The sequence below is a fragment of the Eleutherodactylus coqui genome, chromosome 9, assembly GCF_035609145.1.
Source record: "Eleutherodactylus coqui strain aEleCoq1 chromosome 9, aEleCoq1.hap1, whole genome shotgun sequence".
NCBI classification, from domain to species: domain Eukaryota; kingdom Metazoa; phylum Chordata; class Amphibia; order Anura; family Eleutherodactylidae; genus Eleutherodactylus; species Eleutherodactylus coqui.
Window position 1 is genome coordinate 112,374,162 of NC_089845.1, and position 144,179 is coordinate 112,518,340.

General features: G+C 44.2%; 1 protein-coding gene across 2 annotated transcripts; it reads left to right on the plus strand.

Annotated features, from left to right (window-relative positions):
* The first annotated feature begins 34,129 nt into the window (after positions 1-34,129).
* Positions 34,130-109,013, plus strand: OPRK1 (opioid receptor kappa 1). 2 transcript variants are annotated; one of them, XM_066579010.1, is made up of 4 exons: positions 34,130-34,185; positions 60,755-61,084; positions 96,352-96,704; positions 108,433-109,013. In XM_066579010.1, the coding sequence occupies exons 2-4, from the start codon at positions 60,786-60,788 to the stop codon at positions 108,954-108,956; spliced, it is 1,176 nt and encodes a 391-aa protein (XP_066435107.1). In that variant the 5' UTR covers positions 34,130-34,185; positions 60,755-60,785; the 3' UTR covers positions 108,957-109,013. The 2 variants fall into 2 exon arrangements, with proteins under 2 accessions (XP_066435107.1, XP_066435108.1); XM_066579011.1 differs by lacking the exon at positions 34,130-34,185 and adding an exon at positions 107,521-107,526 and having other exon boundaries at positions 60,877-61,084.
* The last annotated feature ends 35,166 nt before the right edge of the window (positions 109,014-144,179 follow it).

The window sequence follows — 144,179 nt, forward strand, 5'->3', positions numbered from 1 at the left end:
CGTGTATATACGCCCGGGCGTAAAAACGTGCCGATTATGCGCTCGTGTGAAAGAAGTCTAACTCTGATTGCTCACACGTTGAAACAATTAATCTGCTCGTCTAATAGCATCCTTAGTTTCATCCGTTCCAAATAGGTAACCTTTGTTTAAAAAAAAGGAAAAAAAAGTATACTGCATGCTACCTGGGTTTTTATGGATTCCTCACCATGGAATACTGCAGTCCTCTATGCTATTTTATGCAGAAAAGAAATGAAAACCATGATGGGATCAGCCCACACCAAGGACAAATTAGACTCTGTCTGCTGAATGGGGTTAGGGTTCAGTTTGTCAAATGCGTCAGGAGTTTTCCTGGTTCATATGGTAAAAGTACACTGCAGACACAGTATGATAGTACACCTACCCATCATTGTAATTCTGCTTGAGATGATGATGACATGACTACTTAGAAGTAATCCATCAATAAGAACAGGTGTGCAGCACTCAGGAATGAGTATCTTACTCCATATGGTATTATGAAAAAATTCAAACCATTTATTGTGTCTCAATGGTATCCATCAGATATGCGACATTTCGACCTATGCGGTCTTTATCAAGCATGAGCATATGACTGAAGATACCCACATAAATACACATACATTGCAATTAACACAGACCAATCACCAAAAACACAGTGATGTCTTACCTTCTCATTGGCTGATGGGTCCCCCATCAGGCGTACCTGCTCCAGTCATTACACAAGTTCAGCAACAAGATGCAAAAATGAGTGCCACATTTGTTCCTATTCAACCGCTACTGCAGCGCCATCTCCTGTGTGCCGCATATTACACTAGGCATACCGTCATTGCACACTCCCATAAGCACATACTCATTGTGCGCGTGCGCGGGATTCGCCATGCATCGCAATATTTGGCACCATACTACACAACATAGTAAGCCGGAAATAACCCTCATTGTAACATTTGTTACAATGTATCGGTGTAGATATATATATTAGATAAGATATCCTAGACTGGATACAACTGTAACAAACCCTCACCTGTAATAAATATTCGGGCCAGCTCACACGGGCAGATTATCTCTCAGTGACCGTCGTATTTTTCACTGACTGGAAATGGACGGCACACGGAACCATTAGAGTGAACTGGTGTATTCAGGCGAACCGACGCTCCGCATTAAACACAGCAGGTCCTGTGTTTAAAAAAAACACCTAGCTTTACCCATACTCTATATTTGACCAATCTATACCTCATTCATATATGTAACAGTGCAGAATAAATAGGGGTGCATAATAAAGAATATATCGTACCCTGACCTGGAGCGAGAATCAAATTCAATCGGTAGTAGGTGTTGCAACTACCTGGGTCACACTCTATCATCACACAAACATAATAATGATAAATCATATTCACATCACGAATACAGCTTCTTTATTGTTTATAGACTGACAAATAAGATAAAAAAAAGTGTAAAAAAATAGCACACAATATCAAAGGGAACATTAAGCTACATGTGGCACTTGATAGAATACAAATCACATTAGCATGAAAATAGAACTTGTTTTATTTCAAAAATTAGAGGATATGTCCCATCTAAATAGACTTTGCAGACAAAATCCCAGAGCAGGAGAACCTTCACGGAGGCACACCATCTGCCAAGAAAGAAGAACAACATTACAATTTATAATGACATACTAAAATGCATAAAGCTATATAAATACATATAATAGAACATACATTATGTAAAATACACAGTGTTTGCACCCAAGATGACATTGGCAACATAACCCTGCTGGATCCAAAAGAACCAACGCATAACCATGGATGTACATATATAAGCATGTATATACCATCCCTATACCAATATCAGTATCAATTATCTACTATAGCTCAAATATTAACGATATGCACAATGTTATGTGCCCACATAGGAGGCAGCCAAGTAACATTATAGACAACTGTATCACCAACATATACCATTATAGAAAAGGACCCGGGCAATACTCCAGATTTAACTGATGCGGGTGCATGGAGTCCAGGTTAAAGATCCACTGGAGCTCCAATTTCTTCAGCCTACCTTCTCTATCTCCACCCCGTTTCATTTTAGGGACGCCATCAATGATCTGAAATCGCAGCTGGCTGACCGTATGACCAGCTGCAAGAAAGTGTCTTGCAACCGGAACATCAGTATTCTTAGTTCTAATAGTACTCTTGTGTTTAGCTATTGTTGCTTTAACCTCCATTGTGGTTTCGCCGATATAGACAAGGCCACAAGGGCATGTGATCATATAGATTACATATGAAGAACAACAAGAGTATCTGGTGTTGATGTGATACACATAGCCCATGCCTGGATGCCTAAATGTGCTACCCATAATGAGGTTTCCACAACACACACATGTCATACAGGGGAAACAGAATACAGAACATTTATTCCATCTAAAAAAGTCTACCTGTCACATTGGGCACCTCATGGTCTTAACTAGCCTGTCCCGAAAGCTAGGACCTCTGCGATATGCCCTAAGAGGTGGCGCATCAAACACAGACATAACAGGGAAGCACTATTTCAATATCAGCCAGTGATTCCCCGAGATATTAGAGATCTGGCCGCTATGGACCCCAAAAGTAGATACAAAAGGAATACAATCGGTTTTAGATGTCTTTTGCCTAGGGCCCAGTAGATCATCATGTGGAGCAACCTGCACCTTGGTACATACATTGTTAATCAAATCAGCCGGGTATCCCCGTTCTAGAAATCTGGTGCTCATTTGCTCCAAACGATATTCTAGAAAGTCATCATCAACTATGCGCTTTACTCTTAACATTTGGCACCATGGTAATGACTTCATGATGCTAGGGGGATGATGACTATCAAATTTAAGCACATTATTGCGGTCCGTTTCTTCCTGGTATAAGTCGGGTTTTCAACCTGCCCTCCGAGATCACAACCAGCATGTCCAAAAACTGCACCTGGTTGTGTGAATATGTGATAGTAAAGGTGAAGTCAATCAGAAGGTTATTGAGTTTGCGATGGAAGTTCAGTAACTCCTCCTCCGTCCCCCGCCAAATAAAAAACACATCATCAATATACTTCCACCAGACCTGGACATAGGCCCAGGCTGGGGAGGTATATATGTGCCTTTCCTCAATGTATGTCATAAAGGTGTTGGCATAACTAGGGGCCACATTGGACCCCATAGCCACGCTGCGTTTTTGGCGATAAGATATGCCATCATAGAGAAATATGTTTGTATGTAGAATGTCTCCCAAAAGGGACATAGCAAACTCAAGTCATTCCTCAGGCATCTCCTGAGTCAGCAACAATTGTCTGTGAGCTTCCATTCCAACATCATGTCCTATGTTCGTGTACAGAGACACAACGTTGAAAGAGCCTACTATAATGTCACCTGTGATCACTATACTCCTCAATTTGGTCAAAAAATCTGATGTGTCCTTCATATATGACCGAGATGTACAAATGAGTGGTTGCAGAATCTTATCTAAAAACTTGGAGGAGTTACTATAGAGTGCCCCCCGCCCAGATATGATAAAGCGGCCACGCGGGTTATTCAAATCCTTGTGTATTTTAGGCAGTGTATATAACACTGGCATTACCAGAAACCTGGGATAGAGAAAATCACGTAATTGTAAATCAATGACCCCATTAGTTAGAGCCTTCTCCAAGAACAGTTTAAGAAGACTGGTACGGTGCTGTTCTAGTGGATCCACAGGCAACATTTCTTATACTTTTACATCAGCCAATTGGCCCAGAATTTCTTTATGGTATTTGCATCTGTCCAACACTACAACAGAACCGCCTTTGTCCGCAGGTCTAATAGTAATCACATTGTCCTCACTTAATCTCTTCAAGGCCCCATACTCTTTTTTTAGAAAGATTATGCTGCCCCTTTTTCTTGTAATCTACAGCTCTAAGCCTCTCTATATCAGATCGTACCAACTTTTCAAATGTGTCCATAACTGGATTATTCCCTGGGGGTACAAAAGTACTTTTGTTCCGCAGGTCAACCCTTTCAAAGAGAAGCCTGTCTGTGACTTCAATGTTGATGAGGAAAATTGGACCTTATCCCCATCACCCTCAGAGAAATGCAATTTAAGTTGCACAGCACGAAAAAAGCGCCTACAGTCCAGGTCCAACAGGAACCAGTTGGGCCTGCAGATAGGGCAGAACGATAAACCTCTAGATAATATGGAGACATTAGAAGCAGATACAATTTTAGATGAAGTAATCTCCGTGGTCAGTGTGAAAACGACAACATTTGAAGAATTTTTTTTAATACAGAAAAGAAACTTCTGGGAAACATTGGTTATTCTGATTGAAGTATGAGGTTAAAAAAAAATGTATGCGGAAATCTGAATAATTCTAAAGACCTTCCTAAACTGTGGGAAGAATAAAATCACGCTGAACATTTTCCACATGAATAATAAATCTTATATTTAGAAAAGGTAACGGCTCTATAAAAAGATCTATTATGCACTAAAATTATCGAACTATGCCGTTTCAATGATGACATCAATTATTTCTGGAGTCCTGTATTTTCAGTAGGTATGAGTCCCCTTCTCGGATGCAGAGTTCATAAAGGGAAGGCATAATCTTCCAAGGGATGTATAAAAGAGAGAGGCATTTGTACCAGGTGCCAAAGGGTGCATAAAACAGGGTCATGCACTGCACAGATACCAAAGAACACTGCACCCAAAGGTAGTTGTGGGGGAAGAGGGGGTACTAGTTTCCAGTCAATCTACAGTTGATTACTAACATGGCTGCCTCCCAAGTCCCCCCTAACAAAATACAGCATTACTAAATGACACTTTGTCCATACTATTTAATTTATAGTGCACCATAAGTTAATGAGTGGGTGCACATAGGTAAACTGCTGTAGTAAGCAGAGGCAGCAGTTACAGCACTAGACCCATAAGTTTGGTCTAGGAAGGCATAGTTGACATGGGCATGGCAAGCTTAATGAGTATGGTTTCAGCCAAAAACTGGGCAGACTGAATAAAAGGAGCCTTAATTACCTATTGCATCCAGCATCACCACTCTGGTTCTCCCACTAGGCTTTGTGCATGACTGAGGCCAATGATTGGCTCCAGTGGTCACTTGTTGTGGACATGACATCATAGCTGCAGCCAGGTAAACAAGTCAGCAATGCTGTCCATGCTGCTACTCTGTTCCATGAACAGCAGTTTAGCTGATGCTGGATCTAATAGCTATTTTTTTTTTTTAGTTTCTCGTTTGAACGATAAGTGAACAAGCCAACGATGATTTATATGCCTGCACAAAATGAACGACAAGCGAATGACTCTTGTTTATTGTTCAGTCATTGGCTCACATTTAGACCGAACAATTATAATCTGGTTTACTTTTGCTCGTTTGAATGATTTTTGAATAATATTGTTGCATCCCAAAGCACCCTAAGTTAGGCTTGTTTTACTGCTTTATGCAATTCCCCAACACTGACGTTTTTTGTCTGCCATCAGACAATGCCTTTAAGGACTTACAATTATTATAAATCATCATCATTTGCTCCTTCAATGGGTTTTGATCAATTCTTCCCTATGTGTATGATAGCAATTGTGTAGTACAGTAGAAATTCACAGATATCAAGCAACTTGACAAGCTTTTGCTTGAGGGAACTTTACATGGGGTGATAATTACCCGAATTCCCGCTGGACACAGCGATTTCAGGCAATAATCATCTCATGTACATACTCACCTGTATGAGTCGCCTGGTTTCTAGCAGAACTAAAAACCAAGCAACTGTCGGCCCGTGTAAACAGGAGCTACTCAATGTATGAGCGACTCCTATTTAGTCTGGACAGACGCAGTTGAGCCAGAGTGATCCCAAACCGTTCTGCCTCCATTCACTCCAACAACTATCGCTCCTGCGTAAATCAAAGTAGCGATAGTCGGGCAGCAGCCTTGGGATGGCTGTCAGGTGCTTATGCACCCAACAGTCATCCCATGTAGAGATACCCTTAGGCTGCTTTCAATGCTTCTAAATAGTGGTTCAACAATGTTATAAACAGACTTCACAATACTTATTTTATACTGTACTTTGAAGTATTAACTCAATATAAGAAAGACATTATTAATTCAGCTAATTTGATTAAGGGGTATTTCAGCAAAAAGGAAAATGCTAAAGTAGAAAGGTTATACTGTACGATTTTCCAATACTGTATTCTGTCTGTATCAATATCGGCAATTTTTCAAGACCCCCGATTGCAGGCATTTAATTGGAGCCTTTGAAAGAGTGATGTAAAGAAGCTGTTATTTCATTTCTGTTATTTTATTTTACTTATATGACTGTTCTGCTGTATGTTTAAAACACTCTAATAAAGGGGCATTTCGGAGACTGAGCAACATTTTCAAAATTTACCTAACGTTTCCACTTATTGCCATTTTTCCAAACATCCATCTAAATTGTCAAACTGAACTCCAGTACTTTTTTTTGCTCCAAAATACAGTTATTAGGTAATGTGTCCATAGTAACCAGCCTGCCTGTCAGACAGGACCTTAAGCAGAAACATAGCTTGGCAGTAATTAAGCCCAGGGGTCTAGCTCTGCAGAGTGCAGAGCCAGCAATGGCTACTGAGCCCTGGTGCCTGAGGGAGTGCAGGAGCCCATCGACTACATACGAAGACACAACTATTACAAATGGCATACAGTAGGTGGGCTCCCTGATACACATTTTTTATTGAAGCCCAGAAGAAACAAGTTACATCTCTGGTCAGGGCATGTCTTTTGCAATATCAACCCATGTTATTAACTTTTTTTTAAAAACTAAATGTAGATGAAAAGTCTCTTCAATGAAGTGTACAACATATTTATAGCTGACAACTAAATCTTCCAGCTTGTAAATTTTACCTGAAAGAGAAAATATATGTAATGCTTCTCACGTACGGTGGTTCCTCAAGCTGAAAAATTAATTGGTTTTGGGATGGCCAATGTAATTTGAAAACATTGTAACCAGAGGCCATAACTCTACAAAAAAACTGATAATTGGTTCTGAAGCCTCCAAAAATGTCAGCCCAAAACAAGAAAATGATGAATGTCGAAGAGAAATAAGCAGGTAACTAATACAGAGAAAGCAAGTTATGGGCACCAGTGCACAAGAAAGATATAGTAGTACTTCAGAGGGTACAAAGGCGGGTGACCAAAGTAATAAATGAAATGGGGGGATTACAGCACCCTGAGAGATGATCAAAATTAGGTTTATTCAGTTTAGAAAAAGTACAGCTGAGGAGCAATCTAATAACTACGTATGTATAAATATATTAGGGGAGAATATGGAGTTCTCTCCCATGATCTATTTATACGCAGGACTGTAACTGTAACAAGGGGGCATCTTCTACATCTAGACAAAAGAAGGTTTCCTACTATTTTTGAGTTATTTAGCAGCAAACAGTTCAGGTAAGATGCTTTTTAGAAAATAGATTTTCAACCAGGTAGGCCAAAGGAAGTAGTGGGATAGAGGCAGGGGAGTGGGCGTGGTGGGAAAAGAAGAACATCAGAGCAGGTTTTATGTTTAAATTTCACAACAATGAAATAGGTAGGTAAGTCGAACTGGTAGGTAGATTTGTCAGATTGAGTTACAATAATCGAGTAGGTGGTAGAGGTTTTGAGAGGGTAGATTTCAGTGTGTCTGGGAATAATTTTCGACATTCATTTCGTCTTTATTCCAAACATCTGGATCAGAACGTAAGACAGGAGTTGAACGTTTTGAAGAACTTGAATGTTAGTGGAGTAATAAAGTAATCAACTTCTTTCTCCAAAAACGAATGAGCTTATTTCAAAGAGATTTGGGCTTTAACTATCCTATCATCATATATGTTTTCTTCCTCAAGTTTAATGAGCTCGCTTAGCTCATCATCATCACTGCTGTTTTGCTCAAAAGACAATGGTTTTGCAGCTATGTTTATTTTGATTTGTTTGTCTAAGGTTTTATCAAAAAAAGCAAAAACAACTTGCCCATTTTCGAATTCCACAAATGATTTATAAGATTAGACAATGCCACCTTTTAAATGTCTCCATCAATTTTTTCATAATTAATTAAGGTTTTGAACAACTCTAAATCTTGATTGGGGGCCAATATAGCTTTAGGCCTCCTTCCCACGAACGGACGCGGCGGAAATCCGTTGCGTTGCCCGCAGCTATTAGGTTCTATTGAACCTAATAGCTCAGTGCTCACGGTGCGGAATTCCACCACGGAATTCCGCACCGTGAATTCACCCGTCCTCACCCGCGGCATGCTCTATTTGCTGCGGGTGTACGTGCGGAGAGCTTCCATTGCAGTCAATGGAAGCCGTCCGTTCACACTATCTTCCACTGTAGCACAGCGGAAGATAGCGTGAAAACGCTTCCCCGCCCACCGCCGCCGCGTCATATGACGCGGCTGGCGCGTCATATGACACGGCCGGCAGCGTCATGTGATGCGGTGGGCGTGTCACATGACGCGGCGGAGGTGGGCGGGGAAGCGTCATGTGAGAGAGAGGACGCCGGATCCGCACGTAAGTATGGGGTCTCCTGGGGGGCGCCGTGATGGGCTCCGCCGCGAAATTCCACGGCGGAGCCCATCACGGCAGTGTGCAGCCGGGCTAAGGTGCATTAAACCAAATTTTGACATGAACATTATTTATGAATAAACAAATACTTCTGATTAGAGATGAGCGAACGTACTCGTCCGAGCTTGATATTCGTGCGAATATTAGGGTGTTCGGGATGCTCGTTACTCGTAACGAGCACCACGCGGTGTTCCGGTTACTTTCAGTTTCCTCTCTGAGACGTTAGCGCGCTTTTCTGGCCAATTGAAAGACAGGGAAGGCATTACAACTTCCCCCTGTGACGTTCAAGCCCTATACCACCCCCCTGCTGTGAGTGGCTGAGGAGATCAGATGTCACCCGAGTATAAAAATCGGCCCCTCCCGCGGCTCGCCACACATGCCTTGTGACTTAGCTGAGGGAAAGTACTATCGTGCTGGAGCTGCTGTAGGGAGAGCGTTAGGAGTTAGTGTAGGCTTCAAGAACCCCAACGGCCCTTCTTAGGGCCACATCTACTAGTGTGCAGTACTGTGTTAGCACAGTATTTTTTTTTCCAAAATTGGATCTGCAGAGCATTGCGCCCTGCAATAGGGACAGAAGTGGGGGTTAGGCAGGGAGAGTGTTAGGAGTTAGTGTAGGCTTCAAGAACTCCAACGGTCCTTTCTAGGGCCACATCTATCCTTGTGCAGTACTGTCCAGGCTGCTGTTAGCAGTGTTGTATATTTTTTTTTTTTTCTCAAAACCGGCTGTGCAGAGCATTGCACCCGGCATTAATACTACAGGGATAGAATTGTGTAGGCAGGGCCAGAAGACATACATTATTCATTGAATACACGCAGTGTGGGTGTTCCTTGTAAAAAGCAGGGAAAAAATTCTATTTGGCCTGCCTCTGACAGTACTCAGGGCTCTGTGTACGTGTGTGCTGTGCGCTGAACGTTCAGAAAAAATCAGACGCAGTCAGCAACGTTTTACCGCAGGCGTGCGGCAATTTTTTTCCTGCATGGGAAATCCCTGATCTGCTGTAGGTAGCGAATTACTTTGCATCACTGCAGTACTGGGACAAATTGGCAGGGCCACAACACAGTTATTAAACTTAGTATTCATTGAATACACGCAGTGTGGGTGTTCCTTGTAAAAAGCAGGGAAAAAATTCTATTTGGCCTGCCTCTTACAGTACTCAGGGCTCTGTGTACGTGTGTGCTGTGCGCTGAACGTTCAGAAAAAATCAGACGCAGTCAGCTACGTTTTACCGCAGGCGTGCGGCAATTTTTTTCCTGCATGGGAAATCCCTGATCTGCTGTAGGTAGCGAATTACTTTGCATCACTGCAGTTCTGGGACAAATTGGCAGGGCCACAACACAGTTATTAAACTTAGTATTCATTGAATACACGCAGTGTGGGTGTTCCTTGTAAAAAGCAGGGAAAAAATTCTATTTGGCCTGCAGGCTTGCGCCAATTTATTTCCTGGCTGTGAAATTACTGGTAATACAGCATGCTGAGGGGTAGGGGTAGGGGTAGGGCTAGAGGACGTGGACGCGGCCGAGGACGCGTAGGCCCAAGTGAGGGTGTGGGCACAGGCCGAGCTCCTGATCCAGGTGTGTCGCAGCCGACTGCTGCGCGATTAGGAGAGAGGCACGTTTCTGGCGTCCCCACATTCATCGCACAATTAATGGGTCCACGCGGGAGACCTTTATTAGAAAATGAGCAGTGTGAGCAGGTCCTGTCCTGGATGGCAGAAAGTGCTTCCAGCAACCTATCGTCCACCCACAGTTCTACGCCGTCCACTGCTGCAAATCCGAATCCTCTGTCTGCTGCTCCTCCTTCCTCCCAGCCTCCTCACTCCACTACAATGACACATGCTCAGGAGCGGGAAGACTCTCAGGAACTGTTCTCGGGCCCCTGCTCAGATTGGGCAGCAGTGGTTCCTCTCCCACCAGAGGAGTTTATCGTCACTGATGCCCAACCATTGGAAAGTTCCCGGGGTCCGGGGGATGAGGCTGGGGACTTCTGGCAACTGTCTCAAGACCTTTCAGTGGGTGAGGAGGACGATGACGATGAGACACAGTTGTCTTGCAGTGAGGTAGTAGTAAGGGCAGTAAGTGCGAGGGAGGAGCGCACAGAGGATTCGGAGGAAGAGCAGCTGGACGATGAGGTGACTGACCCCACCTGGTGTGCAACGCCTACTCAGGACAGGTATTCAGAGGGGGAGGCAGCAGCAGGGCAGGTTGCAAGAGGCAGTGCGGTGTCCAGGGGTAGAGGCAGGGCCAGACTGAATAATCCACCAACTGTTTCCCAAAGCGCCCCCTCGCGCCATGCCACCCTGCAGAGGCTGAGGTGCTCAAAGGTCTGGCAGTTTTTCACAGAGACACCTGAGGACCGACGAACAGTGGTGTGCAACCTTTGTCGCGCCAAGATCAGCCGGGGAGCCACCACCAACAGCCTCACCACCACCAGCATGCGCAGACATATGATGGCCAAGCACCCCGCAAGGTGGGACGAAGGCCGTTCACCGCCTCCGGTTTGCACCGCTGCCTCTCCCCCTGTGCCCCAACCTGCCACTGAGATAAAAACCCCCTCTCAGGACACAGGCACAACCGTCTCATGGCCTGCACCCACACCCTCACCTCCGCTGTCCTCGGCCCCATCCACCAATGTCTCGCACCGCTGACGGTGCCCCTGCTGCTTGCCTGTCATCCTTTCAGCGTGTATGGCCTGAGGAGGATGAGGAGGAGGAGGAGGAGGAGGAGGATCCTGAAAGTGATCTTCCTAGTGAAGACAGCCATGTGTTGCGTATGGGTACCCTGGCACACATGGCTGACTTCATGTTAGGATGCCTTTCTCGTGACCCTCGCGTTGCACGCATTCTGGCCACTACGGATTACTGGGTGTACACACTGCTCGACCCACGCTATAAGGAGAACCTTCCCAGTCTCATTCCCAAAGAGGAAAGGGGTTCGAGAGTGTTGCTATACCACAGGACCCTGGCGGACAAGCTGATGGTAAAATTCCCATCCGACAGCGCTAGTGGCAGAAGGCGCAGTTCCGAGGGCCAGGTAGCAGGGGAGGTGCAGAGATCGAGCAGCATGTACAGCCCAGGCAGTGCAACAGTCTTTAAGGGCCTGGACAGCTTTATGGCTCCCCAGCAAGACTGTGTCACCGCTCCCCAGTCAAGGCTGAGTCGGCGGGAGCACTGTAAAAGGATGGTGAGGGAGTACGTAGCGGATCGCACGACCGTCCTCCGTGACGCCTCTGCCACCTACAACTACTGGGTGTCGAAGCTGGACACGTGGCCTGAACTCGCGCTGTATGCCCTGGAGGTGCTTGCTTGTCCTGCGGCTAGCGTCTTGTCAGAGAGGGTGTTTAGTGCGGCTGGGGGAATCATCACAGATAAGCGTACCCGCCTGTCAACCGACAGTGCCGACAGGCTAACACTCATCAAGATGAACAAAGCCTGGATTTCCCCAGACTTCTCTTCTCCACCAGCGGACAGCAGCGATACGTAAGCAATACGTAGGCTGCACCCGCGGATGGAAGCTACGTTCTCTCTCACCATCCAAAACGGGGACATTTCTGCTTCATCAATCTGTGTCTAATATTCCTCCTCCTGCTCCTCCTCCTGAAACCTCACGTAATCACGCTGAATGGGCAATTTTTCTTAGGGCCACAAGGCTCACTCATCTAATTTTTCGAAACAATTTTTATATGTTTCAATGCTCTTAAAAGCGTTGAAACTTTAACTTGAACCAATTTTTCGTTAAACTGGGCTGCCTCCAGGCCTAGTTACCACTTAAGCCACATTAACCAAAGCGATTAATGGGTTTCACCTGCCATCTTGGTTGGGCATGGCCAATTTTTACTGAGGTACATTAGTACTGTTGCTACACCAATTTTTTGGGGCCCTCACCTACAGTGTAATCATAGCAATTTGTATGTTCTTCGCCTGCACTCATGGTACAGAAGTGTGTGTGGGGTTGGCCTACACTTTAGCTACATAAATGTAACTTGGGCCTTGGCTATACTGCAGCTACTGAAATGGAACTAAGACTGCGCTCCCACTATACTGCTGCTTCGGAATTGTTACTGGGGCCTGTCTTGAGTGCTACTATTACTGACATGGAACGAAGACTGCGCTCCTGCTATACTGCTGCTTCGGAATTGTTACTGGGGCCTGTCTTGAGTGCTACTATTACTGACATGGAACGAAGACTGCGCTCCCGCTATACTGCTGCTTCGGAATTGTTACTGGGGCCTGTCTTGAGTGCTACTATTGCTGACATGGAACGAAGACTGCGCTCCCGCTATAATGCTGCTAGTGATATGTTAGTGGGGCCTGTCCTAATGCTACGGCTGAAATGTTACGAATTCTGGGCTCTGCCTATACCGCTGCTAATGGTATGTCTCTGGGGTGTGGAAACAGAGGCTTCCCAAAGACATGATGGCGGCGAGGCCATTTCCCACCAACGCGGTTACTGTTAAGCTGCATATAACCACGGACACGTGGAGAGGACACGTAGTGCCTCAAAAACATCCCCCTCCTCCTCCAACAGAGAAAACATTCTTGGCAAATGCCTTTGCATTGGTTCGTCTGGTGCCAGTCCAAGAATTTCACCTTTACCGACACTACAAGAGAGCCCCCCCACCATCCCCCCGCCACGGCCCACTTAATCCTGGCCACATTCCGAAAACCAACAAAATAAAACCGCGCTACTAGGTCCGCAGTCACCACCACATTACCACCAACGCGGTTATTGTTAAAGGAGATGTCTCGAGGAAGCAGTGATTTTTTTTTTTGCCCAATCCCCCTAATTAAACATACATTACTAATTACCCCTGTAAATTACTTTCCTAGCTGGTTTCTACTTACCGTTCCAGCGTTTCAGCAACTTATAAAAGTTTCCCCAAGATGGCCGCCGGCTCTTTCCCCGTCGCTCGCTGCAGCCCGACGTGCGCGCTCCCGAGACGCTGCCAGCTGTGTCTCCATGGCAACCGGACGCCCTGCAGCCGCCGACCAGACGCCGCGCAGCCGCCGACCAGACGCCCCGCAGCCGCCGACCAGACGCCCCGCAGCCGCCGACCAGTCACCCACCGCCAGGCAGCAGGTAACCGGCGCTAGCCCCCGGCTCCCCAGCGCTAGACCCTCAGCCCAGGTGAAGGCCCCGGAGCCCAGCGCTGGGCTCCGGGGCCTTCACCTGTCAGTAAACATCACCCCCGACCCATCACTTACCCCCCTGGCCCAGCGCTAGTTCCCCCCGGCCTAGCGACAGCCCCCCCATCGCAGCGACAGCCCCCCCCGGCCTAGCGACAGCCCCCCCATCGCAGCGACAGCCCCCCCCGGCCTAGCGACAGCCCCCCCATCGCAGCGACAGCCCCCCCGGCCTAGCGACAGCCCCCCCATCGCAGCAGCAGCCCCCCCCGGCGCCTCACAGCGACGACAGCCCCCCCCCGGCGCAGCGGCAGCCCCCCCCGGCCCATCACTTACCTGGACGGCTGGACGGCAGGACAGCTGGGCGGCTTCTCCGGACGGCAGCTCCAGTTTCTGCACCTTCCTCTAACAGAGGAAGGTACAGAATGGCCGCTCCAGCGCGCTCCCGAGCAGTGACAGCTCGTCTGCGCATGCGCAGAAGAGCTGTAGCGGGGAGCACACTGAAGCGGCTCGTGCTGAAAGGAGAAGACCGGACTGCGCAAGCGCGTCTAAAAAAGCAAGCTGCCAGCGAATTTAGACGAAACCATGGAGACGAGGACGCTAGCAACGGAGCAGGTAAGTGAATAACTTCTGTATGGCTCATATTTAATGCACGATGTATATTACAAAGTGCATTAATATGGCCATACGGAAGTGTATACCCCCACTTGGTTTCGCGAGACCACCCCTTTAAGGTACATATTACCAGTCTGACTGGGGCATGCAGACACCTTGACAGAATGAATAGTGTGTGGCACATAGGTTCCCCATTGCTATGCCCACGTGTGCAGCTCCTGATGGCGGTGGAACAGGATTCTATTTCTCATTGCTTCTGTACAGCATTGTGGGCTATCGCCCCGCCCCTTTTAAAGAGGGTCGCTGCCTAGCCGTGCCAACCCCTCTGCAGTGTTTGCCTGCGGTTCCTCCTCATGGCAGACGCACTTCTAAATAGACATGAGGGTGGTGTGGCATTAGGGCAGCTGAAGGCTGCGCAGGGACACTTTGGTGTGCGCTGTGGGGGGGAGGGGGGGCGGTTGGTCAGCATGTAACCCAGGAGAAGTGGCAGCGGAGTGTCATCCAGGCAGTGATTGTGCTTTGTTGTAGCTAGTGTGGTGCTTAGCAAAGGTATGCCATGCTAATGAGGGCTTTTCAGAAGTAAAAGTTTTTGGGAGGGGGGGGGGGCCCACTCTTGCCGCTATTGTGGCTTAATAGTGGGACCTGTGAACTTGAGATGCAGCCCAACACGTAGCCCCTCGCCTGCCCTATCCGTTGCTGTGTCGTTCCCATCACTTTCTTGAATTGCCCAGATTTTCACACATGAAAACCTTAGCGAGCATTGGCGAAATACAAAAATGCTCGGGTCGCCCATTGACTTCAATGGGGTTCGTTATTCGAAACGAACCCTCGAGCATCGCGAAAAGTTCGTTCCGAGTAACGAGCACCCGAGCATTTTGGTGCTCGCTCATCTCTACTTCTGATGCATCTTTGAGTCACTTAAAGAAAATTGATCCCTAAAAACGAAACTTTTTAGGGAGTAAATGGCTTTTGCCATCCATCTGGCACGATGCATGGCTCCTGTCGCTCAGAAAGAAATGTTTTCTGGAGCAACACGACCTAAAAATATCAAACAGAACTGTAAAAATTCTTTATAATCTTCTCTGGGCTGATGCTGTGGTTTTTGTACTTGCTCTGAAAAAAAACTAGAAATCCATACAAGATTATTTACATTTATTTTAAATTTGACCTGTTCATCATCAAGACCAATTTTATATATTTTTTTGTCAATTTTGGACCACTGTCTGAAATCTTTTAAAAATCTCAGGCTGAGGGCCAGTAGTTGAACCCATTTTGCAATCAAAAACTGCCTTCAGTGTTACATCTGAAATGTGGTGGTGACATGCCAAATATAAAAGTATGCCAGTATTGGCAGCTGTAGTGTCAAAAGAACATTGCTTCTATTTTTTTCAACTGCCTCCCATTTTTTCACTTCAGAAAAAACATCTTTTTCCTGAGAACATCTATTATTATTTTCCATCTGAGGAACTCCTATCAACTGTTCTTCATCAGCACAACCTATCAAAACTGTCAACCTCTCTACATTTTCTTTATTCATTATATGTAGGAGCAGTTTCCCATCCCAATGTAGGACAGCACCTTGTAAATCTAAATTTTCAAACCTTTTTTTTAATAATCTCTACTTTTTCCTCTCGAAATTTCTGTCTGCGGACTCATATGGCAGACGTACTGATTGCTAACTTCTGTGGATCTTGCCCTAATGATTCAGTAGTAGCTGAAACCATTCTAACTGTGTCTCTATCCAAAATATTATATCCATTTAATAATTTCTTGACTTACTTGGCAGTACTTTCGGTTGTGATGTGTTGATTCCTGTGTCCTGAAAGTCCTCATGATCCTTCTCTTCTATGTCCTGATTTCCATGTGATTCCTCTTCTTCTGAAGCACTGCTTGTGCTTAAAAATTCAATTTCTACATCTTCATAAAAAATAGGATAGTGCCTCAGAGGATTCAAAAAATGTATAACAGCAAATGGTAGGATATGAAAGGGACTTACCTGGTGTGGACACCTGGACCCAAGTAGGTAGGGACCAAGTGCCACACCTGTAGTCCTAGTTTACGTGATCCAATCCTCTTATGCCTACATGGGCATCCAGATGGGGAATTTGGAAAGCTGCAGAGGAATTCAAAACAAACTCCAAGGAGTTTTGGAACATACAAAAATAGACAAAATGTAAAAAAATTCTGCACTCTCAAAAGAAAAGGTTTTTCTGCAATTTTTTCTCCAAAAGTGTACAGAAAAGGGTCAAGAATGTGCCATTTACTTTAGAAGTGGGGGTATGGACTCGGCATGCAGAAACCCCCTCCTAGTACTAGTAACCAAAATATGTTACGTTACCTGGTCCGGCCTGATCAAATGCAGTATTATGTAAGTTAGGCCAGGCTCACACGGACGTATCTGCATTGCGTGTTATGTACGCAATGTACACGTCCATTATATGCAGTAAATGGCATCAATGAAAGTACATTGATTTTGATTGTATAAAAGGATGCAGCATGTTTTATTTTACAGCGTATTACACACATAAGAGTCTTATTGTTCTCTATGGGTTCATTTGAAACATAGTGCATACGCAATTGCGTAAGTATGGCATTTTTTATGCATGTGACTAGGAGACATGAGAAGGAAATTGAAAAAAGAGATGAAACCAGGAAGCCAGTGCAGGACCGTGCATGTAAAATACACTGTACACGCACAGGTATACGCGAGCAAAAATGTGACAATACGCAGGGATACACAGTTCCCTATGCCGGTAAAATGCTGTGATTTTTTTACATAACGTATTACCATATGGTCATGTGAGCCCGGCCTAAGGGTTGATTCACACAAGCGTGTTTTTGCTCGTACATAGGTGAGCACCTACGTACGAGCAAAAGCACACGTGTATGCAGCTGCGTGCATTGTTTTCAATGGAGCTGCTGCTGCTGCCGGCGGCTCCATTGAAAACAACGCTCTGCCAGCACCCCTGCATTCTTTTTCATGGAAGGGCTTTACATATAAGCCCTTCCCTGAAAAACAATCATTTTAATGTAAAAAAAAAACAACTTACCTCTCCGCCACTGCCGTGACCCCCGCGGGGATGAAGAACACATCTGCCGCATGCCACAGATGTTTCCTTCATCCCTGCTAGTTAAAAGATTTCCCTGATGCTACATCTGCCACATCTGTGACAGATGCAGCAGAGGAATTCTTCAATTCTCTACCGCAGCTGTCACACATGACAGCCACGGTAGAGAATCCTGCTGCCGGCATCCCCATCATTGGATTCCAGAGAAGGGCTTTAAACATAAGCCCTTCCGTGAATATGCAATAAAAATAGTGTAAAAAATAAAAATAAATACTGACCTGCCTTCAGCTGCCGGGGCTCAGCTGCGACTTCTGTCGCTGTCCCCGGCTCTGTAGTTCTGAGCTATCAGCAGCTAGGGATTTAAATTCCCCGCCTGCTGGTAGCTCTGATTGTGATTGGCTGAGAACTACAGAGCCAGGAACAGCGGCAGAAGTCGCGGCTGAGCCCCAGCAGCTGAAGGTAGGTGAGTATTTTTTTTTACACTATTGTAAATGGATTTTCAGAGAAGAGCTTATTTTTAAAGCCCTTCCCTGAAATCCAATGACGGGATGCCGGCAGCAGGATTCTCTACTGCAGCTGTCATGTGTGACAGCTGCGGTAGAGAATTGAAGAATTCCTCTGCTGCACCTGCCACAGATGTGGCAGATGTAGCAGCAGGGAATTCTTTTAACTAGCGGGGGTGAAGGAAACATTCTTCATCTCCACTGGGGTCACGGCAGCGGCGGAGAGGTAAGTATTTTTTTTTTGTTTTTTGTTTTTTTTTTAAACTAAAATATTTATTTTTCAGAGAAGGGCTTATATGTGCCAGCAGAGCATTGTTTTCAATGGAGCCACCGGCAGCAGCCGCGGCTTCATTGAAAACAATGCGTGCATTCCCAATGGTGTATGCATGTCCTATCTTTGCAGGCACACACCTGCCAAGTACGGACATGTGCACACACCATAGAGAATGCATTGTTGTAAATACAAGTGTGTTTTTGTGCGTGCGTATGCACGCACAAAACACGCTCGTGTGAAACCACTCTAAGTCTGTTTAATTACAATATACTAGTAAGGATAACTGTCTAAGAAAAACATGGCTGACTTAGGTCCAGCCTGATTCTCCCAGAATGAGAACATGAAGGGGACAAGAGCTATAATTTACTAGAAAATACAACATAATGACATTGACCATAATTATCTTCACTTATATACTTCACAGTCAAAGATAATAATATAATAATTTTAGTACCACATCTCAGATCAGATTACTCTATTGGACTTGTGATGTTGACATCCGATGTTCCGACTATAACATGTTGAGATGGTTGTCATAAGAACAAAATAATCCAGTAAAAATAGAATGTGTTTTCAATGTCACAGTATAATGCTAATAAAGCAAACATTGACTCATATGTCCTTTACTTGCAGTAATAAAAGTTCTAAATCTTCTGAAACTTTTCAGACATATTATAACTTATTATTTTGACTTTACAAAAGGTTAATCATTTCAGAATGACCTTAAAATACGGATCGTAGGCAAAATACCTTAAATGTTCATTTGTTTTAATTACCAGTGAATGTTTCTTGATATGTTATATTGTATATTTAACGTTCATTAAAATCACTTTAATTGGAGTGTGACTTCCATCTTGCTTTGAGTTGATGTACTAAAGCAATGTGTGGCCTTTGGCACAGTACATATCACCTTATGTTGAAGTCATACATAAGGTAATTAGACGTCAGCAAAAGCCACCTCAGCCAACAGATAATATAGCTGTAGGAAAAAAAACGTTTTGTGTAGTAACCTAAAAAGATTACTGACTTTGGATAATTGTATTTTTGATTGATCCCATGAAGAATAAATAGGACAAATATCTGAATACAGAATGGTAGACATTGGCCGCACCTCGTGAATTATCTACGGTGCTGATTGATTGCTGGTAAGTAATTGCTTATCACTTAAAGCACAAGTGCAGAGAGAAAAACTGATGACAAATGCAGGATAAAAGTCATATAATGGCCAAGTAGAAGATGGAACAATTCCTCTGCAGCTCCACCTATTGGATGGCAGCATTCCTTCAAATCAATGTACGACTCTTTAAAACAAGGATTGGAAATAGAAAACCAAGTCAGAAAACCATACACAGACAGCTGTTTGGGGGTGTTTGCCCCTGATCAGTGTGCAGTAGTTTTCTGGCTTGGCTGGTGAGAGGCCTGTGGCGTTCGTCAGGAGGGGTGTCTTCCTTCCTTAAGGAGAGCACCCAGAAGGTTTGTGGAGACACATGGGAGGTGAATGGGTCGGGAAGGGCATTGTCTCTCCCCAAGGAGAGCACTAAGAAATACTATTATTCCCTATGCAGAGACATGACAGCTTATTCTGAAAAGTCATTTGAAAGTGCTTTAAACTCCACACCTAGAGAATGCTGTGTTTCTGGAAAAATGCTATAAAATCCTAATGTGTATAGAGAACTTCATAGTGTCCTCTTCACTAGCAGCAAACATCTGCCAAACAAAGATGGCTAAAAAACATATTTTGGTAGAATACATAATAATTCACCAGTGTTACAGTGCTGAAAGGAAGAATTGAAAAAGTTTCTATCACTGTTGTAAGAGTTGGTCAAAAGTCCACTATATTTTAAAGTACTTTATGTGTTGTAAAGATCATACAAGGAAACATAATATATTTATTATTCTAAAGAAACAATGGAGCCAGCAAATGACTGATCTCCCAGATAAAAAGATACCACTTGATAAATAAAAGGAATTTATTTCAACATGCTGTACATATATTTCAGTATAATAAAGTAGTTTGAAGAGGTTCCTATGAGAGCTATGCTTGATTTATTATATTCATTGCATTAAAACATGGAGACTCCAAACAATGAATTGCATAGCATAGTATGAAGCAGGTCAGCAGTACTGTTCTTCTGATCACTACAAGAGGAATGTGTACCATGCTGTAGGAAATATGGCATTTTACGGGATTGATACTAATTCAGACTTGAACACTATCTAAGGGCTCAGTTAGACAAGCGTTTTTTAAACGCATGTTAGGTGTGTTTGCAATTCACATCTATTAGAACCAAAGCTTTTCAATGAAAGTGGTCACATGTGCGTTTTTAACATACAAATAAAATTCGCACCTGTAAAAAATAGGGCAGCGATTCGCAAACACACCTAAAATTCGCACACGCCCTTCCACTCAATGATGTCTTCCACTAATACTAATCTGAATACTGTCTCTATTAACACACAGGGCCTGAAAATACCAGAGAAAAGGTCCTCTCTCCTCTGCCTTTTGTGGCAAAAAAAGTGTGCACTTCGCCTTTGTTCAGAAAATACATTTCAGGACAGATTCCATTCCTAAGTTGAAGGATTCTCGGTTTCCAGATGTCTACCACAGTGCATGCCCGGTCTCCAAAACCAAGGGAGTCTCCATTCTTGTGGCTAGCTCCATCCCATGGGAACATCTGGATACGTGGGAGGACGGTGTGGGTAGATACCTCTTCAGATCACGCCCTTATCTCTATCTCACTCCTTCCCTCTTGCTACATTGCAGGACCTGGCAGTGGCGTCTCAACAAATCCCTCCTACAAGACCCTTTAATTAAAAGTGAGATACAAAATGCCCTAGAAGAATACTTTAACAATAACGCAAACCAAGGGACAGCCCCCATCAGTGTGTGGGAAGCCCATAAGTGCGTTGTTAGGGAATCCCTCATCAATATTGGGTCCAGAGTCAAAAAAGAACACAATGCCCAATTAAAGAATCTTTTTGATCACGTTCAGATCCTTGAGTCGGCACATAAACAAACCTTAGATGCTTCATCGGGATCAGAGTTAGTACAACTGAGGGATAAGGTACACTCACTGTACATGGCGCGAGCCAAGGGCATTTTAGCAAAATGCAGGAGACACTTCTACGAGTATGGCAATAAGCCTAGCCATACTCTGGCCTGGTCCTTAAGGAAAGAAAGAACCGGCACATATATACCACAAATCTCCTCCCCGTCTGGCTGCAGCCTCCATGTACCGCAACAGATTGCCGAGGCCTTCAGTGATTATTTCCAGTTTCTGTACAACCTGTCCCCTCCTCTCTTTGCACAAGACCGTTCCTCCCGTAGATTATTGATTCAAGATTATCTCCAAAGTTTGGGCATGCCTCGACTCCCACATGATATAATTCAACATTGGAATCTCCCATTTCGCAAGAAGAACTCGCTCGGGTATTAAAAGAATTCCACACAGGAAAAGCACCAGGCCCACATGGTCTTACTCTCCGTTACTATAAGACATTCGCTGAAACTCTTTCTCCTCACTTCCTTCAAGACTTCAATTCCCTTATCTCGGGTACCACCCACCCAAGAGATGCTTTGAAAGCGTATATCACGGTAATCCCTAAAGAAGGTAAAGATCCCTCTCAATGCCAGAGCTACCATCTCATATCCCTCCTAAATGTAGACTTTAAACTTTTCTTGAAGATTCTTGCCAATCAATTATCACCCCATCTCGGTGACATAATTCACGGAGACAATACTGTGGGGGCCATTAACATCATCCATGCAGCTTCCATGGCCATTAGCCTACTCTCTATAGATGCTGATAAGGCCTTCGACAGCATTGATTGGGATTTTTTATGATAAACACTCTGCCACTTGGAAGTGGGGCATAATATGTTAAATTGGATCTTTAGTCTATACTCCTCCGCTACAACTTCGGTTAAAGCAAACGGACAGTTCTCTTCAAATAATACCTCAAACGGCACGCGACAGGGTTGCCCACTTTCCTATCTCCTCTTTATGCTGTGCCTAGATCTCCTCCTCAGACACATTAGATCCAACATCAGCATCAGGGGCGTCCAGATGGGGAGTGCGGTGCATAAGGTAGCCGCATTTGCTATTCTTTCTCTCTTCCTTAAGGGTCTCTCTTCCTGGTCTTCTGATGAACTCCGTCTCTATACTATGTTTCCCAATTGCAAAATTAATTATCAAAAATTGTCGACCCTCAATATTTCCCTCCCCGGCTCCCTGGTGGATGACATACAAGACTCCTTCACTTTTAGGTGGTCCAGAGACAATATCAAATACCCAAGGGTCCACCTTACGGTGGACACCATCGGCCTCTACACAGCCAATTTCCCAGGCCTTCTGAACAATGTTAAAAGAGACCTTACCTCCTGGATAAAGGGCTTTTTCTCTTGGTTTGGCAGGTGCTCAATATTTAAGATGAATATTTTGCCCAGAGAATTGTACACCCTCCAAGCTTTACCCATTGACATTCCCAGACTCTTTTCCTGACACCTGGTTTCCTTACTCACAAAGTTCATCTGGGTGGATAAACCAACCTGGATAGCTTGGAGCCTCTTGTCAAGGCCCAAAGTGATGGGGGGCCTTGGCCTCGCGGACTTTGTGGCTTACCATCAGGCCTCCCAAGTAGTGAGAGTGGTTGACTGGGTTAGACCTTCAGATAGTAAGCAATGAATTTCAATGGAACAGACGTTTTCCTCAATACCCTTGTCTGTCCTCCCTTAGATTCAGGAAGACATACCATCAAAGATTAGGCTGCATCCCACAATGGGGCCCACCCTTAGAGTTATTTCTCGAGCCCTCCACAAGCCAGGGTTTTACCTGGGCCCTCTCCCCTATTTTCAATTTTGGGTAACCCGGACATCCCTCCAAGTCTAGAGGGGGGTGGGTTCCAATGTTGGTTCCGCAATGGCAGATTTACAGCATTCCACTTTATCTCGGAAGGGCAATGGCTGCCTGTAGATGAGCTGACCAAGGACACAGATCCAGTACCAGTGAATTTCTGGCAAATTCATCAAATTAGGCATTTCCTCCTTTCTCTACCCCCGACACAGGTATTCACGTGAGCAAAGACCCCATTTGAACAACTATGTAGTGGGACGGGCCCCTCTCGCCATACCCTCTCACGCATATATAATATTATAATGTCTGACATGGAGAACACTACATTAGGGATATCACTTACACCTGAACAGCTAACAAAAATGTACACCTACACGCATAAGTCATCCATTTCAAATAAGCTTCAGGAAACAGGATTTAAAATCCTCTCTCAATGGTACAGGGTGCCCTTCTGGTTACATAAAATGTTTCCCCGCAGTCTCCCCACTTTGCTTGAGATGCGGTGCAGGACAAGGGAATCTACTGCACATTTTCTTGGATTGTCCAGTGTTCACAGGTTTCTGGTCGGAGGTGTGGCATATTACCTCCAAATTCACGGATTTTACCTTGCCAAAATCTCCCGCATTCTTCCTCCTGCATCTCAATGACATCCCAGAATATACTTACAGGCGCTCTGTGGTGACACATCTGGTGAATGCAGCAAGGGCATGTATCCCCAAACTCTGGAGACAAACACTGCCGCCCTCCATTGCTTTGTGGTTCCATCTTATTCGTGAAATCAAGGAAATGGAAGACCTAATGGCGTCTCTCAAAGAAACTCAGGAAATGTTTACCAAAACATGGCATTGGGTGAGTACCAAGGTTCAGATGAATATAAGATCCTCTCTGGATAGAGCACTAAGTAGATTCCCCAACATCGGTTACTGCTCCAATGGTGTGTAGGGACAGGCACCTGCACCTCCCCCTCCCTTATATATTAATTTGGGGTCTTTTTTTTCTCTCTTTCTCTTTTCCCTCCTCTTCCTCATCAGCCTGGGGTCTTATCTGTTTGGTTTCCTCGCCCTTGCAAACCTTTCCTGTCCCCTTCTTTTCTCCCCACAGCTCAGAACCCCTCTTCTTTCCTTAATTTTCGATTGATGGGGGTTAACTACTTTTTTTATTTTGAGGGGAGCATTGGTTTTCAGCAAATTAGAATATTAGTTTCTGCCAATTTGTTCACCACTGAATAGAAATATTTTAAAGTACATTATGCCATGATCTCTCCGGTTTTATATTTTGTTGGATGTTCTGGTACACTATGCAATTTGTATACTCATGTATTACCTTTGCATTATGTCATTGTCGAACTGCAGTTTTGTACAAAAAATGACTAAATAAAGAATAAAAAAAAAAAAAAAAAGAAAAGCGGATACAATTACTGTATATCCAGTCTAGGAAAAGCAGCCTGGACAACAGATTGATACATTGTTGCAAACTACAAAGAGATTTGTGAAGCTTTGTCTGATGTACAGATGCAAGAAAAACTAAGAAAACCTCTTGGAATTATCTGTTTTGGTTTTTTTTGCAATAATCACTAATAAAACGTGGTCTGTTTGTTATGTAGGTCACAGTTATAGACAAAAGCAATCAAACTAAACTAATAACACAGAAATAGTTTGTATTCTTCATGCCTTTTATTGAGATCATTGAGTAAATTTCCACAGCGCATGGAAAAAGTAAGCCATTCTTAAATGTAATAACACTAAATATTTCCAGTAGCTGCAAATAAGATTTATAAAATGTTCCAAAGGAATTTTTAACAATTTTACCTGCAAATGTGTGTTTCAGTTTATCAATATTTCTGGGGCAGCCCTCTTTGGTCTCCTGCCCACGGATAGATATTTCCTGCAGAATCTGCCGTGGGTGTCTGCACTGCGGATCCGCAGTAAATAGCACTCATAGCATGCTATGGGAAATCGATTCTTCCTCCACACAAGCGGATAACAATTGTGGTTTCCGCAAGCAAAGGAGAAATCGCAGCATGCTCCATTTTTTCACAGATTCCGCGTGGACGGCTTCTATTGAAGCTAATGGAAGCCGTCTGATCTGTGGCCCTTCCGCAATCACATTGCGGAAAGGTCACAGATTCCACATCATCCGCTAGGCGATGATGCGGAAAAGGCAGACAGTTATAAACAAAATCCGTACTGCGCATATCTGATGGTTCGCCATGCAGACCATCCACAGTACAGAAGAAAAAAAAAACAAACAGGTATGTGCGGACACAGCTGCTGGCAGAGACAGATTCCGCATGTGGAATCCGGCTCAGCAGTGTGCAGTGGGCCTTAAGGTCATTCCACAGCAGCTTAGTAGGGTTACGGTCAGGACTATGACTTGGCCTTTCCAAGACTCAAATATTGTATTTCAACAATTCTTTAGTTGATTTTGTGCTGTGAGTAATTCTTTTGTTGAAGCTTGTGGTCATGGACGGCTGCCCTTAAATTCTCCTGTAAAATCTTTTGCACGCCTTGGAATCCAGTAAAATAAATAGACTAATTCTTATGCTACACCAAGAGTCCAAATACAAACCAACAAGGAGCAACCTGTTCCATTTGATTTATAGGCTAAGTTGACAATTTGCACTTGAGAATTCAATATTAAGCACCATACTTTCGTGATAAAATTAAAGGGTTTTTCCTACGACTTAACCCCTTAATGATTTAAGATGTATATTTACAGTGCGGGTGCTGGCTTTTTCTTACAGCCGAAACTCACCCACAACAGCTCTAATCAGCACCTCTGCTGATCGTACCTGTTAACCATTTAAATGCCCTGATCGACATTTTAAAAAGACCCAAATCTTTCCCCGCGATGGGATCTTTTGAAAGCCACCAGGGTGACCATTGCGGATTGCCTATCAGCCATGCCTGTGGCGTATCTTGATAGATTGCCTGTCAGATCACGGCATAAAGTAATACTATGATATTACATCATACTGCAGAAGTGGTCAAACCATCGCAAGTTCCAGTCCCCTAGAACTTCTAAAAAAATGTAAAAATCCATTTTAATAAGTTTTATTAATTCTTAAAAAAATAAAAGGTAATGAAAGTTTGAAAAATCTCTGATTTAGGGCTTAGTTAGACAGTCTTTTTGCAAGCCTATGTGCGCAAAAAAAAATGTGCTCCTCGCATAAGCAGAAAATGCATAAACAGTAGAGATGAACGAGCATACTCGTTAAGGCAATTTACTCGAGAGAGCATCGCCTTTTTCGAGTACCTGCTGGCTCGTCCCTGAAGATTCGGTGGGCCGCGGGGGTGAGCGGGGGGTTGCGGAGGGGATCGGGATCTCTCTCACTCTCCACCCCGCACCCCACAGCCCCCCTGAATCTTCAGGGACGAGCCAGCAGGTTTCTGGAGTAAATCACCTTAACGAGTATGCTTGCTCATCTCTAATAAACAGGCAAAGTTTCATATGTTCAGCGCATTAAACTTTGCCCGTTCACTGGAGCAGCTGCTCCACAAAGGTCTCTTAATCACTAAACACTGTGACAGCACTGTCACAGTGATCAGTGATGTGAGGACTCCCCGTGGGGATAAACGATTCCCCTGCCGCAGCTGTGACAGCTGTGACAGAGGACCGCGGACGCTACTGCCGCCTCATTGAAAGCAATGGGATGAAGCCAACCCCCGCAGGGAATTTGGGGGAAGGGCTTGAAATATAAGCCCTTCCCTGAAAATAATATTTATATACCCTGAAAATAACCCCTAGCTGCTGGAGAAAAATGAAATAAAATGCACCACCCAGCAGTGCTGTCGGGGCTTTGGCATGTCTTCTCCCTGGCTCCCTGGCACTCTTCTGAAACATTTCTTCTGGCTGGAGATTTAAACATCTAAGCTCTACCTCTGATTGGCTGAGCGCAGGGACCAATCACAGCCATTGAATCAGCAGGACATTTAAAAGGTGCCTCTGGCCAGAAGCAGCTTTTAAATACCCTGCTGTAAGCAGTGTGTAAGCTCTTCCATGCACAGGAATTTCCACTGGAGTTTCCAGTCCTGCTCCTATAGGGGTCGAATGAAACTCCAGCAAAACGCGCACCCATGTCCTATCATTTTTAGGTGCACGCTGTTTTGCGCTGCTAATTTCACGCATATGAAGGCTTCTATAAGAACCCATTGGTTCTTTTAGAAATGTGTATTATGCGCGCGCAAAACACACGCTCGTCTGACCAAGCCCTTATAATAAAAAAATCTAAATAAAAAATTCCAAAACATATTTGGCATTGCTAAGTCCATAAAAGTCTAATCTATCAAACTAACGCATTTACACCACATGGTGAACGTCGTCAGTAGAGATGAGCGAGCACCCAAATTCTCGGGTCCCAGTTATTCGAGTCGAGCTTTTCGTAAAATTCGAGAGCTCTACTCGAGTAACGAACCCCATTGACTACAATGGGAGACTCGAGCATTTTTGTATGTGGGACTCCGGGTCCCGATCTTTTTTTTTTTTTTCTTGGTTTGTGTTCTCTCTCTCTCTCTCATTTGCCAATGACGTGCGCTGCGTCGCGGCGTGGAGGGGCCGAAACAGGCACGTCACCAGGAGGGAGGAGCCAAAAACTGGGGCGGGGTCGAACACGGCTTGATGCTCGTTCGAGTAATGAGCATCATCGAGTATGCTAATATTTGAACGAGCATCAAGCTTGGCAGAGTATGTTCGCACAACTCTAGTCATCAGTAAAGCACCCACCAGAATTGCACTTTTTTAGTTACCCAGTCTCCAAGAAAAATCTAATAAAAATCAATCAAGAAGTCATATGTACACCAAAATGGTGGCAATAAAAAACTACAACACCCCAAAAAAATGAGTCTCTGCACAACTACGTCGACAAAAAAAATAAAAAAGTTTTGACTGTCAGAAGATGGCGGCAGAAAATAATTAATTTAAAAAAAAAAGATATTTCATATTTTAAAAGAACAGCAAAATAAAAAAACGATATAAATTTTGTATCGCGGTAATTGCACTGAGCCATAGAATAAAGTTATCATGTCCTTTGTGCTGCAGTTTGTCAGTATATTATATGATACATTACCTAGTACCATTGAAAAATACAACTTGTCCTGCAAAAAAAAGCTCTTAGACATCTACGTTGATGGGTAAATAAAAGAGTTCAGATTTTTTTTAAAGTGGAGAGGAAAAATCAAAAATATCTCTGTCCTTCCTTCCAGCCCAATCATTGGCTGCAGCAGTCACATGTCCTCATCAGCAGCAACCAGGAAGGACAGAGTGGTTGTGAAGCAATTTTAGGTTGTGGTAAAACCCTTTTTAACACAGCTTCTTTTTCTTTAAAGGAGAAAAACAAGCAGGTGGACATATTACAATTAATTCTTAACAGGTTAAAAGACTGTGTAATCCTCACAAAAGACAATTTAAGTGATGCATGTTGTCAAAGTAGATAATCATACAGCTATAAACTGTACGGAAAGGCACAGACCTCACACAGACACATTGGTGTACTCTCTTTAATTGTGAAAAAATATGTCAGACCTATAGTACTTCTCATTAGTAAATGACCTACTGAGTTTGGCAGGGAATTCGATAACTTACATGACACTGGAATTTTTCATACTGGTAATTCATATCTGCAAAATTTAATTAGCATGGTCAAAAGGTCAGGAATAAATAGAAAGTAGTTAATTAGAAATTTCAAAGACAGTAACTTGCAAAACATCACCTGTGATTTCCAAAATAGCTTTGCAAACCTACATCATCATTGACTTAAGTTTATCAAAACATCAAACATGCCCTTTTTAGGCTTAATACTACCATGGTTACAAAGAAAAGAAATAGGGAGTATATGAATAATTACAGAGACACCTGTCTTATAAATCACAAATAATACACAGGAATTTCTGATAGCTACAGTATAATCTATATTCTCAGACCTGTATAAAGTTCTCTGACAGCTTTTGCTCACAACAAGAGCAGGTGCCCTGTTATTTACATTTGTCCATGTCTGGTAGTTTCACCAACATTATATAGTATGTATGGTTTTGGATTACAGGGCGCATACGGCGATGGTTTTGTTGGCATCGGCTTTGGGTTATTTTCTTTCTTATGTATATATTGTTGTTTTATTCTGTAATATTGTTTTTCTGATGTATGTAAGTATGTTTTTTGTATCTATGTTACCCATGACGTCATGTAAGACCTCTGAGGGACATTCACTTTTTTTTATTTTTTATTTGACAGTTTCCCACTGTCACTGGGGCATCCATAGGAGCCCGAGTTACAGGGGAAAGCAACCCCTGTAGTCACATTAGTCATTGGCAGAGCTGGCCAGGGTCTAGTATGACCCTTCAACTCTGCTGTAGCAGGGAACCCCAGCGGTCACATGATCCCCCCTCCCCCCCCCAGCTCCCGGAGTGGAAGACTCCCTTCTACTTTCACTTTCAGTACGAAGTGCTCATTGAGCGCTGTGTACTCGGAGAAGCAGAAAGGGTTAAAAATCCCTCCTGCCTTCTTCTCCGGGTTATCAGCTGCCACTAACAGCTGATAACCCGTTCCTTCCTCTGATTGATTGCAGAGGCAGGAGGCTTAAAGCGCCCCTTTAATTTTACTATCGGCAGTGCTTTAAGTCCAGGACCAGGCGCCATAAATTTACTATGCCTGGTTCTTAATGGGTTAATAAATAAGGTTTATTCACTCATCCCCAAGTGATTTTACATTTCTTCCTGAAACAGGTTTATCTGAGAAAGAAGATGAAGTCTAACAAAATGTATGTGGTAGAAAGTGTGAAAGCTTCATCTTGGCCAATGCTGCTGTAAGCCATGAATTGTATTAGGAGTGATAATGCTTTGTGCCATGACTATGGCTGAATCTACCTTTACCCCATGCTGTAACATCATTTAAGCAAAAGCCAATAAAAAGTTTTAAGGAAATAACCCGAGTCTTGTAGTATGGCTTATGTTATGTAGGTTGTTCAATTTTCACCTAAAGTTGTGAGGCGGATTTGACACTATGAGGCGGATTTGACACTATGAGGATAAATGAAATGTGTCTCCAAAGAAGTTTCGCTTTACAATTAACCTTGAAAAACTTTCTCGCCCTTTTCCTCTCTTTCTTACTTATAACAACAGCAGTTTACCTGCATACAGCAAACACCGTACTTGGCTACTTGTAAAGAAGGTTCACACTAACGCCAATAATTGAACTCCTTTACCCTTTAAGGCCTTAGTCAGACGGGCGTTTTTTTGCGCGATTTGCGCATGCGTCCGGCGATTTTTTTTAAAACCATTGCTTTGCAATGGTATCGGACACATGAGCGCTTTTTATGCGCTCGTCCGATAAATTATAGAACAGAAATCGCAGATCGCACCTATCTGCGATCTGCGATTCCTGTTCTCTTCTCTATATGCGCTCAATGGGACCGGCGGCAGCAGCGCCGACCCCATTGAGAACATATAGAAGACAAATCATTCTTCTCTGCCACAGCTGTAACAGCTGTGGCAGAGAAGAACGATGTTTGCCCATTGAATTCAATGGAGCGGGCAATACAGCCGGCTCCATTGAAAGCAATGGGCTGCCGGCGTGCGCGGGATGAATTGTCGGGAAGGGCTTAAATATATAAGCCCTTCCCTGCAATTCATCCAGAAAAGTGTTAAAATAAAAAATATATATATACTCACCTGCTCCCGGCAGCCGGAGTTCCGCGCGGCCGGCCTGCAGTGGGTGTGAAGGGGGTGTGAGTCAGACCTGCCCCCTGATTGGCTCAGCGCTGAGCCAATCAGGGGGCAGGTCTGACTCACACCCACTGCAGACCGGCTGCGGGGAACTCCGACTGCCGGGAGCAGGTGAGTATGTATATATTTTTTATTTTAACACTTTTCTGGATAAATTGCAGGGAAGGGCTTATATATTTAAGCCCTTCCCGACAATTCATCCCACACTCGCCCGCAGCGCATTGCTTTTAATGGAGCCGCTGTATTGCCGGCTCCATTGAATGCAATGCGCTGGACAGCTCCGGCCCGTTTCTAAAGAAACGCGGCTAGGAGCAGATTTTCGGGCGATTTTCGGGCACTGGTCACGCGATTTGCGGATGCGCATCCGTCATGCGATCCGCAAATTGCGCGAAAAAACGCCTGTCTGACTAAGGCCTAAAGGGGTTCTGACACGAATCAGATTTTTATGCTTTAGCAGCCATTGTTCCCTGGTCTGCCTAATGGACACAGGGAACCCACGATTAATGGCATGCTAAAGCATAAAAACCTTATACTTACCTTTTTTCCTGTTGTTGTGCAGCGAGGGTCATCTCCCAGCAGGCACTCGTCTTCCCCCGACGTGCCTGGACGGGCCGACCCCCTCCGGGATTGGGCACATGTGCAGAAGACAGGTGCCCTCTGACAGGAGCCAGGACGGGCCGCCTCTCCACTGCGCACGCGCAGAACTCGGGAGTTCAGCCAGGACGGACACAGCAAGCACTGCTATATATATCTAACAGTCTGTTGTGGTTTCCAGCCAGTCTTTGCATGGGAGTGACTGCAGAGGAGCTGGTTTCTGGCTTGCATTTCTCATATGTTGCTATAAGGTTTACCCTGATATACTCTGTACAGCTTATACATAAAGCCACATGCTGGTCCTTCCGTTCTTAGCCCTGCCATGTCTCCGTATTATTGGAAAAATTGGAATTTTTTGTTTTCAAATCAAAATGCTAACAAAATTCACAAAACACCTTTAGAGTAGAAACGCTCACTATATTCCTTGATGAATTCTCTAAGGGGTCTAGTTTTCCAAATGAAGTCACTTCTTGGGGGTTTTAAATGTACTGGTAGCTTAGGAGCTGCAAATAGAACATGGCGTCTGAAAATTATTCCAGCAAAATCTGCATTCCAAAACCTAATAGCTCTCCTTCCCTTCAAAGCCTGGCCATGTGCCAAACAGCAAATTATGCCCACATATGGGGCATTTCTAAAAACTGCAGAATCAGGGAAATACATTTTAAATTTAGCTTCTCTGCTAACTCCTGCTGTGTTAGGGTGACTACCCACTAAAGTTTTTTTTTTCTGCAGGGGTCTATGGGACTTGTAATGTTAAAATCGCGATCGAGCAAAATCGCAATTTACCGCGAAATCGCGATTTTGCATGATCGCGATTTTAACATTACAAGTCCCATAGAGCCCTGCAGAAAAAAAACACTGCGAATTTCGCTGTGAAAAACAACTGTAGTGGGTAGTCACCCTAATAGAAAAAATGGTTTTAAATTGAAAATGTGCCAAAAAAGTTCTAATTTTGATGCACTTTGCTTTAATTCCTGTGAAACATCTAAAGGGTTGGCTAACTACCTATATGCCATTTTTGAATATGTTTAGGGGTGCAGTTTTTAAATTGGGGTGATTCATTGGGGTTTTTCCTGTTATATAGGCTGTTTAAATCCATGTCAGAACTGAATTGGTCTTTTAAAAAAATCAGGTTTTGAAATTTGCTAGTAAATGTGAAAAATTATTGCTAAACTTAACTCTTTCCCGCTCCAGGATGTAAATGTATGAGGAGAGGTCGCGGGGTAACCTCTCTGCATACAGCGCGGACGTCAGCTGTTTACTACAGCTGACACCCACGGGCAATAGCTGTAATCGGCCTTTCGGACGATCACGGCTATTAACCCTTTAAATGCCGCTGTCAATTCTGAGAGATCGGGGGAGCCATGCAGGTGTCATGGCTGCCGGGGGCCTTCTGAAAGGCCCCAGGGCTGCCTTGAGAGACTGCCTATCAAGCCATCCCCTGGGGTGGCTTGATAGGCTGCCTGATAGAATGCAGTATGACGTAATGCTATAGCATTGCGTCATACTGCAGGAGCGATCAAAGTATTGCAAATTGTAGTCCCCCAGGGGGACTTAAAAATAAAGTTAAAAAAAGATCAATAAAGTTTTTTAAATTGTAATAAAAAAAAGTAGTAAAAGTTTAAATCACCCCCCTTTTGCTATATCTGTATATAAAAAATCTAAATCAAAATAAAAATGCGTACTTAATCTCAAAGTCCCATCAATAAGTAAAAGCATTCAAAAGATATTAGTTCATAAATTTGAAAAATAAGACTTGCTTCTTAAAGGGGTTTTCTAGGCTGTGCCGGCTGTCATTGGAAGGCTACACCAGGGTCAGCAGGGAAGCCGCTTCTTCGACCCCTGTGTAGTGGCTGGCACTCATAATTGCAGGGGCAGCTCTCATTGAAATCAATGGGAGCTGTGCTTGTAATTGCATACTGGGGTCCCATTGATTTCAATGAGAACTCAGCCTACAGTTATGAGCACCAGCCCCTACATAGGGGTCGGAGTAGCGGCTTCTGCTCCAATCCCAGTGTAGCCTGGCAATGACAGCTGGTGCTGCCAGGAAAACCCCTTTAAGGCCAAAATAGGCAATGTTCTTACGGGTTAATGCATACTAGCAGCGTGGTTACACCCCATTACATATTAATGTATAGTCTACTGAAAGAAAATGGCGCTTTGATTTCTTTATAGTAGTTCATCATGCTGCTATAGCAACAGGTAACAATCCAGGAGCCTCCATTCTGCTGTAGTTCAGAATGATTCTTGACCTTAGTAATAAGCAATATGAATAACTGCATTCATCGTGCAACATGTGCAGAAACACAACCATGCACATAGCGCAGCGGGAGTTCATGCACAAAATAATGCTTCCCATTCACATTGGAATAACATTCTACATTTTGATTGAAATAAACATACAGACTAGTTATGACTTCTGGATGTATTCCATGCCTTATGGCTTTTCTCTGCACTTGGCAAGCAGATGTCATAGTACCATAGCTTATGATATACCCAATCATCAGAGAGCTGTGTTGGACCAGAGTGCAGTTTCAGACAGAGATCTGGAGAGCAAAAGAAAGAGGGGGGAAAAGAGAGAGCAAAGTAGAAAGGAGGGGCTGCAAACCACAAGCAGAGAAAAGTGTTACCATGAGGTAGCATAGAGAAAGGCAGAAGCTGAGCAGGAAAGTAACAGTTGAAAAAGGAGCTTTCAACAGACATAGATTACTGTAAAAAGGAAAAAAACAATGGTGTGCCTGAAAGCCTAAAAGACTTCTGGAGGGAGATTATCTCTACTCTATAGGGTGTTAGAAGAGGAGCCACTGATTGACAAGCACATCTCCAGCAAGAGCATCACATTCACTTCTCTATAGCTGCCTGGAACAGGTAATTACCATTTATCATTCCCTCGCAAATGTACAAATGCCTTACACATGTGTGTATGTGTGTGTGTGTGTGTGTATGTATATATATATATATATATATATATATATATATATATATTTATATATATATATATATATATTTATATATATATATATATATATATATATATATATATATATATATATATAGTTCTATACTAACATAGTTTGGTGTCCTGTCATGATGAGTTTTGCGCGATAACAAATTCAATTTGCTACCGTACTTCATTACTTGTCCAACTTGATCTTTGTGTGTGTGTGTGTGTGTATATATATATATATATATATATATATATATATATATATATATATATATATATGCAGTATATCTGTATGTGACAGTGTGATGTTACTCATGATTTTCCAATGACAGTAATGTAATCTATATATATCTAACAGTCATGCTAATATGTATTGTTTCTATTTGCCTTTAATATTTGTTGTGTTTACATGTTTTTATGCTTTTTTTCGGAATGTAGATTGTTTCTAGTGATACTATGATAAAAAGCTGATATGTAACATATAGAGGATATTTGTTAGTATTTGTACTGAGATCACGATGTTAGAAATACAAATACTAGAAAAGCAGAAACAAGTGATGAGTCAATGCACAGTTTCATTTTATTAGCAGCACTCAGGTAGGATCAATAATACCCTCTACCTAAGGGACTGGATAAAAGTGTCCCATTGGTATGCTGAAGACATGTTCAAGAGACATAAGATATTATTGTAACATTATTTACTCCATCCACATGAAATAAAGTCCGAGCCATCAGCTTCTCCGTGAAGAGCTTGAGCGTGATGTCAAAGACACTTGTATCATCTCGTGTTATTGGGAACAGTGTAGCGTGTTAGCCATGGTGATGATAATCAGCAATGATTATCCACAGATGTACATGACAGCATGTGCTCCTTTTTTCAGAACTTCTTAGTTTCCATAGGTACACTAATCTTTGCCCTTGATGTAACAGGTACTATGCCATAAATTCCTGCTTAATTACTGGCTGAAACATGTAACTTAATGCATTTTTGAGGATTGTGAAAATACTCCTTTACCTTCCACTGCATTATTGCTTTAAATTATAATATATCATTTGAATATTCAAATGAAGAACTGTGTGAAACGAGAGCTGTCTGCCATGACGTATGCTTTAAAGTGTTAATCCATAAAAAAATATAAGACAATGAAGTAAGAGGACACAAGATGAAGGGAGGTTATTGCAGTTGAAATTGCATTTCCATCTATCAATTTGATCAGAAATGTACATGATAAAAGTGATTAATGTGTTATCATTAATTACAATAGTCAGAAACAATATTTCAATGAAGTTAACCAATTACAGAGTAAAGTGAAGTTTGGGTATTTAAGGCTGTAGAATGATAATAAGGCCAATATTAATATGGCAACAGATGATTCATTGATATTCTTCTTAAATTTGTCAACAGGTCACCAGACAGTTCACCAACTACCCACGAGAATTGTTTAGCACAGTTTTGTATTGGGTGTTCTGGAAATCTCGCGTTTTTTCGGTGTGGCCAAGCCACGAGATTTCCACGGGATTTACATCCCATGAGAACCCAGCCATAGAAATATGAGTATTTTCCAAAACACATGTCAGGAGAGCTGACTGATCCACTTTAACCTTAACATATACTGGTCAGCCATAACATAAAAAGCATCTGCCTAATATTGCTTAGTTCCCAATTAAGCTGCCAAAAGAGCTCTGACCCATTAAGGAATGAATTGCACAGACTCTGAATGTATCAGGCACCAAACATTAGCAACAGATCCTTTTAAGTGCTGCTTGTTGTGAGGTATGGCCTCCATGGACTGGGCTTGGTTTTTCAGTACATAGTTGATTGGATTGAGATCTCTGGTGAATCTGGAGGCCAAGTCAACACCTCAAGCTTTTTGTCATGTTCCCCATTGAACAATTTTTGAAGTGCAGTAGGATACATTATTGTTCTGAAAGAGGCCACTGCCATTAGAGAATATCATTGTCAAGAAGGGGGTATACTTGGTCTGCTACAATTTTTAAGTAAATGGTATGTGTCAAAGAAGCATCCACATGACTGCCAAGATCCAAAACAAGGTCCTAAAAGAACATTGCCGAGAGTATCACACTTTCCGCCACCTCATCTTTTTTCCCATAGTGCATTCTGGTGCCATCTCTTCCCGAAGTAAGCGACATACACACAGTAGGCTGTCCACATGATGTAAAAGAAAACATAATTCATTGAACCACGCCACCTTCTTTCATGCAAATTATCATGCTCATGTGCCCATTGTAGGTGTTTAAGGTGGTGGACAAGGGTCAGTATGGACACTATGACCAGTCTGTGGCTATGCAGATCCATACTCAGCAAACTGTGATGCCATATAATAGCCCTAGCTAGAATGAACTTTTTAAAAAATTTGTGCCACAGAATTTTTTCTGCGAGATTTGACTAGATAGACTAGCCTTTGGTCCCCACATATATCAATTGACTTTGGGCACACATGACCCAGTTGTCGGTTCACCAGTTATGCTTACTTGGACCACTTTTGGTAGATAATAGCTATTGCATACTGGGAACACTCCGAGGCATCTTCTGTTTTGAATATGCTCTGATCTAGTCATCCAATCATCACAATTTTCTCTTGTCAAAGTCACTCAGATAGATCACTTCACTATGCTTTCCCATATGAACTTCAAAAAATGACTTCTTACTTGCTGTTTAGTATATTCACCTCTTTACATATACCATTGTAACTAGATTATCAATGCTATTCACTTCAGCTGTTAGTGGTTTTAAAAGGGTTTTCCGAGATAAAATATGTTTTTACAAATGGATTCCCTATGGCACAACACAACAAAGGATCTGATACTCACCTCTCCCCACATGACCCTCCCCAGGGACTCCGGGGCTCCTTTCTGACATCATGTTCCTGCATTCAGACTCTACCCTCCCGTAAACAGGCTGCTGCACCCCATAACAGAACTTAGCAGGACACACCGGGAATGTGATAACAGCCAATGTAGGAAGCAGGCTCACCTTGGGGAGTTGTACTTTACTCAGGCACAATTATCATTGAGTGTAATGCAATCAGAGGTAGTGATTTGTCTGTGTTGGCAGTAACGCTGCTTTTATAAGATCCAGTGGAGTAGAAAAAAATATGGTGGCAATCATTACTGATGAGAATTGCAGCTGTTTATGGTAAGACGGATCATTTGGCTCAGCTCACAAAAAACAGCTGGCTTTTTAAGCTCCTGCACAGCTCTTCATTACATGCTGTTCTTTCATAGACTTGTGGAGTTGAGAGGATGGCAGAACAGCGGAAGGCAGCCCCTCCTCTCCACCCTTCCCTTCATGGTACAGCTCATATGCCGAACTATGAAGAGGGTGAGCAGGGCTGCCTATCTGCTTGCTGTTCTGGCCTCCTCTCAACTCTACAGAGTCGAATGAGAGGGCAGAACAGCCTGAGCGATCAATCATCTTCAACATAAGAGTCATTAAAAGAGCCATTTCCAGCTCACTGACTGGTTCTTGTTATTCACGTAGATCAGTCAGCTTAGAGAGCCAGCTCACTTGTGAACAAACTATCACTAGCAACCATCAAGTATACTGTAGGTTATATATATATATATATTTAATGGCTAGTTAAAAATGTATGATTGTTGTTACCTATCATTAAACAGGTCTAAAAAGGAGAATGTACAAAATAACCTTAAAGGATTGACCCAGTAAGCCCCTGACGTGCTGCAGATTGTCAGCTACAACTGTATGCATTGTTTCACTTTTAGCTGATCAACTAATTCAAAGTTGAGGGGTATAAAAGAGTTTTCTGTTCCTTTGTTGTCTCAAGATACCCCCCTGTTTACACGAGGGAATGTGTTGCCAACATACAGTGATTATTAGGTGGGCATAACTGAGGCAGTGAACGAGGAACAAACAAATTATTGTTCATCATTCAATCACATGACATACTTACACTAAACAATTATCAATTTTGTCCAATGTGACAGTAGGAGCCAGAGGGATCAAGGGGTGCTTTCTCAGAAAATTACTTTTGTTGTAACTTACAATCTACAGTTCAGTAACATAAAATGTATTATTCAAAAGCATCTCCCTATTTTATGGCAGGACACAATACACAGTGACATTCTTGTTCCAGGGTTAAAATTGTAACTGCAGACTCTACTTTGGGGTTCCTTCTGTTTCCAAGTTTGTAGCTAGAAAGGAATAAAGTGAGCAAGCCATTGCATGCTTCTCTAGGCTGTTCCAAATGTAGCATCAGACGTAACAACTTGTGCGTTTTTCTGCACAAGGGGCACTTTTGTATCTTACCACACAGGTCATAAATATATGTGTATACCTGGGAGCTATATAAATAATAATATATAATATGTAAAGGTATGATCACACATTGCAGAGTACTGTAAGCCCACACCAAAATTTTTGTGTAGATTTTGATGTGGATTTTGGTGCAGATTTTCACAGCAAAATTCACTCTTTGCAGGGGTTTTCAGGGACTATAATATCGATGACCTATCCTCAGGATAGTTACTGTAAAGATCTACAGAACTCCTTGTAGTGTGGGTACAAGGGTAGGATCACAATTCACTAGGTTTCTTAAAAGAAGAAGTCTGCATTCTAAAGTTACTTTGTGGATTTTTCACTAGTGTTGAGTAGAGATGAGCGAGCATACTCGGTAAGGTGATTTACTCGAGAGAGCATCGCCTTTTTCGAGTAACTGCTGGCTCGTCCCTGAGGATTCGGGGGCCATGGTGGGTGGGGGCGGTGCGGGGTGGCGGAGGGGAGTGGGGGGGAGAGTGAGAGATCTCTCTCTCTCTCCCGATCCTCTCTGTAACCCCCCACTCACCCCTGCGCCCCACCGAATATTCAAGGACAAGCCAGCAGTTACTCGACAAAGGCAATGCTCTCTCGAGTAAATCGCCTTACCAAGTATGCTCGCTCATCTCTAGTGTTGAGTGAACCAAATTAGCTGAACTCTGCTTTGGGGTGTACTTTGCTAAAAGTTTGGTTCGCTGTGAACCCAAACCTCAGGAGGATTGTCCCGGCCAAATGAGGAGAAAGCATGGTTGCTCAATAGTGGCACTGTTGCCGGCATATACTTTATCAACAATTTGTGTTACAAGAGCTGTTTTGTAGAATTGAACTAGACAGGCTAGCCTTTGCTCCCATATACATCAATGAACCTTGGAAGCCCATGATCTTGTCACTTGATCATCGGTTGTCTTTCCTCTGATAACTTTTGATGGGTGCTAGCCACAGCACAACTAGAACATAAGCCCTTCTGTTTTAGAGATGCTCTGACCCAGTCATCTTGCCATCACAATTTGCCTCTTGTCAGAGTTGCTCTGATTTATACACAACAACTTCTAGAACTGACTGTTCCAGACGAGTAAGAAGGAGGAAGAAGCGTGGTGGCTCAGTGGTTATGACTGTTGCCTTGCCGTGCTGGGATTCCAGGTCCAAATTTGACCAAGGGCAACATCTAAATGAAATTTTTAATTTCTAAATGAAATATCTATATTTTTGACATAAATGAATGTGTTTTACTAGCTCACCACTCTTCTTGAACTTTACATTCCTGACGGTGCGTGAAGATTGGGGAGTAAACCACATCGACAACAGAGAAACCAAAGGTTTTTAAAGCTATAAATCTATCCAGCACTCATCTCTTCATGTATAACAACACCATTTACTCACTATACCTTAAAAACAAGATTGCAAGATGTATACATAGGTCCTGAAACCAAAAATGGCAACAGCACGCAAAATAAATTTACTATCAGAGGTACACATACCTATAATCAATACTCTAACCACATTAAATAATGCAAGGTTCTTGGTATATAATATGATCAAATTACATTGGCCCATCTACCAACATACAAGTGACCAGGCTTAGTCGTAAGAGAGGAACATTCTGAGAGGTAGGTACCCAACTTTCCCAGGTTAAGGTTAAATCACCTGGTATTAGCCTTAGGACCCATCTGAGAGCTTGGTCACCTGGACGTTGGTAGATGGGTCAATGTAATTTGATAACATCATATACCAAGAACCTTGCATTATTTAAGGTGGCTAGAGTATTAATTATAGGTATGTATACCTCCGATAGTAAATTTATTTTGTGTGCTGTTGCCATTTTTGGTTTCTGCTTCTGGTGTATGTTGCAGCCATGGTTTAACGTGAACCTATAGATTTCTATTGTGCTGACCTATTTTATCCTCTTTTGTATACATAGGTCCTATCTAGAGATGAGCGAGCATACTCGCTAAGGGCAATTGCTCGAGCGAGCATTGCCCTTAGCGAGTACCTGCCCTCTCGAGAAAAAAGGTTCGGCTGCCGGCGCGGGTGACAGGTGAGTTGGGGCAGTGAGCAGGGGGAGCCGGGGGGGAGAGAGGGAGAGAGAGATCTCCCCTCCGTTCCTCCCTGCTCTCCCCCGCCGCTCCCTGCCCGCCGCCGGCAGCTGAACTTTTTCTTTCGAGTGGGCAGGTACTCGCTAAGGGCAATGCTCGCTCGAGCAATTGCCCTGAGCGAGTATGCTCGCTCATCACTAGTCCTATCCTGAGATGCCAGAGTGCCATGTTTGAGCAACATTGTCCAGTACAGTGTTTAGAATCTAAAAGCCTGCTATTAAACATGGATACAAAATATCATTTTGTGAAGAGGAAATGGTTGCTTACTTTATTGTAGAGAATCAACAAACAGTGAATCTTTTAGCATATGGCCTTCATTTTTATAGATGCTTCAGAGGTGGCACTTTACAATGCTACAAATTTCTCATGGTTCATTGATGCAGGTACATACACTGCGAAAGCTTTTCAGTAAACATTTTGAAATACATAAAAGCTTTGTCTAAAAAAGAAAATCATATTTTTGCCTTCATCTCACGATCAAGCACTTACATGGTGAGAGCAAAACTAGAAATATTGCCTTGAAATACCTCTTATATCAAACCAGAGCTTTGTGCATAGAATGAATAAAGTAAAGAGATGAGATTAGCGCTCCAATATAAGGTGGAGGAAATGGCAGAGTAGGGAAAAAAAGGGAAATCCAATTGGACTCACCCCAGACGTACCGGTTCCTGTGAAAGGTCACGGTGCGTCTAATGATCCTGGAAGGCAATAATTATCCACGGTGGAAGCTGTGATGTCGTCAAGGAGTCCTGATCACTGGTCAAAAAGACATCCAATGGGAGAGAGCATCGCAGGGTGACTCTAGGTAGAATGTATACCAGAGGCAGCAAAGGCAGTAGACAATAGGTTAGAACCCCCCCCGTGCTCTAGTAACCGGATAGGTGAAATGAGAAGGCAAGAGGAACTTACTTAGCAGGGGTGTCAGTGAAATTGACACCCCTGGATATCATGCTTGATAAAGGCTGATGTTTCAGCCGAAACGCGTTGCACCTTGTGAATAAATGATCTTTTCTCGTCGCAACTTGGACAAGATCTTATTTCTACGAGCCGACCAGGATATCCAGGGCTGTCAATTCCAGTGACACCCCTGTTAAGTAAGTTCCTTTTGCCTTCTCATTTCATTTCACCTATCCGGTTACTGGAGCACGGGGGGTTCTAACCTATTGTCTACTGCATAGAATGAATGTTAGGCTGAATATATTTTGTTATAGTTACAACGTCGGCTTGGACTTTGAAAAACTCCATACAAATGTTGCCCTTGATCAGATTTGAACCTAGAATTGCAGCACTACAAGGCAGCAGTGGTAACAACTGAGCCACCACACTTACTCTTTCCTCCCTAGAGGAATAGGACACTCATATGTTTCTATGTTCTAGATCAAGTATTTAAAACCTTTTGAGACATAGATGCAGATTACCAGGCTATTCTTCTAAGGTGATGTAATTGCACAATGCAAATGTATGTCTTGTTCAGACGAGCGTGGTTTACACGCTGCTACATGGAGGAATTCTCCGGTGAACGAGCTGCTTCATGCTCCGTGGAGCAGCCAGTTCACATGTCTGTGCTGTAAGCAGAGTGCTGCCGCTGCTCCCATGGATTCCTGTGGCCAGCACCATGGACAGCGCCACAGCACAAAGATGACAGGTGAGTCGGCACTCACTGTCCTATCTTTTTTACCAGTGTGGATTCTGCGCTGGTAAAAAAGCTCCATGTGAGCGCTTATATAGCAACCTATTGTTTGCTATAGAAGCGTGGTTTACATATTGCTGTAGCAGGGTGGAAAGCATGCTCACCTGAGCCAGGCACAAGCAGAAGTGTTCAAAGATTCAGGTCTAGGACGTATTCAAGATTACAAAATATTCTTTGTACTTCAACATTGTTTATTCTTCTACATTATAACTTTTAATGTGCATCATGTATATTTGTTGTTAATAGAGCTAAAGATGACATTATTTCAGATGACAATGGGCAGTTTTAATATTCTACACCTTCTTGTCTATAGTTCTTGAGAAAGCTGAAAATGCATTATTCAGAGTGGTATGTAATTACAGACATTTTATATTGATTAAAACATATGTGGACCTTGAAGTTGCAGTGAGCAAATAGGAATACTTTAGAACGACACATAAATTTGATTTATTGCCATTGCACCCAAGACCAAGCTATTGCATCCAAGATCAATGACCCCTAGAAGGTGATAACTATGTACTGAAGTAACCCTCCAGGCCTGGAGAGACAAAGATGGCCACACCGCTTCTCTGACTGTCTGATGCACACTGTATATTAGTATGTATCATTACTCTAAGACACTACACCTGTTTGACTAACCAGTGCTGTCCACATGAGCACTGCTGGACAGTCAGATCAGCACGGGATGAATCAGGTAGTCAGAAAAGTGGTTCTGCAATCTTTGGTTCTCCTGGCCTGGAGAGTCACTTTAAGATGGAGGTTTGCGTGGTGATCAAAAAAATCAATATGCCACAATATACTGTATTAACTCATTTTCATTGGCAAGTATGTCAAGTATGATCTTCGTGACCAGAGCAGTGGTGATGTTTCATAATATTACTTCTTAGGCCTTAGTCAGACGGGCATTTTTTCGCGCGATTTGCGGATCGCATGACGGATGCGCTTCCGCAAATCGCGTGACTGGTGCCCGAAAATCTGCTCCTAGCCGCGTTTCATTAGAAACGGGCCGGAGCTGTCCAGCGCATTGCATTCAATGGAGCCGGCAATACAGCCGCCTCCATTGAAAGCAATGCGCTGCGGGCGAGTGTGGGATGAATTGTCGGGAAGGGCTTAAATATATAAGCCCTTCCCTGCAATTCATCCAGAAAAGTGTTAAAATAAAAAATATATATATATACTTACCTGCTCCCGGCAGCCGGAGTTCCGCGCGGCCGTCCTGCAGTGGGTGTGAAGGGGGTGTGAGTCAGACCTGCCCCCTGATTGGCTCAGCGCTGAGCCAATCAGGGGGCAGGTCTGACTCACACCCCCTTCACACCCACTGCAGGACGGCCCAATCAGGGGGCAGGTCTGACTCACACCCCCTTCACACCCACTGCAGGACGGCCGCGTGGAACTCCGGCTGCCGGGAGCAGGTGAGTATATATATATTTTTTATTTCAACACTTTTCTGGATGAATTGCAGGGAAGGGCTTATATATTTAAGCCCTTCCTGACAATTCATCACGCGCACGCCGGCAGCCCATTGCTTTCAATGGAGTCGGCTGTATTGCCGGCTCCATTGAATTCAATGGGCGAACATCGTTCTTCTCTGCCACAGCTGTTACAGCTGTGGCAGAGAAGAAGGATTTGTCTTCTATATGTTCTCAATGGGGTCGGCGCTGCTGCCGCCGGCCCCATTGAGCGCATATACAGAAGAGAACAGGAATCGCAGATCGCAGATAGGTGCGATCTGCGATTTCTGTTCTATAATTTATCGGACGAGCGCATAAAAAGCGCTCATGTGTCCGATACCATTGCAAAGCAATGGTTTTATAAAATCGCCGGACGCATGCGCATGCGCAAATCGCGGCAAAAAACGCCCGTCTGACTAAGGCCTTACAATAATATTGCTGTTACATATCGAATGTTTTACTTTAGTGCATTTTAGTCATTTTAGCATGTAATCATTCACAGGGAGCCATGATTTTGTAGAGCGGTTGTTGAGCAATATGTGGCTTATGTTAGTGCCCATCCCACTTGTAAGCACAGTTGTCGGTGATAATCACATGATCTTATTTAAAAGGACTGAAACATAACTAGTATTGAATGTATGTGCTTCCCCTTTTGTACAGAGCCCAGCAGAATGCACTTTCAGTTGGCAACAACGTTTCCTACATCTATGACCTCTTCATTTTTCATATCCTAGCCATCTTGGGTCGAACTGAAACCTGGCAGACACCCTCATACACAACCTTCTGTGTAGCAATCTTTTGTGACAGCCTTCAATCCCTTTCCATCCCAGAACACACCCAGTGGAGCAGTTGGCAGTGTCTTAACAGGTTTTGTAAAAAGTTCTTTATCCTTAAACCCTTTCCAATCCACTGTCTGACCTCTGAAGACATTATGATTTAAGGCTGTACAGCTCTGATGTTGGAAGACATCCGTCAGGGTTCTCTTACTGTATATTGCCAGCCTCTCTGCTGTCAGAGCCTATCCATGCACCTCATGCAGTACTGGCTTTAGCCAGCATATATCGACGTTGTATAACAGCAGAAAAAGAGTAAGCCCCCTAGGAAAAACAGGATACAAATTGGATTGGAAAGGGTTAAAAAATGGTCTAATAGTTCTACATAAAAATTTGTCAAAATTTGAGCTACTTTTTCTCCAATCGAATTTCGCTTCTACCTTCCCTTACCCTCCCTTTATTTGAAGTATATTCGGTTTGCATTTATTCTCCCTCCAACCTCAAAATGACCATCATGTTAGCATCACTTCATTGTGGGTGAGGTCAACATCCTCATTGACACATGCCATTAAGCTACCTCCTAACTGCTGCCCCTGATTTCTCCTTTGAACTCTCACAGAGGTCCTCCACAGCTACTTAAGAAGGGATACAAACTAGACCTTATTTCTATCCACCTCTAGTCTCCATCCAACCAGTCAAACTTAACTCCTTCTCTATTTGACCATAATTTACATTTTCTTGCCTTTTCTTTTCAAGTGCTGCTCTCCCCATCCAGATACAAGCCCACCCCATTATTAACTGAAATGTCTTGAAATTCACACATTCTGTTTTCTGCCTCTCTTTACCATAACTTTATTCCATGACACAGAAGCAGCCAACGTTTTGTGCAACAACACAATTACTTCAGCTCTCAACTCAGTCTGCTCTCTCATACACAATGGAACTCAATCAATTAATCAATAAGTAACCTTGGGTACACATATCTGACAAAAAAACTGAGGATAGGGTATAATTTTATAACTTGGCACAACCCCTTTAATGTAACTCATGTTGTGCATCTTACGCAGTTCACCCAGTTGAAATTTCTTGTGTTCGTAATTCATTGCCAGTGGGAAAATTATTTTTTGAAATGCAGCTCTCAATCACCTCTGCCTACTGTTGTGATAGTTCAAGTCCTGAGGAGAAAGCTATTGAGTTCTAGAAATATATAGAGGAGCTACCTAAAATGTATTAATCGTATAATACTTTCACTTAATAAGTTTTGCAAAAAGTTCTTTAATAGAGATGAGCGAGCATACTCGTCCGAGCTTGATGCTCGTTCGAGTATTAGGGTGCTCGAGATGCTCATTACTCGAGACGAGCACCATGCGGTACTCATCTCGATTAAACAAGCACTGACCATTGAATTCAATGGAGCCGGCAATACAGCCGGCTCCATTGAAAGCAATGGGCTGCCGGCGATCGCGGGATGAATTGTCGGGAAGGGCTTAAATATATAAGCCCTTCCCTGCAATTCATCCAGAAATGTGTAAAAATAAAAAAAATATATACTCACCTTGTCCCGGCAGATGGAGTTCAGCGCAGCCGGCCTGCAGTGGGTGTGAAGGGGGTGTGAGTCAGACATGCCCCTGATTGGCTCAGCGCAGAGCCAATCAGAGGCAGATCTCACTCACACCCATTCATGAATTCATGAATGGGTGAATGAGTGTTGCCTCTGATTGGCTCAGCGCAGCTCCCAGCTGAATGACAGCAGTTCAGCACCACAGTGCAGGGGACAGCAGGAGAAGACGCGGCTGTGCCCGGCAGCTGAAGGGAGGTGAGTATCTATTTTTTTGTTTTTTAAATCACTTTCAATTCATTTCCAAGGAATGGCTTATATGTAAAGCCCTTCCCTGAAAAAGAATTCAGGTGTGCCAGCGGACCATTGTCTTCAATGTAGTCGCCAGCAGCAGCAGCGGCTCCATTGAAGAGAATGCCTGCATTTTTATTCTTTTTTACACTAAAATCTTCCTTTTTCAGGTAAGGGCTTATATTTTAGCCCTTCCCGAAAATTCATCCCGCGCTCGCCGGCAGCCCATTGCTTTCAATGGAGCCGGCTGTATTGCCGGCTCCATTGAATTCAATGGGCTAACATCGTTCTTCTCTGCCACAGCTGTTACAGCTGTGGCAGAGGAGAACGATCGTTATACTGACAGTGGGGGGGGGGGTCTCACTCTTGCCACTATTGTGGCTTAATAGTGAGACCTCGGAGCCCGAAATGCAGCCCTGCATGTTGCTCCTCGCCTGCCCTATCCATTTCTGTGTTTTTTACATGACTTTGGTGATTTGCTAAGATTTTCACAAATGAAAAACCTTAGCGGAGCACCAGTCATATACAAAAATGCTCGAGTCGCCCATTGACTTCAATTGGGTTCGTTACTCGAAACGAACTCTCCAGCATCACTGAAAGTTCGACTCAAGTAACGAGCACCCGAGCATTTTGGTGCTCACTCATCTCTATTCTTTAACCTTTTCACCCGTTTAGGACCAGGCACTATAAGTTTACGGCACCTGGTCCTGGGCTTAAAGCTTAGCCATATGTAAAATTACGGCGGCGCCTTAAGCCTGCTGTCGCTGCAATCAGTCTGAGGCAGGAACGGGTTATCAGCTGTTAGTGACAGCTGATAACCCAGAAGAGAAGGCAGGAGGGGTATTTAATCAGTTCTGCCTTCTGCTTCCCCAAGTACACAGTGCTAGAAAGTGAAAGTAAAGTGTAACTTTCCCACTGGGAGTCGGGGGAAGGGGGGTGGGGGGGGTCACGTGACTGCTGGGGTTCCCTGCTACAGCAGAGCTGGAGGAACATACTAGACCCTGGCCAACTCTGCCAGTGACTAATGTCACAGCAGGGGTTGTTTTCTCCCGTAATTGGGGCATCCATAGGATGCCCCAGCTACAGTGGGAAAGTGTCAAATAAAAGAAAAATGTGAATGGCCCCCAAAGGTCTTATATGATGTTATGGGGGACATAGACAGTAAAAAACATAAATTCATACATCAGTAAAACAAAATTCCAGAATAAAACAACAATACATACATAAGAAAGAAAATAACCCAAAACCGACACCAACTTAAATGTCGCTAGAAGCGCCCTGTAATCCAAAACCATACATACTATATATCAAAACGTCCAAAACAAAATGAGGAACCCATTCCCATACTTTATTTTAGTGTAAAAATACTAAAAAAAATAACTAGAAATATTTAAAAAAATCATTTTTTTAGCTTTTTACCAACAATAAAACTAAAATCGGGAAAAAAAAGTCAGTAGAAAAGATACAAAAAAAATTAGCAAAAATAATTTTGATAGCTAAAGGAAAAAAAATAGGGCAGTAAAACCACCACATGGGTTAAATCCCTAAAAAATGTCTGGTCCTTAAGATACAAAACAGCCTGGTCCTTAAGGGGTTAAAAAAAGTCTAATAGATCTACATAAAAATTTGTCAAAATTTGAGTTCCCACTTTTTCAAGGGTATATGACTTTATCACCAAAAATGAGCGAGCACACTCGTCCGAGCTTGATGCTCGTTTGAGTATTAGGGTACTCGAGACGAACACTACGCGGTACTCGAGTCAATTTCATTTCCCTTCCCTGCATGTTTAGCACCATTTTTTAGCCAACAAACATGCGGGGAAGGCATTACCACTTCCTGCTGTGACGTGCCAGCCTCGTGCACGTCTATAGCAGTGAGTGGCTGGGCTGATCAGGTGACCGCGAGTACTTAAGCTGGTGCCGCCCGTGGCTCGCCTTAGACGCATGCTGGCAGAGGTTAGGGACAGTGCTGCTGCTGATATAGGGATAGTGTTAGAGTAGGGATCCTCTCTTCAAGAACCCCAATGGTCCTTCTTAGTGCTACTCCACATTGTGTGCATTACTGTTGTGGCTGGCTGGGAGCAGTAGTGCACAATCTTTTTTTTAAAGAATCTAGGCCTGCGCAGAGCATTTCAGCTATACCATTCTCTGTGTGCAGTGCATTAGGCAGAGGTCTCATCGTTAACAGTACGCTAATATTTCCTGGGCCACTGCAGAGCATTTCAGCTATACCGTTCTATGTGTGCAGTGCATTAGGCAGAGGTCTCATTGCTAAACAGTACTCTAATATTTCCTGGGCCACTGCAGAGCGTTTCAGCTATACCATTCTACGTGTGCAGTGCATTAGGCAGAGGTCTCATAGCTAAAAGTACGCTAATATTTCCTGGGCCACTGCAGAGCATTTTAGCTATACTGTTCTATGTGTGCAGTGCATTAGGCAGAGGTCTCATTGCTAAACAGTGCTCTAATATTTCCTGGGCCACTGCAGAGCATTTCAGCTGTACCGTTCTATGTGTGCAGTGCTTTAGGCAGAGGTCTCATCGCTAAACAGTACGCTAATATTTCCTAGGCCACTGCAGAGCATTTCAGATATACCGTTCTATGTGTGCAGTGCACTAGGCAGAGGTCTCATCGCTAAATAGTACTCTAAGATTTCCTGGGCCACTGCAGAGCATTTTAGCTATACTGTTCTATATGTGCAGTGCATTAGGCAGAGGTGTCATCGCTAAACAGTACAATAATATTTCCTTGGCCCCTGCAGAGCATTTCAGCTATACAGTTCTATGTGTGCAGTGCATTAGGCAGAGGTCTCATCGCTAAACAGTACTCTAATATTTCCTCGGCCACTGCAGAGCATTTCAGCTATACCGTTCTATGTGTGCAGTGCATTAGGCAGAGGTCTCATCGCTAAACAGTACTCTAATATTTCCTGGGCCACTGCAGAGCATTTCAGTTATACCATTCTATGTGTGCAGTGCATTAGGCAGAGGTCTCATAGCTAAAAGTATGCTAATATTTCCTGGGCCACTGCAGAGCATTTTAGCTATACTGTTTTATGTGTGCAGTGCATTAGGCAGAGGTCTCATCGCTAAACAGTGCTCTAATATTTCCTGGGCCACTGCAGAGGATTTAAGCTGTACTGTTCTATGTGTGCAGTGCTTTAGGCAGAGGTCTGATCGCTAAACAGTACTCTAATATTTTTTGGGCCACTGCAGAGCATTTCAGCTATACAATTCTATGTGTGCAGTGCATTAGGCAGAGGTTTCATCGCTAAACAGTACGCTAATATTCCCTGGGCCCCTGCAGAGCATTTCACAGATACCATTCTCTGTGTTGGGTGAAGTAGCCACAGTTATTTGCACTATCCACTGGCTTTATAGCTTTCTGCCACTGTGCAGAGCGTCTCACAATACCCTTTCCTTTGGGGAGTTGAGGTAGCCGCAGTTATCAGCACTAACCGCTGGCTTTATAGTTTTCTGCCACGGTGCAGAGTGTCTCACAATACCTTTCCTTGGGAGGTTGAGATAGTCGCAGTTATCAGCACTATCCACTGGGATAATTGTTTTCTGTGACTCCATACAGCCTCTCTTATCTACAAGTCTCTGTGACCCCTAGGTATCAGCGCAAGACAGCGGTTTAATTTTTTCAAGTCACAGCATAGAGCCTCCGGTATCTACAAGTCTCTGTGTGCGGTGAATTAGCCCCAGTTCTCAGCGCTGTACAGTGGGGTAATTTATTTGGGCCCTGCTCTATTCTTAATCCGCCATGATGAGGAGTAGAGGTAGGGGTCAAGGACGCGGACAACCAAGTGAGGGTGTGGGCACAGGCTGAGGTCCTGGGCGGGGTAAATCACAGCCAGCTGCTGAGGGAATAGGAGAGAGCCAAGTCTCTAGGCTCCCCAGCTTCATATCACAATTTGCTGGTCCGCGTGGTAGACCTTTATTACAAGCAGAGCAGTGCAAGCAGGTCCTGTCGTGGATGGCAGATAACGCGTCCAGCAATGTGTCGAACCCCCAGTCTTCTACACAGTTCACTACGCCTAGGGACTGCACCTTTGAATCCTCTGGCTGCTTCTTCTTCTTCCCAGCCTCCTAACTCCATGAAAGTGAAAGATTCTGGGCAGGCAGTCTCCCAGGAACTGTTTTCGGGTCCCTGCCCTAAGTGGGAAAAAACTGTTCCTCTCTCACCTGAGCGGTTTGTTGTGACCGATGCCCAACATTTGGAAAGTTCCCGAAGTCCGGATGATGAGGCTGGGGACTTCAGGCAACTGTCTCAAGAGCTTTTTGTGGATAAGGATGATGAGACACAGTTGTCTGTCAGTGAGGTGGTATTAAGGGCAGTAAGTCTGAGGGAGGAGCACACAGAGGATTCGAAGGAAGAGCAGCTGGACGATGAGGTGACTGACCCCACCTGGCTTGCTAAGCCTACTGAAGACAGGGCTTCAGAGGGGGAGGCAAGTGCAGCAGCAGGATAGGTTGGAAGAGGCAGTGGCGTGGCCATGGATACTGCCACCCTCAGGACACTGCAACATCGGTTTCAGCTGCCAGAGCACCGACTGCTGTGCGACATACCCACGTGCTGGAATTCTACGCTGCACATGTTGGCCAGGCTGTACAAACAGCGCTGAGCAATAGTGGAATACCAGTTGCAACATGAGCGGCAGAGTGGTAATCCGCCTCCACAGTTCTTTACAGAGAAGAGGGCATGGATGGCAGACATCTGACAGGTCCTCAGAAACTTTGAGGAGTCTACCCAAATGGAGAGCGGCGATGCGGCCATCATTAGCGTTACCATTCCGCTGCTTTGCCTGCTGAGAAGTTCGCTGCTAAGCATAAAGGCCGATGCTTTGCGGTTAGAACAGGAGACGGGGGATGACAGTATGTCGCTTGATAGCTGTCATGCATATTTCTCCTGTTGAAGCCAATAGTACCATTAGTAACAAAATGAATTTAAAGAACAAAAAAAACGGTATAAATTGTATGACCACGAATGCAAGAAGTCTGATCGGTAAAGTAGGTGAGCTTGAAGCGAGAATGTATGATGAAAACTATGATATAGTTGAATAATGGAAACATGGCTTGATTATAAGTGCGATTGGGCGGTGAGCTTACAGGGTTACAACGTCTTCAGAAGAGACCGTGGAAACCAGAAAGGGGGAGGGGTATGTCTTACATTAAATCGTACTTAATGCTGAGGCTACTTGAGGATATAAGGGCAGGAGGTGAAAATATGGAATCTCTATGGGTAGAAATGCAGGGAGAAAAAAATAACAAAATCCTGATAGGGGGTTTTCTATAGGCCACCAAAAGCAACAGAAGAAACTGAAACCTTACTATTAAGGCAGATAGAAGAGGTGTCAATCCGCAATGAAGTAATTATCATGGGGGACTTTAATTATCCGGATATAACATGGGAAAACTAAACCTGAAATTCTCGTATGGGTGAAAAATTCTTGAGAACAATTAAAGATAACTACCTTATCCAAGTTGTGCAGGAGCCAACTAGAGCGAGGGCCACACTGGACTTAGTACTAACTAACAAACCTGACCGAATAACAGGGGTACAGGTTGAGGGGCACTTGGGGGCAGGAGAAATAATTGAAGATGATGAAGGGAAGGCAAACCAATTAAATAGTTTCTTTTCAAGCGTATTCACGAACGAAAAGTACAGAAGTACAGAACCAGTTAAAGAAGATTAAAATCGATAAATTGCCAGTCCCAGATGGAATACACCCAAGGGTACTAAGGGAACTAAGTGATGTGATAGCTAGGCTGCTATACCTAATATTTGTGGATACTATCAAGACCGGGTTGTACCATTGGATTGGCACATTGCCAACTTGGTTCCAATTTACAAAAAGGGGTCCAAAAGTGAGCCTGGTAACTGCAGGCCGGTAAGTCTCACTTTAGTAACTGGAAAAATATTCGAGGGGTTTCTGAGAGACGCCATCAAAGAATACTTCAAGGAGAACAACGGAATAACTCCTCAGCATGGGTTCATGAAGGGTCGATCATGTCAGACCAATCTGATCGGCTTCTACGATGAAGTAAGTTCTTGGCTGTACCTGGGAGAGTCTATTGATCTCGTATATCTGGACTTCTCTAAAGCATTTGACACCGGCTGATATATAAAGTGAGACAGCTCGGACTGGGTGAAAACGTGTGTAAATGGGTAAAGAATTGGCTCAGAGATAGAAAGCAGAGGGTGGTAATAAATGGTTTGTACTCTGATTGGGCCACCGTTGCTAGTGGGGTGCCACAGGGTTCAGTATTGGGCTCCATTCTGTTCAATATATTTATCAACGACCTGATAGAGGGGCTGCACAGTAAAATATCAATATTTGCAGATGACACCAAATTATACAATATAATAAATGCAACAAAGGACAATGTATGGCTACAAATGGACCTAGATAAGCTGGGGGCCTGGGCAGAAAAATGGCAAATGAAGTTCAATGTGGATAAATGTAAGGTTATGCACATGGGCAGGAGAAATGGTTGTCACCAATACACACTAAATGGGGTACTGCTAGGGAAAAGTGATATGGAAAAAGACCTCGGGGTACTAGTGGACTGTAGACTTAACTGGAGCAACCAATGCTGTGTGGGCAGCAAGGTGGCTCAGTGGTTAGCACTGCTAGGCTACTGGGTTCAAATCCAATGAAGGGCAACATCTGCTTGAAGCCTATATGTGTGGATTTCCTTCCCCACTCCAAAACCATAAATATAGACTGCAAGCCACAATGTGGACAGAACCCAATATCAACTGCTGTGTAATATGCATGTGCTGTATAAATGGAAGTGATATTATTATTTTGGCAGGTTCCCTATGAGAACTCCTTCACAATCCAGTAACATGGTACATCAGAAAGGAGGGGAATATATTTTTACGAGATACATTAGTTATAGAAACATGAGAGAGGACATTAGCTCGTTTATGCATTAGGGCCTAAGGACATTTTTCCATACCGTTAGCTTTTTTAGACATCTATAAATGATCTTTTGCAGCCTTTCAGTTGGCTACTGTTGTTCTGTACTTACACTTTATGGTCTTTTCCAGATGTCATAACTAAAAGTAATTGCTTTGCATCACCAGATTGGTGCTACTATGCCCTACAAAGTCATAATCATGCCAGTATGGAAGGCTTTGACGCTATATCAGTAAAACAAATGAATACATTACAGTATATGAGCTCCCTCACTATCTGTGAGAGCTGTTGACCTGCTTTCTGTCGCAGCTCTTCGAAAGGTTGTTATATCCAGAAGCCCTTATCTCATTACTTCCCACTGCAGCAATGCATCAGATAGCCGGAAAATATGATTGCAGACCTAGCAATGCACTACATCATGACACCATTTTATTTACTGCTTCACAGAAGCTAACCCATTAAACTTACAAAATCTACTATCATAAAACTTTGCTAGCCAAAATTTACTACTATCTTTTGTACTTTCTATCACTGCAAATAACCTCTCATGGAAAAATGTGATAAATGTGCTCATACCATCCAGAATATAGTCTCGATCTATTGCAGAAATAAGGTCAATCAGAAGTGAAATAAAAAATTACTGCAAGCTACATGTAGATGTTCAGCCCGTGGCCAGTTTCTAGATAGATAGATAATGTTTATCTGTATATTCTGTACACTGGGGAACTGGGCAGTATTGCTATTTTTTCTAATAGACTTAAAAGGGTTGCCCAGTTGTAAATCATTGATGACCTATCCTTATCAAGAATAGATAGGTGAGGGTCTCCAGCCCAGTACGCTTGCTGATCAGCTGTTCTCCGAGCTGGTGTGTTCAGGCACTGAGCTGATTTCTTCAGGAAGCAGACAGCTTCGTTCTCACTGCAATGGCCAGGCTCGGTATTACAAGCATTCACTTCAATGGGGACTTTGCCTGTAATGCCTCGTCTGGCCACTGCAGTGGGAAAGTAGCTGTGTGCTTCCTGCAGAAATCAGCTCAGTGCACAAACACAATGGCCTGGCATACAGCTGATTGGCAGGGGTTCCAGGTAGCAGACCCCTGCTGATCTACTATTGAAGGCCTAGCCAAAGGATAGGCTATCAATAGTTTATAAATAGACAACCAGGCAGTATTTCTTAAACCCACATTTCTTATTTTTCTTTACAAATCTATATCCTGAAGTGTACTGATCAAATTCTATACTTACAAAGCAAAGTTAAATAGTAAACATAATTGCAATTAAAATGCCAAAATGCCACTGAGCACCATTGTGTTATTGTCACGGCACCAATTGTGCCATAACTTCCAGGTTGCGTGAATGCTCCGGGGTGATGTCGGCCAATAACTATGGACCATCTGATGCATTGGGTGGCACATGCACAGTGTCATTCTATCTCGGACACCAAGGAAATAACATCTCTCTCTGGTTTAGTGCTGATAGGCAGGCTGGGTTGTCTTTCAGCCCGGTCAGTCTATCAGCTTCTATGTTAAGGTTTTTAAACTTGACCCCTGGACAAGGGGTGTACTGACCATCGCTATGCCATGGTATTCAGCATTGTAGTGTTCTGAGATCCTCTACTCAGAGGCTTTACTACAGTTAGTTTCAGTACTTAATCTCCCTTAATTTATTGGGTTGACTACTTAGTGTCAGGTATAGCCAGTGCATCTTGGACTACTTTTTGTTTTCTCTCCTGTAGTGGAGTCAAGCTTTTCAGGGCTGGCACTTCGTTCAGGCAGTTCTGGAAAGCTAGCTCCCAAACTTGTCAGTTCCTCAATATATTGCACAAACATAATCCTTGTTAGTCCAGATAAACCTGGATCACTTGCCCTCTGATTATACTCCGTGTTTGTTCCTAGAACCCATCATATCCGGTTATTCTCTCTAGTCAAACCAGATGTGGCAGTTACATGAAATATTGTGCACAATTTGGGGCATCTGTGTACAAGAATTATATAATTAAAGGAATAAAGTATTTAAAGGGAAGCTGTGCCTGCATTAGTATGCTGGACCACTGCACGATGTATGCTGCTATTTGCTTCCTGCACCATAAGGGGTGAGAGTGAGCTTGGCGAACAGCTGATCTGCCAGGGACTGAGATAGGTCATTCATTTTTTAGAGCAAGAAAATCCCTTTAATCAATTGAATTATCAAAACAGATTATCAAATTAAAGATTACTCCATTTGGAAATCTATACCTGTATTCATTACAAGGTGGCATCCTCTACACCTATAGGAAAAAGGTTACACCATCATCATACACAGGGATTCTTTACTGTAACAGCAGTAAGATTTTGGAATTGTTTTTAATAAGATGGTGTGATGATTGACTCATTAAATGGGTTCCTTAGGGGCCTGGTAAGTCCTGTAAAAGGAAAAATAAGGCACAGGAAGGAAAAAGAAGAAAAAAATATTCATTTTCCTTCTTTGTCTTTTTCCCTCTTCTTTTTGCTGCTTCCTTTTCATTTTTCTTTTTTCTTCTTCTTTTTTTCTTTTTCACTTGCATTCTTCTTTTCCTTCTTCTGATTGTTTGAGTTTGCTTAACACTACTATGGATGTTTGTTGAAGGGTGAAATCCATGACCAAGCTTAGTCAAATACAAGACCATCCCACTCTATCCAGTTTTGATAGAGAATAAGTAATTTTTGCCTCAGGCACCAAAAAAAGAGAAGCAGGACCTTTATTTCCATCAAGTTTTATGAGGCTGTAAATTTAAATCTGGTTATTGATATGCTCTACCTGGAACACCTTTGACACTGCTCCTTTTATTATCCTTGTATAGAAGTTCAGAATGCAAGGTCAATGAAGGAATGCATGTATATAGCTATAGGAGTCAAACTTTTTTTGTAATAGGATAGATAGTGATTAGAGATGAGCGAACACCAAAATGCTCGGGTGCTCGTTACTCGGCACGAAATTTTCGCAATGCTCGAGGGTTCGTTTCGAGTAACGAACCCCATTGAAGTCAATGGGCGACCGGAGCATTTTTGTATTTCGCCGATGCTCGCTAAGGTTTTCATGTGTGAAAATCTGGGCAATTCAAGAAAGTGATGGGAACGACACAGCAACGGATAGGGCAGGCGAGGGGCTACATGTTGGGCTGCATCTCAAGTTCACAGGTCCCACTATTAAGCCACAATAGCGGCAAGAGTGGGCCCCCCCCCCCGCACTGTCAGCGTAAAGATCGTTCTCCTCTGGCACAGCTGTAACAGCTGTAGCAGAGAAGAACGATGTTAGCCCATTGAATTCAATGGAACCAGCAATACAGCAGGTTCCACTGAATGCAATGGGCTGCCGGCGATCGCAGGATGAATGGTCGAGAAGGGGTTAAATATATAACCCCTTCCCTGCAATTCATCCAGAAATGTGATACACTAAAAATATATACCGGCGTATAAGGCGACGGGGCGTATAAGACGACCCCCCAACTGTCACCTTATACGCCGGCAATACAGTGGAGCAAAGAATAAAAAGCATTACTTACTTCTTCAGACGATCTGCGCCGCTCCTGCAGACTGTCACTCCTTCCTGGTCCACGGACTAAAGCTTTCTCTATGAAAGGCTTGAAATCCCCGCCTCCAGAAACACAGCCAATCACAGCAATTCAATGACATCACTGTCATTGGCTGTGATTGGCTGAAGGCACGTGTGTTTCTGGAGGCGGGGATTTAAAGCCTTTCGTAGAGAAAGCAATGCTCTGCCGGGAACCAGGAGGGAGCGACAGCCTGCAGGAGCACCGCAGAACACCAGGAAGGAGTGACAGTCTACAGGAGCGGCGCAGATCATCTGAAGAAGTGAGTAATGCTTTTTATTCTTTGCTCCACTGTATTGCCGGCGTATAAGGTGACAGTTGGGGGGTCGTCTTATACGCCCCGTCGCCTTATACGCCGGTATATATTTTTAGTGTATCACATTTCTGGATGAATTGCAGGGAAGGGGTTATATATTTAACCCCTTCCCGACCATTCATCCTGCGATCGCCGGCAGCCCATTGCATTCAGTGGAACCTGCTGTATTGCTGGTTCCATTGAATTCAATGGGCAAACATCGTTCTTCTCTGCTACAGCTGTTACAGCTGTGGCAGAAAAGAAGGATTTGTCTTCTATATGTTCTCAATGGGGTCGGCGCTGCTGCCGCCGGCCCCACTGAGCGCATATAGAGACGATTTATGGCCTTTAGAAGGACCGTTGGGGTTCTTGAAGCCTACAATACACCTAACACTCTCCCTATAGCAGCTCCAACACGATACCACTTTCCCTGAACTAATGTCAGAATACATCCGTAGAGAGCCGCGGGAAGGGCAGATTTCAATATTCGGGTGACACCTTATCTCCCCAGCCACTCACAGCAGGGGGGTGGTATAGGGCTTAAACGTTGCAGGGGGAAGTTGTAATGCCTTCCCTGTCTTTCAATTGGCCAGAAAAGCGCGCTAACGTCTCACAGAGGAAAGTGAAAGTAACCCGAACACCGCGTGGTGCTCGTTAAGAGTAACGAGCATCCCGAACACCCTAATATTCGCACGAATATCAAGCTCGGACGAGTACGTTCGCTCATCTCTAATAGTGATATATAGCAATGATTTCCATTTGGCCCAGTTCTTTATAATCTTTTTTTTTTATCATTAACCCTTGGGATAGACACAATAGCAAGATGGCATTATTCCCAATGCTTCAGATTGTTGATCAATATAAGGATATGCAACTAGGCTAAGGTAATACAGTCAACATTTTAAAGGCATTGTACCATAAAATAAAGTTACCCCCTATCCACATTCAAGCAATTAGCTATCTCCAGCAGTCCCATGGAAATGAATGGAGCAGTGGGGCACATGCATGACCAAAACTCTAGTCATTCGGGGACCCACATAGTATAGTATAAGTATAGCATTACTTGTCAAGAATGTCTTACATAATTTTAGGCCATACACTGGAAGAAGATCAAATGAGACTTTAAAATATTTCAAACATACCAACTTCACATGTAAATCCATTCCCATCATTACTGATATGTTTTACTCATGCATCTTTACCGTAGTAAATTCCAAAAATATTGCCATGCTGATCCAATTAAACCTACTGAGATAAGTATATGAATAGCTCTCCAAACAATGGCTAGGTATCAGGTGGTGAATGAAAGGGACTCATCTAGTGTGGAGCACCCTTTGGGTCTGAGTTGGCCTTGAGTGTAGTTATGTATCCAAAAACACCAAATCCCTGAGAACATCTTAAGAATGCAATTAAACCATTGGAGGGAGAAACCCCATTAAAAAATAAATACCGCAGTCATACAAAACAGAAAACAAAAATAAATTCCTGGCACTCCAGGTGGATGGAAGATGAGAAATAAAATGTGGTCCACTCACTTCATAGAGAAGTCCCCTGTGTATATGGGACTCCTCTAAAATCCAAGGTAGCTCAAAATAAATCCAGATTAGTGTCCTAAAAGTCCAATTCTTCTGTCTTCCAATCAGACAGGAACAAATAACAAACAAAACAAATTAGCCAATAATACACAGTCACAATAAAGGCCCATTTACACGCTAAGATAATCATTTTGAGCTATTGTTTTGCATAAACTGCTAATGGACACTAATGTCCCTTAGCAGCATATCACCTTCATTTACATGCAAATGAGCCTCTGGGAACTGCATGCAGAAAACAGCAGGTGGTCTGTTCTCTGCATTCAGCTCCTTTGTTCTGCCATGGGCTGCTGCAGGCTTTCTGCTGAATACAATGTAATAAGCAGCTGCCATGGAGAATACAGCACCATGGACAGCAAAAACAGCATGCAGTCTGTGTTATCTTAACTCAGGCTGATGGATGGATTTTATGCTCACCTAAAAATCATTGTTCAGCCAAAGAGTGAAAGATAGGAGCATTTACACACAATGACTATCTCTCAAATGATGGCTTTTGAGCTAATTTTGAGTGGTAATCGTTGCGTGTAAATGGGCTTTAAGAGTGTGTATATATGAAGAGCAACGTGTTGCAACAAATGGCTTTTTTATCAAGCTTAGTATAAGAAGTACAACTTATAGGCTTAATATATAGTTGGAAGTGGAAGTGAAGGGGATGGAAATGGGAAGGAGAAAAGAGATTTTCCCACCAAATGTGTTTTCTAGATGTATGTCCATTTTAAAAGACACGCAATTTTCCACATTCCAGTAGGAAAACATGGTCTAATTCTGTGATTCCCATGGGATACCCAGCTTCTGAGGAGTGTGTCTAATAAAATGGGCGTGCATTTACAATGCACATTTGGTGGGAAAATCCCCTTTCCCACTCCCATTCCACTCCCCTTTATTTCCACTTCCAACTACAAATTAAGCCTATATGTTGTACCCCTTATATTAAGCTTGATAAAGGATGCATTTGTGGACCCCCAAAAGGCGTTGTTCTCTCTATATACACACTCTTACTGTGACCGTGTATTATTGTCTAATTAGTTTTGTTTGTTCCTGTCTTATTGGAAGAAAGAAGAATTGGACCTTTATGACACTAACCTAGATTTATTATGAGCTACCTTGGATTTTAGAGGAGTCCCATTTACCCAGAGGATTCCTCTATGAAGTAAGTGGACTACATTTTATTGCTCATCTTCTATCCACCAGAAGCGCAGGGATTTTATTTCTTTTTGTTTTCAATTAAACTTCCCATCTGTGGCTAGTTTCTTAAATGAAAATTTGAGAAATAAGACTCAGGGGAAAAAGATGTCTATGATAGAATGATTGTTAGACCCTATATAGAAGTGAAGAGCTGTGTGCTTGAAGCCTTACAGCAGCACACAGAATCTACAGTGGAGAAACAGCTACTCCATATGTCGCCATATAGGAATTTATGCATTTTGTACTATGTCAAATGTTTTTGCACATGTTAAGCTTTCTTATATTGCATGTTGCAGTTGCAGTCAAAATTATTCAGTGCCCCCTTTTGCAAACTTAGTGAACTGGAGGCCATTGCCAATGATTTCTCAGGATAAAACGCTGTCAGAAGCCGATGTCTGACTGTGTCACATTTGCAGTAGCTCATAACACCAAAAGGATGCTCTACTAAGTACTAAAGATGCTTATCATGAAGGAGCTGAATAATTCTGAAATTGCATTAGTCGTTCAAAGTGGCATTTTGTGTGGAATTTTGAGAAATCACCTGTCAGATTAGTTGTGTTGAACTATTTAAAGTGTTCTTAAATGGCAAAAAAACTAATTTGCCATGGGTGTTGAATAGTTTTGACTGAAACTGTATATTGACTCTTGGTTAGTGTTTTTTGTTAATGAAATGCTAATAGGAAATGCTCAGCAAATGAATTAATATAAAATTGTTATATATTTTTACTTATAAATAAAATGATCATTACTCACTATTGTCTATATTATGTACAGTGTCTGCCTGAACTTCAGCTGCTTAGCACCAATGGATTCTCCAGTACAGATTTTTCGAGAGGAGGATGTTGACCCAAAGAGAACTCCAGTGGGTACTACATGCTCTCCAGGTTGCATACCTGTCTGCACCTCCATCTGCTATCCCAACTCCAGTTTGCTGGCCGGCTGGGGTGACTATGAAAATGTCAGTGATTACACAGTGCTACCAACATATGAGACCAACCATACTACTATTTCTCCAACAATTTCTGTCATTATTACAGCAGTCTACTCCATGGTTTTTGTCGTTGGCTTGGTGGGCAATGCTTTGGTCATGTTTGTAATTATACGGTAAGTGAACTTTTGAGTAATTTCAGTATGAACAGATCTTGGTATAATTGTAACTTATAATATTGTTTCGGAGGCTTTAGTAGAAGGCCAGGCTGTGGCATGTCATGAAATCGGTAAAGGTGGACTTCTTTTTTAAATTGAACATTATATAAACTGCACAGTAAAGCTGCGTATGGAGGTTTATATTAATATGATCTCAGCTGACTTGATTTATAAGTTCTTATGCCGCTCAGCAGACACCTACTGACCTTTAGAAGTAATTTAATGCTTTTTATATCAAAGTAATTTATGTTTGTTTTGATCATGAGCATAAAATGTTCCAGTTTGATAGGTGAAGCTCCATACTTGAAGGTCCACATGATTTACAGGTGCAGCATTTGACATTTACTACTACTACTACTACAACACAGTAATATGCATAATCAGCGCTTTTTCAGCAAATAAAAACTGCAGGTCACAACCATAGTCAAAATTGAACACCCCTGCAGCAAAGTAGTATATTCAACAATATTATACCCCTGAATAATAGAATAAAATAGAACTTAAACTATACTCCTTGATCCCAGTGGAATCTTCATATGCATAGCCCCTTATAATTAATTGCACTTTAAAATAAATATTAATAATCTTCAAGCGTAGGGTCCTTGTAAACCTCTTTTCTGTGCGGTCCAGTTTTAGTTTCCAACAAAACTTGAAGTGCTCAAAGTGTTTGTTAGGTTTGTAATTCTGATGGTTTGTAGATAAATGTTCAATGGAGAATGTATCAGGCAGCAGCGTGTCTTCACTATATTGCTTTTTTGTACCAGGCTATTTTAGTGACATCACTACTGGGTTATGGTAAAGTGTATAGGTAAGCAGATCCTACTGAAATGTTAAATGGATGGTATCCAAAATAAACACTTTTAGATTTTTTAGTTGAAGGAGTTATGTGTGCAGCACCAAACCGGGTCGCCACAATACAGACAGTAATATTTTCTTCCAGCGCTATCCACACTGACAGCAGGCCAGTTCTGTTGTATCTTGTCTCCACCGGAAGAATGGGTGGAGACAAGATGCATGCCCAAAACCGATGCCCAAAACTTGATTGGCTGGGCTGAATAATTAGCTTTTCCAGTTTTGACAGTGAGTCTTCATTCCTCCCCTCCACTACATTCCCCTGTTGTCAAGCTCCTAGGGTGGCAAAACCCCTGGAGGTGGCACTGCTATGGGCTCGTTGCTCCACAGTATCCGGAGACCTTCTTCCCTGCCGGTGTCGACCCTGTCATTCCCCGCCCCTGCTGTCAAACCCCTGACGCTGTGGGCTCGTAGCTCCACAGTGCCCGCAGAGCTTCTTTCCTGCCAGCATCAATGCCTTTTATTCCCCCCCCCACTTTTACTGGCCCCTTACGCTCTACCATGTCACGTCCCTAGTCTGCCACAGTTGATCACCCGCTGTCTCTCTTCTCGCCGCCCCCGCATAATGCTTGCAATATGTGAAGCCAGCGAGGACACTGACAGTGCAGAAGCCGAGAAGGGGACAAGGGAGAGCGACGGGACCCAGCCAATGATGTTGCTTGTGGGCGTGCACCTTGTCTCCACCCATTATTCTAGTGGAGGCAAGATACAACAGTAACCAGCAGGTCTGGGGATCAGCTGATCTGCAGGGATCTCGAGTGATGTACCCCCACCAATCAACTATCTTAAAGATAGGTCATCAATAGTCAAAGTCCTGGACAACTCCTTTAATTCAAGATAAGCATGTTGAAATAAAAATGCTAAAGTTATAGACAATACAGATGATTGATGAACAACATGAAAATCTAGATATATTCAAGCAGTGCAAGAAGTACAAGGTAAAATCCATTTTATGTGTCTTGTTATGAAATATATTGATATGAGGAAAATGTAAAGTATTCCCAAAGTCGTATTACTTAAAATTATGGCTCTGTTCTTCAATGTATTGTGACATGTAAAAGAGCCAGAAACTATGCGTGTGATCTATGACTCAAGGACAGTGCAGTATCTTTCAGAGACCAGGCAAGGTTTAACTCAAACAACAGTTGGTGATGAATAGTGCTCTCTGGTGATGAATAGTGCTCTCCAATACTCACATGCACTATGGAGAAATACAGCACACACTATGCTATACCAGAATGTGGAATCTGTATATATAGATTGACCCAACCCCCAAATTACAATGAAGTAGTGACTTTCGGTCCCTCTTTCCTGCCCCATCAGGGAATTATTGTTCTTATTCAGTGTCTTGAGCATTAAAGGGGTTGTCCCGCGGCAGCAAGTGGGTCTATACACTTCTGTATGGCCATATTAATGCACTTTGTAATGTACATTGTGCATTAATTATGAGCCATACAGAAGTTATCAAAAGTTTTATACTTACCTGCTCCGTTGCTGGCGTCCTCGTCTCCATGGTGCCGACTAATTTTCGGCCTCCGATGGCCAAATTAGCCGCGCTTGCGCAGTCCGGGTCTTCTCCTGTCTTCAATGGGGCCGCTCGTGCAGAATGCCGGCTCCGTGTAGCTCCGCCCCGTCACGTGCCGATTCCAGCCAATCAGGAGGCTGGAATCGGCAATGGACCGCACAGAAGAGCTGCGGTCAACGGAGGAAGAGGATCCCGGCGGCCATCTTCACCGGTAAGTATAGAAGTCACCGGAGCGCGGGGATTAAGGTAAACGCTGAGCGTTTTTTTTTTTAGGTCCCTGCATCGGGGTTGTCTCGCGCCGAACGGGGGGGGGGGGGGGGGGGGGGGGTTGAAAAAAAAAAAAACCCGTTTCGGCGCGGGACAACCCCTTTAACTATAACATGGCATAATTATGGATTCATTTGACATCTTATATTAATGCTTGGCGAAGGGTATCATCTCAAAACATTAACGTCACAATTATTTGTGAAACTTAGAGATGTTTAATAAAACTTAAAGAGCAACATAAAAGAATTCCGGTGTGTGTAGTCCATTTTCGTATTGTAGATAGTGTGGTACCTGGGACGGTGAGACTCATGAATATTGCACCACTCTTGGGGTACCAATAGGAGTGCTGTCACACAGCTATTGTGAGGTGCCTTGCTGTAGAAGAGTATGGTAGATATTTAGAGATAAAGGTGAGGTGTTCATGAATGCGGGTTTTCAGCTTCCTAAAGGAACAAGTCAACATACTATAAGTTACAAATATCACAAAGCATTACCTAATTAACATGTTCTGAGACACAGTTCAAAAAACTAATAATGTTAGCAACTCAGTCTCCAGTATATCACACATATGCAGAGTTTCAACCAATCATATGCAGAAGCATGTGTGGTGTCAGCCAATCAGTGCAGGAGCTCATTCCCATCTCTTATACACACAGTGTCAATACAACACACTGCCAGTAGCAGGCCCACATTGCCATCAGAACCACTGCACTCAGGGTTGGCAAAGCGCCAAATTGAGCGTGCTAAAGCACATAGTTTTCCATGACTGAGAACTGTAGAACCACATTAGCAAAAACCATAAGTAAACAACCTCCACATCCAAAATGGCAACATCTGGCTCCAAGGACCTCTATAAGGACATCCTGAAGAAGAAGAAATAATTACAAAACTAAAAACTATGCAGAAAGTGCTCAAAGACTTCCAAAACCTTCTGGATTACAATGCAGGATGTAATGAAGAGAATCCCATCCATAAGGTGCAAAACAGCTGATGGCCCAGATGGGATTCTACCCAAAATGATCAAATATAGCCCACCAGAAGTAGAGACTGTTCAACATTGGGCACAGTGCTGGCTACTTCCCCCAAATGTGAAACCAAGGCCCCATTACCCCAGGTATGACCCAGCTAACTACCAAGGAATATGTGTGTCAGCAGCAACCTGGGGAAACTGTTAAACCAAATAGTGAAAAGAGCATCCTCAGCTTCCTCACAGAGCAAAATGTCCTCAGCAAACGTCAAGCAGGGTTGATGCCAAACCACCGCACCATAGACCACATCTACACTCTGCATAATGTCATCAAGAGCCACGTCCACAACAAAAAGTAGAGAAAAAGGCATACCAGTTTTGTAGATGGTAAAAAGGCTTTTGACTCAGTATGGCACCCAGGCCTGTTCTTCAAACATACTGGAGAGCAGAATAGGAGGGAAAACATATGACACCCTCAGAAGCTCCTTCACTGAGAACAGATGTAGCATGATGGTGAACAGGAGTAGTATAGCTTATTTCTAGGAAAGCTGAGGAGTCTGGCAGGGCTGTAGCTGGAGCCCAGCGCTCTTCAACATCAATGAGCTGACTACAGCCCTGGAATCTACCTCGGCACCAGATCTTACCCTCCACGACACTTAGTTGAAATTCTTGCTGCATGCTGATAAATTTCTGCTACCATCACCAACCAAGAAAAGACTCAGGACAACTGAAAGTTTTGGAAAAAAATAGCGCCAGATGGGCACTACCCATCAATCCAAAGAAGACCAGGATCATGGTATTCCAGAGGAGAAACACAGAATCAGCCAGGCAAATTACCTTCACGCTTAACAGCTGCCCAGTTACAGAAACTGCCAAGTACACCTATCTGGGCCTAGAAATCAAACAGGGAGTCTCAAATCAGCCATAGAGAATCTAAAAGATAAGGCATGCAGAATCTTCTATTCCATCAGAAGACAACTTTACCACCTCAAACCACTAGTGACGGTCTGGCTCAAAATATTTGATAGCGTGACTCCTGTATGATAGTAATGTCTGGGGCTCGCTCACATATCCAGACCAGTCAAAGTGGGATGCCAGTCCAAAAGAGGTATTCTTCCTGGAATTCTGCAAGCATCTTCTCCAAGTCCATTGGAGTACCTCAAAGAATACCTGTAGAGCTAAGCTGGGCATACTCTCTCTATACCTTATAATCCAGAAGAGGGCATTATCATTACAAAGTAGCAGTCTAAGCCTCTTTCATCACAAAGCCATGCTACACTAAAGAGCCCTGATCCAACCCAACCAAACCGAGCCAAACCAAATGACCACTCAACATAGTTTTTCAAGAGCTGAAATCAAGAAAATGATAAACAAGAGCCAAGAGGAGTATATCAGTGACTGGAGGAACAACATAAAAGCATCTGAGAAACTGACTGTCTATCATGGGCTACATAAGGACTACACACTGGCCCCATATCTGAAAACCCTACCAGATCTCAGAGAGCACTAGATCCTGAGCTGCTACAGACTGAGTGTCCACAGCCTGGACATCAAATTAGGATGGCACAGGCAGAACTGCAAGGCCAGGGACAGCAGATTGTGCAAAAGGTGTGACCAGGAGGCTGTGGAAGATGAGGCCCCCTTCTTGCTGTGGGTATTAGTGTATCTTGACACCACCGGAAGCTAGGGGTTTGACAGGAGGAATGCTCCTGTCACACCCCTAGCTCCTGATAGCGCCAAGGCTGGCAGGTCCTTGTATGCAGGCTTACGCTCAGGGTAACATGTGTTATTAGACTTACATTATTACCTGTAAATGCTGCCATGTTACTGCTGTAACATGGCAGCATTAACATGTAATAACATAAGCCTAATAACACATGTTACCCTGAACTTAAGGTCTCCTGCTCACATTTACTGGCCCCCCGCTCACATTTGCCAGCCTCAGCGCTTGTGCTCCGTTGCATGCATAGTCAGTTCAGCCTTGGCCGCTCGCAGCTGCCGCGCTCACAGGTACTGCACCGTCGCCATGACAGTCAGGTCCCTGGACGCCCCTTCCCTCCTGAGAGATGCTGCTTCTTCTCCGCTGCCGTGACAGTGAGATGTGTGCCAGCGGCTCCCCCACTTACAGCTGCCGGGCAGAGCGGTTATGCTACTCCGCCAGGAAAAGCTGCATCAGATGTGTGTGTGACTCCACCAGGACTTCCTGGTGGCGTCAAGATACACTAATACCCCTGCTGTGATGCCCCAGCCACTCACTTCAGGAGACCTTCTGATCTTTGCCTAGACTTTAGCTCCATGGAGGAGGAAGACACAGTGGTCATTGCAGCACAATATGTCAGTGCCTGTCATAGATTGAAATGATATGCAATGGACTCCTGTACTGCCTACATAATATGCCATGGACGTATATACCCCCCACCCCAGTAGTGCCCCTACCCCCTAAATCATCAGCCATGATCTGCTACCCCCATTTGACAATCCCTATTTTCTAATCACTTTGGCAATTCTGATGTCTTTTAGCCCTGGCAACAAAGCATATTTGAAATGAATAGTTTTTATACATATCGTGTACTGTATCTGCACACAAAATACAATCCTCAGGCCCTATTTAGCTACATGCTGGGGATTGTCAGGGTCTTTGAACATCAGATGAGTAGGGGAGGGGGTTGGAGTGTCTGGTCTCTGCAGCCTCACTAGAGTGAGTGATGTTGATACAAGGAAGTTATATATCTCTTAAGGCAGTATCTCCTAACATTCCTTCTTTCGCCAGCCAAGAGAATAGAGGGAAGAACAAACAGTTCAAGTGCTGCAGTACCTATTGGACTCAGGCAGTGCACTTCCTCAATGGTGCACTGTGTGACGGTGAATAGGCTCTTTTCCACCAACATTGCATTTGCACTTCCCTCTCTCTATGCTGACTGCCCTGCCATAACCCCTCTCCCTTGCATGCTATTAAAAAATGCGCTGGTTGGCTAAAAGCAGGGATAGAGCTGAAGAAAAAACATTTTTCTGCCAGCAAACGCTGTCCCCACCAGCAGCTGCTCTAGACACTGGCCCTCTAGTCCTTAAAGGCAAATATGGCCTTGGTCATGGGTGGTTGTTACTAGGAACAGCATGGCCTCTATCCTATGTCTACGGTGTAGTTCACAGCATACTGCATACTCGCAGCAGACAGTTCATGGGCTTAGCAGCCTGACTGGTTTTCAGTCTCCAAATATAGAAGTAAGGGCAGCAGTCAGTAGGTGTAGAATCTTAATCCCAAATTTCTTTATTTCTCTGCAACAAAATAATTGCACCACATTTCGACCCAGAAAAGGTCTTTGTCAAGCTAATCCACATACATCATGGTACCGAATATATAAAGCACATATACATTCCATAACCAATACACATTATGCAGTTTTGTTTGTTGCAGAGGGATGAAGATTAAAGGTGTTGTCTCGCGAAAGCAAGTGGGATTAAGCACTTCTGTATGGCCATATTAATGCACTTTGTAATATACATCGTGCATTAAATATGAGCCATACAGAAGTTATTCACTTACTTTCCCTGCGCTGGCGTCCCCGTTGCCATGGCTTCGTCTAACTTCAGCGTCTAATCGCCCGATTAGACGCGCTTGCGCAGAAGGGTCTTCTGCCTTCGGGTCTGTCCGGCAGCAGTGGAGTTCTGGCTCCGCCCCCTTCTACGCGTCATCGCGTAGCTCCGCCCCGTCACGATGTATATTACAAAGTGCATTAATATGGCCATACAGAAGTGCTTAACCCCACTTGCTTTCGCGAGACAACCCCTTTAAGATTCTGCACCTACTGACTGCTGCCCTTACTTCTATATTTGGACTAAATTGAGACCATTGGTTCATGGTACTTTGGGCTCTGCATTTATTGCCTAACTCATTGGAGTTAAGAAGGTCTGTGCTGTTGACAACTTGTTATTGAATGCTGGTTTACAGTCTCCAGTCACCAAATAAATCCAATCTATCTGTCAGTGTCTGGACTGGAAGTTGTTCAGAACCATTTGCCATATTCAGGGTGGACTAAATTGGGACCATTGGTTCATGGTACTTTGGGCTCTGCATTTATTGCCTAACTCATTGGAGTTAAGAAGGTCTGTGCTGTTGACAACTTGTTATTGAATGCTGGTTTACAGTCTCCAGTCACCAAATAAATCCAATCTATCTGTCAGTGTCTGGACTGGAAGTTGTTCAGAACCATTTGCCATATTCAGGGTGGTCTCTACTCTTGAAGTGAAAGCTCAATCTAAAAGACCTGCCAGCAACAGCAATCCAGATCAGGTCAATGGTGTAGTCATTAAACTTTCTATTATGTCACCCTTATTCTCAGCAGGCACAGCTCCAACCATGGATTCTTCTCACTTCTATGCACAGTAGGTGCACCTTAGCTCGACAGCACTCTGCCCTTTTTCTAGTGGACTGACAGACCATGAGGTACTCTAAGCTCATCTATTTTCGAAAACTGGCCCCTTCTAAAATACTACCCATGATGTGCAACACTACAGCAGCAGCAAATTCTCAAAATACATTTATTATCTACAAATATTGTAGAGTTGTGGCTGCCTCCACCTTGGTCATGCACGACCGCCACCCATTTACCTTCTGTCCCTCCTATTGGACCATATAAATGGTATCCTACTTTCCTTGGTTTTAGTTGTAGGCTTAGTTCCAAGAGAGGAGCATTTTTAAAGGTAGGTACTAGAGATGAGCGAGCACCAAAATGCTCGGGTGCTCGTTACTCGGGACGAAAATTTCGCGATGCTCGAGGGTTCGTTTCGAATAACGAACCCCAATGAAGTCAATGGGCGACCTGAGCATTTTTGTATATCGCCGATGCTCGCTAAGGTTTCCATTTGTGAAAATCTGGGCAATTCAAGAAAGTAATGGGAACGACACAGCAACGGATAGGGCAGGCGAGGGGCTACATGTTGGGCTGCATCTCAAGTTCCCAGGTCCCACTATTAAGCCACAATAGCGGCAAGAGTGGGCCCCCACTCCCAACAATTTTTACTTCTGAAAAGCCCTCATTAGCAATGCATACCTTAGCTAAGCACCACACTACCTCCAACAAAGCACAATCACTGCCTGCATGACACTCCGCTGCCACTTCTCCTGGGTTACATGCTGCCCAACCCCCCCCCCCCGCACGACCCAGTGTCCACAGCACACACCAAAGTGTCCCTGCGCAGCCTTCAGCTGCACTCATGCCACGCCACCCTCATGTCTATTTATGAGTGCGTCTGCCATGAGGAGGAACCGCAGGCACACACTGCAGAGGGTTGGCATGGCTAGGCAGCGACCCTCTTTAAAAGGGGCAGGACGATAGCCCACAATGCTGTACAGAAGCAATGAGAAATATAATCCTGTGCCACCGCCATCAGGAGCTGCACACGTGGGCATAGCAATGGGGAACCTATGTGCCACACACTATTCATTCTGTCAAGGTGTCTGCATGCCCCAGTCAGACCGGGGTTTTTTATAAATAGTCACAGGCAGGTACAACTCCGCAATGGGAATTCCGTGTGCACCCACAGCATGGGTGGCTCCCTGGAACCCACCGGCGGTACATAAATATATCCCATTGCATTGCCCATCACAGCTGAGGTAATGTCATGTTTAATGCAGGTGGGCTTCGGCCCACACTGCATGCCCCAGTCAGACTGGGGTTCTTTAGAAGTGGACACATGCAGTTACAACTCCGTGTGGACCGACAGCATGGGTGGCTCCCTGGAACCCACCGGCGGTACATAAATATATCCCATTGCAGTGCCCAGCACAGCTGATGTAACGTCAGCTTTAATGCAGGTGGGCAAAAAATTAATTGGATTACACTGTAGGCGAGGGCCCCAAAAAATTGGTGTACCAACAGTACTAATGTACCTCAGAAAAATTGCCCATGCCCAACCAAGAGGGCAGGTGAAACCCATTAATCGCTTTGGTTAATGTGGCTTAATTTGTAACTAGGCCTGGAGGCAGCCCAGTTAAAATAAAAATTGGTTCAGGTGCAAGTTTCAACGCTTTAATGAGCATTGAAACGTATAAAAATTGTTTACAAAAATTATATGACTGAGCCTTGTGGGCCTAAGAAAAATTGCCCGTTCGGCGTGATTACGTCAGGTTTCAGGAGGAGGAGCAGGAGGAGGAGGATGAATAGAATACACAGATTGATGAAGCTAAAAGGTCCTCGTTTTTGATGGTGATAGAGAATGATGCTTCCATCCGCGGGTGCAGCCTACGTATTGCTTAGGTATCGCTGCTGTCCGCTGGTGGAGAAGAGAAGTCTGGGGAAATCCAGGCTTTGTTCATCTTGATGAGTGTTAGCCTGTCGGCACTGTCGGTTGACAGGCGGGTACGCTTATCCATGATGATTCCCCCAGCCGCACCAAACACCCTCTCTGACAAGACGCTAGCCGCAGGACAAGCAAGCACCTCCAGGGCATACAGCGCGAGTTCAGGCCACGTGTCCAGCTTCGACACCCAGTAGTTGTAGGGGGCAGAGGCGTCACGGAGGATGGTCGTGCGATCGGCTACGTACTCCCTCACCATCCTTTTACAGTGCTCCCGCCGACTCAGCCTTGACTGGGGAGCGGTGACACAGTCTTGCTGGGGAGCCAGAAAGCTGTCAAAGGCCTTAGAGAGTGTTCCCCTGCCTGTGCTGTACATGCTGCCTGATCTCCGCAGCTCCCCTGCTACCTGGCCCTCGGAACTGCGCCTTCTGCCACTAGCGCTGTCGGATGGGAATTTTACCATCAGCTTGTCCGCCTGGGTCCTGTGGTATAGCATCACTCTCGAACCCCTTTCCTCTTCGGGTATGAGAGTGCAAAGGTTCTCCTTATACCGTGGGTCGAGCAGTGTGTACACCCAGTAATCCGTAGTGGCCAGAATGCGTGTAACGCGAGGGTCACGAGAAAGGCATCCTAACATGAAGTCAGCCATGTGTGCCAGGGTACCTGTATGCAACACATGGCTGTCCGCACTAGGAAGATCACTTTCAGGATCCTCCTCCTCCTCCTCCTCAGGCCATACAAGCTGAAACGATGACAGGCAAGCAGCATGGGTACCCTCAGCAGTGGGCCAAGCTGTCTCTTCCCCCTCCTCCTCATGCTTCTCCACCTCCTCCTCCTCCTCCTCAACGTGCTGAGATATAGACAGGAGGGTGCTCTGACTATCCAGCGACATACTGTCTTCCCCCGCCTCCGTTTCCGAGCGCAAAGCGTCTGCCTTTATGCTTTGCAGGGAACTTCTCAAGAGGCATAGCAGAGGAATGCTGACGCTAATGATTGCAACATCCCCGCTCACCATCTGGGTAGACTGCTCAAAGTTTCCAAGTACCTGGCAGATGTCTGCCAACCATGGCCCACTCTACTGTAAAGAATTGAGGAGGCTGACTCCCACTGCGCCGCCCATGTTGGAGTTGGTATTCCACTATAGCTCTACGCTGCTCATAGAGCCTGGCCAACATGTGGAGCGTAGAGTTCCACCGTGTGGGCACGTCGCACAGCAGTCGGTGCACTGGCAGATTAAACCGATGTTGCAGGGTGCGCAGGGTGGCAGCGTCCGTGTGGGACTTGCGGAAATGTGTGCAGAGGCGGCGCACCTTTCCGAGCAGGTCTGACAAGCGTGGGTAGCTTTTTAGAAAGCGCTGAACCACCAAATTAAAGAAGTGGGCCAGGCATGGCACGTGTGTCAGGCTGCCGAGCTGCAGAGCCGCCACCAGGTTACGGCCGTTGTCACACATGACCATGCCCGGTTGGAGGCTCAGCGGCGCAAGCCAGCGGTCCGTCTGCTCTGTCAGACCCTGCAGCAGTTCGTGGGGCGTGTTCCTCTTCTCTCCTAAGCTGAGTAGTTTCAGCACGGCCTGCTGATGCTTGCCCACAGCTGTGCTGCCACGCCGCGCGACACCGACTGCTGGCGACGTGCAGCTGCTGACACATCTTGATTGCGAGACAGAGGTTGCGTAGGAGGAGGAGGGTGGTTTAGTGGAGGAAGCATACACCGCCGCAGATGCCACCACCGAGCTGGGGCCCGCAATTCTGGGGGTGGGTAGGACGTGAGCGGTCCCAGGCTCTGACTCTGTCCCAGCCTCCACTGAATTCACCCAATGTGCCGTCAGGGAGATATAGTGGCCCTGCCCGCCTGTGCTTGTCCACGTGTCCGTTGTTAAGTGGACCTTGGCAGTAACCGCGTTGGTGAGGGCGCGTACAATGTTGCGGGAGACGTGGTCGTGCAGGGCTGGGACGGCACATCGGCAAAAGTAGTGGCGACTGGGAACTGAGTAGCGCGGGGCCGCCGCCGCCATCATACCTTTGAAAGCCTCCGTTTCCACAACCCTATACGGCAGCATCTCCAGGCTGATAAATTTGGCTATGTGCACGTTTAACGCTTGAGCGTGCGGGTGCGTGGCGGCGTACTTGCGCTTGCGCTCCAACACTTGCGCTAGCGACGGCTGGACGGTGCGCTGAGAGACATTGGTGGATGGGGCCGAGGACAGCGGAGGTGAGGGTGTGGGTGCAGGCCAGGAGACGGTAGTGCCTGTGTCCTGAGAGGGGGGTTGGATCTCAGTGGCAGGTTGGGGCACAGGGGGAGAGGCAGCGGTGCAAACCGGAGGCGGTGAACGGCCTTCGTCCCACCTTGTGGGGTGCTTGGCCATCATATGTCTGCGCATGCTGATGGTGGTGAGGCTGGTGGTGGTGGCTCCCCGGCTGATCTTGGCGCGACAAAGGTTGCACACCACTGTTCGTCGGTCGTCTGCACTCTCAGTGAAAAACTGCCAGACCTTTGAGCACCTCGGCCTCTGCAGGGTGGCATGGCGTGAGGGGGCGCTTTGGGAAACAGTTGGTGGATTATTCAGTCTGGCCCTGCCTCTACCCCTGGCCACCGCACTGCCTCTTCCAACCTGCCCTGCTGCTGCACTTGCCTCCCCCTCTGAAGACCTGTCCTCAGTAGGCGTAGCAAACCAGGTGGGGTCAGTCACCTCATCGTCCTGCTGCTCTTCCTCCGAATCCTCTGTGCGCTCCTCCCTCGGACTTACTCCAATTACTACTACCTGAGTGATAGACAACTGTGTCTCATCGTCGTCGTCCTCCTCACCCACTGAAAGCTCTTGAAACAGTTGCCGGAAGTCCCCAGCCTCATCCCCCGGACCCCGGGAACTTTCCAAAGGTTGGGCATCGGTCATGACAAACTCCTCCAGTGGGAGAGGATTCGGAACCATTGCTGCCCATTCTGGGCAGGGGCCCGAGAACAGTTCCTGGGAGTCTGCCTGCTCCTCAGAATTTGTCATTGTAATGGAGTGAGGAGGCTGGGAGGAAGGAGGAGCTGCAGCCAGAGGATTCAGAGTTGCAGCAGTGGACGGCGCAGAATTCTGGGTGGTAGATAGATTGCTGGATGCACTTTCTGCCATCCACGACAGGACCTGCTCACACTGCTCATTTTCTAATAAAGGTCTACCGCGTGGACCCATTAATTGTGAGATGAATGTGGGGACGCCAGAAACGTGCCTCTCTCCTAATCCCGCAGCAGTCGGCTGCGATACACCTGGATCAGGAGCTCGGCCTGTGCCCACACCCTGACTTGGGCCTCCGCGTCCTCGCCCGCGTCCATGTCCATGTCCTCTAGGCCTACCCCTACCCCTCAGCATGGTGTATTACCAGTAGTGCAGAAACAGAACGCGGTAATTAAATGTGCCGCTTATTGGCCTGTGGTTGGAGGCTGACTTCGCTTATGGAACGCACAGCAGAGCCAGGAAAGAATTTTGCGCAAGCCTGCTGTAACACTTAGCTGGCTGCGTATTAATTAGAACTACTACCCCCAGCAGAGACGCAGTACACTCAGGACGGTGACAGGCAGCCCAAATAGAATGTTTTTTCCCAAGTTTTTTTGGAAAAGCCCACTGCCTATATACACAGTATATCTCTTTCACTGTCCCTGGCTCACCACTACTGGCCCTGGACTATGTAAAATTACTGCAGACTGTTTCCCTCTGGACAGGATGACAGCGGTGATGTGTAACGCACAGCAGAGCCAGGAAAGAATTTTGCGCAAGCCTGCTGTAACACTTAGCTGGCTGCGTATTAATTAGAACTGCTACCCCCAGCAGAGATGCAGTACACTCAGGACAGTCACAGGCAGCCCAAATAGAATGTTTTTTCCCAAATTTGTTTGGAAAAGCCCACTGCCTATATACACAGTATATCTCTTTCACTGTCCCTGGCTCACCACTACTGGCCCTGGACTATGTAAAATTACTGCAGACTGTTTCCCTCTGGACAGGATGACAGCGGTGATGTGTAACACACAGCAGAGCCAGAAAAGAATTTTGCGCAAGCCTGCTGTAACACTAAGCTGGCTGCATATTAATTAGGACTACTACCCCCAGCAGAGACGCAGTACACTCAGGACGGTCACAGGCAGCCCAAATAGAATGTTTTTTCCCAATTTTTTTGGGAAAAGCCCACTGCCTATATACACAGTATATCTCTTTCACTGTCCCTGGCTCACCACTACTGGCCCTGGACTATGTAAAATTACTGCAGACTGTTTCCCTCTGGACAGGATGACAGCGGTGATGTGTAATGCACAGCAGAGCCAGGAAAGAATTTTGCGCAAGCCTGCTGTAACACTTAGCTGGCTGCGTATTAATTAGAACTACTACCCCCAGCGGAGACGCAGTACACTCAGGACGGTCACAGGCAGCCCAAATAGAATGTTTTTTCCCAAATTTTTTTGGAAAAGCCCACTGCCTATATACACAGTATATCTCTTTCACTGTCCCTGGCTCACCACTACTGGCCCTGGACTATGTAAAATTACTGCAGACTGTTTCGCTCTGGACAGGATGACAGCGGTGATGTGTAACGCACAGCAGAGCCAGGAAAGAATTTTGCGCAAGCCTGCTGTAACACTTAGCTGGCTGCGTATTAATTAGAACTGCTACCCCCAGCAGAGATGCAGTACACTCAGGACAGTCACAGGCAGCCCAAATAGAATGTTTTTTCCCAAATTTGTTTGGAAAAGCCCACTGCCTATATACACAGTATATCTCTTTCACTGTCCCTGGCTCACCACTACTGGCCCTGGACTATGTAAAATTACTGCAGACTGTTTCCCTCTGGATAGGATGACAGCGGTGATGTGTAACGCACAGCAGAGCCAGGAAGAATTTTGCGCAAGCCTGCTGTAACACTTAGCTGGCTGCGTATTAATTAGGACTACTACCCCCAGCAGAGATGCAGTACACTCAGGACGGTCACAGGCAGCCCAAATAGAATGTTTTTTCCCAAATTTTTTTGGAAAAGCCCACTGCCTATATACACAGTATATCTCTTTCACTGTCCCTGGCTTACCACTACTGGCCCTGGACTATGTAAAATTACTGCAGACTGTTTCCCTCTGGACAGGATGACAGCGGTGATGTGTAACGCACAGCAGAGCCAGGAAAGAATTTTTCGCAAGTCTGCTGTAACACTTAGCTGGCTGCGTATTAATTAGAACTACTACCCCCAGCAGAGACGCAGTACACTCAGGACGGTCACAGGCAGCCCAAATAGAATGTTTTTTCCCAAATTTTTTTGGAAAAGCCCACTGCCTATATACACAGTATATCTCTTTCACTGTCCCTGGCTTACCACTACTGGCCCTGGACTATGTAAAATTACTGCAGACTGTTTCCCTCTGGACAGGATGACAGCGGTGATGTGTAACGCACAGCAGAGCCCGGAAAGAATTTTGCGCAAGCCTGCTGTAACACTTAGCTGGCTGCGTATTAATTAGAACTACTACCCCCAGCAGAGACGCAGTACACTCAGGACGGTCACAGGCAGCCCAAATAGAATGTTTTTTCCCAAATTTTTTTGGAAAAGCCCACTGCCTATATACACAGTATATCTCTTTCACTGTCCCTGGCTCACCACTACTGGCCCTGGACTATGTAAAATTACTGCAGACTGTTTCCCTCTGGACAGGATGACAGCGGTGATGTGTAACGCACAGCAGAGCCAGGAAAGAATTTTGCGCAAGCCTGCTGTAACACTTAGCTGGCTGCGTATTAATTAGGACTACTACCCCCAGCAGAGACGCAGTACACTCAGGACGGTCACAGGCAGCCCAAATAGAATGTTTTTTCCCAAATTTTTTTGGAAAAGCCCACTGCCTATATACACAGTATATCTCTTTCACTGTCCCTGCCTCACCACTACTGGCCCTGGACTATGTAAAATTACTGCAGACTGAGGACGCAATGCTCTGCACGGCCGATATGCAAAAAAAAAAAAAAGTGCAACGCTGCAAAAAGCAGCCTCAACAGTACTGCACACGGTCAGATGTGGCCCTAAGAAGGACCGTTGGGGTTCTTGAAGCCTAAAATAACTCCTAACACTCTCCCTATAGCAGCTCCACCATCAGCAGCACTTTCCCTGAGCTATGTCAGAATGCATCTTTTTGCGAACCGTGGGAGGGGCCGATTTATATACTCGGGTGACACCTGATCCCGCCAGCCACTCACTGCAGGGGGGTGGTATAGGGCTTGAACATCGCAGGGGGAAGTTGTAATGCCTTCCCTGTCTTTCTATTGGCCAGAAAAGCGCGCTAACGTCTCAGAGATGAAAGTGAAAGTAACTCGAACATCGCATGGTGCTCGCCTCTAGTAACGAGCATCTCAAACACGCTAATACTCGAACGAGTATCAAGCTCGGACGAGTACGTTTGCTCATCTCTAGTAGGTACCCATCTTCCCCAGGTTAAGATCAAACCACCTGGTATTAGTGTTAGGACCCATCTGAAAGCTTGGTCACCTGTACGTTGGTAGATGGGCCGGTATGATATGATCAAATTATATACTAAGGCACCTTGCGTTATTGAATGTGGTTAGAGTATTTATTATAGGTATGTAAATGTATTTTGAGTGCTGTTGCAGCTTTTTGGTTTCTGCTTCTATTGCAGCCATAGTTTATCGTGCACCTATAGATTTCTCTTGGGAAGTGCTGGCCTATTTTATCCTTTTTCTCTATCCGTAGGGTAGGCGATAAAAGTGTAATTGGTTAGGGTCTCACCACTGAGGGCTCTCCTTCTCACTGAGAACTCCCTGCACCACCCAAAGTAAGAAGGATTGAAAGGAGCAGAGTTGAGCATGCACAGTACCACTCCATTCATTTTTAATTCATGGGTACATCATGTAGAAAGGAAGTGGTTTATGCACTCTGATAAGCCTCCTCGGGACAGCTCCTAAGGGCTCTTTCACATGAGCTTAAATATATAGCGTATTACGCGCTGAATAGAGCTTATTAATTTCAATGAGTTTATTTACAGCTGTGTATTTTTCATGCGACTTAAGGCCCATTTAGACAAAACAATTCTCACTCAAAAATCCCTCAAAACCGTCTGTTGAGTGAGAATCATTGGGTCTAACTGCAGGGACATCGTGCAGTTTTCGCTAACGAGTAGAGATGAGCGAACGTACTCGTCCGAGCTTGATATTCGTGCGAATATTAGGGTGTTCGGGATGCTCGTTACTCGTAACGAGTACCACGCGGTGTTCCGGTTACTTTCAGTTTCCTCTCTGAGACGTTAGCGCGCTTTTCTGGCCAATTGAAAGACAGGGAAGGCATTACAACTTCCCCCTGTGACGTTCAAGCCCTATGCCACCCCCCTGCTGTGAGTGGCTGGGGCGATCAGATGTCACCCGAGTATAAAAATCGGCCCCTCCCGCGGCTCGGCTCAGATGCCTTGTGAGTTAGCTGAGGGACAGTGGTATCGTGCTGGAGCTGCTGTAGGGAGAGCGTTAGGAGTTAGTGTAGGCTTCAAGAACCCCAACGGTCCTTCTGAGGGCCACATCTAATAGTGTGCAGTACTGTGTTAGCACTGTATTTTTTTTTTTTTTTCAAAATTGGATCTGCAGAGCATTGCGCCCTGCAATAGGGACAGAAGTGGTGGTTAGGCAGGGAGAGTGTTAGCAGTGAGTGTAGGCTTCAAGAACCCCAACGGTCCTTTCTAGGGCCACATCTATCCGTGTGCAGTACTGTCCAGGCTGCTGTTAGCAGTGTTGCATTTTTTTTTTTTTCTCAAAACCGGCTGTGCAGACCATTGCACCCGGCATTAATACTACAGGGATAGAATTGTGTAGGCAGGGCCAGAAGACATACATTATTCATTAAATAGACGCAGTGTGGTTTTTCCTTTGAAAAACAAGGGAAAAAATTCTATTTGGCCTGCCTCTGACAGTCCTCAGGGCTCTGGGTACGTGTGTGCTGCGTGCAGAACGTTAAAAAAAATCAGACGCAGCCAGCTAGGTTTTACTGCAGGCTTGCGCCAATTTTTTTCCTGCATGGGAAATCCCTGATCTGCTGTAGCGAATAACTTTGCATCACTGCAGTTCTGTGACACATTTGCAGGGCCACAACACAGTTATTAAACTTAGTAGTATTCATTGAATACACGCAGTGTGGCTTGTCCTTTGAAAAACAAGGGAAAAAATTCTATTTCGCCTGCCTCTGACAGTCCTCAGGGCTCTGGGTACGTGTGTGCTGCGTGCAGAACGTTAAAAAAATCAGACGCAGCCAGCTACGTTTTACTGAAGGCTTGCGCCAATTATTTTCCTGCATGGGAAATCCCTGATCTGCTGTAGCGAATAACTTTGCATCACTGCAGTTCTCTGACACATTTGCAGGGCCACAACACAGTTATTAAACTTAGTAGTATTCATTGAATACACGCAGTGTGGCTTGTCCTTTGAAAAACAAGGGAAAAAATTCTATTTTGGCTGCAGGCTTGCGCCAATTTTTTTCCTGCATGGGAAATCCCTGATCTGCTGTAGCGAATAACTTTGCATCACTGCAGTTCTGTGACACTTTTGCAGGGCCACAACACAGTTATTAAACTTAGTAGTATTCATTGAATACACGCAGTGTGGCTTGTCCTTTGAAAAACAAGGGAAAAAATTCTATTTCGCCTGCCTCTGACAGTCCTCAGGGCTCTGGGTACGTGTGTGCTGCGTGCAGAACGTTAAAAAAATCAGACGCAGCCAGCTATGTTTTACTGAAGGCTTGCGCCAATTTTTTTCCTGCATGGGAAATCCCTGATCTGCTGTAGCGAATAACTTTGCATCACTGCAGTTCTCTGACACATTTGCAGGGCCACAACACAGTTATTAAACTTAGTAGTATTCATTGAATACACGCAGTGTGGCTTGTCCTTTGAAAAACAAGGGAAAAAATTCTATTTTGGCTGCAGGCTTGCGCCAATTTCTTTCCTGCATGGGAAATCCCTGATCTGCTGTAGCGAATAACTTTGCATCACTGCAGTTCTGTGACACATTTGCAGGGCCACAACACAGTTATTAAACTTAGTAGTATTCATTGAATACACGCAGTGTGGCTTGTCCTTTGAAAAACAAGGGAAAAAATTCTATTTTGGCTGCAGGCTTGCGCCAATTTCTTTCCTGGCTTGGAAATCACTGGTAATACAGCATGCTGAGGGGTAGGGGTAGGCCTAGAGGACGTGGACGTGGCCGAGGACGCGTAGGCCCAAGTGAGGGTGTGGGCACAGGCCGAGCTCCTGATCCAGGTGTGTCGCAGCCGACTGCTGCGCGATTAGGAGAGAGGCACGTTTCTGGCGTCCCCACATTCATCGCCCAATTAATGGGTCCACGCGGGAGACCTTTATTAGAAAATGAGCAGTGTGAGCAGGTCCTGTCGTGGATGGCAGAAAGTGCTTCGAGCAAGCTATCATCCACCCAGAGTTCTGCGCCGTCCAGTGCTGCAAATCCGAATCCTCTGTCTGCTGCTCCTCCTTCCTCCCAGCCTCCTCACTCCACTACAATGACACATGCTCAGGAGAGGGAAGACTCCCAGGAACTGTTCTCGGGCCCCTGCTCAGATTGGGCAGCAGTGGTTCCTCTCCCACCAGAGGAGTTTATCGTCACTGATGCACAACCATTGGAAAGTTCCCGGGGTCCGGGGGATGAGGCTGGGGACTTCCGGCAACTGTCTCAAGACCTTTCAGTGGGTGAGGAGGACGATGACGATGAGACACAGTTGTCTTGCAGTGAGGTAGTAGTAAGGGCAGTAAGTCCGAGGGAGGAGCGCACAGAGGATTCGAAGGAAGAGCAGCTGGACGATGAGGTGACTGACCCCACCTGGTGTGCAACGCCTACTCCGGACAGGTCTTCAGAGGGGCAGGCAAGGGCAGCAGCAGGGCAGGTTGCAAGAGGCAGTGCGGTGGCCAGGGGTGGAGGCAGGGCCAGACCGAATAATCCACCAACTGTTTCCCAAAGCGCACCCTCGCGCCATGCCACCCTGCAGAGGCCGAGGTGTTCTAAGGTCTGGCAGTTTTTCACAGAGACGCCTGACGACCGACGAACAGTGGTGTGCAACCTTTGTCACGCCAAGATCAGCCGGGGAGCCACCACCAACAGCCTTACCACCACCAGCATGCGCAGACATATGATGGCCAAGCACCCCACAAGGTGGGACGAAGGCCGTTCACCGCCTCCGGTTTGCACCGCTGCCTCTCCCCCTGTGCCCCAACCTGCCACTGAGATCCAACCCCGCTCTGAGGACACAGGCACTACCGCCTCATGGCCTGCACCCACACCCTCACCTCCGCTGTCCTCGGCCCCATCCACCAATGTCTCGCACCGCACAGTCCAGCCGTCGCTAGCGCAAGTGTTGGAGCGCAAGCGCAAGTACGCCGCCACGCACCCGCACGCTCAATCGTTAACCGTCCACATAGCCAAATTTATCAGCCTTGAGATGCTGCCGTATAGGGTTGTGGAAACGGAGGCTTTCAAAGCTATGATGGCGGCGGCTGCCCTGCGCTACTCAGTTCCCAGTCGCCACTACTTTTCCCGATGTGCCGTCCCAGCCCTGCACGACCACGTCTCCCGCAACATTGTACGCGCCCTCACCAATGCGGTTAGTGGCAAGGTCCACTTAACTACGGACACGTGGACAAGCACAGGCGGGCAGGGCCACTACATCTCCCTGACGGCACATTGGGTGAATTTAGTGGAGGCTGGGACAGAGTCAGAGCCTGGGACCGCTCACGTCCTACCCACCCCCAGAATTGCGGGCCCCAGCTCGGTGGTGGTATGTTCGACGGTGTATGCTTCCTCCACTAAAGCACCCTCCTCCTCCTCCTCCTCCTCAACCTCTGTCTCGCAATCTAGATGTGTCAGCAGCAGCAGGACGTCGCCAGCAGTCGGTGTCGCGCAGCGTGGCAGCACAGCGGTGGGCAAGCGTCAGCAGGCCGTGCTGAAACTACTCAGCTTAGGAGATAGGAGGCACACGGCCCACGAACTGCTGCAGGGTCTGACAGAGCAGACCGACCGTTGGCTTGCGCCGCTGAGCCTCCAACCGGGCATGGTCGTGTGTGATAACGGCCGTAACCTGATGGCGGCTCTGCAGCTCGGCAGCCTCACGCACGTGCCATGCCTGGCCCACGTCTTTAATTTGGTGGTTCAGCGCTTTCTGAAAAGCTACCCACGCTTGTCAGACCTGCTCGTAAAGGTGCGCCGCCTCTGCGCACATTTCCGCAAGTCCCACACGGACGCTGCCACCATGCGCACCCTGCAACATCGGTTTAATCTGCCAGTGCACCGACTGCTGTGCGACGTGCCCACACGGTGGAACTCTACGCTCCACATGTTGGCCAGGCTCTATGAGCAGCGTAGAGCTATAGTGGAATACCAACTCCAACATGGGCGGCGCAGTGGGAGTCAGCCTCCTCAATTCTTTTCAGAAGAGTGGGCCTGGTTGGCAGACATCTGCCAGGTCCTTCGAAACTTTGAGCAGTCTACCCAGGTGGTGAGCGGCGATGCTGCAATCATTAGCGTCACCATTCCTCTGCTATGCATCTTGAGAAGTTCCCTGCAAACCATAAAGGCAGCCGCTTTGCGCTCGGAAACAGAGCCGGGGGAAGACAGTATGTCGCTGGATAGTCAGAGCACCCTCCTGTCTATATCTCAGCGCGTTCAGGAGGAGGAGGAGGAGCATGAGGAGGATGAGGAGGAGGGGGAAGAGACAGCTTGGCCCACTGCTGACGGTACCCATGCTGCTTGCCTGTCATCATTTCAGCGTGTATGGCCTGAGGAGGAGGCGGAGGAGGAGGAGGAGGAGGATCCTGAAAGTGATCTTCCTAGTGCGGACAGCCATGTGTTGCGTACAGGTACCCTGGCACACATGGCTGACTTCATGTTAGGATGCCTTTCTCGTGACCCTCGCGTTACACGCATTCTGGCTACTACGGATTACTGGGTGTACACACTGCTCGACCCACGCTATAAGGAGAACCTTCCCACTCTCATTCCCGAAGAGGAAAGGGGTTCGAGAGTGTTGCTATACCACAGGACCCTGGCGGACAAGCTGATGGTAAAATTCCCATCCGCCAGCGCTAGTGGCAGAAGGCGCAGTTCCGAGGGCCAGGTAGCAGGGGAGGTGCGGAGATCGAGCAGCATGTACAGCCCAGGCAGTGCAACAGTCTTTAAGGGCCTGGACAGCTTTATGGCTCCCCAGCAAGACTGTGTCACCGCTCCCCAGTCAAGGCTGAGTCGGCGGGAGCACTGTAAAAGGATGGTGAGGGAGTACGTAGCCGATCGCACGACCGTCCTCCGTGACGCCTCTGCCACCTACAACTACTGGGTGTCGAAGCTGGACACGTGGCCTGAACTAGCGCTGTATGCCCTGGAGGTGCTTGCTTGTCCTGCGGCTAGCGTCTTGTCGGAAAGGGTGTTTAGTGCGGCTGGGGGAATCATCACAGATAAGCGTACCCGCCTGTCAACCGACAGTGCCGACAGGCTAACACTCATCAAGATGAACAAAGCCTGGATTTCCCCAGACTTCTCTTCTCCACCAGCGGACAGCAGCGATACCTAAGCAATACGTAGGCTGCACCCGCGGATGGAAGCTACGTTCTCTCTCACCATCCAAAACGGGGACATTTCTGCTTCATCAATCTGTGTCTAATATTCCTCCTCCTCCTCCTGCTCCTCCTCCTGAAACCTCACGTAATCACGCTGAACGGGCAATTTTTCTTAGGGCCACAAGGCTCACTCATCTAATTTTTCTAAACAATTTTTATAAGTTTCAATGCTCTTAAAAGCGTTGAAACTTTAACTTGAACCAATTTTTAGGTAAACTGGGCTGCCTCCAGGCCTAGTTACCACTTAAGCCACATTAACCAAAGCGATTAATGGGTTTCACCTGCCATCTTGGTTGGGCATGGCCAATTTTTACTGAGGTACATTAGTACTGTTGGTACACCAATGTTTTGGGGCCCTCACCTACAGTGTAATCATAGCAATTTGTATGTTCTTCGCCTGCACTCATGGTACAGAAGTGTGTGTGGGGTTGGCCTACACTTTAGCTACATAAATGTAACTTGGGCCTTGGCTATACTGCAGCTACTGAAATGGAACTAAGACTGCGCTCCCACTATACTGCTGCTTCGGAATTGTTCCTGGGGCCTGTGTAGGCTGCTACAATGACTTAAATGGAACTAAGACTATGCTCCTCCTATACTGCTGCTTCGGAATTGTTCCTGGGGCCTGTGTAGGCTGCTACTTTTACTGAAATGGAACGAAGACTGCGCTCCCACTATACTGCTGCTTCGGAATTGTTACTGGGGCCTGTGTAGGCTGCTACTATAACTGAAATGGGATATTTTTGTGTATCGCCGGTGGGTTCCAGGGAGCCACCCATGCTGTCGGTCGACAGGGACTTCACAATAGGGAGTTGTACCTGCCTGTGTCTATGAATTAAAAAGCCCGGTCTGACTGGGGCATGCAGAGACACCTTGACAGAATGAATAGTGTGTGGCACATAGGTTCCCCATTGCTATGCCCACGTGTGCAGCTCCTGATGGTGGTGGCACAGGATTCTATTTCTCATTGCATCTGTACAGCATTGTGGGCTATCGCCCCGCCCCTTTTAAAGAGGGTCGCTGCCTAGCCGTGCCAACCCTCTGCAGTGTGTGCCTGCGGTTCCTCCTCATGGCAGACGCACTTCTAAATAGACATGAGGGTGGTGTGGCATGAGGGCAGCTGAAGGCTGCGCAGGGACACTTTGGTGTGCGCTGTGGGGGGGAGGGGGGGCGGTTGGGCAGCATGTAACACAGGAGAAGTGGCAGTGGAGTGTCATGCAGGCAGTGATTGTGCTTTGTTGGAGGTAGTGTGGTGCTTAGCAAAGGTATGCCATGCTAATGAGGGCTTTTCAGAAGTAAAAGTTTTTGGGAGGGGGTGGCCCCACTCTTGCCGCTATTGTGGCTTAATAGTGGGACCTGTGAACTTGAGATGCAGCCCAACATGTAGCCCCTCGCCTGCCCTATCCGTTGCTGTGTCGTTCCCATCACTTTCTTGAATTGCCCAGATTTTCACACAAGGAAACCTTAGCGAGCATCGGCGAAATACAAAAATGCTCGGGTCGCCCATTGACTTCAATGGGGTTCGTTACTCGAAACGAACCCTCGAGCATCGCGAAAAGTTCGTCCCGAGTAACGAGCACCCGAGCATTTTGGTGCTCGCTCATCTCTACTAACGAGCTATTCATCATTGTCTTTCAGCTAGCTGAAAGAACCATGAATCTTATCAGTGCCACGCGCTGAGTTCTCAGTGGGATACCGATGATACTATTGTTTCAGCTGGTATCCCGCCTGAAGAACACAGCTGGAGCATGAAGAAGACAGCACTCCAGCTGTGCTCTGCATACCCTGCATGGAGCACACAGCTGTATACCAGCAGAGCCCTCTATTAACACAGCCAGAGTATGAAGAATACAGCGCTCCAGCTGTGTTCTGCATACCCCACATGGAGAGCACAGCTGTATACCAGCTTTGTGCTCCATGAAGTCAGCAGGAGTATACTAAAGACAAGCAGCTATGCTTGTCTTCCGTATACCCCGCTCGAAGTGCAAAGTGATTGCTCAAAACTGTCAATCAAACTGCCGTTTGAGTGAATTTTGAGCGATCACCTTGCCCTGTAAATGCACACAATGATTATCGCTAAAAAGATGTATTTTGAGGAACTTTTGAGTGAGAATCGTTGCGTCTAAACTAGGCTTAAAACCTGCGTGAATAAAAAAAAAAAAGCTGTATACCCTATCGTGGTGCGTATAACGCACCCTAATAGCCAATTGAAAGCAGTGGACGTGTGTAAATATGTAGGAAATAAGCAGGAAATCTGCATATTCGCTGTATAGTTACCCACAAGATCAATGGGATTTCGTGTGTTTTCTATCCACGTAAATACGCTGCCGATGTGCAGAAAAACACAAGGCAAATGTTAGGACTGGCAGGGGCAGATGGACAGGGGATCCCTACACCATCCCTCTACTGTGTCCCTATCTACTTGCCCCTCTGGGCTAGGCCCCAGGGCGACAACTGAGCGACTGTCCTTGTTCTGCACTAGTAACAGGGACCCCAAGGAAGGAGGGACAGGGTGACCGACAGGTGGGTACCGCGTAGCTAACTGAAAGCAACAAACGAGCAGACAGAGAGTAGTTGTGAAACAAGCAGGGTCAAAACTGAAAGACACGTGTGCAGTACAGGAGGGTAAAACAGAGGGAGAGTCAAATCAAAGGCCAAAGTCGAAACACCCTGGAGTCAGGTCAATAAATGCAGGGGTAGACAGAGAAGTCAAACCAAACACTGGCAACCAGAGTCTGGGCCAAAAGGTAAAATTGCAGAACTCCCCGCCAGAGGGGCGGGGCGAAGTCACATGATGCCCAGAGGGAATCATAAAGCCTGAGCAAGACGCACCGCTGGCCGCTGTGACCAACCACTAGAGTGGGGGAACTCCGGACACAGCCATTAGCCTGGACCCCCGCAGCACCAGGATGAGCATCCCGCACCAACCGGACACCAGCACCCCCAGTGGTATCCCCATATCTAACAGCAACAACATATTATGGCCAATGAGTACACTGTGTATTCATGGACCGAAATACACACACAACAGTGTGAATGTACCTTTACAGATACATGTCAGAGGAGTCAGGAAGATGATGTTATACTGGTAAGCTTGGGACTGAATGTTCCACAAAGGACAAATAGGGAGCAACTATATCCTACTAGAATTAGGAGAAGGCAACAGCCATTGCAGTAATTACGTTTTAGATTATGAGCTCTGTTGGTTGTACGCCATTTGCTTCAGTTTTATATTTGATGCTAAGGTCTATGAAGCTTCGACTAACTATAAATCCTTAAGGACGGATCGATAAACATAGTAACATAGTATGTAAGGCTGAATGAAGACAATGTCCATCTAGTCCAGCCTGTCTATCCTCCTGTGTTGATCCAGAGGAAGAAAAAAACCCCCAAGGGCAGAAGCCAATTTAGCCCTTCTGGGGAAAAAATTCCTTCCCGACTCCCTAATGGCAATCAGACTGTTCCCTGGATCAACCCCTAATAGTTCCTACCTGCCTGTATACCTGGATTGACAATTAACCTAAGATTTATAACCTATAATATCCTTCCTCTCCAGAAAGACATCAAGTCCCTTTTTAAACTCCTCTATGGATTTTGCCATCACCACATCCTCAGGCAGAGAGTTCCACAGTCTAACTGCTCTTACAGTAAAGAATCCCCTTCTATGTTGGTGATGAAACCTACTTTCCTCTAGACGTAGCAGATGCCCTCTTGTTACCGTCGCGGTCCTGGGTGTAAACAGATCTTGGGAGAGATCCTTGTATTGTCCCCTCATGTACTTATACATGGTTATTTGATCACCTCTTAGCCGTCTTTTTTCCAGGGTGAATAATCCCAATTTTGATAGCCTCTCTGGGTATTCCAGTCCCTTCATTCCATGTATTAGTTTAGTTGCCCTTCTTTGAACCCCCTCCAGCACTGTGACATCTTTCCTGAGCACCGGTGACCAGAATTGTACGCAGTATTCCATGTGAGGTCTGACAAGTGCCTTATATAATGGGAGGATAATGTTCTCGTCCTTCGCCCCTATACCTCTTTTAATGCACCCCAAGACTTTATTTGCCTTTGCAGCAGCTGACTGGCATTGGTTACTCCAGTTTAGTCTACTATCCACTAATACCCCCAGATCCTTTCCATATCACTTTTCCCCAGCGGTACCCCATTAAGTGAATATTGGTGACATCCGTTTCTCCTGCCCATGTGCATAGTCTAAAAGATCCGAAAGCTTGCTGTAACATTATGTATTTTTGTTAGCCATTAAAAGGTATCATATTTACAAGATTACTTGGTTTCTCTCACTGAGAACAATCACACCTAAACTGAGTTTAGATGTTGCTAAGATTATTTATCTACTTTGTTACTTTGACCCGTTCTGTACAGAATCCATGTGTGCACATATTTTACTAATTGAAAAAGGTATATATAATGCAAGCAGTTCATATATACTGTGTCATAATAACAGTAATAATAATGTGAGTTTCGTGCTCATAACCTTTTTATTACCCTAGTGATACTGTTCCTCTACAGTTTTCATTGATTTTGCATGTTATGACCCCAGCTCACAACATAAAGAAGGACCATATATGCTATTTTATGGCAATTTGCTACATAAGTTATTACTATTTACATTTATTTAGAGTATAAAAACATAAGACCTGTGTATGTATGGTATGGTTGTTTATTTGCTATGATGATAAATTCTCTGTAATCACACAGACAGACTCAATCTTTCACTAGTCATCCCTATTTAATTATCTGCTCATTTGATGCATGCTCTTGTAGCTCCCTGGAGACTACTCACTTACAATCCAATGAATGTTTTATGGCTACACAAAATAATCATTCCTCTAGTTCAAATCAATCTCTAGGGTCGACCCACTACTTCAGAGTAAATATGATGGAAATATGATAAAACCTCAAAATGATGGGAACCAAATTGAGTTGTATCAATTGTACAGTATTTGATTTCAGAGTTGGGTGAAGACCAATAAGCCCTAAGGAATTGCTGTTGTTGTGGGTTTCAATCTTGGTTTTTTGTGGAAGATATAGAAATGTATGCGTTGCAAAAGTTTTCATCAACCATGTTAAATTGCACAGGGCCCCTATTATAGAAATGTTCAAATACATAATTCGTCCATTTCATTCAAGCTCATATATGGAGGGTCAGAAACTATGTGTGTGGCCTATGGAGTGACCCCCTATGGACATATTTATGACTGTCATAGTTTGCCCCTTTATTCCAGCAAAAACTTATTGACAAAGCCTTAGGGTACAACTAGGTACTACTGCCACCAATAAAGACTCTTGAAATTGCACATAGACAAAGTTGTTAGTATGCTCAGGTGTTGCTCCTGAGATTTGTTGGAGCCATTCCGCCAGCTTAGTGCTCCTACCACCATTGGGAACACTTTGACCTTCACTTTCCACATCCTCTCTAGTTCTTCTTGCAGACCCTGGTACTTCTCCAGCTTCTCATACTATTTCCTGACATTGCTGTCAGTAGGTACTGCTACATCTATCACCACCACTGTTTTCTGGTCCTTGTTAGTTGGCAAGTACCTGCTTGTCTACCCGTATCTGGAAGACCAACAGGATCTTAGCCTTGTTATTCTCCACAACATTCTGCAGAATCTCCCATCTGGATTTAGGAAGGTTTAGCTCATACGCTGTACAAATGTTCCTATACACAATTCCCACTTCTTGTCATGTTACTGCTTGCATCTTGCATCCTGCCACAATGTGTTGAACCACTGGCGTAACTATAGGGGATGCAGAGGATGAGGTTGTACCTGGGCCCAGGAGCCTTAGGGGGCCCATAAGGCCTCTCTTCTCCATATAGGGAGCCTAAAACTATGAATAAAGTATTATAGTTGGGGGCCCTGTTACAGGTTTTGCATTGGGGCCCAGGAGCTTCAAGTTACGCCTCTGTGTTGAACTGTCTTTGAAGCTTCTCTGAATAGTCTGCACCTTGGATCTTGTCTAGTGTGGTAGATCACTACTTCTGTGGATCTGGTACTTGATGCCTGTTCTTGTGCTGCTATCATCAGAGCCTCTGTGTTATCTTTAAGTTCAGACTTCTCCATGAATGACTTCTTCTGAATGCCATGACTGGTCTATAAAGGCATGTATTTTTAGGTACGGTAGAAATATGTGAATGCATAACTGTTGGAATGTTGCTTTGCTTATGTAGCAAGAGATAAAGAATAATGAATGAGGTTGCCTTTCCTGCCAAAAGGTGTTGAGTCTATGCTTTTAAGTTTCTGAGCCGCTTCCATGCAGATTTTAGCAGTTGGAGAAGAGTCTCCCCATGTAGAGACAAAGAACTGGGTTGTCCTATTAATGATGCAGTAAGTACATGAGTTGCACTGCCGGATGGTGCAAAGAGCCTGCAGCAAGATAGCCAGGGAGGGAGTTGCAAAAGAGAGAAACGCAGTTCTAGAGACACCATGGGCCAGAAGAGAGGTGGCATTGAGAGTATATCGCTTTATCAGAGAAGAAAGAAAATGAGAATGTCTGAAAGGAGAGCCACCATTTCCACGGCGAACCGTGATTGTACAGATTACTAAAGGTGCATTTAGACTGAAAGTTTATAGCTCAAAAATCGCTCAAATGGCAGTTTGTGCCAGTTTTGAGCGATCATCTTTGCATAACTCTTAAGTCGCTAATTAGCTACTTAATGAGTTATAAATGCAGGCGGAGCGGTACCCTGCTGATTGCAAGAACAAAGCAGCTTTTTGCATATACAAAACAGCTGCTTTGTTCTCGCAGTTATCAGCAGTGTCCCACTGAGCTGATAGCTCTGAGAAACAGCACGAGCACTGACAGCTCCTTTCTTCTTGGAGCCTTCAGCTGGTATCCCACTGGGAAGTCCCAAATGAGAAAATCAGCGTGCGACCCTGATAAGAGTTATCATTGGTTTCTAGCCTGCTAGAAATCAACAATGAATGAATAGTGCATGAACAGTACATGATGGCAGAACGTTTAAACACAACTATTATCACTCAAAAGACGGCTTTTGAGCGAATTTTGAGTGATAATCGTTGCGTCTAAATGGGCCTTTATTACAATGTTTTAGGTGTTGTACCTCTCTGAAGAGAGATTTTGTCTACATTCCATGGTGGCCATACCGTATATTGGCTTCTCTACTCTATTGAAGGCTCATGTTGTGCTTCAAAAATGAACCGTTTTTGCGCCTCTCCCCTTCTAGGTGTCATCATCATGTAGACACAAACTTAATAGCTGATCCCTGCTGATAAAATCTTTCAATGCAGTACAATAAAAGCAATGTTATACAGAGAAGCACATCAGTTTAACAATGTTAGATACCAGAAGACTGTAAATGATGTAATGTAGAAATGCAGCAATGGCATATTGTTGGAAAGGATAGCAGGCATTGATTGCAAAGTTGCTGAATGATAGTTGCTGAAATTACTAATATCACTTTCAAGACTTTACCTGGTTAATAAGATTGTAATTAACTGTAGTGATTACAGTCTTTGCAGTTGACTATACATTACTTTACTTGTATATGGCAATTGTGCTCATTGGCATCGCTATGTAACATCCGGAATTTACTTTTAACAAGCAACAAACAAGTAACTATAGAGAAAAACATTGATTTTTTTTCTTGGCTTAGAATGCGTATAACAATACAAACTTCTAAATGTGATACAACAAGGTTGCTTTTGCAAATCAATACTACCTTTCTGGCACCCATATAAGTAATGAACTTTAACAGGCTAGCTATCAGCATAATGCTGATCCATACTAATATTATAAATGCAAAAGTAGCTCTGTCTTTTTTAAACCTTTTCACGGCTAAACCGCTGAAGTAATTTTGATGAAATTTGGCAGGGAGATAGCTTGCATCTTGAGGACATAGGCTATGTTTTATCCCAAAAATGTATACAGTTCTCTAAGGAGTGCGATAAGACAGATTTATTTGGTGATGCGCAGGAGCACCTCCACTCCGCCACCGGTGCCGCGTCATGTGGAGAGGCGAAGGGGGTGCACATCATAAGTTAGGTCTACACAAACGAGCAGATATGTGAGGGTAGACATCGTTGTCGCATGTATGTTATCATCAAGCTAGCAGGGATACCCGGCATTGCCCGGGATTAAAACTTGAACGAAAGACACATTAACATAAATTGAGATCTTAAAGAAAATCTGTGTTGCCCCTAGCAACCAATTACAGTGCAGCCTTAATTTTACTTTAGTAGTATAACAAATACCAACCAATCACAGCGCAGCAATTTTGGCACCAACTAATGAAACTGTAGGACAGATGAGTGAAAAAGTGATTTCACAAGTCAAAGGAGAAATTGTAGCATATCTGTCGATGCATAATGTTAAGGACACTGAACAAGTCACCTCATACCCTGTAGAGCGCCTTAACTGTTTGGAACTGTCAGGAGTGCCTTCCCATAAGTTGAGGTTAAAAGTTGGTGTTCCGGTCCTATTAATACATAATCTTAAAGCGCCAAAATGGTGCAACGGCACACGATTATAAATTACACACCTGGGGCAAAATATTGTAAGAGCCATTATTATGACTGGAATACCAAAATGAGAAAGTGTTTTAATTCCATGCATTCCGATAATACCAACAAATTTCCTTTTCAATTCAAAAGACTGCAATTCCCTCTAAAAATAGAATTTGTGATGACAATCAATAAGGCTCAAGGGCAAACACTTAAGGTAGCAGGTGTACATTTAGAACATTTTTTTTTCTCATGGGCAACTGTATGTGGCATGCTCACGTGTATACAGCCCACAAAACTTTTATATCCTAGCAAAAATTGACAAGATCATAACCGCAGTGTACAGAACTGTGCTGACGTAACATATCGCAGTTACATTCCTTCCACTATTTCCACTTTTTATGTTTCCACATACAGCAAAACACAGATTAGATTAAAAAAAATACTAATTCCACACAGACAAAGTTGTGGATAACAAGCTAGTCTATGATATATCATGGTTCCAAATGTAGTCTTAGACATCAGATTTCTGTAGTAAGACTTTTAGACAGCTTTTTTAGTTATGGCAATCCACTGAATCAGGTAACCTGTCCACATGAATACTTACAAAAAGCATCAACATTCTCCTTTAACAATGAGATTACATATGAATCAGCCAGCAAACCAATTCTAAACAGCCAATGCTACATGAGGAATGACCAAAAATGTAACATTTTATTTTTTTTGTACATATCTCTCAGCATTGAATTTGGGAATGCTCATTTTTCTAAAAAAAATAATCTACCCAATACTCATCTGGAACTGTCAGAATGGTTCAGTACAACTTAATCTCAGTAGGCAGCTTTGCTGCTCAGGTTTTAGAGTATATGTTCTTAGCTATCTTTGATGACACATATTGCCTGAAGGTTTGGGCATATTGCACATCAGGTTTCAAGAGCTCCTCACTGGTTGCAAGGAATTTGACAGAGGCTATAGGCAGGCAATAAAGCAGCTGCAAAGAAACATGGTTAACTCATGGTGTTAGTCATAATTTATTTCCTTTATTAAATATTCATTTTTAGCATTTAATTAGGAAGGTAATCTCTTTGTCTAAATTCTATCTTACCGCTAAGAGTCCTTTTACATGGCTGATTGTTTAATATTTGTTCACCCAGCAATCAGGTCAGTAAAGGAACCAATGATCGACCGAACAAATGCCTATTTGTCAACTGATCAGCTTCTTTATGTAAGCACAAAAATGTGCACTGTTCAGCGATGCATCTCCGTGTGGGAATAGGGAAATCTACAGCTGGCCTGTTGGGATGAACAATCGGATTAGGAGTTGTATATGCTCATTAGTAAATTATCAGCCCGTGTGAAAAAAATTAAACAAGTGCCGATCAACATACATGTTAATTAGTGCTTAGTACATGAGGCTGAGACATTGGCACATGTGAAAGGATCATTACTGACTAAAGTGATAACTTAAAGGAGATGTCCCGCGGCAGCAAGTGGGTCTATACACTTCTGTATGGCCATAATAATGCACTTTGTAATGTACATTGTGCATTAATTATGAGCCATACAGAAGTTATAAAAAGTTTTATACTTACCTGCTCCGTTGCTGGCGTCCTCGTCTCCATGGTGCCGACTAATTTTCGCCCTCCGATGGCCAAATTAGCCGCGCTTGCACAGTCCGGGTCTTCTCCTCTTCTCTATGGGGCTCCGTGTAGCTCCGTGTAGCTCCGCCCCGTCACGTGCCGATTCCAGCCAATCAGGAGGCTGGAATCGGCAATGGACCGCACAGAAGCCCTGCGGTCCATGAAGACAGAGGATCCCGGCGGCCATCTTCAGCAGGTGAGTATGAAGACGCCGGACCGCCGGGATTCAGGTAAGCGCTGTGCGGGTGGTTTTTTTAACCCCTGCATCGGGGTTGTCTCGCGCCGAACGGGGGGGGGGGTTTAAAAAAAAAAAAACCCGTTTCGGCGCGGGACATCTCCTTTAAGTAAATAACATGTCCTCTGATGTACAGAGATATAATTTGCTGGTAGATGCGTCTTTCCTCCTCTTACCATTGGTCATGGCCAGTGCCGTTTTCCCTCTGTCACTTGTGGTACATGCAGCATTCTTTCCTCCTCATGCTCAGGCTCTCACTGCTGCCCAAACTGCGTGCTTGCTCAGCCTGACTCTTGAAGGGCCAGCCCGCACACCCAGCTTTTCAGCCCCCAGACATTCTGGATAAGCTCCACTCTGTTTAAGGCGCCCTACTCTACTGGAGGGTGTCTGAGCAATAAGTCATTAAGAACCTGAAAAGGCGTTCATGTGCTTTCTGCCTTCTTTTCTGGGTTTTACCTGTCCCTATTCCACTCTTCTCCCCTCTGCTGGGTATTTAACCATGATTATTCTGTCTGCTGCCTGCCCTGACCATTCTGAAAGTACTCTGCCTGCCTTTGACCTTGTGTTTCATGACTTCATCTCTGTCTACACCCACCAGTACTGCATTACAGAAAATCTGACCAAGCTGTGTCAGCTGCCTCTTAACTGAGGCTACTTCTAGAGTCGAGGTCTGGGGCTCCTCATAGTGCAGACCAGATCCCAATTGGTTGGGTTAAAGGGTGAAAACCAGGGATCCCCTGGTACAGCCACTGGATCTAGCTTCAAGCAAAATTGGTTTAGAGGCACAGCAGATCCACATCCTCTGCTGTGACAGTAGTATACTTGACCTAGCCAAAGAGTTCTTTACCAGCCAGCAAACACTGCTTATAGTAAATACAAATAACAAAATAATCCCCCTAAATGGCTAACAAGGCTAATATTATACTAACTCTTTCCACATTTCCATTAATTAAGTTCTATTACAGCTTGTTCACATCTGCCTCAGCAGTTCCGTTTGAGGCCTCTGTCACAGATTTCCATTAAAATGCATGGAGCACTATTTCATCCTGGAAAATGTCAAAGGTCCTGTTGGAACCTCGATGGGCCCATTAAAGTCAATGGGATTTGTTTGGCATCATTTGTTTCCAATTTGTAATGGAAAGGGATGTCTGTTTTCCTGGTCCCAAAATAGAACAGAAAAATGGACAGCCTAATGGTGATGTGAATGGGCCTAAGTGAGGTAATTGGATCATATCTATAATATTAGCTAGTTTTTTTTGCTTGAAAAATAGTCAAAATATTCTCATAAAAGAATTTATGGGACAACTGGATAACCTCTTAACTATATGCACTGTTTGGCCACATGGAAGAGAGATAGGAGCCCCATGATCACTATTTACTAGCCAAAGAAGAGAACCAGTGCAGTGGGGCTTCCCTTCTGGATAATTTAGTATTATATGACCACTCAGTCAATTGAAAGTGTAGCAAATGCTATATGCAGCTTCTCCCTATAATATCAGCTCATCCCCAAGGAAGCTTCCTTTCGAATTTTCATTCTAAATTCAGTTCTGTGAACTGCTTTGAAACAGGGTTTGTGCCAAAAACACAAGACCTGTTCAAATACCCTACTAGGGTATATGAATGCCATAGAACTCAGGACCTTCCTCTATGACCCAGAATGAAGAACTGCTCTCTAAGAGTGTCCCCAATTTTGGTGGACTTTGTGCCATCCATGTATAACAGGACGGTCATTTATCTACATGACTATCCTGTAATACTGCATCCTCCCTGCAGCAGCCGTTACAAGGGAAATACCTGACTGCGGCTTCCATTGGCAAAATCAGCTGTTTATTATAGGTGCTAGAAGCGGGACCCGGGGTAATAAGCTATTCACCCTGGTCCTGTATTCTGGAAGTGGTTGTCAGAATGGCAAAATTCACACTTGGACAGTCTCCAATTGCGGCAAAACTTCGAAGTACTCTAAAAGACAAGAAGTTGAATAGTATATGTAATATCTTAGCAGAGAAGTGCACTTTAGGACCATACCATTTAATCTGTTCTTTTATTGTTTTGTTCTTTTATTATTATAATATAGCAGCATATAAAAGCTTGTGTGATATTATGCTGCTATAATAATAAAGTGTTAATGGGTAAAAGTGCAGATTTCTATATTTTATTGCGACAACTAATAGTTCATTCTGAACATTAGAAAGCACAGGCCTGAAAGAAATCTTTTTTTGTCATTCAACAACCGGATATTATAATAGCCTATCACAATCTTATACTCAATTATTAATATGTCGTTTTTTATCATTTTAATTGAATTTTAATGGTCTTTATATTTTCTCTCAACAGATACACCAAAATGAAAACTGCAACCAACATTTACATCTTTAATCTGGCATTGGCTGATGCTCTCGTTACAACCACAATGCCTTTTCAAAGCACTGAATTCTTAATGAACTCCTGGCCATTTGGAGACATTTTGTGTAAAATAGTTATCTCGATTGACTATTATAACATGTTCACCAGTATATTCACTTTAACCATGATGAGTGTGGACCGATATATTGCTGTGTGTCATCCTGTAAAGGCACTCGATTTCCGTACACCTTTGAAAGCAAAATTCATCAATGTGTGCATCTGGATGCTTTCTTCCTCTGTTGGAATATCTGCTATTGTACTTGGAGGCACCAAAATGAGTGATGGTAAGTATGTTTTCTGTAGATCTACCAATTATATATTCTTTATTACGGACATAAAGATAACTATACAATTATGCAACAAATAAAAATTTATTTTTACCATGCAGCCCTTCCTTCCCCTTTTAGATGGAAAATCAGGACAGAATATATTGAATCTGTCTATGTGCAACAAACCTTTAATAGACATTAAAATTCTCACTTGAGGCTGAAGTAAAGTTCTAAAGATGCTCTAACTCTTTCAATACCATGTTTACCTGAATAAAAGTCCTATCCCAAAAATAAGCCCTACCCTGATTTTTCAGGATTTCGAAAAGGCTGGAAATATAAGCCCTACCCTGAAAATAAGCCTGAGCTAGGTTACATTAAAAAAAGCAATACACCTAGCAGGCTCAGTCTGGGTCCTCCCGCTGCTCTTCGGAGCTCCAACTCACTTGCTTAAAGGGGTTGTCTCGCAGCAGCAAGTGGGGTTATACTCTTCTGTATGGCCATATTAATGCACTTTGTAATATACATCGTGCATTAATTCTGAGCCATACAGAAGTTATTCACTTACCTGCTCCGTTGCTAGCGTCCCCGTCGCCATGGATCCGTCTAATTCTGATGTCTTCTGGCGTTTTTAGACGTGCTTGCGCTGTGCGGTCTTCTTCCTGGTGAATGGGGCCGCTCGTGCTGGAGAGCTGCTCATCGTAGCTCCGCCCCGTCACGTGTGCCGATTCCAGCCAATCAGGAGGCTGGAATCGGCAATGGACCACACAGAGCCCACGGTGCACCATGGGAGAAGACCCGTGGTGTATCGTGGGTGAAGCTCCCGGCGGCCATCTTGGTGAAGGAAGAAGTAGGAAGAAGGAAGACGTCGCAGAGCGGGGATTCGGGTAAGTAATATATATATATTTTTTTTAACACATCCCTTGGGGTTGTCCTGCGCCGAACGGGGGGCCTATGGAAAAAAAAAAACGTTTCGGCGTGAGACAACCCCTTTAAGTACTCGGCCACTGACAGAAGATCACTTCCCAGTTACAAAACTCATAAATCCCACCTCCAGGAAGCAATGGTTGATTGGCTGAGCAGCGCACGAGAACCAATCAATTAAATGCTCAATGAACCAATGTGATGGCTGTGATTTGGTTCATCAAGCCCTGCATTGCGTTGTGGAGGCAGTATTTATGAATTGGCCAATCAATGCCGCGATTTAGCCAATTCATAAATCCCGCCTCCACAATATGCTTGATCCTTCTTTGCCCTGACACTACCTGTCAGCGAGGAGGTGAGAGGACCCCATATGCATCCAAGAGTTGTCTGGTCAGCTGAAATGGTGGAGTTTGGATGACATTTGTCTAATATTCATTGGAACCTTAAATCTCTCTTAGGATTCAGATGCAGAACTAAGTACTATGGAAGCAGAAGCTGCTGCGCTTCAGTGCAATATCTGTACAAGGGTTGCCCTCTACAATATTTATACTGGACTAGTGTCCTTCTTTTTGACCAGTGGGGTATCCTTAGGTATCAGGGTCTGGATACAACTAAACAGATATATGCCCTTATATGCCGTCCTGTACATGCACGACCTCACCTTCATAGGAAATATAGTAACTATTTCACATCACCTTTATCTACCTGATCAAATTAAACATTATCCTGTGCAGGACACCTTCAATGGAGATACAGGCACTTTACTTTTACTACAAGGCTGTTTGTGGTCTTAAAGTCTATAACTGCCTCAAAGCTGAATTACCGAAGTACCGTTGCAGGACAGCTTATTAACAAATGCATGTGTTGGTCTTATGAGACTAATATGTTTCTTGGAGTTTTCAGCCTTAATAATTTTTCATTCAATATAAAGTAGGAGTCATTCAACTAAGGTTAAGATTTCTTAAACAATATCGGCTACCTTTTAGATGACAAAATTTAGACGGAATTGACTAGTTTTAGTCATTAAAATATTTTTTACTGTATTTTTCTTTTTTTCCCCTTTTTAGCGATATATTATAGTCATTTATAGTATTTAAGCCATCCAGATAATAATCTAAAAAAAGACAAGATGATGTGATTTTAAAGAAGGGAAAGGAAGGAAAAAAGAGAAATGATTAGGTTAAACATGGGGTAAGAAGTTTTCAAGTTCAAACTTACATATAAAGTCACGCAAGTTAAATCATAGTGACTGTAAATAATAGTAATACATTATAACTAACCTAAAGTTATCATATATGTGTATATATCTATATATCTTCTGCATATCTTCCATTACAGGGCAATAGTTCTCCATTCTTTGATATACCTCCCTGAAACAGTCCAATAGTTGGTGCTTCTTTTGACTCGCAACTGCACATTTTTTTGTGATAATCAGTAAAAATTGTAATTTACCAGTAACTAGTTGAAAACCCATCCTAGGACAGCAACTGCAATATGTACTTATAAATCTCCATGCTCATGAAAATTATTCAGTGCAATTACGATAAGTAGTTCAAATGCAAAGGCGTCAGCTATTATATATTCCAGAATATACTATGATTTAACAGGACTTAAAGGGGTGGTCTCGCGAAACCAAGTGGGGGTATACACTTCCGTATGGCCATATTAATGCACTTTGTAATATACATCGTGCATTAAATATGAGCCATACAGAAGTTATTCCACTTACCTGCTCCGTTGCTAGCGTCCTCGTCTCCATGGTTCCGTCTAAATTCGCTGGCAGCTTGCTTTTTTAGACGCGCTTGCGCAGTCCGGTCTTCTCCTTTCAGCACGAGCCGCTTCAGTGTGCTCCCCGCTACAGCTCATCTGCGCATGCGCAGATGAGCTGTCACTGCTCGGGAGCGCGCTGGAGCGGCCATTCTGTACCTTCCTCTGTTAGAGGAAGGTGCAGAGCCGCCCAGCTGTCCGGAGAAGCCGCCCAGCTGTCCTGCCGTCCAGCTGTCCTGCCGTCCAGGTAAGTGATGGGCCGGGGGGGGCTGTCGTCGCTGTCGCTGCGATGGGGGGGGGGCTGCCACTGCGATGGGGGGGGCTGTCGCTAGGCCGGGGGGGGGCTGTCGCTGCGATGGGGGGGGGCTGTCGCTAGGCCGGGGGGGGGGCTGTCGCTAGGCCGGGGGAACTAGCGCTGGGCCAGGGGGGTAAGTGATGGGTCGGGGGTGATGTTCACTGACAGGTGAAGGCCCCGGAGCCCAGCGCTGGGCTCCGGGGCCTTCACCTGGGCTCCGGAACCTAGCGCTGGGCTCCGGAACCTAGCGCTGGGCTCCGGGGCCTTCACCTGGGCTGAGGGTCTAGCGCTGGGGAGCCGGGAGCGTAGCGCTGGGGAGCCGGGGGCTAGCGCCGGTTACCTGCTGCCTGGCGGTGGGTGACTGGTCGGCGGCTGCGGGGCGTCTGGTCGGCGGCTGCGGGGCGTCTGGTCGGCGGCTGCGGGGCGTCCGGTTGCCATGGAGACACAGCTGGCAGCGTCTTGGGAGCGCGCACGTCGGGCTGCAGCGAGCGACGGGGAAAGAGCCGGCGGCCATCTTGGGGAAACTTTTATAAGTTGCTGAAACGCTGGAACGGTAAGTACAAACCAGCTAGGAAAGTCATTTACAGGGGTAATTAGTAATGTATGTTTAATTAGGGGGACTGGGCAAAAAAAAAAAAAAATCACTGCTTCCTCGAGACATCTCCTTTAAGTTTGGAATTTGTTAAATCAAGATTTTGCTACTTTGTGAAACCGTCATCGTAGAACCTCAGGTGTTTGATTGAGAGAGGGAGCTTTTCCTGGATGTTGATGATGTGAAAATTGCACAAGTTAGTTGTATAGGGTGGGCCACGGAAAATTAGCCCACACTCTTATGAAAGCTGTCTAAAAGAAAATCTTTGTTGCCCATATCAACCAATCACAGCACAGCTTTCATTTTATCTCAGCAGTATAGGAAATAAAAAAACTGCGCTGTGATTGGTTGCTATGGGCAAGAAAGATAGATTTTCTTTTAGACAGCTTTCATAAGACAGTAGTGCTGGGATACTTTTCCATGGCCAACCCTGTGATGATGAGTGAGTGTGACGCATAGCGTGTAGTTACATAATGCATACACATTGGACCAGAGCAACCGCAAAGGTTAAGATGTCTATATATTAGATAACACCCTACTTTACAGTAATGCACTGCAGAAAGGAGGCATTGAATAAGCGATAGAAATTACATGTTAATTCAATTTTATTTCATCAGAGATAATAAGAGACGTTTTTATTTGTACTTAAATTGCATTGGAAAAAATGGCCTTTCATGGAGAAAGTCTATGCTGCTTCCTTCTGACATTTTATATGTCAAGATGTCCTATTGCTCACATTTATCAATCATCAAGTCATCATTACCAAGTTTGGACTTCATGGTCTACAGATGAATATTTCATTATCAGTTTTATACACAGTATGCTACCTTTTGACCTTTTTTTCTTCTAATCTTGCCTTTGTAAGCGGGTCTCTGAAGCACAAACTTTGCTCTAACATCAAAAGATTATCTGGTAATTGTCGCCGTTTAATCATCAATTCAGATGAAGTCAATCTTGTTTTGAGGCCCTCTTGGGAAGCGCTTTACTATTCTTTCGCATCGTGCTATTGATTTAGTTTTGTCTTCACTTTAATTAGTTTTCTTCATCTGGCTCATTTATTGAGATACAATTTGCAATAATTGATGTGTGATAATTTATTGCCGTCAAAAAAAGTTACGAGTTTGCTAGTCTTCATTTGCATTTTGTAAGCCAGTGAATATTTTTTTTACAGTTAAATACTTTTCTTGTTATATTATGAATAATAAACTTTTGTAATCTGGGAAAAATTACAATTTTTTTTACTGTCCTGTTTTGGAAAATGTACCTTCTGTGAAAAATTTAAGAGATGAGCAAGTATACTCGTTAAAGGAAAATACTGAAGCGAGTATTGTCCTTTTCAAGTACCTGCCTGCTCGTCAGAAAAGATTTTGGGTGTCGGAGATGGTGAGCGGTGGGGGGGTGAGAGAGATCTCCCCCCCCCCATTCACCCCCGCCCTCTTCTGCCGCCCCCCGCCGCCACCTGAATCTTTTCTGATGAGCAGGCAGGTACTCGAAAAGGACGATACTCGCTCGAGTATTGTCCCTTAACGAGTATGCTCGCTCATCTCTAAAAAATTTACATTAAATACACAAACGCTCTTGGTTTAATAGATTACAATTGTCTCCTACATTTTTTAGTTAATCCACTGCTTATACTTAAAAGTTCGGAATTATTGACGGCTATGGTCTGTATTCACTGTATGAGAATGGAAAAGTCTGTAGGTGAATAGAAACGTGATAAAACATAACTTTAATTTTATAAATAAATAAATTAAAGTTAATAAATCAAAAACTACTATGACATGTGACTGCCTAGGTCAGTTCCTGTCTCACATGAAGGAATCAAAAGAAGAAGTAATGCCCATTCACATTCATAATGCCACTCAGTTATTCAAACAGATGATCCCTTACAATTCTATTCCTTAAACAGGGCTGTCATTCTCTATATCTCCCATAAGTGAGTCCCTAAATACTCTGATTCAAGTGGTAGTCTTGCATTTATATAAGTCCTTATATCAATATCAAAGGAAGTAAACTGATAATTGGTACCAACTTATTGCTGTAGTGACTCTATTTCTGGCTCTATGCATTTCAGCAGTATACCCTAGCCTGTCTCAACAGGAGACTGATGTTAGAACAATATTCATATGAAATATAAATGACGTCCAGACTTGATGGTAGACTGGACACCACTCTGATACTACCGCACGCTCGAATGGCTGACCGCCCAGCAAGCACACCAGAGCAGACACCACAGTGCATGCGCCTGAACCTGAGTAAAACCTTGGCTGTTTCACATACAGTACCATGCACCCAGCATGAGCACGCATGTGAGATGGACTGCAGCAATACCCTTCCACAAGGAAAATAGCATGGAATCAGCTATCTTGTGTGTTTGTTTCTAACCTGTCTTTTGAAAGCCCACCTATACAAATTTGCAAAACTGGGAGCAAATTTCGTCCCCATGGCCGTTCCAGTGGTCTGGAGGTAAAAATCATTCTGATACCTAATATAATTATTTTTTAATATAAATTCAATAGCCCTCAGTAAAAAACACCCATGCTGGGGCATTAATGGATCTTCATCTAAAAAGAGCTCCACTGCCTTTAGGCCTCTATCGTGGGGGATACAGGTATACAAAAATGTAACGTCAAGAGTCATCCACAGATATGACTTACTCCATACTATTTCCTTAATAGCACTCAACACATGGTTTGTATCACATAAAAATGCTGGCAATCCACAAGCATATCGCTGTAAATGATGATCTATGAATTCCGACAAATTGCTTGCGATAGAGTTTATGCCCGAAATAATAGGGCACCCAGGTGGACCCATTGGGTCTTTACGCAGTTTGGGTACTAGGTAAAAATATGGCATCCTTGGATTTTCACACAAATGAAATCCTTTTCCGTTTTCGACAAACAGTTTTCAAACAGGGGTACATTAAATCATCTCATATAACTTTCTTTTAATGTCCTCTACAGGATCTGCTGTTAACTTAATATAACTTTTAGTATCTCCTAATATATGTAGAGACTCTGCTTCATAAGAGGACCTGTCTAGAATGACAATGGCGCCTCCCTTGTCCGCGCTCTTAATTTCTAATTCCATATTGTCAGATAATTCTTTCAAAGTTTGTCTTTGTGTTTGATTTAAATTGAGCAAGGTTTTACTATGGTCATTGCATAATTTTGTGAAATCCTGCAATACTTGATTGTAGAAAGTGTCAATACAGCCTCCCCTACCTTCAAGGGGGTAAAATGTGCTTATTGGTTTCAGACCTGATGAAATGGGGTTGTCTAATTAAAATGTTTCTCATTCTCTTGATATTATTGATATTTTGTAACACATTTTGGAGATTGAAATGATGCTGAAATGTCAAGCTTCTAATAAATTTATGAAGATCAACGAACAACTGGTGTAAATCTGGTGCTTTTGATGGGCAAAAGGATAATCCTTTGCACAGTAGGCTAACTTCTGATTCGTTCAGGTCCTATTTGGATTAATTAGGTATACCCAACCTCTGGCACTGATCCTTTTGTATAGTTTTAGGGATGGGGAGAGGGTTTTAGATTTCTTTTTTTTTGATATTTTGTCTTCCTCCTTGCTTTCCCCTTTTACCCTTTCAGCCCTTTTCTGTGATTACGTTGTGGTGAATATCAGATAATGCAGTTGAGTTATTTTGGAGTTTATTATTGGTAAAGGTGGTATGCTGGCTGGACATGGGGAAGTAAGGGATAGATTTAATACTACTGGAAGTTTGGGGACTATTAAAGGCACAGACTCCAGGGGAATGTTGGAATGGTTATGGCTTGAACCTAAAAAAGAATCAGTATTGGCTTGTTGTGCTAATTCTGTTTCTGCTGTAATGGTACCAGATTTTGTGGTGTTGGTGGATAGTTTGATATGATTCTTCTCTATTCTAGAATACAAAAAGGATGGTGGTGTGTAGAAATGACTAGGGGACATATGTCGGGATGCAGATGGAACGGGGGACCGTGGTTGACTAACTGTCTGAAGGGTTTATCAACTTGTTATGGGTGTTATCCCTATTATTGTTATTATTAATCCTATTTGTATCTATACTCTTATAAACAGTATCAGTATTCTTATGTCTATTGGGTGTGTTGTACCCCACAGGGGGAGGGGAGCCATTTGGGCCCTGTGATCCTGTGAATCTATTTACTAGTATTGTGGTTTTTCCTGTCCATTTGGGGGTAGAGGGATGCCTACCAGGATTGACATGGGTTTTTTTGTGGTTATGGAACTATTTTTTTTCAGGTAGAGATGTATTTTGGGGTGGATGCTTATACCTATTGTTCTCCTGATTCTTGGAACGGTTTTGGACTAATGATGCCAAGGAAAAAATTCCTTTTTATTAAAATCTGCCAGATCCCTAAGTGGATCCCTAAGTAACGCGACTTTGCAGCACAGCGTGCAAGGAATTTTGGGAGAGGGGGGTGGGGAGTGCCTTGAAATATAAGCCCTACCCCAAAAATAATCCCTAGCTGCTTTAAAAAAATAAAAACACCCCACATATATCACCTAAGAAGTGGTGTCAACTCCGGCACGTCTTCTCTCGGGCCTCGGCAATTGTCTTCAGGCATTTCTCCCTGGACATGATGCTCAGCCAATCAGAACCAGCGCTTCCTGGAGGCGGGGATTTACAAATCCCTGACCAGGGAGAAATGCCTGAAGACAATTGCCGAGGACTAAGGAGAAGACACGCCGAAACTGACAGAGCTTCTTCGGTGATGTATGTATTTTGTTGTTTTCTATATAGCCGGGGCGTATTTTAGTGCTTTTACAGTAGGATTTTCTTCTGTAAAAGTTGCATTGCACCACACGAAAACACGGTCTGATGCGATACAACAGAAAGGAAGGCTCCATAGGGAAACATAGGCTACAAAACCTCGCAAATCGCGGCTGTATAGAGCATGCCACGATTTTGTATTCTGCTATGTTGGAGGCTACAAAACATTGCTCATGTGGAAGAACCCATAGGAAAGAATGGCTCTACAAACATGCAATTTGTACCACTGTTGCAATGTGACAAAAACACGCCAGTTTGGAAACGGTCTTAAACACAGAGGCAATTCTATCTCGTGATAGTGATTTTAGTGCAGTTACCTCCAGTGATCACAATTTATGTCTCCTCTGATTGCACTTGTACATTTGGCTTTTCTTCTTTGCCTGGGCCCAGAATGCTATGAAGACCTCTGCAACTCATCTTTGTACACTTTCCCCATCTTGTTGTTACCCGTACTGCAGCGGTCAGTACCTTTTTTGTGCCCAAAAAAGTAATAGTGCTCCCTAAAGGAGATAACTGAGACCAAAATAGTGTCCCTTTTCCCTCCTAAAAGTAATAGTGCTCCCTAAAAGTAACAAAGCCACCAATTAGTGCCTCCTCATGTAACAGTGGCGCCCTCAAATAAGTTTGCCCTTAAAGGGGTTAACCAGAATTTTAAATGGATAGACTATCTATATCTGATCATGGGGGCCCACTGCTCGGGGCCCCTGATGATGTAGGAGCATGGTGCACTGCAGCCTCTTCAATATTCATGTCTGAGCACAATTGTGCTTATACTCAGAATATTATTCATAGCAGCCGTTCTGAGCACCACAGGCGTGCCCCATTTACTTAATGATAGGTATTATCGCATTTGTAATGACCCAGGTAATGAAAACATTTTGTTATTTATTGCACATGGTGAACGCCGTAAAAATAATTTAAAAAAGTAACTCCAGAATTGCTATTTTTCTTTTGTTCACCTACCAAAAAAATGCAATAAAGAGCAATCCAAAAGTGACAAGTAACTCAAACTGGTACTAATAAAAACAACAACTCTTCCCCCCAAAACAAGACCTGACACAGCTCTGTTGCTGGAAAAATGAAAATGCTATGGGTCTTAAAATGCAGCAATGCAAATTCAATTGTTTTTCTTTAAAAATTTGCTTTTTTGTGCAAAAGTAGTAAAAATATATATAAACTTGGTATCACAGTGATAGTCCTGATCCAGATAAGAACATTATCAACTTATTTTTACTGAATGGCGAACGCTGTAAAAACAAAACCCAAAAAGAATGGTAGAATGCCTGGGAAGGGGGGTGGGGGTGGGGGGGGGATTCCATCTCCCCTCCCCAAAACGTAATAAAAGTTATACAATACATTATATGGACTCCAGAGTGGTGCTACTAAAAGAATGCAACTTGTCCCAAAAAGCCAAGCTATCATATGGCTACATCAATGAGTTATAACTCTTGCAAAGCAATGATGACAATTACTTGGTACTTAAAGGGGTGGTGGGGATTGAATATAAAGAGGTTTAGGGTCTAGGCATGCAATAAAATTAAAAAAAATAATAAAATAACATATACTCACCTGTCCTCAGTTCCCTGGGCACCAAAAACCTGCTGCACTGCTCCATCGCTGTCCTTCACTGCCAGACATCAACTGATGGCTGTGGCCAATCGAAAGCTGCAGTATCACCTTCTGAACTCCTGGCATCAGTGCTTACATCTTGGGTAACAAGACAAGACAAAACAAAAAATAGGCTCATCATTGTCTCTCCAATCCCCCTCTCCCCGCACCTTCATCCAGTATTAGTTACCTAAATATTTTGTACCTCTGGCCCCCCTCCTCTCATCCCCTGCTGTCACTGCACCTTAGTCCTGCAGAATTAAGTGTCAATTCTTCTCTAATTCTGTCCTGCAGCCGGCGTTAGCAATGTTAAAAAGGTTTCTGAGTAAAACTATTGATGACCTATCCTCAAATGCTGGGCTATTGGTATCGTGAGAGCAGCCTTACAATGCAAAAACAGTTATTAGATTCTTAAGCATTAGTTTTGTTGTAGAGATAATGTATCTAATACTGTTAGAGGCAACGTATCACCTGCTTGATTTTAATAATTAAAAAAATACACTGAAACATATTATGTTTTGCTAATGTTTTCATTTGCACCATGTTTTTAATTCTGCTTTACATAATTATTGGGCAGACATCTTGTCTGAGCTGTTGTGTAAGAAAACTAAGGGTGGTTTCCCATCTGCGCTTGAGGACATCCCAGTGGCCAAATAGCCCCATCTTTAGACAGTACCAAACAGGGCAGAAGGACCCTATTGACTATAATTGGGTCCATTCGGTTCACTCACTTGCCCGGCTTTCAGCCAGGAGTAAAAACACTGGAGGTTCCAAATGTGAAACCACCCTAAGCTAGGAAACAACCTATTGACTTCTGTGGGTGTGTTATGGGCATGCTCTGCGACATGTGAAGAGGTCAGTGTGGTAGAACTATTACTTATAGTTAGTGGTTTAAACCTGTAATTTCTCCAGCTGTATAATGGTAGACCCATTTTTTATTTGTAATCTTGCCCTTTGATAAAAGTGATCTGTGGAAAACAGGAAGTGGGGACCTATTATGGGGCTCAGCGGTCAGTTTGAAAACTGCAAAATTTTAGGTTCCTATTAAAAAATGTTTGATGTTAAACATTTCTTTACAAAATTTGTCTGTACAAATGTCCTTTAAGCCATAAGCAGGTAGTGTGTTTTTGGAAAGTGGAAGGAAAAAGTACAAGCTAATTGCATGTATTACTTGGGATACAGAGTTGATATTAGGAAGTCTTTTGCCACTCGGTGTTGTGGAATGGAGCTTATACAGTTGTTGATATTCTGTTATGTTCTTCTTCGGAGAGAGACAAGACACAATAATTTCTCTAAGTATACATGCACATGGGCGATTTAAAAGGTTGCGCCCAAGATTCTCTGATGCAACTGACATCAGACGGCACTCGGACATCATGTCTGTGTGTTTCCAATGTGCTGAACACCACACATTGAAAATTGAACAAAAATGGCACATGCTGCAATTTTTTTTACTCAGATTCGACCGAGTAAAAAACACTCAATGGGCATATACCCATTCAATTGAATGGGTGTTATTTCTGTCCAATTTTCAGACCTCTTTTTCAGCCCGACGCTTGTGCGCATGAATGCCAACAGCAGATAAAATATCACCTCTCTATCAATAAAAACCACATTTACCAAAAATACCTCATTATATATGAAACTGAAATAGTTTCCGGTTAAATGAGCACCTAAAATACCCAAGGTCTGTAGATGGGTTAGCACACCGCCATGTTACTTTCTGGAAATCTAATTGACCTGAATCTTCTTCTTAACCTTCTAGGTGTCATAGAATGCGCCCTTCAATTTCCTACTCCTTACTGGTACTGGGATACAGTGATGAAAATCTGCGTCTTCATCTTTGCATTCGTCATTCCTGTGTTTATTATAACAATCTGTTATACCTTGATGATCCTCCGGTTAAAGAGCGTTCGTCTACTTTCTGGATCTCGGGAAAAAGACAGAAATCTCAGACGCATTACGAGACTTGTGCTGGTTGTGGTAGCTGTGTTTATTATATGCTGGACACCAATTCATATTTTTGTGTTGGTTGAAACCCTTGTAGATGTACCACAAGGCATTGCTGTCAGCTCAATCTATTATTTTTGCATTGCTTTGGGCTACACTAATAGTAGTTTGAACCCTATCTTATATGCGTTCCTGGATGAAAACTTCAAAAGATGCTTCAAAGACTTTTGCTTTCCTTCAAAACTTAGATTGGATCGGCAAGGAAACAGCAGGGTTGGAAACACTATTCAGGATCCAGCCTACACACGGGATGGTGAGCGGACTACCAAGCCAGTATGACTAGCCGTGGAAATGACTTCTTACACACCTCAAGGAAGTGGTGGGACAAATGAACTTGGTCTAACACAAATAACATCTGCAGTTTGATGACATTTCAGAATTTTCAATGACAGATTTTATTAGACCTATGACATTATGAATCCATTGTCACACACAGTATACAAGCGGTATGTTATATTCACTGTAATATAATGTACTCTGTAATATAAGTATTGACGACACAGAATATCTTCTAGTTTTAAGTAAATATGTTTATAATGATCAACTGTATATAAATACTTCATTTTGTGCCTGTAATGTAATCAAAATGTAAGAAATATTATGTGTTTCTTCTATGTATTGTAAATGCTGTATGTGATATTTCACACTGGAGTGTTATTGCACTTTGTTCTCATTTTCGTCTATGAAATGTACACTAAACACTATGCACAGAATTTTAGATTGATGCTTAACAATACTTGATTATGTATATTGTAGATACATAGTATTATATACATATTGTATACGGTTATATCTAGCGAAATAAAATGTACTTCTAAAATGAATGTTATTCCAAACAATATTAATTTACAAATTAGATTATGTTAAAGGAATTCTATGTATGTTGATGATGGTGATGATTATTTTGCAGGAGTATATAAATATTAGCTCTGCATTTGTAGTTTTTATAAAATTATATTTTGTACTTGATATATTATTTACCTGTAAAACAGTTGTTATATAATACCTTATGAATCCACTTTCTCCAAATGCTTGATTTGGTAGTAAATCCATAGACACAGGGGAAAATTTACTAAGTCTGGGGTTTCAAATGGGCTGAATTTCTTAAGAATATGTTCAATAGAAACCAGAAAACAACCACTTTCTGGTGCTGCTCAGAGGCAGAGATGTCCACTCTTTAGTTGTCTATAGAATTTAGCTATAATTTGCCGCAGTTTCAGGTCTAAGTTATAGTTAATGTGACAAGTCACGAGCTGCCACACTCCTAATACTATACCCTGCCCTGGTGGCGATGGTGTAAAATACCAAAACAATGACAATATGTGTGACTTTTATATGCCAGAAAACTGGCATGAAGGGCTCAGTAAATCTTCCCCAATGCATATTTAAAAACTGCATAACTTTTAATTTATATGCTTATGAAATTTGTTAATATTGAACGTGAAAAGCTTATTAAACAGGAAAAGCACACCAGTATTATCAGCATTTTTACTCAGGATCTTTTTGCATGGCTCATTTTAAGCTCCATGACTAGCACAGACAGACTATATCTTTATATTTGTATAAAGAGCCTTCATGCAGGCCCATGTAAATTGTATGTTAATACTAGTAATTATTAGGAAATTATAGTACCAGTGTTTCTGGTGGCTCAATGCGCCACACAACTGTGCTACATGGTACATCCATTATGATCCCCACACATCACACACAGCTCTACTACAGCTATCCTGACCCCACACATTACATGCACAGCACATTACACACACAGCTCTACTACGTCCATCGTGATTCCCACAAATTGCACACACAGCTTTACTACATGCATGCTGACCCCACACTTTACACACACAGCACATTACACAACACAGCTGTACTACATCCATCCTGACCACACACATCACAAACAGCATGTTACACACACAGTTCTACTACATGCATCCTGACCCCACACATTACACACACAGCTCTACTACATCCATTCTGATTCCCACACATGACGAACACACAGCTCTACTACATCCACCCTGATTCTAGACATTACACACACAGCTCTACTACATAGATGCTGACCCCACACATTACACACACAGCTTTACGACATCCATCCTGACCCCACACTTTACACACACAGCACATTATATGCACAGCTCTATTATATCCATCCTCACACTATACATTACACACACAGCTCTACTACATCTAACCTGATTCCCACACATTACACACACAGTTCTACTGCATCCATCCTCACCTGACACATTACACACATACAGCTGTACTACATCCATCCTGATTCCCACACACGACACACACACAGCTCTACTACATCCATCCTGATTGCACACAGCACATTATACACACAGCTCTACTAAATCCATTCTGACCCCACACATTACACACACAGCTTTACTACATCCATCCTGACCCCACACTTTACACACACAGCACATTACACAGCACAGCTCTACTACATCCATCCTGACCCCACACATTACACACACAGCTCTACTGCATCCATCCTGATTACCACACATTACACACAGATCTCTACTATATCCATTGTGATTTACACACATTACACATACAGCTCTACTACATGCATGCTGACCACACACATTGCACACACAGCTTTACTACATCCATGCTGATTCCACACATTACAGAAAGCACATTATACACACAGCTCTACTACATGCAACCTGACCCCACACATCACACTCACAGGACATTACACACACAGCTCTATTACATCCATCCTGTTTCCACACATTACACACACAGCTCTACTACATGCATGCTGACCCCACACATTACACACACAACTTTACTACATCCATCCTGACCCCACACTTTACACACACAGCACATTATATACACAGCTCTACTACATCCATCCTCACCCCACACATTACACATACAGCTCCACTACATCCATCCTGATTCCCACACATTACACACCCAGCTCTACTACGTCCATCCTCACCTCACACATTACACACACAGCTCTACTACATCCATCCTGATTCCCCCACATGACACACGCAGCTCTACTACATCCATCCTGATTCCACACATTACACACAGCACATTACACACACAGCTCTACTAAATCTATTCTGACCCCACGCATTACACACACAGCTTTACTACATTCATCCTGACCCCACACTTTACACACACAGCACATTACACAACACATCTCTACTACATCCATCCTGACCCCACACATTACACGCACAGCTCTTCTACATCCATCCTGACCCCACATTTAACACACACAGTATATTACACACACAGCTCTACTACATCGATCCTGATTACCACACATTACACACACAGCACATTACACACAGCTGTACTACATGCATGCTGACCACACACATTACACACACAGCTTTACTACATCCATGCTGATTTCTACACATTACACACACAGCACAATATACATACGGCTCTGCTACTTGCATTCTGATTCACACACATGACACACACAGCACATTACATGCAGAGCTGTACTACATGCATCCTATTTCACACACACCACACAGACAGCTGTGGTACATCCTTGCTGATTTCCAGACATCACCAGCACAGCAGACTCCTGGATACAGTGATCAGCCCCTGGTCATGTGACCTCTGACTCCACCCACACAGGCCCTAGTAGCTGCTGTTGGTTTATTCAGTATACAGTACTTTCTACCAAACTGCAGAATGGCTCTTCCCACAGCAGTGATGTCACCGCAGGTCCTTCAGCCCATCGGATCTCTTTGGTGGTGTTAGGTTAGTGTATTCTGTCAGGATTGCTGAGTTGTGTCTGAGATAATAACACCTTAGTGGTATTCTCATTTTGTTATTTTTGTCCTCCCCTTCTAAGCCCCCTAACTGTGTTGTTCTTCTGTCAGTCAGGCTCTGTGTTTTATATATGTTGTAGGACTTGCAATGATGTGACCAGGGATGGAGCAATGACATCACCAGGGGCAGAGCATGAGAAGCACCCACACACAAACATACATACTCACGGTGAAGTGGTTGTTAGTAATTTGATGATCACTCATCCCTCATAGAATCATAGAATGGTAGAGTTGGAAGGGTCCAACCTCCTGCTCAGTGCAGGATTCACTAAAGCATCCCAGACAGATATCTGTCCAGCCTTTGTTTGAACACTTCCATTGAAGGAGAACTCACCACCTCCCATGGTAACCTGTTACACTCATTCATCACCCTCACTGTCAGAAAGTTTTTTCTAATATCTAATTTGTGTCTTACCTTTCAGTTTCAACCCATTGCTTCTAGTCTTTCCTTGTGCAAATGAGAATAGGGCTGATCTCTCTGCACTGTGACAGCTAGAGATGAGCGAGCATGCTCGTTTAAGGCTGCTACTCGATCGAGTAGCAGTCTTATCGAGTAATTGTGTACTCGCCCGAGCAGCATGCGAGGGGGCGGGGGGGGGGGGGGAGGGGGGAGAGTGACAGAGATCTTTCTCTCTCTCTCCCTCGCTGCCCCTTGCTCCCCCCCCCCCCCGCTGGACCCCGCCACCCTTCCCTGCATGCTTCTTTGGTGAGTAGACAGTTACTCGATAAGACTACTACTCGATTGAGTAGCAGCCTTAAACGAGTGTGCTCGCTCAACCCTTAGTGACAGCCCTTCAGATATTTGTAGATAACTATTAAGTCTACTCTCAGCCTTCTTTTTTGCAAGCTAAATATTACCAAATCCTTTAACCGTTCCTCATAGGACATGATTTGCAGACCGCTCACCATCTTGGCAACTCTTCTCTGAACCAGCTCCAGTTTGTCTATATCTTTTTTAAAGTGGTGTGCCCTGAACTAGACACAGTATTCCAGATGAGGTCTGACTAAGGAAGAGTAGAGGGGGATAATTAGCTCACAGACTCTATGCTTCTCCTAATACATCCCAGAATTGTGTTTGCCTTTTTGGCTACTGCATCACATTGTTGACTCATGTTCAGTCTATGATCTATTAGTATACCCAAGTCTTTTTCACATGTGCAGCTGCTTAGCCCAATTCCTTCCATTCCGTATGTGCTTTTTTCTTGCCCAGATGTAGGACTTTGCATTTCTCCTTGTTGAATACCGTTCTGTTAATTGCCACCCACTGTTCAAGCTTTTCTAGATTTTTTTGAATACTCTCCTTCTCTTTCTTTCATTATAATCCCTCATATTTCTTTCATTATTGTTAACAGCGCATCCCCTTTTTACATAGGGAAATGTGCAGCTAATCACATTTTTCTCAGCCACATAAAAGATTTCTTGCTTTTTGGTTGATTGGTGCCCTGCTCAGCTGATTATTTACCGGCATAAAAGGGACATAACTTTAGGCATCATTCATGGATCTTGTAGGTTTCAGATTCAACCAGTTAACCAATTTTTAGTTATTGAACACACTTCAAAATTTGGAACTTGGAGTGAATAAAGAGATAGTTGTATCAAAGAAGTGTTTATACAACTACTTCTATACTGAGGATAGACAAAAGTAAGCAAGATTATTGAGAGGCTATGCTGGCAAAGTATTATAGATAACAGATTGAACTCAAGGAGAAAAACTCTGAAAAATATTCACTAACAGTTATTCTTCTAAATAAAATGATACAAAATAATAAACTAAAAATCTGACATTACAACCTTCTTTTGAATCAAACTAATGGTTTAACAATGAATGTTGCATCCAACCTCTTACGAATGAAGACATTATCACAAATAAACTCTAGCAAAAACATTTGATGGAGTGATACTCCGGAGAGACATTGCAGCTGAATTGTTGGATCCTTCAAAGGGCTGTACATTCTTTGATTAACAAATAGAGATGAGCGAGCACTAAAATGCTCGGGTGCTCGTTACTCGAGTCGAACTTCCCGCGATGCTCGAGGGTTCGTTTCAAGTAACGAACCCCATTAAAGTCAATGGGCGACTCGAGCATTTTTGTATATCGCCGATGCTCGCTAAGGTTTTCATTTGTGAAAATCTGGGAAATTCACGAAAGTGATGGGAATGACACAGAAACGGATAGGGCAGGTGAGGGGCTACATGTTGGGCTGCATCTCAAGCTCCCAGGTCCCACTATTAAGCCACAATAGCGGCAAGAGTGCCCCCCCCCCACTGTCAGCAAAAAAAAAAAAAATTATGCCAACATAAAGATCCTTCTCCTCTGCCATAGCTGTAACAGCTGTGGCAGAGGAGAACGATCTTTATGCTGACATAATTTTTTTTTTAACTTTTTACACATTTTAGGATGATTTTCAGGTAAGGGCTTATATTTTTAAGCCCTTCCCGAAAATTCATCCTGAGATTGCCGGCAGCCCATTGCTTTCAATGGAGCCAGCTGTATTGCCGGCTCCATTGAATTCAATGGTCAGTGCTCATTTAATCGAGACGAGTACCGCGTGGTGCTCGTCTCGAGTAACGAGCATCTCGAGCACCCTAATACTTGAACGAGCATCAAGCTCGGAGAGTATGCTCGCTCATCTCTATTAACAAAGTTTAATTGTTAAATAAAATAATTTGTGTATTAGTCATCCCTATTTTCAAGATTGAGACATGATTTCAATGGATAGAAATATAGAGCTGAAAACCATTCCTAACATGAGGGCTGTTTACATGGCCCATGTATCGGGCCCAAAAGTTCACTTGAACATTATTTCATCCAATCTCAGGTGGTTTTAAAAAAGCACAGCTGCCCCAGTAAATGAGCGATATTCACACGCATGAAGCTACGGTCTATTGCATGTAAAAAAAATTGCCAGCTCAAATGATTTTTAAAGCAGTATAGGCGCTAAAACCACCTGAAATTGGATATATCTATCCACTGAAATCATGTCTCAATCTTGATGAATGATACACAAATTATTTTATTTAGCAGTAAAACTTTGTTTAACAGTCCTTTGTCCCCAGCCAATTTGCAGCATGCAGTCCAGCAACACCTCCTTGCTCCTGTATATTTCTTATTAAACTTCCTATTTACATATGCTTATGGTAAGACAGTGTAATTCACTTCATTCATGTTTGTTTTCATTACAAGTTTCTATTTTATTCACGCAAGTTGAGTATTGCTACCAGACTTTTACATTACAAGGTCAACACACATTCTCTCCTCCCTTCTCTATCTCGGTGCAAGTGTCTTACAAGTTCTGTTAGGCTGAAAGGTGGGGGGAGGTCGAACTGCAATTTTGCTATCAGAGCTTTAAAAGAATCAAGCATTCTTCAGCCATTTGTAAATTTAGCCATACCACAGAGCCTGTATCTCATCAAGCTATTTGTAAGTATAACTCCATTCAATGCTGATGTAGTCTACATTCTTTTTCACTGTCTTATCCAAAGACTAAAGGCCCATTTACATGGCACAAAAGTCAGGCAAAGGATGCCCGACACTCGTCCCTGCGTGTCCTCGCTCCTGTGCTGTTCAACGGGAGCTAGAAGTGCTGGCTTGCTCACAGAGCGGCAGGCAGGGGTCTGGGAGGCTAAATGAGATTTCTCTCCTTGTACACCCCTGCCTCTCTCCATTGACCTAACATAGTGGCCGTTCAGTACTGAACGGCTGCTATTTACACTGAGCGATGAGTGATCAGCTCATCACCCATCGTTTATGCAGCAGCACGAGAGCAAGTATGTGCAGGGATGAATATCGCCTGACATTTCTCCCGTGTAAATGAGCCTTAACTGATTTCTATTTTTCCCTTTCTCCTTGTCCTATACATAACATCTATTCCTATATTCCTTCCAAGGTGACAAAATAACACTCTTGCACTGTCCCAAGAATATCAAATTATCACGTAATAATCCTTTCTCTCTCTCTCTCTCTCTCTCTCTGAAAGTTTCTTTACTGCTGTCTGCTATCTTCTGATCCGTATCAATGCTGCTGTCACCCACAGTAACCTGTCCCCTCAGTGCAGACACTACCTGACACTTGTATGAAGGAGACAAATACATACAGCAAACATCAGGATATAACTTTTAGGTGACCAGTGGGTTGTTGGTATACAGACAGGTAGGAACAAGTAGAGGTTGATCCAGGGATTAGTCTGACTGTCATTAGGGAGTCAGGAAAGAAGTTTTCCCCCAATGGGCTAATTGGCGTCTGCCTCTTGGTTTTTTTTTTTGCCTTCCTCTGGATCAACAAGGAGCTTAAACAGGCTGAACAAGATGGACATTGTCTTCATTCGGCCTTACATACTATGTTACTATATCAGTGTTAAGACAGACAATGTAACATCAAGACACATAGGACAAACAGTGTTTTTTTGTCACATATGACAGACACGTGTTAATGAGAATTTTTCCTCAGGTTATGCATGAACTTGCTTCATAACATAGAGGGACACAAACTGCATGAATGAGAGGATAAAAGGATTCACCCCCCACCACCCCACACACACGCACACACACCAGATCTTTCCAGCAACAATTATATGAGCGGGCAATTTAAGCACAATGATGGGCAAAATGGCATGAGATGGTTGCTAACACAGGCTGCAGGGAAGATATAATGGGGGGAGGGGGGCAGCCAGAAAGGAGGGGTTTTGAATATTTCTATGCAATTCAGAGAAGGCACCGATAATTGGTGGTGTGCACTACTACCCGTGCAAGCATTGGGATGCCATGTAAAAAGGTACATCGATGGGAGGCGAGAAGCCAGCCTGTGCCTGCTGTAGAGCTAAGATTGCGCTTGGGTGGCAACCGAAGGTATTGTTACAACAGTTTCTAAAATGGCTTCTAGGCCATGACTGGCACTAAAATGACCACCAGGGATGTGACTTGACTTGGCGATGGTAAGGGGTGGTCTAGGAACATTACACACTAGACACGTATCAAGGTATGAAGACTGGTACTAGCCATATTAGCAACATGGCCATATAGGGGCAGGGCAATAGGGAGGAATCCCCATCCATGACACTTCTAGGGCAGAACCCTCAGATGGTGAAGAAGAGCTGGCCTTCTTTGTCTTTCACACAAATATTTTATTTTTTGTTGTCTAATTTTACATCACTAACTTTACAATACCGTTTACTGAAATGATGCAACATACATACCAAAGTTACACTTGAGATAGTATTCCCATCCTTGGCCAATATCTATGAACCATATTACGATGACCTCTAATCATCATTATTACTTAAAGGGGTTGTCCCGAGGCAGCAAGTGGGTCTGTACACTTCTGCATGGCCATAATAATGCACTTTGTAATGTACATTGTGCATTAATTATGAGCCATGCAGAAGTTATAAAAAGTTTTATACTTACCTGTTCCGTTGCTGGCGTCCTCGTCTCCATGGTGCCGACTAATTTTCGCCCTCCGATGGCCAAATTAGCCGCGCTTGCGCAGTCCGGGTCTTCTGCAGTCTTCTATGGGGCTCCGTGTAGCTCCGTGTAGCTCCGCCCCGTCACGTGCCGATTCCAGCCAATCAGGAGGCTGGAATCGGCAGTGGACCGCACAGAAGAGCTGCGGTCCACGGAGGAAGAGGCCATCTTCAGCGGTGAGTAGAGAAGTCACCGGAGCGCGGGGATTCAGGTAAGCGCTCCGGTGAGCTTTCTTTACCTCCCTGCATCGGGGTTGTCTCGCGCCGAACGGGGGGGGGGTTGAAAAAAAAAAAAACCCGTTTCGGCGCGGGACAACCCCTTTAAGACGAGACTTCTCCACTTAGAATACCCATTGAGTTACTAAGGTGCAATTCGTACCAGAACAATGTTACATTTTGCATAATGTTTCCTCAAATTTGTTCATGAAACACACAGATCTACGTGAATCTCTGTAGTTTCACACAGAATCCTATCAAGTAGAATTAAGACAAACACACAACAATAGCACTGCTTGAGACTTGTAGGATTTTTTAAAATTATGTTTCTTTGCATTTTAAGTGTTTATTTTGACATAAAAAGTTGTATGAACTTTGCATAAAAATTTCATTTCCAAATTACTGTAGGAGGATGTAGCTATTAAAGGGATTGCCCAGTTTAGAAATTGCATTTGCATATACCATATTAGGATATTCTGAGTTAAAGCGATTGTGCCAACATTGAAAGTTATCTACTATCCACTGGATATGGGGCGACTTTCTTATCAGTAGGGGGCAGATTGCTGGGAGCCCAAGATCTCCATTACATGGTTCCTGAAGGTCTCCAAATGACATAAAATGGCAGTGGCGCATACTCACCACAGCTCTATTCATTTTGATGGGACTTCCGGTGACCAGTTGAACTAGCAGTCCCATTAAAATGAGTAGAGTGTCATGTAGACATGCTTGATTGCTGCTCCATTAATTTAGGGACCTTTGAGAGCCCTATGCTCTGGGTCAGTGAGCATCCCAGAATTCAGAATCTCACCATTTGGAAAGTCTCCCTCTATCCTGTAGATAATGGATAACTTTTAATGTTGGTTAAGCAGCCTGATTGAGGTGCACTAAGTTGAGCATTATAAGGGTATGTTCAAATGGTAAAAATCCTCTTCAGAAAAATTCAACACAGATCCACTTCATAATCCATGGCAAAAATTCTAAGCTGAGGTTGACAGCAATGGGATGTGGAAGACACATGGATTTGTTGTGGAATCAGCATGAAATCAGGATGGGTTTAAATTAAAATCCTTGAGAAACTCAATTTGCAAAAAAATGTGACAAGATATTGAATGGTATGATTTGTCCCACTTACTGAATCTAAACCCATGTGTGGATTCACATGGAAATCCGCAGCAGAATTTCAAGGCTCAGCCTTGGGTTATGCTGTAGTACAAGGACATAGAAAAAGTAATATACTTTACCTGCTCTTGACTCTCTGTTATCAGCCAGAAAGCTGAAGTATATTGTAGTCTTTTGTTCCTCCAAGTGTTAACCCATAGTTATAAAACTGTGAATAAGCCGGCCCACTCTATATAAAGTTTTTGGAATTCTCTTGTGTACGCACTCTGGGCTTTGGAAGTAAATCCACCAGTGTTTTTGCGCACATAAAATAAACACCATTTCCTGAAGGAGGTCCTGGGTATCCTGCAAAATGTCATACATCAGTGCCATGGATAAAAATGTCAGATTCACACCCGAAATTTCTGATGTGGATCTGACACTTCAAAGTCTGTGTGAACGAGGCCTTAGGGGGAGATTTATCAAGGCTATTGTGCCTGGATTTTGTCTTAAAATGCAACTTTTTCTGGTCGAATAACTGAATGCCTGATTTATGAAACTTGTACGCCTGTTTTTTAATCTGCACTCCAGGTAACATAATTATTATTTTAGTCTAACATTATGGGTATAGTTTAGATGGCAGAGCAGTCTAGATTTGATTTACAAAAAAAAAAAAAGAAAAATCGCATGAAAAGTCGCACAGCTATTGTAGTGCTGAGGAAGCATTTTTTTAGCACAAACTTTGCCACAACAGAAAAAAAGGTATTTGTGCCTAATTTAAAGGGGTTGTCTCGAGGCAACAGTGATTTTTTTTTATTGCCCACTCCCCCTTCTTAAGCATACATTACTATGCAGCAGTGTAAACGGCTTTTAAAGCCGGTTTCTACTTACAGTTCTGGTGTTTCATCAACTTATAAAATGGTTCCCAAAGATGGCTGCCGGTTCTTTACCCAAGGTGCACCGCGGTTTTCTCCCATGGTGCACTGCGCTTGCTGTAGCCCGACGTGCACGCTCCCGAGACACTACCAGCTGTGTCTCCCTGACAACCAGACTCCCCGCAGCCGCCGACTGGACCCACCGCGCCCGCCGACCGGACCCCACAGCCACCGACCGGGCCTCGGGATTGAACGCGGCCGACCACGGCACACGCTCTTGGGCCACAGTCACCCACCGCCAGGCAGCAGGTAACCGGCGCTAGGCCCCGGCTCCCCCGCGCTAGGCCCCGGCTCCCCCGCGCTAGGCCCCTGGCCCCAGAGGTAGGCCCCGGGGCCCAGCGGTAGGCCCCTGGCACCAGCAGTAGGCCCCGGGGCCCAGCGTTAGGACACCCGGAGTAAAGCAGGGGCCCACGCCAGTTAGTCAGGGACCTATACAGTCTCCCTTGCGCACACATCACCCCTGACCCCTCACTTACATGGGCGGCTTCATGGCTGGGCGGCTTCACGGATGGGCGGCTTCACGGCAGGGCTGGACGGCTTCATGGCAGGGCTGCTCGGCTGGGCTGCTGGGCTGGGCTGCTGGGCTGGGCTGCTCAAGTTTCTGCACCCCTCTCTAAGAGAGGATGGTAGCAGAATGGCCGCTCCAGCGCGCTCCCGAGAAGTTACAGCTCGTCTGCGCATGCGCAGAAGAGCTGTAGCGGCGAGCACGCTGAAGCGGCTCGTGCTCAGAGCAGAAGACCGGACTGCACAAGCGCGTCTAAAAAGCAAGAAGCCAGCGAAATTAGACGGGGCCATGGAGATGTGGGCGCTAGCAACGGAGCAGGTAAGTGAATAACTTCTGTATGGCTCATATTTAATGCACGATGTATATTACAAAGTGCATTGATATGGCCATACAGAAGTGTATAACCCCACTTAGTTTCACGAGACAACCCCTTTAATATTCCACACGTGACATTTTGAAGAATTAGACTCATCTTTAGTATAAGTTTACACAGTGCCAAGGATTGGACTTGGCTGGGGTTTTCCCTACTATAGAGGGACGAGCTATGGCCTCGGGCCGAGCTGCTACAGTGACAGAACTCTGTGAGTTAGTTGGCACTATAGCCATTAGAACAGAGGGGATCATAGTGGCTTTGTCAGCCTGTTTTGGGATCCGAGTAATAAGGCTACAGTGCTGCAGGTCAGGACAAACAAATCAGCTCATGGTCTGTAATGATTGGCCTCATACACCACTCAGAGGCTAGCAACCCCAACGAATGATCAAGGGGTAACTTTTAAAAGATGTAGCTTTACCCATCCTTGCTGCTGTAACAACTTTAGTTGGAACAAGATAAAGAGGTCCGAAGCAGAGGCCCTGCCATGGCCATAGACAACTTGCGTACCAAAATAAGAACAGTTTGAGTGCAAGGCCTTGAATGGGCTGCACTTAAGTGTCCTAACATCCTGTACAATGAGGCAACTAGTCTTTCATTATGGCAGAGTCTCTTTTTATCCCCGAGAATCGGGTACACTCATTTTGGTGAGCCTGCTGATTATCACCACCATTGGCGTAGTGACTCACTCATGGTGGGACAGTGAGGAGAATCAAGCTGGCAACTGGTGGTGAGCTGAAAGCAAGAGATCCATTTGTACATTGGTTGTCCTGTAAAGATCAGTTTTCTCCTGCGCAGTATACTGCTGCGCACCACCTGGAAACTGAACTATGGGGAGGTAGAACTCGGTTCAACCTCTCCACACTCCATCATCACATTAAAGGACCAGCCACATAAATATAAAATATATTACAAAACATTTGGAACAAAACCTCAACCTCCTCCACATAAGCATGAACAAATAAATGTGACAAAACTGCATTTATGATATATCTCTACCAGAATCTTTATTTTTTGGGGGGGCTTTTAAAGAGTGGCATGAATTCCATGCATATTTTTAAACTTTTTTTTGGAGGGGGATGTCTTTATTTTCCATTTTCAAACGTGTACTTTTACTCTCATATTTTTTTCCTATAGACAAGCCTATGGGAAAGTGCTACAACAAATTCCATACATAGAGCATTCTGCAGTTTTAACTCTCCATGGACAAAAAAGATGCAACACTTGATAAAAAAAGCCCCCATAACACACTTTTTGTAGTATGTTTCAAAATTCACTATTGGCTACAGATAACTCCTGTGTCATGTTTGCCCTGAGCGCACAAATGGACACCAAAACAGACTAAACAGTAAATGGGACTTTCGAGCAGACATCTAACAATAACTGATAAATGCGAAAACACTTACGAAGAATACCAACATGCATAAGCAGATGGAATAGCTAAAGTATGTGCGAGGTATTAGTTCACATTTTGGCCAAGATACTTAAGCTCACGAGTCACGACAAGGGTCCTTGTTGTCTTCTGAGTCACTACTCTTTTAAGATAAATTAAACTCCAAGGAGTCCTGCCTGCAAGTGGAGAGATCGTCCCAATAGGGGCAGTCCCACACTGCAACCTAGGGGCCTAACTTGCCATAGATGGTAAATGGCATACAAACAGAACAGTACACTGTTCACACCAACAGACGAGGGAATCCCACCCAGAACCTCATGTATGCAGTAACACCAAGCAAAACATGCAAGACTCCAAACACGAGGGTCCCGAGAAGAATGAGAAGGATAAATGACCAGCTCCCTCTAGCAAGAGCGGCTAGCATTTATGTTCAGCAGACCAGTGGTAAACAGCCATCTGGAGCAATTCACACCCAGCCAGCTCAATCATCTCACAACTGTGAAAGTGTGCTCTTGGAAACCTATAAAACTACAGGTCCTAGGAGCACAATATGACACTCTGGATGTGGTGTTTTTTCTTGCAAAAAAGCGTCAAAAGATGCAGCATCAAGGTCGCAAAAATTCTGGATTTACAAAACAAAATTTAGCCAGTGTGACACCAGCCTTATACAACTCCAGCCGGGAGAAAAAAATGAATATGTGAAAGTAAATACTGTAATAAAGCTCTGAATTTAAATTTAAAAACAAAACACCACATCCCCCACACACCTCTGTGTTAAGGGCTACGATGACATCCTGTCCAACCCTGGATATAATCAAGCTAACTGCAGTCAATTGTTTTGCTTTATAGTATTCATGTACACAAAATTACACTATTCCTATTATCATTGTGATGAGGGCACAGTGTATGTGGTCTTTTAACAATATACAATAAGAATTGAGGACTTACTGCTTCTAAACACAAGTAAAAGTTATTATAAGACATTTATTGGAATTATGTACATTGTACCAACATGTATACTATAAAAATTGAAAGTTATTGCAATCAAATGTAAAGATCAAGTCCGTGTATTGTACAATTTATTATTGTGTATTGCGTCCATCACTTTCCAGTATAAATGTAGTAAAACTAATGACATTACTTAAAGCAAGGCACTTGATCGGCATAGCAACTGATACAAAAATATGATCATACATTCAATACAGTACAACACGTAGTATTGCCTTGGCAACTACTATAGTGGATAATTTGATTTTACATTGTATAGTATTAATTGTTATGCAAGGGCAGTGCTAACGTATAGGCTATAGGTTATGTGCCTGTTCTTCACTCTGTATATTCAGTCTTTATGTTAATTGACTAAAACATGCATATCCTTCCATATTCAAGATTACAATGTAGTTTTGGATTGAGTTTCTCAATTCTAATTTGCAGGATTATCACTCGTTTTGCCTAATTTATAGCTTCCTTTGTAGTATTTATAGATGACAGAGCTTCATAGTGCTGTAGATATGGTGCATGCAGTCTTGTTCCTACAAAGAAACCTGAAGTCCAAGGTTAACAAATATAAGGGACAAAAATGTACAAGTTATTTTGACCTGAATAGATATCTATTGGATAGGTTGACAATGGAGAAATTGGGTGTAATTATCTATTTTAAACTTAATTACAGCATACAATACCAGTCTATGCCTCACCAGCTAACCAGATATTGTTTTTAATTAGACAGATTTTGATGTTTAAAGAATATTGACATTTTTTGTCCTCTAGTGGGGACTAAACTCTCTTGAAGCAATCTCTTGATTGTCTGTGCAATATACTGCAATACTTCTGTATTGCAATGTAGTGTGATGACAGAGGTATTTTAATTCAACCTCATTTCTGGCAGGTGTGTAATCAAAGTACTACAATGGCATGCCTGGAGGCCTTTACTAGGCTTCTGGCAGCAATGACATTCTTTTGCCAGCTTGTGATCGCTTCACAAGGGGGATAATCACGTAATAGATGGATCCCCTATTTCTGTCTAACCATTTGGATGCTGCAGCCAGCATTGACCGAACTTGAATGAAAGAGAATTCCAGCTGCTGCAGACAGATTTCAGTTGTGCAACACTGCTGGCATCTGCTTAACTCCATAAACCCCTTACAACATTATGACATACATACATTTACATCTTTTGACTGGGATTGTAAGCTAAAGGGAGCCTACAAGCCTCCTTCACCACACTGACACTCCTTGCACTATTAATCATTCAACACTGTTTTGGTTCCTTACTTTTACTCAGAGTTGTGTGGTCATCTGTTTGTGAAAAGTCAATTATCCTGTTCTGCTGTTCTACTAGTCAGAGTACACCAGCATGCAGACAGTAGATTATGACTGACATTCACACACGGCTGACTACACAGGTCCGAGAGGAATTAAGGAGTTAAATCATGAACAGTGCAACCAGGGGGAGGCAGAGGAACTTGTGCACATCAATAAGGGGGCATTTATTTCTTTGTGGGGGGGGGGGGTACAAAAAGTCACTAATAACTTGTGGAGGCACAAAAGAGGCATTAAGTGAGCAGTATTACATCATGGGGACACTAGGGGGCAATTTTGTTCTGTGATCCTGTGTGGGGTGGGGGCAGAAATGGAGCATTGTGGAGGACCACTCGAGGGCTAGAAGCCCAACAAATGCTTTGTGGATAACTCGGAAAAGATGGAACTTTACTCATTCCTGCTGCTGCAACAACTTTAATTGGAACAAGAGAAACAAGCCCAAAGCAGAAACCTTGCTCATGTTGCAGGCAACTTGTGTACAATAATAGGAACAGTTCAAGTGCAAGGCCATGATTGGGACGCTGTTAAGTGTACAGATATTCCTGTACTCGGGAGGAAACTAGTCTTGTTACGGCACAGTCTCTTTATATCTCAGGGAAATCGCCTATAATGACTCTTGGGAGCCTGCTAATTATCACTGCCATTGGTGTATTGACTCACTTGTGGTTGGAAGTAAGCAAGAGATCTGTTCTGTATTTTCCTGAGCCTGCCTATAAGGTGTATTTTAAAGGTCCTGTAGGCGTCAGTACTCTCCCTTTCTCATTGGCATGCTACTACTGCGCACCTTCTAGAAACTGAAGTCACTTCCACTCCTGCCTCCCAATACCCCATCACCAACTTAAAGGAGAAGCCATAAACACTTGGAACAGAACCTCAACCCCCTCCTTCCTCTACATAAGTATAGGCAAAAAGTTGCATATACGATATACAGTATCTCTCCCAGAATTTTTATACAATGTTTTTGGGCTTTTGAAAAGCGCCATGAATGTCAAGCATTTTTTAAACCTTTTTTTGGAGGGGGGTGTTTTTATTTTTGTTTAGACACGTATACTTTGATTGGGATATTTTTTTCCTATAGACCAGCCAATAAAAAAGTGCCACAACAAATGCCACACCTAGAGAACGCTGCAATTTTCAAAACTCCATGGAACAAAAAAAGCAATACTAGAAAAAAAAAAAGGTCACAAAAACACACTCTTTGTATTATGTTTCATAATTCCCTATTGAGCCACATATAACCTTTGTATGTAGTATTTTACCTGTAAAAAAAAACTGCAAAAGATACCAGTATCAAGATCCAAACCAGTGTAAAATCATTAACAGTGCAACCTGGGAGAGGCAGAGGAACTTGTGGACATCAATAAGGCGGTATGTATTACTTTGTACGGGTACAAAGAGGGTACTAATAATAATTGATGGAGGCACGAGAGAGACATTAAGTGAGTAGTATTACATCATGGGGGCACTACAGGGCCATTAATACTTTGTAGGGGGCAACTGGGTACTATGATCTTGTAGGAGGCACAAATGGGGCATTATTATTTTGTAAAGGGCACAAAAAGAGTACCTTTACTTTGTGGGGACCCAAGGTGGACAGTTTTTAAATTGTGGGGGCAGTATTACTTTTTAGGGGTACAAATAGGAAACACTATTTCTTTGAGGATGGCACAAGTGGGGAACTTTTATCTTGTAAGAGGTACAACAAGGGCACTATTACCATGTGCAAGCATTATTATAATCTGGTGGGCACAATTGGAAAATTATAAGTGTGTGATGGCACTAGTACTCTGTGGAGAACAAAACGGGACACTAGTACTGTGTAGAAAGCACTGAGAGGAGGATTGGGAGTAGTAGCAGGATGGGAAGAATGTGCAGAGATAAGGCACGACTGGAAAAAGTCTTAATAGCAGTCTGAGCCCAGATAGAGAAGTAAAATGAAAACAGATGACACTAATTAGAGGAGGCATCACCTGTGAGTACTTTGGGTAACTTCCCTGTAATCATTATCACTATGTCTAGCCGGTATGTGACTATTATATGGTAACTGCATTGTTTAGAGGTATACTAAAGCTGAGCCATTGTATCTAAGCTCACTGTGCTATAAAAGTTGACTTAGGGCTCCCACACACTTGCTTTTTTTGTCAACGCAATTGTCAATGGGACTTTCTAATGTTTAAAAAGCAACACAATGCAGTGCAACTTGCGTTTTTGGTGCATTGCGTTGCGTTTTTAACATTAGAAAGTCCCATTGACAATAACATTAACAAAAAATGCACGGAAGTGTGTGGGAGCCTTTAGACTATTTCTGATATACTGTGTACATGTGTATTTTTTGGAGGAGGTGGAGGGTGGTAAACATATGTCTTGAGAATTGTGCATCTGAGCTTTTAAGATTCCAGCAACACTCCCAGCTGCTATTGCTGTATGGACAGATCACTTAAGGGACCCAGTGATGCAGCTGAAAGATCTAGATAAGTCTGGCCAGTGGGTTAAATAGAAGTTGCTGTGCTACAGACCTGGCTGAACTTCTGCACTATGGCTTATGAGCCTTTAGCTATGTCCCTGAGCGCTCTCTTGGTGCCACAAGGTAACAGTACTTCCTTTGTACCTCATAAGTTAATAGTGCCCAACAGTACCCCAACAAGCTAATAGTACACCATTAGTGTATCTACAAACTATTATTGCTACCGTATACACTACCGTTCAAAAGTTTGGGGTCACATTGAAATGTCCTTATTTTTGAAGGAAAAGCACTGTACTTTTCAATGAAGATAACTTTAAACTAGTCCTAACTTTAAACAAATGCACTCTATACATTGCTAATGTGGTAAATGACTATTCTAGCTGCAAATGCCTGTTTTTTTGTGCAAAATCTACAAAGGTGAATAGAGGCCCATTTCCAGCAACTATCACTCCAGTGTTCTAATGGTACAATGTGTTTGCTCATTGGCTCAGAAGGCTAATTGATGATTAGAAAACCCTTGTGCAATCATGTTCACACATCTGAAAACAGTCTAGCTCGTTACAGAAGCTACAAAACTGACCTTCCTGTGAGCAGATTGAGTTTCTGGAGCATCACATTTGTGGGGTCAATTAAACGCTCAAAATGGCCAGAAAAAGAGAACTTTCATCTGAAACTCGACAGTCTATTCTTGTTCTTAGAAATGAAGGCTATTCCATGCGAGAAATTGAAGATTTCCTACAACGGTGTGTACTACTCCCTTCAGAGGACAGCACAAACAGGCTCTAACCAGAGTAGAAAAAGAAGTGGGAGGCCGCGTTGCACAACTAAGCAAGAAGATAAGCACATTAGAGTCTCTAGTTTGAGAAACAGACGCCTCACAGGTACCCAACTGGCATCTTCATTAAAAAGTACCCGCAAAACACCAGTGTCAACATCTACAGTGAAGAGGCGGCTGCGGGATTTTGGGCTTCAGGGCAGAGTGGCAAAGAAAAAGCCATATCTGAGACTGGCCAATAAAAGAAAAAGATTAAGATGGGCAAAAGAACACAGACATTGGACAGAGGAAGACTGGAAAAAAGTGTTGTGGACGGATGAATCCAAGTTTGAGGTGTTTGGATCACAAAGAAGAACGTTTGTGAGACGCAGAACAAATGAAAAGATGCTGGAAGAATGCCTGACGCCATCTGTTAAGCATGGTGGAGGTAATGTGATGGTCTGGTGTTGCTTTGGTGCTGGTAAGGTGGGAGATTTGTACAGGGTAAAAGGGATTCTGAATAAGGAAGGCTATCACTCCATTTTGCAACGCCATGCCATACCCAGTGGACAGCGCTTGATTGGAACCAATTTCATCCTACAACAGGACAATGACCCTAAACACACCTCCAAATTGTGCAAGAACTATTTACAGCAGAAGCAGGCAGCTGGTATTCTATCGGTAATGGAGTGGCCAGCGCAGTCACCAGATCTGAACCCCATTGAGCTGTTGTGGGAGCAGCTTGACCGTATGGTACGCCAGAAGTGCCCATCCAACCAATCCAACTTGTGGGAGATGCTTCTAGAAGCGTGGGGTGCAATTTCACAAGCTTACCTCAACAAATTAACAGCTAGAATGTCAAAGGTGTGCAATGCTGTAATTGCTGCAAAAGGAGGATTCTTTGACGAAAGCAAAGTTTGATGTAAAAACAATGTTATTTCAAATACAAATCATTATTTCTAACCTTGTCAATGTCTTGACTCTATTTTCTATTCATTTCACAACGCATGGTGGTGAATAAGTGTGACTTTTCATGGAAAACACAAAATTGTTTGGGTGACCCCAAACTTTTGAACGGTAGTGTAATTCAAGCCTTCTTGAAAATTAGGGTAGGGATTATTTTCAGGTAGGTCTTATTTTCGGGCTAACAGGGTATCTTAGTGACCTCAAAGGTCAATAGTGCCCTTGCAAGTTCATAGTGCTCACTTTGTGCTTCCACAAGTACTTAGTGCCTTTTTAGTGTTACAGCAGGTTAATAGTGTCCCCTTAGTGCTTCTGTAAGTTAATAGTGCCGCCTCTGTGTAACCACAAATTACACTGGCCTACAAAACAAAGCATTTTTTCTTTGGAACAGGATTCTAGAGGTGAACAACTGACTGCGTTGATGGTGCCGTCAGCAAATATGCGCATTCCTAGACCATGGAGTGAACTACCTATATGATGGACTGCTCGCTAGAGATGGGTTGCACCTTGCAAAAACAGGTAAACATATATTTGGCAGGCACCTTGCTACACTCATTAGGAGAGCTTTAAGCTAGAACAATATGGGAAGGGAAGTGAAAGGCCAGGTAAAAATATACAGCTAATTAATACATTTGAGAACCTCGCTATTAGGAGTGGAAAGAAAGAACAAAGACAAAAAATTCAGAAGGCGAATAGAGGAACAAGAGACACTGATCACAAACTAAAATGTTTCTACACAAATGCATAGAACATGGGAAACAAACAAGGAAAATTGGAGCTTCTAACACAGGAAGAGAAATATAATGACATAGGCATCACGGAAACTTGGTGGAATGATACACATGATTGGAAAACAAGGCTTGAAGGATACAACTTATTTATAAGAAACAGACTTAAAAAAAAGGGAGGAGGTATTGCGTTGTTCGTTAGGAAAAGATTAGAGATGAGCGAGCCTAATCAATAAGGCAGTTACTCGAGCGAGCATCGCTCTTCTCAAGTAACTGCTTAGTGATCCGAGCAGGCTTGGGTGGGCTGCGGGGGGCGGAGGGAGCGGAGCGGGAGGAAGAGTGAGAGATCTCTCTCTCTATCTTCCCCCAGCTCCGCTCTGTGCATCCCCGCAGCTCACCCGAGCCTGCTCGGATCACTAAGCAGTTACTTGAGAAGAGCAATGCTCGCTCGAGTAACTGCCTTACTGAGTAGGCTCGCTCATCTCTAGAAAAGATTAATCTCCACTGAGATTCAAGCTTCAGAGCATTGTAATTCTGTAGAAACTGTTTGGGTAAGAATACAAGGAGAGAACAACAGAAAGGACACCATTGTAGGCATTTACTATAGGCCACCTGGACAAGCAGAAGATATTGATGAACTATATCAGATGGCAAAGCTCTCAAAAAAGTATGACATAGTGATTAAGACCCCATTTACACTGACAGATGATCTCTCAAAAGTCACTGAAATGACAGTCTTTGCATAGTCTGTAGTAGCTAAGTAGCTACCTAAGAGCTATGCAGGCGGAACGGGACACCACTGCTATCGATTGGCAAACAATACAGCTGTTTTGCATAAACAAACAGCTGTATTGTTCTCTATGATTATAGCTCGCGTCCCACTGTGAACTACCAGTGGGACAGGAGCTGAAAGAATCTTATCAGTGCTGTCGACTGTGATAACAGCCTGCACTGCTGATAAGAGTTCATAGCTCAATTCAAGAAAACTAGAATTCAGTGAGGAACAACTCGTGCACGAAAACTATATGATGTCCGTGCATTTAGACGCAACGGCTATCGCTCAAAAGACAGCTTTGAGCGATTTTTGAGTGGGAATCGTTGTGTCTAAATGGGCCTTATGTTATTATAGGTATTTTAACTATCCAGACATTTGTTGGGAATCGCTCTCAGGTAAAAATAATGGCTCCAACAAATTCTTATTCGCTCTTGCTGACAACGTTATCTTCCAAAAGGGTGGATATAGTATATCTTTACTTTAGTAAAGCGTTTGGCAAAGTATCTCATGCCATATTTACTGAAAAAATGACCAAATATGGGATCGACAAGGCAATTGTTACATGGATTCACAACTTGCTGAGTGATAAATAATGGGTTGGAGCCACAAAGCAGGGTAGCCAAATACCTCAATGCATAGAGTTAAAAGAATTCCATCCTTATTGAAGCCACACAGGGGCTTGATGCCAACGTTTCGGCTGTCGTTGCAGCCTTTGTCAAGTCACCAAAGCCCAGATACACAAAGATATATATACATCACAAGTAAAATGTACCAGAGACAATGGCAGGGACCAAGACCTGCTATGCTGCAACAGCCGAAGGACCTGTGATGATGTTATCATCATGTGATCCGTAGGGGGCAAAAGAAGTGGTTACTGAAGGATGTTCAGTAACCACTTATTTGGCCCCCTACTGCCATTGTCTCTGTTATCAGCCAGGGGAGATGTATATACACATATACAACACTGAGGTGATCCTGTACACGCTCATACTGAACTGGTGACCTGACAAAGGCTGTGGCGACAGCCAAAACGTTGGCATCAAGCCCCTGTGTGGCTTCAATAAAGATGGACTTTTTTTTAACTCTATGCATTGAGGTATTTGGGTACCCTGCTTTGCGGCTCCAACACATTATTTCTTGCTGAACTTTATAAGGGTCACGGATTCAGACTCCTTTTGGGAGCTCGCAACACACACCGAAAGGAGCCTCCTTTATGTGATAAGGTATACACAAGTGCTCTTGTGTTTGCGTTATTTGGTTCTACTTGCTGAGTGATTGTACTCAAAGAGTGTTCATAAATGGCTGCACATCCAAGTGGAAGAATATATCAAATGGAGTACTACAAGGCTCTGTCCTCGGCCCAATGTTGTTCAATATTTTTATAAAGGATCTGGAGGAGGGAATTGATGGGAATCGGATCAAAATTGTCGATGACACAAAGCTAGGAGGGGTAACTAACACTAGGGAGAAGAGAGTATTTAAAAAGATTTTGAAAAGCTTGAACAGTTGGTGGCGAATAACAGAATAGTATTTAACAAGGAGAAAGGCAAAGTCCTACATCTGAGCAAGAAAAATGAAAAAAGTACATACAGAATGGGAGGAATTGGGCTAAACAGCAGCACATGTGAAAAAGACTTGGATATACTAATAGATCATAGACTGAACATGAGATAACAATGTGATGCAGCAGCCAAAAAGGCAAACACAATTCTGGAATGAATTAAGAGAAGCATAGAGTCTAGATCATGTGAGGTAACTATCCCCCTCTACTTTTCCTTAGTCAGACCTCATCTGGAATACTGTATCCAGTTCTGGGCACCCCACTTTAAAAAAGACATAGACAAACTGGAGTAAGTTCAGAGAAGAGTTACCAAAATGGCGAGTGGTCTGCAAATCATGTCCTATGAGGAATGGTTAAAGGATCTGGGAATGTTTAGCTTGCAAAAAAGACGGCTGAGAGGAGACTTAATAGCTGTCTACAAATATCTGAAGGGCTGTCACAGTGCAGAGGGAACAGCCCTATTCTCATTTGCACATGGAAAGACTAGAAGCAATGGGATGAAACTGAAAGGGAAGACACACAAATTAGATATAAGAAAAAACTTTCTAACAGTGAGGGTGATGAATGAGAGGAACAGGTTACCACAGGAGGTGGTGAGTTCTCCTTCAATGGAAGTGTTCAAACAAAGGCTAGACAGACATATGCCTGGGATGATTTAGTGAATTCTGCACTGAGCAGGGGGTTGGACCAGATGACCGTGGAGGTCCCTTCCAACACTACTATTCTATTATTCTATATTCTTTGCTGTCAGCCCACCACCAGGACTGACATGCCGCCGTTTCTTTCATTTATTTTCTTTCAGTTATCATAGGCTCTAATTTGAAGACCTTATTATTAGGCATCCTTATAGGCAGCATAGGTTCATGCAATCAATTATCTCTATAACTTTGCTCTTCAATCATGGAGTGCTTGATATAGCATTTTAGGGAGCTTATTGAACGGCGCAAGTCTGTAACTGGAATATATTATTCCGGTTAGACCCTATCTGAGAGAATAGAATTGTTCCAAATTCCGCACTAATTTCAACCATTGCTGATGTGGAATTTTTGAAATAATAGCCTCATTGGAATATACATCTTTCTGACTACGACCATAAGCTGCCAGCTTGGTCATACCTGTCAGTCCAAAACAGATTTATATCTGATTCCGTGTATTCTAAGTCCTTCCATCGCTAAGGTCACTTTGGATACTGTGAGGCAAAATAACCAACTATTTATCCTAACCAAGCCACTACCCAGTTTACTCCTGGGAATTGATATATCTGAACCCCTGAAGAACCCACAGTTGTGGGGGAAACGCGTTGGGTTACATAATATACTTAGTTTTCGCATATGTCATGGCTTTATCACCAAAATGACATCTGCGTAACCAATCGTGATATATTTCAGATTAATTAGTCACTTTTGTAGACCAACGATATGCAATAGCTGGATAGACCATCTTCATTCAGCGCACTTGGTCTTCATCTGTCGAATTGAGTGGCATCAATTTAGTCTAGTTTTTTCTCTTTATTTATCTAGTATATGTGTGTTTGTTCTTCCTCTTTTTTAATTAATTGTAATAAAAGGTATTTTTAAAGATTATTAGTTGAAGGGGTCCACGTAGTACATTTCTTGAGATTAGTTAGTTGGACTAATACTGCCTCTGTAAATTCCTATTATATAAAGGTAATTCATCTAATGGCAAACCATAAATAAATAACAAAGAAAAAAATAAATGTCACAAAAAACCTCCTGATGGAAAAATTCTAACAACATATTTGAATTCAGGAGGTGAAATTCTACTAGAATCATTATGAAGTATTTTTGTGAAAAAAAATCATGTTGACCGGTGTTATTAGTGTACCCTTAGGGCTCCTACCCACTTGTGGTTTTTTAACGCTGCGTTATTGCTGCGCTTTTTAAACACGTTTGTCAATGGGACTTTCTAATGTTAAAAATGCATCGCACAAAAAACACAAAGCACAAACTTGCGAAGCGTTTCTAACATTAAAAAATCCCATTGACATTCGCGTTTGAAAAAACGCAGCGTTAACGAAGCGTTAAAAAAACGCAAATGGGTAGGAGCCCTTAGTGTTCATAGCCAGGAAAAAAGACAAACACTATTATGACATTGTCACAATGGAAAGCAGCGTTGGAATAAAAGTTAAAGCTATTGTGACATCTTTGCAGTAAAGGCCCATTCACGTGCAATGATTGTCTTTTGAACGACCTTATAACTTTTTTGCTTTTAAATGCTGAGCATTTACACGTAAAGATAATCATATGAAATCCTGTCCATTTCCCTCATTACCTATGTAAACATTTTTGCTCAGGTGGGCCTGTGTATATGCAAAGAATCTCTAGCCCAGAGGTTTTTAATTAGTGTGAAGAAAAAGCCATTGTCTACGATGATTTAGCGTAGACAATGGCTTTTTCTTCACACTAATTAAAAACCTCTGGGCTAGAGATTCTTTGCATATACACAGGCTTTTACAAACTGGGCTTTTACTAATTGGGCTTTTACAAACAACCTACAAAACTAATACGTGGACCAATGTAATATAATCACAAAAGCACACAACCAATACTTACAGACCAACACTATTATGACATCACAATAGGAAACAACCTATAAAAGAATGCAGAGATTACTGTAATGTTCCGTGCTTTCTGTATTTATTATAACATTCAAGTGCAGCCTAGGAATAACCACAGACAGTATATTACCAGCACAAGAACACAAGAAAAAAATACTATTGTAGAATGATCATAATAGAACACAGCAAACAAATGAAGAAAAATAAAGACAAGCACTATTGTTACATTGTATCAATAGAAAAAAACTCTAGGAATAAAGATAGACACTGTAGTATTACATCATCCCAACAGAACAATCATTTATAATGTGATTGCATCTTCTATGCACACCAAAAGTAATTGTTTTCAGCAGCATATCTTCCAATGTAAAAAGGATGTGTTGTCGACAATGATAAATATACATGCGGGATAAACCATTGTATTTTCGGGTTCTTCCAACTACTCTTGTATTTTCGGGTTCTTCCCACTTTTCTCTCTACATTCTATTAAGGAACTTGAACATACCAACCTCTGGTCATTCATATAATGCACTGCAATACTTTTGCATTTCAGTATGTTATTGGCTGTTACTGTAGATTCTACAGGCTTAGCAAACCAATGGGATGATAAAAGTAATCCCTAGTCTGTTAAGCACATAGATGCCATATGCCTCACCAATAGTGTGGGGATGCCAGCTTTATAACTGCAAGCACCACTGTTGAGCCCAAGCCATCACTGCACCATTATTGTATAGTGGCTCACACTGACTATATAGCCGCCACAAAGTACAGTCATACCTTCACGTTCGTCGCCTTCTTCTTTTGCCGGTTTCCAGTTTCGCTGATTCTTCAGCGCGGAATTGCACCTCTACTTACGTTGCATGCTTCTAGTTTTGCCAGCGACCACTGGCCCACATGACCTGGCTGTCCTATCACAGCCATTCATGGATTGCTCGAATCACAGCCATTTATGGATGAATGGCTGTGAGTGGAGCATCCAGCGCTGGCGGTGATTGTCTGAGCGGGCTAGCACTCAGCTGACTCAACAAATCAGAGCAATCTCTTGCTGGAAGGTGGGGAATTCAATCCCTGTCACTAGCAACAGATGCTTTGCCGGCTTGACAAGCGCCCGGCAGCCATCCAGAAGCTCCGAAAGCAGTGGTGGGGACCCCGATGGCACCTGAAAGGTAAATATTAATTTTTTTCTCCCCAGGTAGTGCTGCTAGGGAATTTAGTGCTGCCAAAAACGCAGTACCAAGTTGTGCCACATTTTCAGCAGTGCTGAAATTGCTGCCCATTCATTTCAATGGATGATGCAGGGCTGAAAACGCATGTGTGAACAGCCCCATTGAAATGAATGGGAGTGTTGTGCAGCATTTAGCGCTGCACTGAAAAAGCAGTGCTGAAGGCTGTACAAAAATGTGGTTTGGTGTGTTTTTTGGAATGTCCAGAACAAATTAATTGGATTTACATTGATTCCTGTAGAAATAATTGCTTCAAGTTTCATTGGTTTCAAGTTTAGCCGATTGCTTTACCAACAAAACTATTATAGCACGGAAGGGGAAGACCAATGGGTGTAATTGTAGCTGTAGCAGTCATAGCAGCTGCTATAGAGTCTAGGGCTTAAGTGTCTACTGAGGTGCTTGAACATTGTACTTTTGTAGGGAATAACATGGTAGCTTTCTGGTATCTTACTATGTGGGCTCTCTGATATATGCTGCTATTCATGCATCATTTATGGTACTGTTTTTGGTATGGGGCCCCTCAGGCTCCAGCATCACACCATATAAACACACGCCTGCTGAGAATTAGAAAACAGTGTGCAAGAGGCAAAAGTTTTATATTACAAACTGACTTTCTTTTTATTTCATGATTAAACAGTTTTAGTTGACTGCTTCAGATTTGTAAACTTAATGAAACAAAGAAGATGAAGCTGCTTAGAAAAATCATCAAGCGCAGAATTGTTTCATTCTTAATTAAAATGTGTTGAAGTTAATGGTCGCGGATCTCTATTTACTCAAATGCAGCATTAGTCACCTAATGACTAAAAGATATGTACTGTTGTCATCAGCAATTCAGTCAATGATGGTTGGACCTAAATATGAAATCTTACAGTGTAACCAACTAAAAATAAGAACACCAAATATTGGAAAGAACATTTATAACAGAACTGCCTGTGGAGCTTGTGCATATTTTCCATTTATAGCAAGTGTATATTTAACATTAATTCTCTTATGAGAAAAACAATAAAAGAGCTTCACGACATCAGCTGGGATCTAATGTTCTCATTGTATTTTAAATCCATTTTGTGCAGGAAAGTGTATTGAATATATAGATAATGATAGAAAATTATATCAGGACTCTGACTGCTGCATGAAGAGAATATGTCAGGGACCATACATTTACTTTAGCAACCAGTGTTGAATCTTCAGCTCAATCAAATGTGCTCTTTCCTTTCATCATCCACAAAATCAAATCACTGGATACAAAATGTATCTATCTCAACTTACATTGTAAGGAAAATGAAAACAGTTAAGATTAGAGATGAGCGAGCACCAAAATGCTCGGGTGCTCGTTACTCGGGACGAAATTTTCGCAATGCTCGAGGGTTCGTTTCGAGTAACGAACCCCATTGAAGTCAATGGGCGACCCGAGCATTTTTGTATTTCGCCGATGCTCGCTAAGGTTTCCATGTGTGAAAATCGGGGCAATTCAAGAAAGTGATGGGAACGACACAGCAACGGATAGGGCAGGCGAGGGGCTACATGTTGGGCTGCATCTCAAGTTCACAGGTCCCACTATTAAGCCACAATAGCGGCAAGAGTGCCCCCCCCCTCCCAACAACTTTTACTTCTGAAAAGCCCTCATTAGCATGGCATACCTTAGCTAAGCACCACACTACCTACAACAAAGCACAATCACTGCCTGCATGACACTCCGCTGCCACTTCTCTAGGGTTACATGCTGCCCAACCCCCCTCCCCCATGCACGACGCAGTGTCCACAGCGCACACCAAACTGTTCCTGCGCAGCCTTCAGCTGCCCTCATGCCACACCACCCTCATGTCTATTTATAAGTGCGTCTTCCATGACGAGGAACTGCAGGCACACACTGCAGAGGGTTGGCACGGCTAGGCAGCGACCCTCTTTTAAAGTGGTGGGGCGATAGCCCACAATGCTGTACAGAAGCAATGAGAATTATAATCCTGTGCCACCGCCATCAGGAGCTGCACACGTGGGCATAGCAATGGGGAACCTATGTGCCACACACTATTCATTCTGTCAAGGTGTCTGCATGCCCCAGTCAGACTGGTAATATGTACCTTAACAGTAACCGCGTTGGTGGTAATGTGGTGGTGACTGCGGACCTAGTAGCGCGGTTTTATTTTGTTGGTTTTCGGAATGTGGCCAGGATTAAGTGGGCCGTGGCGGGGGGATGGTGGGGGGGCTCTCTTGTTGTGTCGGTAAAGGTGAAATTCTTGGACTGCCACCAGACGAACCAATGCAAAGGCATTTGCCAAGAATGTTTTCATTGTTGGAGGAGGAGGGGGATGTTTTTGAGGCACTACGTGTCCTCTCCACGTGTCCGTGGTTATATGCACCTTAACAGTAACCGCGTTGGTGGGAAATGGCCTCGCCGCCATCATGTCTTTGGGAAGCCTCTGTTTCCACACCCCAGAGACATACCATTAGCAGCGGTATAGGCAGAGCCCATAATTCGTAACATTTCAGCCGTAGCATTAGGACAGGCCCCACTAACATATCACTAGCAGCATTATAGGGGGAGCACAGTATTAGTTCCATTTCAGTAATAGTAGCACTCAAGACAGGCCCCAGTAACAATTCCGAAGCAGCAGTATAGGAGGAGCATAGTCTAAGTTCCATTTAAGTAATAGTAGCAGCCTACACAGGCCCCAGGAACAATTCCGAAGCAGCAGTATAGTGGGAGCGCAGTCTTAGTTCCATTTCAGTAGCTGCAGTATAGCCAAGGCCCAAGTTACATTTATGTAGCTAAAGTGTAGGCCAACCCCACACACCTTTCTGTACCATGAGTGCAGGCGAAGAACATAGAAATTGCTATGATTACGCTGTAGGTGAGGGCCCAAAAAAATTGGTGTACCAACAGTACTAATGTACCTCAGTAAAAATTGGCCATGCCCAACCAAGATGGCAGGTGAAACCCATTAATCGCTTTGGTTAATGTGGCTTAAGTGGTAACTAGGCCTGGAGGCAGCCCAGTTTAACGAAAAATTGTTCAAGTTAAAGTTCCAACGCTTTTAAGAGCATTGAAACGTATAAAAAATTTTTAGAAAAATTATATGAGTGAGCCTTGTGGCCCTAAGAAAAATTGCCCGTTCAGCGTGATTACGTGAGGTTTCAGGAGGAGGAGCAGGAGGAGGAGGAGGAATATTATACACAGATTGATGAAGCAGAAATGTCCCCGTTTTGGATGGTGAGAGAGAACGATGCTTCCATCCGCGGGTGCAGCCTACGTATTGCTTACGTATCGCTGCTGTCCGCTGGTGGAGAAGAGGAGTCTGGGGAAATCCAGGCTTTGTTCATCTTGATGAGTGTAAGCCTGTCGGCACTGTCGGTTGACAGGCGGGTACGCTTATCTGTGATGATTCCCCCAGCCGCACTAAACACCCTCTCTGACAGGACGCTAGCTGCAGGACAAGCAAGCACCTCCAGGGCATACAGCGCGAGTTCAGGCCACGTGTCCAGCTTCGATACCCAGTAGTTGTAGGTGGCAGAGGCGTCAGGGAGGACGGTCGTGCGATCGGCTACGTACTCCCTCACCATCCTTTTACAGTGCTCCCGCCGACTCAGCCTTGACTGGGGAGCGGTGACACAGTCTTGCTGGGGAGCCATAAAGCTGTCCAGGCCCTTAAAGACTGTTGCACTGCCTGGGCTGTACATGCTGCTCGATCTCCACACCTCCCCTGCTACCTGGCCCTCGGAACTGCGCCTTCTGCCACTAGCGCTGTCGGATGGGAATTTTACCATCAGCTTGTCCGCCAGGGTCCTGTGGTATAGCAACACTCTCGAACCCCTTTCCTCTTCGGGAATGAGAGTGGGAAGGTTCTCCTTATAGCGTGGGTCGAGCAGTGTGTACACCCAGTAATCCGTAGTGGCCAGAATGCGTGTAACACGAGGGTCACGAGAAAGGCATCCTAACATGAAGTCAGCCATGTGTGCCAGGGTACCTGTACGCAACACATGGCTGTCCGCACTAGGAAGATCACTTTCAGGATCCTCCTCCTCCTCCTCCTCCTCCTCAGGCCATACACGCTGAAATGATGACAGGCAAGCAGCATGGGTACCGTCAGCAGTGGGCCAAGCTGTCTCTTCCCCCTCCTCCTCATCCTCCTCATGCTCCTCCTCCTCCTCCTGAACGCGCTGAGATATAGACAGGAGGGTGCTCTGACTATCCAGCGACATACTGTCTTCCCCCGGCTCTGTTTCCGAGCGCAAAGCGGCTGCCTTTATGGTTTGCAGGGAACTTCTCAAGATGCATAGCAGAGGAATGGTGACGCTAATGATTGCAGCATCGCCGCTCACCACCTGGGTAGACTGCTCAAAGTTTCGAAGGACCTGGCAGATGTCTGCCAACCAGGCCCACTCTTCAGAAAATAATTGAGGAGGCTGACTCCCACTGCGCCGCCCATGTTGGAGTTGGTATTCCACTATAGCTCTACGCTGCTCATAGAGCCTGGCCAACATGTGGAGCGTAGAGTTCCACCGTGTGGGCACGTCGCACAGCAGTCGGTGCACTGGCAGATTAAAGCGATGTTGCAGGGTGCGCAGGGTGGCAGCGTCCGTGTGGGACTTGCCGAAATGTCCGCAGAGCCGGCGCACCTTTACGAGCAGGTCTGACAAGCGTGGGTAGCTTTTCAGAAAGCGCTGAACCACCAAATTAAAGACGTGGGCCAGGCATGGCACGTGCTTGAGGCTGCCGAGCTGCAGAGCCGCCACCAGGTTACGGCCGTTGTCACACACGACCATGCCCGGTTGGAGGCTCAGCGGCGCAAGCCAGCGGTCGGTCTGCTCTGTCAGACCCTGCAGCAGTTCGTGGGCCGTGTGCCTCTTATCTCCTAAGCTGAGTAGTTTCAGCACCGCCTGCTGACGCTTGCCCACCGCTGTGCTGCCACGCCGCGTGACACCGACTGCTGGCGACATGCTGCTGCTGCTGACACATCTTGATTGCGAGACAGAGGTTGCGGAGGAGGAGGAGGAGGAGGGTGCTTTAGTGGAGGAAGCATACACCGCCGCAGATACGAGCACCGAGCTGGGGCCCGCAATTCTGGGTAGGACGTGAGCCGTCCCAGGCTCTGACTCTGTCCCAGCCTCCACTAAATTCACCCAATGTGCCGTCAGGGAGATGTAGTGGCCCTGCCCGCCTGTGCTTGTCCACGTGTCCGTTGTTAAGTGGACCTTGGCAGTAACCGCGTTGGTGAGGGCGTGTACAATGTTGCGGGAGACGTGGTCGTGCAGGGCTGGGACGGCACATCGGGAAAAGTAGTGGCGACTGGGAACTGAGTAGCGCGGGGCCGCCGCCTCCATCATACTTTTGAAGGACTCCGTTTCCACAACCCTATACGGCAGCATCTCAAGGCTGATAAATTTGGCTATGTGGACGGTTAACGCTTGAGCGTGCGGGTGCGTGGCGGCGTACTTGCGCTTGCACTCCAACACTTGCGCTAGCGACGGCTGGACGGTGCGGTGCGAGACATTGGTGGATGGGGCCGAGGACAGCGGAGGTGAGGGTGTGGGTGCAGGCCAGGAGACGGTAGTGCCTGTGTCCTCAGAGCGGGGTTGGATCTCAGTGGCAGGTTGGGGCACAGGGGGAGAGGCAGCGGTGCAAACCGGAGGCGGTAAACGGCCTTCGTCCCACCTTGTGGGGTGATTGGCCATCATATGTCTGCGCATGCTGGTGGTGGTGAGGCTGTTGGTGGTGGCTCCCCGGCTGATCTTGGCGCGACAAAGGTTGCACACCACTGTTCGTCGGTCGTCAGGCGTCTCTGTGAAAAACTGCCAGACCTTAGAGCACCTCGGGCTCTGCAGGGTGGCATGGCGCGAGGGTGTGCTTTGGGAAACAGTTGGTGGATTATTTGGTCTGGCCCTGCCTCTACCCCTGGACACCGCACTGCCTCTTGCAACCTGCCCTGCTGCTGCCCGTGCCTCCCCTTCTGAAGACCTGTCCTGTGTAGGCGTTGCACACCAGGTGGGGTCAGTCACCTCATCGTCCTGCTGCTCTTCCTCCGAATCCTCTGTGCGCTCCTCCCTCGGACTTACTGCCCTTACTACTACCTCACCGATAGACAACTGTGTCTCATCGTCATCGTCCTCCTCACCCACTGAAAGGTCTTGAGACAGTTGCCGGAAGTCCCCAGCCTCATCCCCCAGACCCCGGGAACTTTCAAATGGTTGGGCATCAGTGACGATAAACTCCTCTGCTTGGAGAGGAACCACTGCTGCCCAATCTGAGCAGGGGCCCGAGAACAGTTCCTGGGAGTCTGCCCGCTCCTGAGCATGTGTCATTGTAGTGGAGTGAGGAGGCTGGGAGGAAGGAGGAGTAGCAGCCAGAGGATTTGGATTTGCAGCACTGGACGGCGCAGAACTGTGGGTGGATGATAGCTTGCTCGAAGCACTTTCTGCCATCCACGACAGGACCTGCTCACATTGCTCATTTTCTAATAAAGGTCTCCCGCGTGGACCCATTAATTGGGCGATGAATGTGGGGACGCCAGAAACGTGCCTCTCTCCTAATCGCGCAGCAGTCGGCTGCGACACACCTGGATCAGGAGCTCGGCCTGTGCCCACACCCTCACTTGGGCCTACGCGTCCTCGGCCGCGTCCACGTCCTCTAGGCTTACCCCTACCCCTCAGCATGCTGTATTACCAGTGATTTCCCAGGCAGGAAATAAATTGGCGCAAGCCTGCAGGACAAATAGAATGTTTCCCTTTTTGGGAAACGGAGGGCCCACTGACTATATTCAATCAGATAAGATATGTGTTGCACAGAAATGCAGTTATATGAAGTGCAGCAGAGCAGAGACTTTTCACAGGCAGCAAATAAATTGGCGCAAGCCTGCAGGACAAATAGAATGTTTCCCTTTTTGGGAAACGGAGGGCCCACTGACTATATTCAATCAGATAAGATATGTGTTGCACAGAAATGCAGTTATATGAAGTGCAGCAGAGCGGTTACTTTTCCCAGGCAGGAAATAAATTGGCGCAAGCCTGCAGGACAAATAGAATGTTTCCCTTTTTGGGAAACGGAGGGCCCACTGACTATATTCAATCAGATAAGATATGTGTTGCACAGAAATGCAGTTATATGAAGTGCAGCAGAGCGGTTACTTTTCACAGGCAGCAAATAAATTGGCGCAAGACTGCAGGACAAATAGAATGTTTCCCTTTTTGGGAAACGGAGGGCCCACTGACTATATTCAATCAGATAAGATATGTGTTGCACAGAAATGCAGTTATATGAAGTGCAGCAGAGCGGTTACTTTTCACAGGCAGCAAATAAATTGGCGCAAGACTGCAGGACAAATAGAATGTTTCCCTTTTTGGGAAACGGAGGGCCCACTGACTATATTCAATCAGATAAGATATGTGTTGCACAGAAATGCAGTTATATGAAGTGCAGCAGAGCGGAGACTTCTCACAGGCAGCAAATAAATTGGCGCAAGCCTGCAGGACAAATAGAATGTTTCCCTTTTTGGGAAACGGAGGGCCCACTGACTATATTCAATCAGATAAGATATGTGTTGCACAGAAATGCAGTTATATGAAGTGCAGCACAGCGGTTACTTCTCCCAGACAGGAAATAAATTGGCGCAAGACTGCAGGACAAATACAATTTTTCCCTTTTTTGGAAACGGAGGGCCCACTGACTATATTCAATCAATAATATATGTCTTCTGGCCCTGCCTACACAATTATCTCCCTGTAGTATTACTGCAGGGCGCAATGCTCTGCAGACAGCCGATTTTGAAAAGAAAAAAATATGCAACACTGCTAACAGCAGCCTGCACAGTACTGCACACGGATAGATGTGGCCCTAAGAAGGACCATTGGGGTTCTTGAAGCCTACACTCACTCCTAACACTCTCCCTGCCTAACCACCACTTCTGTCCCTGGACTATTAATGCGGGGCGCAATGCTCTGCAGACTGCCGATTTTGAAAAAAAAAAATTTGTGCAACACTGCTAACAGCACCCTCCACAGTACTGCACACGGATAGATGTGGCCCTGAGAAGGACCGTTGGGGTTCTTGAAGCCTACACTCACTACTAACACTCTCCCTACAGCAGCTCCGGCACCAGCACTTTCCCTCAGCTAACTCAGTCACAAGGCATCTGAGGCAAGCCGCGGGAGGGGCCGACTTTTATACTCGGGTGACATCTGATCGCCCCAGCCACTCACAGCAGGGGGGTGGTATAGGGCTTGAACGTCACAGGGGGAAGTTGTAATGCCTTCCCTGTCTTTCAATTGGCCAGAAAAGCGCGCTAACGTCTCAGAGAGGAAACTGAAAGTAACCGG

Bases quoted from the DNA above. Each gene is read 5' to 3' on its own strand.
- OPRK1 (XM_066579010.1), top strand. From the start codon at position 60,786: ATGGATTCTCCAGTACAGATTTTTCGAGAGGAGGATGTTGACCCAAAG. The intron at 61,085-96,351 runs GTAAGTGAACTT...TTCTCTCAACAG, and splicing joins GTCATGTTTGTAATTATACG to ATACACCAAAATGAAAACTG. The intron at 96,705-108,432 runs GTAAGTATGTTT...TTAACCTTCTAG, and splicing joins AGGCACCAAAATGAGTGATG to GTGTCATAGAATGCGCCCTT.